The following is a 144,179-nucleotide window of genomic DNA, read 5'->3' as shown; positions in this document are numbered from 1 at the left end:
TTTGTTCTTTGAATGAGTCAGATTGCATTATCAATTATTATCTTCTAATAATTGGAGTAATTGGGTCTTTGTGTTGTTATTTTTTTGCCCAGAGGATGACAGAATCTGTGCATGTGAATCAAGGGACTTGAAGACTAGGTCTCAAATCTGCATTGGTTCATCCTCGAGATGCAAACGTGACTCTCTTGGGTAAGCTCTAGAGAAGTAGTCTAGTCAAAATCATAGTCATCAATAGCTGTAAACAGTCATAGTCAGAGGTCTACCCTGGCCTCAGAATATCACTGTGTCTGTTTCTAGCAATATTTGCAATGTTTGTTAGTGCTGCCTAATATTTTCTCCTAAAATATTGGCTCTACTTCCCATGAGACAAGCAGACCTGGAAGGCATGCATGGAACTAGAACAACTCGGGAGTTGGGGGAGGGGTGAATTGAGGGTGCCCTGGAGCTTATAATGTACCTGACGGACTTGGGTCAGGAAGCAAAGTGTGCCAAATGGCCTTGTAACAGTGTCACACAGAGATTTCTACTTGTCAGAGAAACAGCTAACTCTTCCAAGCCCCGCTCCTTCCTTGGAACTTCCTATTCTGCAATTTTCTGGTGCCAGCTAAATCTACCTCATTATAAAAAAGTCATAAAGTATAAAAAAAGCAATAAAGCTACACCTGAGTGGCATAGAACATTAACTGGTTAATGTAAAACATATAAAACATATGAAACAAACATGCTTTTCAGAAAGGCAGAGCTAATGAAAGTCTGATTTGCTCTCACTGTCCCGGTCTGTTCAGTCTGTAGGGCCAAAGCTGAGGTGATCTGGGTCATGGGGACTCACCCGGCCGCCGAGTTTCCTGCTCTGTGGAGAACTGAACCGACTTTTTTTTTCCAGTTTGGTCTGGTAAAGCTACAAGTTTCATGTTCCAAATTTACTTCAAAGCACTGCAGAGTTGAGTCCTGTGTGGTTATAAAGGGAATACTACCTACTAAGACAGGTGAACCAAAATTCTCAGAGATTAAATTTGCTTTTTAACAGAGGGAATAAGCTCAATGATATTTGAGGGCCAGTGTGCATGTGGTGTGATGATATTGTAAAGTCAGGCCTTCAACAGGCATGTTATGTTCATCTCTGAATTTAACGCTTCTGAAACCCCATGCATCCTCACCAATGGCAGGAAAGAGGTCCTAAGGACTACCAGAAGAGAAGGAGATTTATTACATTGTTATATTATTGATAAAAAGAAAGCTGAGTAAGCCATTTCCCCCTAGAAACAAGGCCATCTGGCAGGTCCTTGGCAGAATTGAAAACAATACAAAGAATATTAATGATCAAATCCTCCTTCAAAATTAAAAGCCATTCTTGTTTCTCAGCTAATGAGTAAAAATGCTACATGTTTACCTGGAATATAAACTGCAAATGCCTGTCTCACTGTCCTTGAATTTTTTGAGAGATGAGTGGGGAGGGTTGCTATTTTAACAATTGAAATAAACTTACTCTCCCGTTAAAATGATCCACTTCCTGGTGGGAAGCCTCACCTGGGGAATCGAGCTCTCTGTAGCCACATACTCAAATTCAGTTAAGGAGTCAATGAGAAACAATAGAAGAGTCATTTAAGAGGAAGTCAATCTTCTGACAAAACAGAACAAAAGACTGATCCCCAGGAGGCTTCATGTTTCCTTCTGCCATTTTCTGAAAAGGCATAGTATGAAGTAGTCACTAGTGAATGAGAACACCTTGGTTCTGATCCAATGGAGTCCTTGGATAGCCCGGGCCACAGTGAGAAAACACTGGGCTAAAATCTCCTGGTAACCTAGAGTTAATAAGCACACTGTAGAAGCCACTAATGTTTCCACGGCAGTAGACCCCACCTACACCCCAAATTCCATCTGCCATAGATGATTCACCTGACTGTGTTCATTCATTTTTGCTTCAGATTAAGTGGCATTTAGTTGTGTGGGAGTCCTCTTTGGTTAACATGTGACAATCTTCTGAAGACTTTCTAGCCTGTTTTCACTTGGGGCTGACTGAACCTTCTCAGGAAGGAAGACTCAATGGCTTTTTGCTCTGGACTTACTGAAGTCCTCTGAGATCCAATCCAGACCTCCAATCAGATTCTTGAATAGTCACTGCTTTCCTGGTGTCCTCATAATTCTTGAGCTGCCCTAAGTGCAGGATGAACCTTCTAGATACAATAACTGTCTTATAAAGGGTTTCTAAACCTTACTTGACTTCCAGAAGAAATTTAAGGACCTCTTAAGCCATTCTTGGACCCAAGGATTTGGGATGAGTATACTTAGTGGTCTAAATATAGTTTGGGGGCAGGAAGGCTAGCCACCTTGCTTCTGGGGTAGAGAGAGAGAATACTTGTTACACTTAACACTTGATTAATGCTTTACCGTTTTCAATGTGTTTAATATTGTCTCATTAAATCCTCCCAAGCTGTGAGGTGAGGGTGTGGGTATTCCCATAAAGAAACTGAAGTCAGGAGGTTAAGTAACTTCCTCAAATGTACTATTCCAAACTCTTTGAACTGGAAAGGTAACTTGAGCACAAAAGTGGATTTATTTGTTCTCATAACTCTGTGATACCTGGCAGAATTGAAGGGAGAAAACGTTGCCAGGAACCAGGGCCTCAGAGATTGAAATAAGGAATCAAAATTACCAGAAATGTCTCTCTAATCATCTTTATTTCTTCTTGTCTCTGCTTGGATTCCTTCTATATGCAGGTTCTCTTTATATGGTGGGAAAGATTGTGGGTAGTAGCCCCAATCATATGCCCTTAAAAAGTCATGATCAAAGTGAAGACTACCTTTACTTCAGACAATTTTGGGTAAGGATTCCAACTTGCTTAGCCTAGGTCATGTGGCCTATCCCTTCGGCCAATCACCGTTTCCCAGGAGATGCTGTGCTATGGTTGGTCCAGGCCTGGACCATGTGCCCATTCTTGTAGTGAAGAGTTGAGGGTGAAGGGGGAGCACTTGATTGACAGCTTCACCAGGAAGACAAGGAATGGAGAGAGGGTTCACTAAAGGGAAGATAATGTTACTAGGCAAAGAACAATGGGCAAGTGTGTGGGGTAGACAAGAACCACAACTACCACTGCCCACTACACCAATATTCTGGAAAATGCAGGTCACTCTTTCCAAAACACCATGCTAGGAGAGAGTGAAGAAAAACAAATTGGGTGAACACACAGGAGAATGTTTAAGGAATTTTAGAAGACTAATTTAGAGTCCTTAGTCATTATTTTTGAGAAGTCATGAAGAAGAGATAGACCTGGAGATATGAAAAGTCTGTGTACAACCCATAATTGAAAATTTGTCTAGTTAAGAGTCATGCTTGGAAAGTTAAGAGAGCAGCAGTTTTCAAATATTTTGTTCTGAAGAGCCTCTTACACTCTTAGAAATTATTGAGGACCCTAAAGATCTTTTGTTTATGTGAGCTATAGCTATCCATGTTGACCAAATTAGAAATTAAAACTAAGACAATTAAAAGTATTTATTAGCTTAAAAATAAAAATAGTAATGAATCACATGTTAACAAAAATAACATTTTAATGAAAAATAATTTTAATTTCTACTGCTTCATCAAGGATATTCCTAAGCAAACTAGCATTTCTTTTTCTGTAAGTGGATGGTGGTAAAGAATACAACGACTAGTAGTATAGTTTCATGACTCTGTCTTGATTCACACTAAGGCACAAGCAGTTTTACCCACCACTGCTTTTTCACCATCAGCACAAATGCCAACACTCCAGAAAAAGGAAATCCTATTTTGATCTACTTCTCCAGTGCCCCCAAAGGGTCATGGGAACCCCCAAGCATCTGTGAACGATACTGTGAGAATCACAACTGCTCCAGGGTCAAGTACTAGATAGCAATCAGCCCAGCTTTATATAAAGGGAGTCATTCCATGACATTTTAATTTCCTTCTTTGATAGAAAAATAGGCCAAGGAGTTGAATGAAACAGTATCATTGTAATGAAGTCACTTTGAAACTGTTTAAAAGTCTTGTTAACTTTTCAGGGTCATCAACATCAAGAAGCATTTGTTAAGCTTGCAGTTCCCTAGAATAGATCCCCGTTTCTTCTAAGGATTTAAAAATGTAAGCTAGAATATATTGACAGAGTTTGCCACAGGAATAAATATGTAAGAGAAGCAGGTGGAAAGTTAAAAAAAAAGAGCTCAGATTTAAACAATTGAATTTATATGTCAAATACTCAGATTAATTGATAGTCAGTCTTGCCCATGATAACATCGTCAATGGCAAGTTGCATAGACTTGTCAATATGAACAGCACAAGGGAGCCACATCTGTCTGGAAGCTCACACCCAGAAAAGAGATACACAGTGTTTCACAGGCTGAGCCCTGGGGATGATATATCAAATCCATTCATGATTCCAAAAAGAAATGTATAGAGTGAGTAATATATCAATATATAGCTCTAACCAGGGCACTTGGTTAAATTGGGACTGCATCTTGGGAACAGGCCAGGTAATTAAAAAACAAATATATCAGGCCACTGGACCGAGTTTTGGGGCATTGAAATTCTAGAGGTGGAACTTTGTTATTATAGATTTATTTGTGTGCTTGTTTAATTGTCTGCCTTTTTTCACCACAGTATCCAGAGCCTAACATAGTGTTCAGTAAATATTTGCTGAATAAATAAATAAATGATTGCTTCCAGGTGTTCCTGCATGGTCTGACCTCTACCTCCCTTCCCAACCCCTTCTCCCACCACGTTCCACCTGGCTTTCTGAGCTCAAGTCACAGTGACCTTATTTACATCCCTTGACCACACCATACTGTCTACCATCAAAGAGCCCATGCTGTTCCCTTTGCTTGGAATGATCTTCCACTCTATTCCCTAATTACTACTCATTTGTCAGGTATCAGCTCCAGTTTTAGATTTATGTTCCTCAGGAAAGCCCACCTTGAGCTCCATGACTACAGCAAACCTCCTCTTATAAGCTTGGGCAGGACCCAGCACAGTTGTGGCGTTCCATTTATTTGTGTGGTTATTTGACTGATGTTGGTCCCTATTCCTACCTGATGAGATTGTAAGTCACATGAAGGCTGGGACTTGGTCTGTTTTCACTCAGCATTAGAGGTCACAGCACAGTGCCTGGGGCCTCGTGAGTGTTTCACCATTACTTGTGAAATGAAGGAGAGAATGAATGGAATATGCTGTTCCCTTGTCATGGAAGACATCTAATACCATTTAGGATGGGGGAGGCACATTGGAGGAGCCACTGCTTATCCTCCGGTTTCTTCAATTCTTCTCACTCCCTTTATTCCCCTCTGCAATTTATTTGCTTTCTGTGGTTACTCAGCTGAAATGGCCATTAGAATCCTGATAGGCTAGGATAATTATTTAGAGCAGGAGTGGGCCAACTATGACCCATGGCCTGTTTTTGTAAATAAAGTTTTATTGGAACACAGTTACGCCCATTCATTTACATATCGCCTATGACTGTTTCTGCCCCACAGCAGCAGAGTCAAGTAGTTGCAATAGAAACTGTCCTGTGAAGCCTAAAATAACTCCCATCTGGCCCTTTACAGAGAAAGTTTGCTAACTCCTTTTTACAGAAATGTAGGGGCTTTTTGAAAACCCAGTATCTGAATTTAACTTCCCATGTGTTGCTGGACTTCCTAGTTACACACTTACAATGATCACTGTGTGTGAGGGCTTAACACAAAAGGATATTAGGCAACTAATAGTCTTTCCACACAATCTTCACAAAAGAAGGTGTTCTTTGATTTTTAGCCAAAGTCGGCCCTACTGAGTCTGCAAATTTTGAGTACCTTGCATGAGGATAGCTAATATTTATTGAGCACTTTCAATGAACCAGGCTCTTAACACCTTACATGGAATTTTCTCATATATTCCTCACAACAACTCTTTGGTGCATAGATTATTATTATTATTCCTGCTTTACAGATGAGGCAAGTAAGGCCCAGAGAGGTTACACTGCATGTCAATATCACACAGCTTGTGGAAGTACCTGAGCAAGAATTTTTTTTTTTTTTTTTTTTTTTTTTTTTGCGGTACGCGGGCCCCTCACTGTTGTGGCCTCTCCTGTTGCAGAGCACAGGCTCCGGACGCAAAGGCTCAGCGGCCATGGCTCATGGGCCCAGCTGCTCCGCAGCATATGGGATCTTCCCGGGCCCGGGGCACGAACCCGTGTCCCCTGCATCGGCAGGCGGATTCTCAACCACTGTGCCACCAGGGAAGCCTCCTTGAGCAAGAATTTTATTTGGAAGATTCTGACTCCACACAGGATCTGTGCTTTTAACCACTCTACCATCCTTCCCATTTGATTCCTTCACTCCAAAAAAGCCACCCCGTTTCTGATTTCTGAATATGAAGGCAATTCATGTGCTGTTGTTTCCAAGTGGGACCACTCAGAGTTTTGAGGTTTGAAGGTAAGATGTGGAAAGGTTTTTAAAAATGCCAGTGCTTGGCAGACTGCCAGACACATAAAAATCAATCAATAAATGTCTTTATTGTAGTTGGAAGTGAGATGGCATTGAAGAGGAAGAGGATGAAAACAAAGAATTCTCCACTAGGAGATTCACCTCATCCCAGGTCATTGCCAGTGGATGAGGATATAGTTCCAAGTATTGGATTCACTGTTTAGAGATCTGGCTACCTCTGAGCATGTGAGTGGAAGTAGAAATATCTCAATTCTTTGATTAGTTCTTCCTTGTAAACAAAATGGAAGATGGAAGCTAACAGTAATTAAATAACTATAGTACAGAATCAATAAGCCATACTCTATAAATATTAAAAATAATGAGAACACATTTCACTAAATGAATTATGAGTACAAAATCTAACCTATTTCATTCAAATTTTCTGATATGATTAAACGGACTTCATCAAAACAGTTTTGTCTCCACAGTCAATGCTTAGCTCTTTTTTTTTCTTTCCTTTTTTCCTTTTCTTTCTTTTCTTGTTCATTGTTCTTATGGGCTCTGGTTAGTTCAGTGATGTACTCTGACTATCCCCTCCTCTCATAAAGTGGTCATATGATCTCAGACACAAGATCCTTTAAAGAGCAGATGCCCAAATTGCAACAAAATTAAGATTTCCCATCCCACCCCCAACAGATAGGACATATTGTGCTTCAGTTTGTGCACAAAGCTTTGCCTTGACCTTCTATGTTGATAACTGCACAATTTGGTGTCAGCACTGGCAACAGTAAGTTTCACGTCCTCTATTCTCTGATTTGTGTTGCAATGAATTCAAATGGTTTCAAGGACAGTAGCCTGGTTGTATTCCAGGACTTGGTTATTGGTGAATCTATCCTGACAATTAATGCTAAGTATAGCTTGTAGCTGACCCCAACACACTTAATTTGCTAAGATAACAAGCTTAAAGAACACCTAGATGAAATGTCCAATTCCCACTAACAGGCCCATATTGTTTTAGTGAGAGGGAACTTGTGAACCTGCTAGACTTCTCGAGGCAGCCAGATTTATTCAAAAGTTGTTGAAGCCCAGTTCTGTCGATGGCATTAAAGGTTTCGTTTAGGTCATAATACCATGTGTAATCTTGATGGTCCTCCCCACATTTTTGCCAAACCAGCCACATGATCATGCCCAGCAGAAACATCCTGCTACTTTGCATCCCATTCTGATTTCTTAAGTTCATGGTTTTGAGGTGCTGTGTTAGGAAGGACTTTGCCAGCCAGAGGAGTGGTAGGAATATGTTCTTTCATTCTTCCATTCAACAGCTATTTATTGTGTACCTATATGCTCTAAGTGCTAAGGATACAACAGTGGAACAAACCAGACAAGAATCCCTTGCTCTCATGGAGCTTACATACTTGTTGGGAGGAAAACAGAAAAACAAATACAAGATGTCAGGTGGTTATAAGTCCTATGAAGAATAATAAAGCAAGTTAAGAGGAGGGAGTGAGAGAGAGAGACATGGATGATCAGTGTTAGGCATGTGTACTACTTTAGGGAGGGCAGTTAGGGTAGTTAGGGATCCACTGAGACCTGAATGAAATGAGGGATGTCAGAGGGAATTGCATGACTAGCAGCAAAGCAAAGTCCGTGGGGAAAGACAGTGCTTAGGTTGTTCAAGGAACAGCAAGGAGGCCTTTGCTAAAGGGCAAAAGCAGAGTGAGGGAAGAGGGGAGTAGCACATGGGGAGCTCAAGGAGATAGTTGGGAACTAGATAATGTAAGGTCTAGTGGGCTCAGATCATGTTATGATAAAAACTAATCTTGGTTTTACATTTTTTCTTTTAGAGTTTCCATTTGTGAACTGGACCATTGATGAATATAATAATGTTTTATTTAGATATTTTTATATTTAGTTGCAGAGGTAAAAGCAGCCAGCTTATATCTCAATAGCTCAGAAACCTTTAGTTTCAAAGGAAACATGGTTTGGAAATAAAACAATTAGAACAGGAATTGATACTTGTATGGTGTAACAAAGTTGTGTCTTATTCAAAACAGACTAGTTCTCAGTGGATGGCTTAATTTTTGGCATTATAATGCCTGACATTTTCAAAATGCTTTCAGATCTGTGATCTCATCAGACTCTCATAACAACCCCAAGAGATGGGGGGACAGGTGGTATTGCTGATATGGGAATGGAGGGAGTTGATATGGTTTACCCCAAGATAACCCAGTGTATGAGTCAGTATTAGAGGGAGAGACTCCTGACTCTGAATACCGACCCCCCCAATAATCCTTTTAGCATCGCCTGCTAAAAGGATTATTGAGTAACTTTTTGACTCAGAGGTTAGCATGTTGAATCAACCAAATTATTAGCTTGTTCCTCCCTTCTACCTCCCAAGGGCATAAAAAAATGCACTATAGAGTTGAGTAAGAAGGCAAGGGATTTCTCTCTGCCTCTCTGTCTCTCTGTCTCTGTCTCTGTCTCTCTTTCTCCCAGAGCAGTCTTTGACCAGAAGCCTATAGACTTTGAAAGCATAGCTCTACACTCAGAGAAAGGTTGGGTACATAAGACCCAACCATATTGAAGATCACAATAGTACAAGGGCTACCCTTTTCCCACCCTGCCAGAAACCACTCTGGACGAGTACAGCAGCTCTCTCTGAGTCCCACGCATCTATGAATAAGGCTCATTACTTTAACAAGTTAAACTTCTGCCATCATCTTCTCAACTTAACAGTATTTACAGTATATATATATATTTTTTCTAGTTTTACTGAGAAGTATTAACAGTATATTTACTAACATCTTCCTAATGGTATATGGTAAAAAGTAAAAGTACTCCCTCATAAGAATAGTACAATCCCCTTCAAGAAATGGAATGTTGATTTTTTTTTTTTTTTTACAGTACGCGGGCCTCTCACTGTGGTGGCCTCTCCCGTTGCGGAGCACAGGCTCCGGATGCGCAGGCTCAGCGGCCATGGCTCACGGGCCCAGCCGCTCCGCGGCATGTGGGATCCTCCCGGACTGGGGCACGAACCCGTGTCCCCTGCATTGGCAGGCGGACTCTCAACCATTGCACCACCAGGGAAGCCCTGGAATGTTGATTTAAAGAGGGGAGAGTTATTCTTTGGACGTTATCAAGTGATTGAGTGGCAAAGCGAAAGAAAGAATTCAGGATTTTTGAATTCCGGAAGTGGAGAGAGAATTCACATATTGTCACAGCTACTTTTTCATTACAGATGTTGACTTTTCCTGAGGCCCAGTCCTCAGTCGTCTCCAATCTCTATGCTCTCACCCTGGGCAAACTCACCCACATCCACAGCTTAATTGCTACATGCACACCCATGAGTTCCCCAATTTATATTTCCAGCTCAGACCTCTCATCTGACCTCAGACTGGTATATGGAAATGCCTAACTGGACCATTCCTCTAGGATGTCCCAACGCCCCCTCAAACTCAACTTGCTCCCCAACCTGGTCCTCTTCTAGCCTTCCTTCTCTCAGTGGATTGCCCTTCCATTCTATCCAGTGGTACTTAGGGATATTTTGATACCTCTTTGTTCCTCCCCCACTTTGAAACCTGCTTTTCTGGGGTCAGATTTTGCTTATTTTACTTCCTAAAATCTCCAGAATCCATCCACTTCTTTCGACCTCCATTACCACCATCCTACCACCTCTTTCCTAGACTACTGCAATAGCTCTTCATCTACCCACATTCACTCTGGCTCCCCTCTAATCTGTTCTCTTGATTGCAGCCAGAATGGTCTTAGCATAAGGGATGCCATATTGTCTTCATGCTTAAAAGCTTTATGGCTTCCCATCACTTTTAAAATAAACACAAAGAAATCTCCTTAATGTAGCCTACAAGGCCCTGCATGACCTGGCACGTATGTATTCCTCCAGCCTTATCACAGACCCCTACACTTTCCTCACCTACTGCCACATTTGTCTTTAAGTTCTTCATGCCACCATGCTCCCTCCTGCTATGGGGCCTTTGCATATCCGGATTTCTTTGTTTGATTTCTTTGTTGTTCCTTCCTTTCTCACCTCTTATTCATCCTTTAGATCTCATTTTGAGTCCCCAGGCAGGTCAACTCCAGCTGTTATCAAGTGTCTGGGCACTGTGTACTAGTCTTTGTAGCACTTATTATAGTTCCCTTTTGACATCTGTTAGTGTGATTACTTGATTATTGTTTGTATCCCCACTAGATTGTTAGCTCTTTGAGAGCAAGAACTTACACAGTATTCCTAGTGCCTAGCACACACTATATGCCTGGCACATAGTAGGCACTTAATAAATATTTGTTGAATGAATGACTAAGTATGTTTAAGTACATTGGGTCAGTACTTTTTTCCCTGAAGAACAAACACTGGGCCTTTTCAGTTTTTTACATTCCTTAAAGCTACTGACTGGATTCCATGGCCATGCCCAAGTTTAAATAGTTACCTATGTTTTGTAACAGTAGATTCAAGGATGGCAAAAAATAGGCCTAGTTAGGGCTCCCATAAATTTAAATACCAGTGAAATAAAAGGCATAGAGTTTTGCAACTGGAATTTCTGATGTAAACCATTGAAAAGAATGCCACCTTATTAGTGCCATTAGAATAATTTAATTTTTAACATTTTGTCCATTGTGGTTTTTCCCCTTTTAAATAGACTTTATTTTTTAGAGCAATTTTAGGTTCATAGCAACAGTGAGCTGAAAGTACAGAGAGTTCCTATATACTCTCTGTGCCCAGGCATGCATGGCCTCCCCCGAGCCAGTGGTTCATTTGTTACAATCTATGAACCTACGTTGACACGTTATAATCATCCAAAATCCAGAGTTTACCTTAGGTTTCACTCTTGGTGTTGTATGTTCTATAGGTTTTGACAAACATATAATGGCATGTATCCACCATTACAGTATCACACAGAATATTTTCACTGTCCTAAAATTCCTGTGTTCTGCCTATTCATCCCTCTCTCCCCCCTAATTCCCACATTCACTCTGGCTCCCCTCTTTTTTTTCTCTTTTTTTGGCGGTACGTGGGCCTCTCACTCTTGGGGCCTCTCCCGTTGCGGAGCACAGGCTCTGGATGCGCAGGCTCAGTGGCCATGGCTCACGGGCCCAGCCGCTCCACGGCATGTGGGATCTTCCTGGACCGGGGCACGAACCCGTGTCCCCTGCATCAGCAGGCGGACTCTCAACCACTGCGCCACCAGGGAAGCCCCTGGCTCCCCTCTTTTTATAGAGACCTTTTTATGGCAACCATAGTTTCGCTTTTTCCAGAGTGTCATATAGTTAGAATCACAGAGTATGTAGCCTTTTCAGATTAGCTTCTTTAACTTAGTAATATGCATTTAAAGTTCTTCCATATCTTTTCATGCCTGCATTGCTTTTTAGCACTGAGTAATATTCGATTGTCTGGATGTACCACAGTTTATGTATCCATTCACCTACTGAAGGACATCTTGGTTGCTTCCAGGTTTGGGGAATTATGAATAAAGCTGCTATAAACATGCATGTGCAGGTTTTTGTGTAGATGTAAGTTTTCAGCTCATTTGGATAAATACCAAAGTGTGTGAATGCTCTGCCGTATATTGAGCATGTTTAATTTTGTAAGAAACTGCAAAATTAGCTTCCAAAATGGCTGTATCATTTTTCATTCCCACCAGAATCTACATCCTCACCAGCATTTGTTGTTGTCGGTGTTCTGAATTTCGGCCATTCTAATAGGTGTGTGGTGGTATCTTATTGTTGTTTAATTTGCATTTCCTTAATGATATATGATGTGGAGAATCTTTTCTTATGCTTATTTGCCATCTGTATATCTTCTTTAGTGAGGTATCTGTTCAGGTCTTTTGTCCATTTTTAAAATGAGTTGTTCATTTTCATATTGTTGAATTGTAGGACTTCTTTGTATATTTTGAGCAACAGTTCTTAATCAGATATGTTTCTTGCAAATACTTTTTTCCCAATCTGTGGTTTGTCTTCACATTCTCTTGGCATTGTGTTTCACAGAACTGAAGCTTTTAATTTTAATGAAGTCTAGCTTATTAATTATTTCTTTCCTGATTCTGGCTTTGGTGTTGTACCTAAGAGAATCATTGCTATACCCAAGGTCATCTAGGTTTCCTCCTACATTATCTTCTAGGAGTTTTATAGTTTTGCATTTTACGTTTAGGTCTATGATCATTTTCAGTTAATTTTCGTGGAAAGTGTAACTAGATTTTTTTTTTTTGCATATGGATGTCCAGTTGTTCAAGCACCATTTGTTGACAGGATTATCTTTGCTCCATTGTATTGCCTTTGCTCCTTTGTCAACGATCAGTTGACTATATGTATTTTTGTGGGTCTATTTCTAGGCTCTCTACTCTGTTCCTTTGATTTATTTGTCTGTTCTTTCACTAATCCCACTTGGTCATGGTATAGAATTCCTTTTATACATTGTTGGATTTGATTTGCTAATATTTTGTTGATGATTTTTGCTTATATATTCCGGAGAGATATTGATCTGTAGTTTCCTTTTCTTGCCATGTCTTTGTCTGGTTTTGGTATTAGGGTAATGCTGGCTTCATAGAATGTGTTAGGAAATATTCCCTCTCTTTCTATCTTCTGAAAGAGATTGCAGAGAATTGGCATAATTTCTTCCTTAAATGTTTGATAGAACCCACCAGTGAACCTATCTGGCCTTAGTGCTTTCTGTTTTAGAAGGTTATTAATTATTGATTCAATTTCTTTAATAGATATGGGCCTATTCAGATTGTCTATTTCTTTTTGTGTGAGTTTTGGCAGATTGTGTCTTTCGAGGAATTGGTCCATTTCATCCAGGTTAAGAAATATGTGGGCGTAGCATTGTTCATAGTATTCCTTTATTATCCTTTTAATGTCTATAGGATCTTTAATGATGTCACCTATTTCATTTCTAATATTAGCAATTTGTGTCATCTCTCTTTATTCTTAATTAGCCTAGCAAGAGGCTTAGTGATTTTATTGATCTTTTCAAAGAACCAAATTTTGGTTTTGTTCATTTTCTCCATTGATTTCCTGTTTTCAATTTCATTGATTTCCTCTCTAATTTTTATCGTTTTCTTCCCTGTGCTTGCTTTGGGTTTATTTTGCTTTTTAACTTTGGAGGTTTCTATTGATATATCCTCAAGCTCAGAGATTCTTTCCTCACCTGTGTCCAGTCTACTAATGAGGCCATCAAAGGCATTCTTCATTTCTGTAACAGTATGTTTGATGTCTAGTGTTTCTTTTGTATTCTTTTTTTTTAGAATTTCCGTCTCTCTGCTTATATTGCATATCTTTTACTTTTTCTTTAGAGCCCTTAGCATATTAATCATAGTTGTTTTAAATTCATGGTCATAATTCCAGTATTCCTGCCGTACTGAGTCTGGTTCTGATGCTTGCTTTGTCTCTTCAAGCTGTATTTTTTTTTGCCATTTAGTATACCTTATAAGTTTTGGTTGAAAGCAAGACATGTACTGAATGAAAAGATATTCCGTATACAGGCCTTTAGTGATATGCTGGTAATGTGTAGGGGGGAGAGAAAGTTTTCTATAGTCCTATGATTAGGTCTCAGTCTTTTAATGAGCCTGTACCCCTGGGCTATAAAAGTCGTCAGTGTTTCTCAGTCCTCCCTTCTCACCTTAGGTAGGACAGGATGGCTAGAGGGAATTGGAGTGGGTATTTCTCTTTCCTCATGTGGAAGGCTAGAGTAAGCTAAAATTGAGTATTTCATTCCCTCCAAGTAAGTCAGGCTCCACTACAACCCTAATAGGTTAGGCTCTGGTAAAATAGATTCTCTTGAGGGTTAAGTCTTGTTGAGAAGAACAGAATGCTCTGGCCTATTTGAAAATGGATACTTTTCCCTTCCTCCTGCCAGAAGCCTGAGGGAATTTCCTCACTATAAGAACCTGGTAGACAAATGTAAAATAGATAGCTAGTGGGAAGCAGCCGCATAGCACAGGGAGCTCAGCTCGTGTTTTGTGACCACCTAGAGGGGTGGGTTAGGGAGGGTGGGAGGGAGATGTAAGAGGGAGGAAATATGGGGATATATGTATACATACAGCTGATTCACTTTGTTATACAGCAGAAACTAACACAACATTGTAAAGCAATTATACTCCAATAAAAATGTTAAAAAATAATAAAAAAGATAGTTAAAAAAAAAAGAACCTGGTAGAGCTCCAGGAGCTAAAACTCACAAAAGTGTGGGTTCTCCCCTTGAGTTTTTAACTCGTAGAGTTGTCCACACTAAGCCTCCAGTAATTCATCAATTACAGTTCAGGTTTTCCTACCCAGACTGGTTCCTCTGGAGGTTTCTGCTTAGATAAGCTGTGATTCTCTGTCTCTGCCTGTCTGCCTCTCCAATTTTAAGGGAACATTTTATCCTGTGACCTCACTTCTTCTGTGGATCTAAGAAGAGCTGTTAATTTTTCAGTTTGTTCAGCTTTTTACTTTTTGTCAGGATGGAGTGCCGACTTCCAAGCTCGTTACATGCTGGACAGGAAACCAGAAGTTCCTGTTATGTTTTTAATGCCACCTTTCAATGTAGATGTTATCTCTGCAACACTTAGATAAAAACCTTAGAAACAAAAAGGTAATCTGATCTGTGTTAAAGAGTGAATTGCTTACTGAAATATTGGCAGGCTAGGATGACAGGCACTTCATTGTATATTAACTGTACAACTGATCAAATAACTATTAACAGGGTTAAGGTTTTTTTTTTTTTTTTTTGTAAGAAAAGGACTTCAACTTCAGTGGGTGGAGCAATAATGGTTACCTCTCAGAAGACAGGGACTACACCCTAAGACATTCTTATTTATGATTACTTGCCTCCATCTCTGCATCATCATCACCGCCTCTTGTATTATTAAAAGATGCCACTGTTGGTGGAGTCTTCCATGTGTAGAAGAGTGATTGAAGAATTTCAAAAGTGAGGCAGTTTTCTCTACACTCATGTGTATAAGGAGATCTAGGTGCCGTTTCTGTGGCCTTTCACAGTTCACAGCTCTAAAAGTCTATTCCCATTTGCAGTCTGTCTCTCCCAAACTTCCTTTCAACTCTTCCCCAACATGAATCTTCTGCTCCAATCAGGCCAGTCTTCAGACTCTCCTTGACATGCCATGTTCATTCCCAGCTTCCGCCATCACTCATATTGTTTCTTCTTCCAAGGAAGTACTCTGTTATCCTATCTTGCCCTCCTTCAGGATCCGTCTGGCTCAAATCCAAACTTCTCGGTAAAATTTTCCACTACCTTGGCCTTTTTGCACTTGTTCTGACACTTCTAGTCAGTACCAGGGCATTTAGCCCATTTGTTTTGTTTTATAGCTTCCTCTGGTTTATGTATTCAAGACTTGTCTCCACAATAAGAGATTATATCTTATGTCTCTTTCATATCTCCCATGGCACCTAGTACAGCGGAAGGCACGTTATCATAGTTTCTGCTTGTTGATGACTTGCTTGATTATTATCTGCTGAGGATGTCTGAAATTCTATAGTAATGGGAAAATCCTCAGAGTTCTGCTTTACTTCGACTTTATGGCATTTTCCTGGGGAGAGGGACTACCTGTCTATAGTTACCCAACTTGTACCTGCTATGTGGAAACTGTTAGAATGTGCAACAGACCTGGTATAATTCCACTTACCTTCATTCTAAGACTTCTTTTTTGGTGATCCTTGTTTTTCATTTGATTTTAAAGACAATGATGATATAGTTATTTAAGAAACCCTAGACCCAACTCTGAAGATCTTTGGATTGATCTAAAGATTGATATTGCTTTAACACTATTCTTGCTTCCTTAATCTCCTGAGACATCAATTTTATAATTTTGATTTTCTGCTTTGTCTAGATAGCAAGGTTTGTCACTAGTTTTTCGTTGTCTATCTCCATGATTATCTTAGGATGTTATGTAATGTTTCCATTGATATAGCCAGTAAATGACCACTGTAGTATTTGCATTTATTTCCTTGATTATTTGCATGTCATCTTGTGAATATTTTCCATGGCACACACTCAGACTACAGGAGCACTTGGATCTTGTATGAATTACATGCTTATTGAGAAGAAGATTGGAAGCTTACTCCAAAGACAAGTTTCTAAATTCCTTGCTGGGTTAGTAGTCTTGGCTACCAAAGATAAAAATGGACCTACTACACAATCTTTTTTTACATCCTTAGTGACTGAGGGTAATGGTCAGGATACCAATATCTACAATATAACTGACCATATTATTATGGGATCTTATGAACATCATCTGAATCTTAACAATAAGACAAGTGACTAGGGTTCAGGAAATCTGTGCTAAATCTTTTGTCAGTTGATAATATGTTCTAGAATTCTTAGTGTTGATTGGAATTTTTTTGTATCTGTCACAATGCAAAGAGCATGAATGCCTGTTATTCCACATTAAGTAAATGGTTCAAAGAAAATGAGACAAGGAACAAAACAGTGTTATATTTATCCAAGAGTTGTAAAAGTCTGGATTTTCAGCAAAGTTATGGTTTGAAGCTATTTACTTTCATAAAAGGAATCATTGGTCACTGAAAGAAGCAAGTGGCTCCCTGTGTGAAGTGTTTATAAAAGGATATTTAGAGCTTACCACGGGGGATAAAGCTAGATGATTCCTCTGAAGGAGAAGAAGGATCCTTGTTGACTTAAGAGACTATCTGAGGAAGACTAACTCTTAGGAATTTACAGAGGATAAGAACTGTAGCCAGTGAATGACATTAGATAACATAGCTTGAAGGACTGTCAGTGGAAACTGCAGTAGAATTCCTTTAGCTCTGGGAGGGGAGTGATGGCTTAGGCCTGGAGGAGTAGCTAGCTGTCTTCTATGATGGAGGTAGGCTTAAGAAGTCCCAGTTTTTATTAGAAGTGTGGCCTTGAAGACAAGAATTATTTAACACAAATATGTCAGACTTTTCCAGAGGGTGAAATGAGATCACATGAACACTACTATCCAAATTTCATCAGCTGCAGGGCCCTGCAGGCTCACAGAGGAATGTAACCCCCTTCCAAAAACTCTCCAGTTATTTCTAGCCATCCTTAGCAAGAGGGTTTACCGCATGTGCTTATAACAGTATCATTCATATTCTTATAGTCCAGCCTACTAGACAAGGCACCTCATCACTACCTCTGTTGCTGATACCCTTCATGCAAATAACACTGAGCTTCCAGTCCTTGAGGTATTGATATCTGGGACCCTCACCCAACTTCATATTAATTTTATCAATTAATTTTATCAATTTGGCCCTAAACAGCAATATTTGAGCCTAGAATCACAGAAGGTCCTTCATGAAAATGGTTTCTTCAGCTTCTGGCTCTGTCTTCCACACTGAGACTTGAATCCAAAGGGCTAGCCAGAGCACCAACACTTTACCTTTCCCTCTATTCTTTCAAGCTCTCTCTTTCTTCTTTTGTGTGTCCCAGCAAAAAAACAAACAAACAAAAAAACCCAACAAACAAAAACCCAACTTATCACTCCTTCTTCAGGCCAAACCACAAAGTCTCCATGTATACAGAATTATGCTAATAGGTGAAAGAAGGAATAGGGGAAAGTGTCAGCTGATTTTTTTCAGACAAAGTTCTAGCACTAGCTTCAGCCTAGTCAAGATAGTCTCTTACACATATATTAAAAACATAGGCTATGTTTCTATTAGGGCCTGGGTGGAAATAGGAAGAACATATCAGAGGAAGGAAACGGTGGTATAAAAGGAACCACCACTTCAGAAAGAGAATTCAAACTTGAAAGAGGTTTTAACTGTCTTTGTCATTCTTTCTTACTGCTCTCTTTCATTTTTTCAGGTTTAGTTTCAATATTGAGTCAAACTCTTTTGTTCCTTCCTCTTTAGATCCAGAAGAGTACAGAGATTAATTAGTATTCGTGGCTGAATAACCATGAATTAAGATGGGTTTTCATCATGAAACGCTATGGAAAGTGATGGATGACGTTGAGTTTGGTAGACCTCTTTGCCTTGAATTAATTCTACTTTATATCTAAAGCAGAAGGCTTCTGTTCCATAATTCAGTAGGATATCTTTTCAGGAAAACCAGCCTTATTATGAAGATAATATCACTTTCGAACTACAGTTACTGCAACAGTGAAAACATGTAAGTACTCCCCCCATCCTTTTTTTTTTTTTTTTTTGAGCAGAGAAAGGTTTATTGCAGGGCCAAGCAGGGAGAACCGGTGGCTCATGTTCAAAAGACCCAAACTCCACAAGTAGCCCTTTTAAATTAGTTATCTCAGTATGAAGATTTTCAAACCATAAAAAAGAAATAGTTGAACAATTACCTCCTGTTTTGAAATGGAAGAATTTACAGTCTTGATTTGTTAGATATTGTTACCCATGAGGGAAATGACAGTAAACCCCACTTCAATAGGTATGTTGTGAATTGCCAGACAAAAGTGGAGAGGAGGAAAGTTCTGGAAGCTATGGGTGATGACTCAGGAGATTTTAAAGTTGTAAGAAAAATTCTTGAACATCAAGAGTTGCTGACAACATAGAGAAGAATCTCGACTTGGTAAAATATTACAAGGGATGGAAAGTGCTATAATGAAAAAGCAAATGGGTTAACACCTGTTGAAGATAGTATTTGTGAGGTTTCTCCACTGTAAAGTTATTCCCATCGACTTCTCGCCCCGCCCATCCCATACTCTATTCTTTGGAAGCAAGTCACATGCTTGTGTAGCCCTCCCTTGCAGGGTAAGCTATGCTCCATCTTGTCAAAGGGGGAGTATCTATGTAAATTATTTGGAATTCTGTGCAGGAGATTTGTCTCTTCTCCCATATTTATTTATTTATTGTTCACTTACATTTGTATGGAATCCTGGATATTTATTACAGACGTTTAGATTCTTATAACAGTCTGGGTAGGGTGCTTATGGCATCTAGTGGGCAGAGACAGTGAATGCTGGTCCTGTAATGCACAGGACAGATCTCCACAACAAAGAGTTGTTTGACCCCAAATGTCAATAGCACCAAGGTTGAGAAACCCTGCTTTAGAGCCTTGGATGTTCTACTATGTTAGATATTGCATATGGAAATACAGGTCTAATTTCATAATTGAAGTCAGCGAATAAAAGTTGTGTTTTCAGAGAACTTTGTTGGAATACATAAAATGAATAATTCTTTTGGTGTTATATAGACATAAAGTAGGAGATTTAGTCTCTCTAAGACTATGTACAAAATGAACTGGAAAGTTGAGGCAGCTACCCAGACTATTCAAATCCAGTGGTATCCTCCACCTATCACCCTGCTATTGAAAAATTTTGAATAGTACGGAGTGGTAGTGTGCACTGAGTGAATTTACTGAATATTTACTTAGCACCAGTGTATGAGTTCTGGGAATCAAGAGAGGCTTTGGAATGACCCTTGAGGTAGGAAGGTGAAATGAAAAAGAAAATGCCATTTCCTTCAAAGTCTACCTCTGTACATGCCCCTTTTCACTTCCTTGCCTTGTACTAGAATGGTGGTACTCAATCAAGGTCAATTTTGCATCCCCCCAAACATTTGGAAACATCTGCAGATGTTTTGGGGGAAGTCACAACCTCAGGGGAGGGGTGGTGCTGGCATCTAGTGAGACCAGGGATGCTGTTAAACATGGTATAATGCACAGGACAGCTCCCCAAATAAAGAATTATCCAGCCCCAAATGCCAACAGTGCCAAGGTTGAGAAACCCTGGACTAGAGGGGAAGAAAACAATCTTTCAACTTGATCAAATTAATTTCTCACAACCAGAGAAAGGTGTAGTTATCTTGGTAGAGACCTTTTAAAATTGTGTGTGTGTGTGCATGTGTTTCACCAAGCTCTTTTCGCTACTTCTTTGTCCAGATGATTTCTGGTGCTGAAAGACATTTTCAGAGCATAGGTGCATCTGAGTAAAATCAAACTTCTTACACTAGCCTATAAAACTCTGAAAAAACCAGGCCCTCCCCACCTTTCTGTCTTCTTTCCATGCTCTTCTGCCCTTGGTTCTCTTGATCCAGCCAGCTGTGAAAGGTGCAAGCCCAGACTGGCATTATGACATTTGCATTTGATGATCCTTCTGCCTGGACCACTCTTCCCCAAGATTTAAGCATGGCTGGCTTCCTTTCATCATCCCCATCTCAGCTCAGACATCACCTTCTCAGTAAAGCTTTCCGTAATCACCTTGTCTAAAGTATACCACCACACAAAACTCTTGATCCCATAGTTTTATATTGTCCATAGCACTTACCACTTTCTGAAGTTATCTTATTCGTTTGTCTTCTACATTAACATACAAGCTCGCTAGGAGCAAGAACCATGTCTCTTTAGTTTAGCTCATATCTGTGTGCCCCACACCCAGTCTGGCACAGAGTCGGAGTTAAATGAATATTTATTTAATGACAAAATGGATGGATAAATGAGTTTGGTGTAAAGATTTTAAATTTCTGGAAATTCAAATTTCTAAGAAATGTGGTGGTTTTTTTTTTTTGCTTCAGTAGGCTCTTAAGAAAAAGAATGAAAATTGGGGAGTAAAATTTCAAGTTCAGAATATTTAAAAAGAACTATTTGTAGTTTGAAGTCTTCATCATTTAGGAGCACACTACATGGTATATAAATTTCATTAGGTCATAAAATATTTATGCTTGTTGTATTGCATATAAGTGAAGAATTTATTCAAGTAATTACAAATTCAGAATTGAATTAAAAATAATTAAACTTTCATACCCAGATTTTTTCCCATTTAAGAGAAGTGGAAAAACCCTTGAGGACAGGTGAAAACATCAATGCTGAAGCTGTTAGGTTTTAGGACTTAGGATCCCAAGCAGAGATTGAAAATATTCACTCTTAGAAAAGAAGCCAAGAGAAGTGAGCAAGAAAAATACCTCACAACTCACTGAACATAGATTTTACCCCCAGGGAATGTTGTCTACTCAGTTTTATTTTCTGAAGTATTACTATCAGCACTGAGGTATTACTGAGATATTACTGTCTTCTTTGATGCTTCAGTTCATGATCTTTTGAAAATAGAAAGTTTATCATCTTTTGCTTCGTTCTTTCAATGCAGATTTTTAATAAATAACTTATTGAGGTGAAATTCATACAGCATAAAATTAGCTATTTTAACTATACAATTCAGTGACATTTAGCCCATTCACAATGTTGTACAACCGCCATGTCTATCTAGTTCCAAAACATTTCCAGAACTTCAAAGTAAAACCCTGCCCCCATTAAGCAGTGTCTCCTCTACCCTCAGCCTCTGACATTCACTTTCCCGCATTCTGTCTCTATAGATTTATCTATTCTGGATATTTCATATAAATGGAATTATAGGGACTTCCCTGACGGTGCAGTGATTAGGACTCGGCACTTTCACTGCCGTGGGCCAGGGTTTGATCCCTGGTAGGGGAACTAAGATCCCGCAAGCCACCTGGCACGGCCAAAAAAAAAAAGGAATTGTACATTATGTGACCTTTTGTGCCAGGCCCTTTTCACTTGGCATGCTGTTTTTAAGGTTCATCCATGTACTAACACATATCAGTATTTCATTCATTTTTATGGCCAAATATTATTTGATTCTATGGTTATACCACATTTTGTTTATCCATTCATAAAATGATGGGTCTTTGGGGTGTTTCCATTTTTTTTTTTGGCTATCATGAATAAAGTTACTAGGAAATTGGGTTGTACCTGTATTTGTTTGATTACCTGTTTTCAGTTATTTGGGATATATGCCAGGGGTGGAATTGCTGGATTATATGGTAATTCTGTGTTTACATTTTTGAGGAACTGCTGAACTGTTTTCTGCAGCTGTACCATTTTGCATTCCCACTAACAATGTGGGAGGGTTCCAATTTCTCCATATTCTTGTCAATACTTGTTATTTTCCTTTTTCTTTTTTTATAGCCTTCGCAGTGAATGTGAAGTGGTGTCTCACCATGGTTTCAATTTACATTTCCCTAACGACTAATGAGGCTGAGCAACTTGTCCTGTGTTTATTGTACATTTTCAGTGTAGATTATTTCTTTTTCTTTAATTTAATTTTATTTATTTAGTTTTTTTATACAGCAGGTTCTTATTAGTTATCTATTTTATACATATTAGTGTATATATGTAAATCCCAATCCCCCAATTCATCCCACCACCACCACCCGCCCCCTGCTTTCTCCCCTTGGTGTCCATACATTTGTTCTCTACATCTGTGTCTCTATTTCTGGCTTGAAAACTGGTTCATCTGTACCATTTTTCTAGATTCCACATATATGCATTAATATACGATACTTGTTTTTCTCTTTCTGACATACTTCACTCTGTATGACAGTCTCCAGGTGCATCCACGTCTCTACAAATGACCCAATTTCGTTCCTTTTTACGGTTGTGTAATTTTCCATTGTATATATGTACCACATCTTCCTTATCCATTCGTCTATCGATGGGTATTTAGGTTGCTTCCATGACCTGGCTATTGTAAATAGTGCTGCAATGAACATTGGGGTGCATGTGTCTTTTTGAATTATGGTTTTCTCTGGGTATTTGCCCAGTAGTGGGATTGCTGGGTCATATGGTAATTCTCTTTATAGTTTTTTAAGGAACCTCCATACTGTTCTCCACAGTGGCTGTATCAATTTACATTCCCATCAACAGTGCAAGAGGGTAGCCTTTTCTCCCCACCCTCTCCAGCATTTGTTGTTTGTAGATTTTCTGGTGATGCCCATTCTAACATGTGTGAGGTGATACCTCACTGTAGTTTTGATTTGCATTTCTCTAATAATTAGTGATGTTGAGCAGCTTTTCATGTGCCTCTTGGCCATCTGTATGTCTTCTTTGGAGAAATGTCTGTTTAGGGTTGCTTGTTTTTTAATATTGAACTGCATGAGCTGTTTATATATTTTGGAGATTAATCCTTTGTTGATTTGCTTGCAAATATTTTCTCCCATTCTGAGAGTTGTCTTTTTTTTTTTGCAGCCATTTATTTTACTTAGATCTGTCCCCATGCTGGTACATATAGATCAATTTCATTCACATAAATATATTGAATAAATATACCGTATTTTATTCATCCACTGATGAAAAAAATCTTCTTCATTAAATAAGTCTTACCCATTAACAGAATGATAAGTACTTGTGTTTTATTGGAAAGACACTCTAATCCCCTTTCAAACATGTATTACAAGCATATCTTTTTAATAACCTTTTGAAGATTGCTGACATGTGATAATGAGGTCTGCTCTCCCCTCCCTGCTGAGTGTCATGAGATCTACCTGTATGTCAGAAGGCTTCTGAAAACCCAGAAAAATTCTTGAAGGGCTTTTTTAAGAAGTGCCATATACTAAAGAAAGTTTGCGATTTTTGACATGTTAAGCAACTGAGGTATGGTGTTTGCCTAGCCTCTGGATATTAAGCATTTCCCTCCTTCCTTCCTGAAATGACATTCTTAGTAAATGACCAAGTTTTGTTTAAAATTCTACATCTATGGTTCTCTTTTCATAGCACCATTCTTTGATTAATTGACATTACATTTTCCCCAGTGATGCATTGTGCATATTTTTATGTGTCTCTTAGGGCGGAGTTTCTGTGTAAGAAACTGTGTGAAAGTTGCTGTAGAAAAAGTACTTAGAAGTTGAACTGTTGGTTTAGAGGGTTTGAGTATTTTTGGGTTTATCTAAATATTGCCAAATTGCTTTGCTAGAGTAGCTATTCTAATTTGTCCTACTTTCTATATAAGATTTCCCTTTTCCCACCACTCTTACCAGCAGGTGGCGTTGTCAAACATTTAATCTGGTTGCTGAAAGTGGTATCTTTTTGTTGTTTTCATCTATATTTACATGGTTATTTATGGTACTGTTCTCTGTTCTATACCGTTGATCTGTCTAGTCTTACATGAATAACACACAATTTTAATTCCTATAACTTTAAATAATAAAGAAATAACTTTAAATAATACATTTTGATATTGGTAGAAACCTATGTTCTTTCTATCGTGTAACACTGCCTTGATATCGTACATTTTACATTTACTTAGCTCTTTCCAGTATCTTATCTCTGTAAAATATTTTAAGCTTCTGGAAGTGAAAGAATGTTTATTAGGCACCATCTGTATACTGAATATGGGTTAATTTCTGTTGCATCTTTCTTAGCACTTATTAGGGGTGTGATACATATAGCAGGTAAATTAATGAATGAATAAACTAGCAGATCTCTGTCTCAATCTATCAATGGGTGAGTGAAAGAAGATCTCATTAGGCTGTGGCCTTGCCTGATGCATTAACTCATACCATTATTGTACCAGCACCTGGTACCTACAGTAATGAGTCCTCTCTTAGCTTTATCAGAGTTCCTGGAAGGAGTGCTATTAAAGCTGGTTCCTGAGTTCTTGCTTTAGTTTCTAAAACATTATTCCACTGGGTCTTCCTGCCCCAGACTCAAGAGAGTATCATTGATGTGCTAGGGCAGTAAGGGACCATCTCTGAGTGATACATAGCACTGAGGATTGTCTTCTTGTCTTATTTATAGTGTCCTTTGCTGTGCAAAAGCTTTTAAGTTTCATTAGTTCCCATTTGTTTATGTTTGTTTTTATTTCCATTACTCTAGGAGGCGGGTCAAAAAAGATCTTGCTGTGATTTATGTCAAAGAGTGTTCTTCCTATGTTTTCCTCTAAGAGTTTTAGAGTGTCCAGTCTTACATTTAGGTCACTAATCCATTTTGAGTTTATTTTTGCGTACGGTGTTAGGGAGTGTTCTAATTTCATTTTTGTACATGTAGCTGTCCAGTTTTCCCAACACCACTTATTGAAGAGACTGTTTTTTCTCCATTGTATATCCTTGCCTCCTTTGTCATAGATTAGTTGACCATAGGTGCGTGGGTTTAGCTCTGGGCTTTCTATCATGTTCCATTGATCTATATTTCTGTTTCTGTGCCAGTACCATATAGTCTTGATTACTGTAGCTTTGTAGTGTAGTCTGAGGTCAGAGAGTCTGATTCCTCCAGCTCTGTTTTCTTTTTTTCCTCAGGGTTGCTTTGGCTACTCAGGGTCTTTTGTGTCTCCACACAAATTTTAAGATTTTTTGTCCTAGTTCTGTAAAAAATGCCATTGCTAATTTGATAGGGATTGCATTGAATCTGTAGATTGCTTTGGGTAGAATAGTCATTTTCACAATATTGATTCTTCCAATCCAAGAACATGGTATATATCTCCGTCTGTCTGTGTCATCTTCGATCTCTTTCATCAGTTTCTTATAGATTACTGATTAGAGGTCTTTCACCTCCTTAGGTAGGTTCATTCCTAGGTATTTTATTCTTTTTGTTGCAGTGGTGAATGGGATTGTCTCCTTAATCTCTCTTTCTGATCTTTCATCATTAGTGTATAGGAATACAAGAAATTTCTGTGCATTAATTTTGTATGCTGCTACCTTAAAAAATTCATTGATTAGCTCTGGTTGTTTTCTGGTGGCATCTTTAGGGTTATCTATGCATAATGTCATATCCTCTGCAAACAGTGCCAGTTTTACTTCTTCTTTTCTGATTTGGATTCCTTTTATTTCTTTTTCTTCTCTGATTGCCACGGCTAGGACTTCCAAAACTATGTTGAATAATAGTGGTGAGAGTGGACATCCTTGTCTTGTTCCTGATCTTAGAGAAATGCTTTCAGTTTTTCACCATTGAGAGTGATGTTTGCTGTGGGTTTGTCATATATGGCCTTTATTATGTTGAGGTAGGTTCCCTCTATGCCCACTTTCTGGAGAGTTTTTATCATAAATGGGTGTTCAATTTTGTTGAAAGCTTTTTCTACATCTATTGAGGTGACCATAAGGTTTTTTTTTTCTTCAGTTTGTTGATATGGCGTATCACATTGATTGATTTGTGTACATTGAAGAATCCTTGCATTCCTGGGTTAAATCCCACTTGATCATGGTGTATGATCCTTTTAATGTGTTGTTGGATTCTGTTTGCTAGTATTTTGTTGAGGATTTTTGCATCTATATTCATCAGTGATATTGGTCTGTAATTTTCTTTTTTTGTAGTATGTTTGGTTTTGATATCAGCGTGATGGTGGCCTCATAGAATGAGTTTGGCAGTGTTCCTCCCTCTGCAGGTTTTCAGAAGAGTTTGAGAAGGATGGGTGTTAGCTCTTTTCTAAATGTTTGATGTAGTTCACCTGTGAAGCCATCTGGTCCTGGACTTTTGTTTGTTGGAAGATTTTTCATCACAGTTTCAATCTCATTACTTGTGATTGGTCTGTTCATATTTTCTATTTCTTCCTGGTTCAGTCTTGGAAGGTTATACTTTTCTGAGATTTTGTCCACTTCTTCCAGGTTGTCCACTTTATTGGCATAGAGTTGCTTGTAGTCGTCTCTTATGATGCTTTGTATTTCTGTGGTGTCCATTGTAACTTCTCCTTTTTCATTTCTAATTTTATGGATTTGAATTCTCTCCCTCTTTTCCTTGATGCATCTGGCTAAAGGTTTATCAGTTTTGTTTATCTTCTCAAAGAACAAGCTTTTAGTTTTATTGATCTTTGCTATTGTTTTCTTTGTTTCTATTTCATTTATTTCTGCTCTGATCTTTATGATTTCTTTCCTTCTACTAACTTTGGGTTTTGTTTGTTCTTCTTTCTCTAGTTCCTTTAGGTGTAAGGTTAAATTGTTTATTTGAAATTTTTCTTGTTTCTTGAGGTAGGATTGTATAGCTATAAACTTCCCTCTTAGAACTGCTTTTGCTGCATCCCATAGGTTTTGGATCGTCGTGTTTTCGTTGTCATTTGTCTCTTGGTATTTTTAGGTTTCCTCTTTGATTTCTTCAGGGATCTCTTGGTTATTTAGTAGCATATTGTTTAGCCTACATGTGTTTGTGTTTTTTATATTTTTTCTCTGTAATTTATTTCGAATCTCATAGCGTTGTGGTCAGAAAAGATGCTTGATATCATTTCAATTTTCTTAAATTTACCAAGGCTTGATTTGTTACCCAAGATGTGATCTATCCTGGAGGATGTTCCATGCGCACTTGTGAAGAAAGTGTAATCTTTTGTTTTCAGATGGAAAGTCCTATGAATATCAATTAAATCTATCTGGTCTATTGTGCCATTTAAAGCTTGTGTTTCCTTATTAATTTTCTGTCTGGATGATCTGTCCATTGGTGTAAATGAGGTGTTAAATTTCTCCACTATTACTGTGTTACTGTCAATTTCCTCTTTTATAGCTGTTAGCATTTGACTTATGTATTGAGGTGCTCCTATGTTGGGTGCATATATATTTATAATTGTTATATCTGCTTCTTGGATTGAACCCTTGATCATTATGTAGTGTCCTTCCTTGTCTCTTCTAACATTCTTTATTTTAAAGTCTATTTCATCTGATATGAGTATTACGACTCCAGCTTTATTTTGATTTCCATTTGCATGGAATCTTTTTCCATCCTTCACTTTCAGTCTGTATGTGTCCCAAGGTCTGAAGTGGGTCTCTTGTAGACTGCATATATATGGATCTTGTTTTTGTAGCCATTCAGTGATCCTATGTCTTTTGGTTGGAACATTTAATCAATTCACATTTAAGGTATTTATCGATATGTATGTTCCTATTACTATTTTCTTAATTGTTTGGGGTTTGTTTTTGCAGGTTCTCTTCTTCTCTTGTGTTTACCACTTAGATAAGTTCCTTTAACATTTGTTGTACAGCTGGTTTGGTGGTGCTGAATTCTCTTAGCTTCTGCTTGTCTGTAAACTTTTGATTTCTCTGTCGAATCTAAATGAGATCCTTTCTGGGTAGAGTAATCTTGGTTGTAGGTTCTTCCCTTTCATCACTTTAAGTATATCATGCCACTCCCTTCTGGCTTGTAGAGTTTCTGCTGAGAAATCAGCTATTGACCTTATCAGAGTTCCATTGTATCTTATTTGTCATTTTTCCCTTGTTGCTTTTAACAATTTTTCTTTGTCTTTAACTTTTGTCAATTTGATTACTATGTGTCTCGGTGTGTTTATCCTTGGGTTTATCCTGCCTGGGACTCCCTGTGCTTCCTGAACTTGGGTGGCTATTTCCTTTCCCATGTTAGGGAAATTTTCGGCTATAGTCTCTTCATATATTTTCTCGGGTCCTTTCTCTCTCTCTTCTCCTTCTGGGACCTCTATAATGTGAATGTTGGTGTGTTTAATGTTGTCGTAAAGGTCCCTTAGGCTGTCTTCATTTTTTTTCATTCTTTCTTCTTTATTCTGTTCCACAGCAGTGAATTCCACCATTCTCTCTTCCAGGTCACTTATCCGTTCTTCTGCCTCAGTTATTCTGCTATTTATTCCTTCTAGTGTAGTTTTCATTTCAGTTATTGTATTGTTCATCTCTGTTTGTTTGTTCTTTAATTCTTCTAGGTCTTTGTTAAATATTTCTTGCATCTTCTCAATCTTTGCCTCCATTCTTTTTTCCGACGTCCTGGATCATCTTCACTATCATTATTCTGAATTCTTTTTCTGGAAGGTTGCCTATCTCCACTTCACTTAGTTGTTTATCTGGGGTCTTATCTTGTTCTTTCATCTGGTACATAGTCCTCTGCCTTTTCATTTTGTCTATCTTTCTGTGAATGTGGTTTTTGTTCCTCAGGCTGCAGGACTGTAGTTCTTCTTGCTTCTGCTGTTGACCCTCTGGTGGATGAGGCTATCTGAGAGGCTTGTGCAAGCTTCCTGATGGGAGGGATTGATGGTGGGTAGAGCTGGGTGTTGCTCTGGTGGGCAGAGCTCAGTAAAACTTTGATCCACTTGTCTGCTGATGGGTGGGACAGAGTTCCCTCCCTCTTGGTTGTTTGGCCTGAGGCAACCCAGCACTGGAGCTTATAGGCTCTTTGGTAGGGCTAATGGTGGACTCCGGGAGGGCTAACACCAAGGAGTACTTCCCAGAACTTCTGCTGCCAATGTCCTTGTCCCCATGGTGGGCCACAGCCATCCCCTGCCTCTGCAGGAGACCCTCCAACACTAGCACGTAGGTCTGGTTCAGTCTCCTATGGGGTCACTGCTCCTTCCCCCTGCGTCCTAATGCACACATTACTTTGTGTGTGCCTTCCAAGAGTGGAGTCTCTGTTTCCCCCAGACCTGTCAAAGTCCTGCAATCAAATCCCACTGGCCTTCTAAGTCTGATTCTTTGGGAATTCCTCCTCCCATTGCTGGACCCCCAGGGGGGAAGCCTGATGTGGGGCTCAGAACCTTCACTCCAGTAGGTGGACTTCTGTGGTATAATTGTTCTCCAGTTCGAGAGTCACCAACCCAGTGGTTATGGGATTTGATTTTATTGTGATTGCGCCCCTCCTGCCATCTCATTGTGGCTTCTCCTTTGTCTTTGGATGTGGGGTATCTTTTTTGGTGGGTTCCAGTGTCTTTCTGTCAATGATTGTTCAGCAGTTAATTGTAATTCTGGTGCTCTCACAGGAGGGAGTGAGTGCACGTCCTTCTACTCCACCATCTTCATATTACTTCTGACTTTAGAATATTACTGAACTTGTACAGTTCCTTTTATACGGTGCAGAAGTTAGAAAGATCAGAAGCAAACAGGAATGAGACAGATAGTGTTATAAAATTATATTTGGCAGATACCCCAAATGTCTTCCTGGCCTCAACTCCTGAGAATATCACATTTTCCATAACACTGGAAAGTTCCTTTCTGATATCAGGTCTTACTGGCCTTGAATATTTGCTGATACAGTTACATTTAACTGTATCGTAGCAGGAATGTCATAAAAGTGGCAGACAGGAAATATGGAAGGCATATAGATGGGGTAAGTTGACCACCAACTCCATGTATCCATTGGGTAAAGAGGAGGTTGCAACCTCCTCTTCAAAGGAGTGGACCTTTGTAGAGTAGATTGACCACATGCAGATAACTGACAAATGTATTGGAATAGTTTACTTTTTTTCTTTAACAAATTAGGTAATGGAGAAGAAATCATCTTTCCCCTCAAAATTTCCACTTGCTTTCTCAGACACATTCCACATAATTAGAACATACCATATTTTCCTGTTTTTTAAATGATATTCCTGATTATTCTTTTAATCTGAGCAATACAGGGCACTTTAATAAGTGTGGTTATGGTAATTTTGCTTACGGTTAGATTATCAAACGTTTGGCAAATTGACATGAGGTAGGCAATATAGCAAAATAGGTTGAGCTTTGAGCCCAGTCAGGAGATCTGTGTTCCGGTCCCCAGTTCTGAAATAACTAGTTCTGTAAACTTGGATAAATTACTTAACCTCTTGAAGCCCCAGTTTCCTCATTTGTAAATAAACGAATGATTGGACTCTAGATTATCCTTAAAGTCCATTACAGCTCTAAAATTCTACTTGAGAAGTTCATGTGTTATGTTAAATTTCCGAGGCAATGCATACTCTTTCTATGTTTGCATATATAAAAATTAAAACTGTTGCCTCATTTCAAACATGTATCAACAGAATAAGTTAAAAAGGAGAAAAAAAGAAGGCCTAGGGACAGAGGCTTTCAAGTTCTGAAGCCACGCTCCTCTTTGTGTACTGTCTAAGTGCCTCGGTATTTTCTACATGTGAAGATCTGTCCTCTGCCCTGAGGTTTCTTAATCTACGTTTTGCAATGTGTGTCTTAGATAGTTGTTTATCAAACATAATGCAACTGGCTCAGACAGGACATAACACTATTTCCTAGTCAGTGGCTAAAATGTTTCTCACCTCCTGAACTTTACCAGTCTTAAATTCCATAACTTCTGTGACCTCAAATGGAGATACCTTGACTTTCACTTAATCTGATGATGTTTTTTTTTTTTTTTTTTTTTTTTGCAGGAAGATACTGGGTTTTGAAACGATCCCCTCCCTTCACTTGTGGAAAACTTTATACTAAATGATAAGGTGATTCTGCCCTGCCACCCATACAGCCTCCTTCCAGGCCTTGTGGCACAAGACCTGGGGAGCTCTGGGTCACTTCATTGCCATTGCCAGGGGAGTAAAACTGACAACTCTAGTCCCTGATGAAGAGTCAAGAGCTTACGATCTATCTGGGAAGGGTTATGTTACATGTAGGTACAGCATGTTCATAATATTGGGATTAATATACAAAGCCAATGGAAAGGGTGAAGCTGGTCATCTCAGATGAGAGAAGCTGATGTGGTCTTTGCATTAGTATTTATTTCCAATTTTAGAGGCTTCCTCACATTAGGATGCTACCAGAAAACTACTATAGCTAATCAATGAATTTGGTAAAGTAGCAGGATTCAAAATTAATGCACAGAAATCTCTTGCATTCCTATACACTAACGATGAAAAATCTTAAAGAGAAATTAAGGAAACTATCCTATTCACCATTGCAACAAAAAGAATAAAATACCTAGGAATAAACCTCCCTAAGGAGACAAAAGACCTGTATGCAGAAAACTATAAGACACTGATGAAAGAAATCAAAGATGACACAAACAGATGGAGATATATACCATGTTCTTGGATTGGAAGAATCAATATTGTGAAAATGACTATACTACCCAAAGCCATGTACAGATTCAATGCAATCCCTATCAAGCTGCCAAGGGCATTTTTCACAGAAGTAGAGCAAACCATTTTACAATTTGTATGGAAACACAAAAGGCCCCGAATAGCCAAAGCAATCTTGAGAAAGAAAAACGGAGCTGGAGGTATCTGGCTTCCTGACTTCAGACTATACTACAAAGCTACAGTAATCAAGACAGTATGGTACCAGCACAAAAACAGAAATATAGATCAATGGAACATGATAGAAAGCCCAGAGATAAACCCATGCACATATGGTCACCTTATCTTTGACAAAGGAGGCAAGGATATACAATGGAGAAAAGACAGCTTCTTCAATAAGCGGTGCTAGGAAAACTGGACAGCTACATGTAAAAGAATGAAATTAGAACACTTCCTAACACCATACACAAAAACAAACTCAAAATGGATTAAAGACTTAAACGTAAGGCTAGACACTATAAAACTCTTAGAGGAAAATATAGCCAGAACCCTCTATGGCATGAATCACAGCAAGATCCTTTTTGACCCACCTCCTCAGGAAATGGAAATAAAAACAAAAATAAACAAATGGGATCTAATGAAACTTAAAAGCTTTTGCACAGCAAAGGAAACCATAAACAAGACCAAAAGACAACCCTCAGAATGGGAGAAATTATTTGCAAATGAAACAACTGACAAAGGATTAATCTCCAAAATATACAAGCAGCTCATGCAGCTCAATAACAAAAAACAAACAAACAAACAAACAAACACCCCAATCCAAAAATGGGCAGAAGACCTAAATAGACATTTCTCCAAAGAAGATATACAGATTGCCCACAAACACATGAAAAGATGCTCAACATCACTAATCGTTAGAGAAACGCAAATCAAAACTACAGTGAGGTATCACCTCACACCAGTCAGAATGGCCATCATCAAAAAATCTACAAACAATAAATGCTGGAGAGAGTGTGGAGAAAAGGGAACCCTCTTGCACTGCTGGTGGGAATGTAAATTGATACAGCCACTAAGGAAAACAGTATGGAGGTTCCTTAAAAAACTAAAAATAGAATTACCATATGACCCAGCAATCCCACTACTAGGCATATACCCTTAGAAAACCATAATTCAAAAGGAGACATGTACTACAGTGTTCATTGCAGCACTATTTATAATAGCCAGGACATGGAAGCAACCTAAGTGTCCATCAACAGATGACTGGATAAAGAAGATGTGGCACATATATACAGTGGAATATTACTCAGCCATAAAAGGAATGAAATAGAGTTATTTGTAGTGAGGTGGTTGGACCTAGAATCTGTCATACAGAGTGAAGTAAGTCAGAAAGAGAAAAATACCGTATGCTAACACATATATATGGAATCTAAGGGGAAAAAATGTCATAAAGAACGTAGGGATAAGACAGGAATAAAGACACAGACCTACTAGAGGATGGACTTGAGGATATGGGGAGGGGGAAGGGTAAGCTGGGACAAAGTGAAAGAGTAGCACTGACATATATACACTACCAAATGTGAAATAGATAGCTAGTGGGAAGTAGCTGCATAGCGCACGGAGATCAGCTCGGTGCTTTGTGACCACCTAGAGGGGTGGGTTAGGGAGGGTGGGAGGGAGATGTAAGAGGGAGTGGATATCGAGATATATGTATATTTATAGCTGATTCACTTTGTTAGAAAGCAGAAACTAACACAACATTGTAAAACAATTACACTCCAATAAAGATGTTAAAAAAAACTGTACTAGATAAGATAAAGACTCTATCAAAATTTATGATCACAGAACTTTATCAGAAAAGTGGTCTGTTCTGCACTTAGGACCTGTTTTTCATATATTTATTACTTCTTAGCTATTTCTTTTTTGTTAATTTACAGGTGTACTTTGCATCAGTGCTTTCCTTGTGTTTCTGTATTTAGTCTTTCTCTTAGCCCTAGGTCAGCTGGTTTATTTCCCAAAAAGCAGCAGCTTCTGCAAAATGCCGGGAAAAATCCTGAATGTACACGAATAGGGCTATGACTAATACATTATGGTATATCCATACTACGGAATACTGTGTAACTGTGTAAAAAGGATGAGGTATAATTCTTTTTTTTTTTTTTTTTTTTTTTTTTTTTGCGTTATGCGGGCCTCTCACTGTTGTGGCCTCTCCCGTTGCAGAGCACAGGGTCCGGACACGCAGGCTCAGTGGCCATGGCTCACGGGCCTAGCCGCTCTGCAGCATGTGGGATCTTCCCGTACTGGGGCATGAACCCGTGTCCCCTGCATCGGCAGGCGGACTCTCAACCACTGCACCACCAGGGAAGCCCGAGGAATAATTCTTTAGATATCTATCTACATACAAACATAATGACATGGAATAATGTTTGTGATATATTATTAAGTGCATAAGAGCAATTTGTAGAGCAATATGAATAATCTCATTTGGAAAAAATAAGTATATGTGACTGTATATGTGCACAGAAAACATTTAGAATGATATATACCAGATTGTTCACAGTTATGTCTGTGGAGAGGGATCAGAGATTCTTTTACTTCATATACTTCTATTTGAACAAAAGAAGTAAACATGCACTTCGTTTGTAATAAAAAATATATATATATATAATAAAGAGACAATCAGTGGAAAGTGGGGATTGCTGTATGAAAATTTGCTTTGTAAACAGCCTTTCAGAAATGAATTGTTCCATGTACAGTGGTGTACAGCTACTAAGAGTTTGTCCACCTTCATATAAGACCTAATCTGCACCATGGCTCAATAAAGAGAGAGCATAGTCTCAGGCAGGAACTGATTCATAAACTGATCTAGACTGCCATACTTAAATTTTGCCCAGGGGCAATAAAATCAGATTTGTTGAACTCTTCCATAAATACCATTGAAATGAACTTGCAGAAAGTTGAGTTTAGCCACCGATTCTGAAAGTTGCCTGTGTGGATGGATTAGATACATATCATAGCTAAAAGTGACTCTCAAAAATCTATGAATTCGCCTTCAAGGTGTTTGCTTTTTTTTTTTTTTTTTTTTTTTTGCGGTACGCGGGCCTCTCACTGTTGTGGCCCCTCCCGTTGCGGAGCACAGGTTCCGGACACACAGGCTCAGCGGCCATGGCTCACGGGCTCAGCCGCTCCACGGCATGTGGGATTCTCCCGGACCGGGGCACGAACCTGTGTCCCCCGCGTCGGCAGGCGGACTCTCAAGCACTGCGCCACCAGGGAAGCCCCAAGGTATTTGCTTGAAATGTCTTTTTATAGGAAGGGTTTTCCCTGGGAATAATATAGAAGTAGGATGTTTCAAAATGAGATTTTGCTTCTCTCTTAAATGGGTTTATGTGATAATGAGATGGACATGTGAAACATTACTTATTCAGTCATATGTACATTTCCTCTGGAATAATAATAGTATCCACCTCATAGGCTCATTGCGAGGGTAAAATGAAATAATACATGTAATGTGTTTGGGGCAGTGCCCGGCACATACTAAGTATTCAATAACTGGTGGCCATCATTATCCAATCACTTGCTAAAGATTTTCCATTTGAATAACAATAACTTGGCCTGTGCCAGGTGCCATATATGGTCCAAGTGAAGGAGACATATTTCTTACAGTATTTTAGTTTGAAAAAGGATTGCTTTGAATGAATGTTCGAAGGTTTAAGCAGAGTGAATACCTAGGTATAATGATGGGCTTGTGGATTTCAAAGAAGGCATTAGAAAGGGTACATTTAGAGGATTGAAAAGAATGGGGGTTGGCTTGGAGGTCAGAGAGTGATTTAGTGAATGAAAGTGAAGGTGGTGGTTGTAGACCACTTCGAAAGGAATTTAGCCCTTGGCTTTAAAGAAGTCACTCAATAAATAGGAGAATCTGGAGAAAGATTGGTGTGGTGTAATGGAAGGATACGAGTTTTGGTTCTAGTTTCCTTTTTTCTCATCTGTAAAATGAGGAGGTCAAAGTTAGTAATTAATAGCCACCATTTTCTACATGCTTGCCATAAGCCAGGCATCTTAGGAGCATGATTTCATTGAACCCTCCCTCAGAAAAGCCTTATGAATGAGGTACCATTATTATCCTCAACTTACAGATGAGGAGGCTGAGGCTCAGAAGAGGTTATATAACTTGGTCTAGGGTGGTCCAAGTCCAAAGCCCAAATAGTTTTCCTCCTGCTACTCTGACTCTATGTGGCCTCCTGACTCTAGTAGCCAATGATTCTGAGTAAGGGACATTTAAAAATTTAAAAATTTTAAAAATTGCCTTGTCTTTCAAGAATGGGTGATGAAATCAAATCTTCTTGTATGTGAAAAGGAAAGGAAAATAGAGATTTAAGGCGAGTTATGATATTGATGACCTTTTCCCCTAACATTACTGGGCTAGAATCACTACAGAAAATGGGAAAAATATACAAAAGGTAACTTTTTGCAGATTTGATGACTACCACCGCCCGTTAATTTGCCTCTGGTCTTATGGATAATATGAATATTTTGTTTTTCTTTTCTTTTTGGGAAGGTTGCTAAAGCAATTTGCAAGGATATTGTGGAGGATTTTATTTAGGGGGGATAGGAATTCATTTTTCAAAAGAGAAAGAATGAGTTAATGAGAGACAGTAAGTTCAAGTTTCATTAAAACCCTGCTGGGATTTTGATTTGGACTTTACAGATGAATTTGGGAAGAATCGAGTTTTTACTATACCGTGTTTTCCCATCCAGATGCATTCAATGTCTTTCCACTTGTTTTGGCTTTTCAATTAATTTAAAAGCCAGTGAAATGTACTGGAATGACAAGAAATGGTTGTTTGAAAAGATAAAAGAGTCATTGCTCAAAAAATGACATTAAATCTAGCTGCAGTGGCTTTGGCCATTTTTGAAAGGAGTAGCCTAGGTTATTACTTATGTTCACAGTGAGAGCATCTTCTGCCTAGGTTTCTGATTTCACCAGTTGTTTCAGACATGCCATTGAAGACAATACTTGGCTTGGTTATTGGGTCTGAGAAAGAAAAAGGTCTCATGAATGACAAAGCATAACATCATTTGTCTATGCAAATATTATTATAAAGTCCTGCTGCTTGTAGTGGGACCAAAAAGGAAATTATTATTTTACAAACATGTGAAGTATGTTTAACATGCAAAGGCTTGTTACACAGTCAATGAAGAACAGTTGTTTTCTGCCCTTCCATAAATAACTAATGCCAAGAGCAGCCTGGCTATCTGTTTCAGCTTCTTGTTACAGGAGAGTAAAATGGTCAAGGCCTATATATTAGTACCTGCTAACAGAGCTGTCTTGGTAAATTCTGTTTGCCTTCAGTTTAATTTCCATGCTTTCGGTGCCTTTTATGTTGTATTTTGAATCTGTCAATTGCACTGTACATTTTCCTAACTCTTCTCCATTTTCATATGTTTATCTCTTCTGTTTCTAATTGGAGTAGTAGTTCTGGGCAAAACTTATTACCTAGGAAGCCTGATGTAGTGGCACCCCGGTCTAGGAGTCTTGGGAACTCTGGTAGGAAATCCGGGCTCTGCTACTAGTTAGTTGTATGACTAGACAAGTCATTTAACCTGCATCTGTTTCTCTATTTGTAAACTAGGGATAATATTCCCCTGTCTTCCAAACTAGTAAACAATGGTGCAAATGTCCTCTCTAAAATGTCAGACAGTTGGCTGGGGGAATGTTTTGTTCCTGGGTAGTTGTTCTGGAGGGTTTCTGATGACAAGAAATTAAGCAAGGTTTATTTTGACCCTGAAAAAGTGAAAAAAGAGCAGCTAGAAATAATGTGGATACACTTGGTTTCCTTTTTGGAGATGTAGCTCTTTTATCCTCTTCACCCGGGGTGTGGTTAACTGGTGAGGAAAAGGTGGGGTACAGTAGGTGATAAAGGTAGCCAGAACTGTCAGCATTAGTGAATAGCGTAAGTGATAACGATCTTGAAAATTCAACTAGTTTCTTGTCTGATAAGTACCTCTATATCTATATTTACAGACATCCTTATACATAGGTATATATGTAGACATATTCATACATACAAACAAAAGCTGATAGCTTCAGGCTTTTCCCTTTATACCTCGTAAAGCTGGAGGAACTTCAGTAACCTAGGACTGACTCAGTGTTCATAGGAAGTTACCTAATTGAAAAGGCCTGGGCTCAGTGACTGCTAGTAAAGGAAACTGACAAGAGTACTCTTTTAGGACTTCCCTGGTGGCGCAGTCGTTGGGAGTCTGCCTGCTGATGGGGGGAATGCGGGTTCGTGTCCCGGTCCAGGAGGATCCCACGTGCCGTGGAGTAGCTGGGCCTGTGAGCCATGGCCACAGCCTGTGCGTCCGGAGCCTGTGCTCTGGAGCACAGCGGGAGAGCCCGTTGCAGTGAGAGGCCCGTGCACTGCAAAAAAAAAAAAAAGAGTACTCTTTCATTACATGTCCTTTTTCATTTTGGTCTGATTTACGTGCTACACTGGGTCTGTTCTGTGTCTGTGTTTTAATTCCACCACTAGACACTAAGTTTGTTGAGGGCAGGGATGACCATTTCTTTGATTTCGTGTGTGTTAACCCTACTGTACATGACAGTGCTCTGTCACTGTAGGTACCCAGTGAATTATATAGCTGAGAAATGATTAGTTATTTCTGGTATTACAACAAGATCTTGTAAATAAACAAGACAATTAAACTTGTTGTTGAAGTCCTGAACTTTCTAGGTCAGTCTCGAAAAAGGAAGTTATATGACTGCCATAGCAAAATTCATAGGCATATTATATATAAGTGGGTGGGCCTGTTGGAAATTGGATGAGTAATCCCACTTCAAAGAAGTAACATACAAAGGCTGTAGCTCTATGCTGTCCAGTTGTGGGCCTCCAACCACGTAGAGTGTCACCTGAGATGCTTATTAAAGATTCATATTTCTCAGCCCTGCTCAGATCCAGGTATCCATATTTTTAACAATCAACCCAGATGATTCAGATGCATACTAAAGTCTAAGAACAACTCTAGCCTGTAATCTGAGGTGGTCACACACACACACAAACACGCACACAAATACACACGTTGTTACCTCCAGTAATTCTATGGGAAAATACAAAACAGCAAGTGAAATGACATGTCCTTTCCTAGCAAGAAGAGGAAGCTAGTCCTCCATTGTGCATCACACAACTGGAAGCATACTGGCATTTTCTTTCTTTTGGTGATATATTCTTGGCAGTTTGTCGTGGCTCACTTGCAATTATGGTCTGTCTCTTTTGAAACCCCGAGACAGTTCGCCAGCATTTTATTTTTAACAACAATTTCTTGAATCTCTTAGGAACAGTATTTGTAGGACTGGCTCAGAAGCAACAATCGGGGCCAGTAAGATGTCATAGTGCTGCGGTGACATTTCCTTATCAGTTAAGAGCTCTTCTGCCATTACACCATCGTGGAAATGCAAGGCATTAAGTGAAAACCCTGCATTCCTGTAATATTTCATAAGTGGGGATGGCTGGATGGGGTCTTAACGAAGTGAGAGGCGAGATAAAGGGAAGAGAGGCGTTAGCTGGGGCTCGAAGAAGCAGGATGTCTTAGGCAAAGAACGTTAAGATCTCTCTCTATAGGAAGAGCAGTGAAGTCCGAAGATGAATATCTTGAAAGGGCAGCTGGAAGACGACCCGAGGGGAACTTTCATTCTGGGGTGGAGTTCTGGGAAGCGAGCGCAGGTGCGGGAGTGGGTCCGTTCTGCACCTCGCTGAAATCAGGCGCCCGGACCTCACGAAAACACGCTCAATCACCCGGCCCCGGGGACTGGAGCTGGACCCTGCGGTGAGCCCGCGGGGAGCCGTTAGCCGGCTCAGCTTCCCCGGAGCACACCGAACACCCCCCGCCCCCCGCCGCTAGCGGCCCACTCGGGCCCTCCTTTTCGGCTGACGTCGGGGTGAGCGGAGGCGGGAGCGTGGGTGGGCCGAGCGCGCCTTCGCCGGCGATTCGGCCGGCTGTGCCACACCACCGCGCGCCCCCGCTCCGCCCGCCCCTCCGGGCGCGTCTTTTCCGGGCCCGCGCCGCGCCTCGCCCCGCCTCCTCCTCCGCCGGCCCTCCGTGTGCGCGCGCGCCGCTGCGGTTTTTTCTCCGGCCTCCGTGGCGCGCCCCTCCTCGCCCCAGCGCTAACGGGCACGCGGCTCCTTTCCACCAGCCTCTCGAGTGTCGAGCGTTTGCCGGCTGCAGAGACGCCGCAGGCAGCGCCTCCGGTGAGTAACCCCAGCCGGCGGGGCTCCTGCCCCGGCAACCCCTGCCCTGTCGCTGTGCCGGGGCCCCCGCTCCGGCCAAGCTATCGTCCCACACCTGAGCCCGGAGGAGGTTGAGGGGACGTTTCATTACCGGAATCCGATCGCTTTCTTCTGGAGCTCGGGCGTTCTACCCTTGCGCCTCCTCCGGGGCTGGGAAGATTCCCGAGGTCCCGGTATCATCTCCTTTGCTGAGGTCTGGGGTCCTCGAGACCCTGGCCTGCCTCTTCCTGCCGCTCACCGCCTTCCGAGAGCCAAAAGCATCTTCCCGATCGGGTACTAGGCTTTGCCATGACCCTTTCTTTCCAAATGAGCACATCAAGGGCTCGCCAGACCTCCAAACGACCTTTAGGGAGCTCCTGGACCTCAACTCCATTTTGTCCCCTTCGGGTCTCTCTATATCTGAGAGCTAGGGGATCTCTCTGGCCCTAGAAGCATCCGCCCTTCGAATTTGAGGGATGCCCTAGCTTCCGATATCCTCTTAGCTTCCGTATCTTTAGGTAGGCTAGAAAAACGGCTGGTTTATAGCAGAAACATGCTCTTATTTTTTCCTGTTCTACCTATCTACATCCCTGTCCTCCATGGGTGCTGTATATTTAGCATCAGCTTTATTCACTTCCTCTTCCTCTCATTCGATTGCCCTACAGAAAGAACTGTGGTCGATGTCAATAGCACAGAGAAGAATCGAGGAGAATATGATTCACTGCCTAACCCCCATTAAGGGGTTACATATTTTAAATAAGACGTCATTTCTTCTCTTCACTCCAGCCATCTCCTCCTTCAAAGGCATGTTTTTTTCACCCTCTTGAAATGACTTTGCTCTAATCGTTCTTTTCACCTTAAAAAAAAATCATCCCTCTAAGAAACGGCGAGATGGAGAATAAGGGCGAAATGGCATTTAAATGAATCCCTTTGAAAAAGTAAGCAGTCTGCTTTATTGGTTAATGGTTTAATCAACGCCTCAGTTTCCTCATTTACAAAAATGAGGATGTTGAACGAAGGTTCCTTCTAGTGTTTTGATTCTAGGACCTCTAAACTCATGCTTAGTAACATGTTGCAGCATAACGGAGATTTAACCTGATGAAATCCTCATTTCCCGGTAGTTGCTTGTTGCTACGTTACTTTTTCTTTTATGTTGCCTCTAACAAAAAGTCACGTTACTTTTTCTTTTATATTGCCTCTAACAAATAGTTTTAACTGCTCTTGATACATACGGCTGTAAGCAGAGATCCAATGACTGTACTGTCAATGAGCATATCAATCAAGATTTTAATAGTGTGAGGCCTCTTCCTCGGATTGTAATATAGCTCATCTTTTCGATTGAAAAGAAGTGTGAGACTTGTAAGACTCCTGTAATAATTAACACCCTCTCTGCCATTTAGGTGGAGGATGAAACATTAAACTGTTAGTCTGCTCACACCACAGAATAAAGTACCTTATTGTTCTGATAGGAGAAGTAATTTGACACCGAAAAATCCACAGAAGGTGTAATGCAACAATTAACATCTTGAATAAATTCAATTTTCCCCCTAAAACCCTTATTTTAAAAATAAGCGATTCAGATTAAGATTTTTTGTTTGAGTGTTTTGGGTAGGGGTGGGATGGGTGGAGAAAGGAGAGGCTTGCCCAGTTCAGTGAGAAGAGAAATGAATTGGGACTCCAGAGAGGCTCAGGTGCCAGTTCCAGTGCTAGCTGATTGTATAACCTTGAATAAGTCACTTTACCTCTCTTCATTTTTGCATCTGTCAAAGGGTCTTGATATTGGCAGAATAATCCGTATAAGTCCCCCAATCTGAAAAATACATACATACATACATATATATATATATATATATATATATATATATCACAATTTGCATTAAGGCTGTGCCGTAAATCCTTAGTTATTTAGAACGTTTTTCTGAAAGATCTGCTTACACTAGTTCCAATCTATATATGCATAATTCTTAATTCATCCTTATCAAATGAATTACTATATGTGGAAGTCTATAAATTGGGAAGCATTTTACAAAAGTCAGGTATTGCTAACTTAGGCTTGCAAGTGAAGAGTGTGCATACCACACTTTATTATTATTTTTAAACATTCAGGGCTTTTAAGAAATTTGTACGGGAATGTATACATACTGCCTTATAACTGTAATTGGCTAGGCGCTTGAAAAGAATATGCAGGCATCTCAGTCATTCATTCATTTGTTCGTTCATTCAACTTATCTTATTCCTCCATCTGTCACGTATTGTGTGCCAGGCCACTAGGATATGATGGTTAAGAAGACAATCCTTACCCTGCAAGGTTTAGTTTTATAGTCCAGGATGGAGGTGATGATGGTGGGAGTTATGGAGAGACAGTTTGTATGTCAGTTTATTTTTATTAACAACAGTCAAATCAGGGACAGAAGCAAAATCCTGGGGAAGTTAAGGCTCCCCAGGGGAGGAGGAGATGATTGTATTAATTATAGCCTGTAGACTCTCTTCTTGGCATTTCTTTTTTTTTTTTTTCTTTCCTTGACTTTCAGTGATTGAGACTTTAGCAAAAATGAAAGCTTTATTTTTTCCACTCCTGCTATTGGCTGGTCTTATATATTCTTTTTCTTCCTTTCTCTTTTAACTGTTTATTTTAAGATAGTTGTAGCTTCTCATACAATCATAAAAATAATCCCCTTTAATTTTCCCCAGTGGTAACATCTGGCATAACTGTAGCATAATGTCACAAGGAAATTGAGACAGATACAGTCCATCCACCTGATTCAGAGATCTCCAGTTTTACATCCACTCACTTGCATGTGTGTATTTAGTTCTATGCAGTGTTACCATATGTGTAAATTTGTGTGACTACCACCACAGTCAAGATACAGGACAATTCCATCACCCCAAAGGTCTCTAATGTTGCCCTTTTATAGCCACAGCCATCTCCCTCCCTCCCTGATCCCTGGCAATGACTGATCTGTTTTCCTTGCCTATAATTTTGTCATTTCAAGAATGGTATACAAATGAAATCATGCGATATGTAATCTTTTGTGATCGACTTTTTTTCACTCAGTGTAATTCCCTGGAGATTCATGCAGGGAATATGTCTTGTATCAATAGTTAGTTCCTTTTCATTCCTGAGTTGTATTCCATGCTGTGGATGTATTATAGTTTAATCGTTCACCCATTGAAGGACATCTGGCTATTTCCCGTATTTTGTAACCTATTATGAATAAAACTCCTATGAAAAATTGTGAACTGGTTTTTGTAGGAACATAAATTTCCGTTTCTCTGGGATAGTTGCCCAAGAGTGCAATTGCTGCTCGTATGGTAGTTGCATGTTTAGTTTTATAAGGAACTGCCGAACTGCTTTCCAGAGTGACTGTGCCATTTTACATACCCCTGCCCGTGCCCCAGCAATGCATGAATGGTGCTCATCCTTGCTGACGCTTGGTGTTGTCACTATTTTTTATTTTAGCCATTCTGATAGATATGTATATAGTGATATCTTCTCATAGTTTTAATTTGCATGTCCCTGGTGGCTAATGACATTGAACATCTTTTCATGTGCTTATCTGCCATCTCTGTATTTTCATCAGTGAAATGTGTGGTCATGTCTTTTGTCCATTTTCTAGTTGGATTTTTTTTTTTTTTTTTACTGTGGAGTTCTGAGAGTTCTTTATATATTCTTAATACTAGTGCTTTGTTGGCTACATGGTTTGCAAATATCTTCTCCCATCCTGCAGCTTGCCTTTTCGTCGTCTTCACAGGGAAGTTTCGCGGAACAAAAATCTTTAATTTTGATGAGGTCCAGTTTATCAATTTTTCCTTTTATGGATCATGCCTTTGGTGTCAAGGGGTCTTATGTACTTTTGTTATTTAATTTTATTCCTTGCTGTTCTGTATAACGTCCAGTACTTCTGTAAACAGTGTGAATATTTTTTTCTTTGAGCAATCCTGGAGCTCAGATGTATTCTTTGAACTAGTGGTCTTGATGGCTTACAGTGTATGTACATACTCATACATGCTCTCACTATATTAAAATGGCTGCCATCCTTTTGTGCCTTAAAATATAATTTCTGCCTTACCAGGCAGTCAAATGAAACATTAAAATTAATATTTTAAAATTAAGTAGACACGTCATATGCCAAGGAGATTTTTGGTTTCACTTTCTAATTTTAAAATAGTTTGGCAAAACTCTATAGTTTCTAATCAACATTTGTGGTAAGTATTCCAAATAAAAAAAATTGTGTTCTCATTTAAATGTACTTTGAAAGTCTGCTTCTGCATTTTAAGTAGTGAAGTTGCGAATATGATGATAGATTTAGTAGGCTTTTGCTACTCAGAATAGTGAATAGAAGACTGTTGAATTTGTCTGTCTAGACTGCATGTTTTTCTTTTATAGTAGGTACTTAATGTTCATTTTAATTATCTTTTAGAATAAGCATTAGTTTTAAGGTGACTTACAGTGTTATATTTTGAAAAATATATGTGCTCATATTATGAGAACTTACAGGAAGAGCTTAGTGATCGATTTTTAGATTATTCACTTCTGTAAGGTGGTACTGAAATTATTACTTGTCCCTTCAGTGTCACCATATTTGTTCAAATAAGTGTATAGCCAGGGAAGTGGATTTGAAAAAGATCAATCATTGGTATAAGACAAGGGCTGGTAAAATACTGCCGGTGGCCAAATCCTGCCCACCACCTGTTTTTATGAATAAATTTCTGTTGGAATACAGGCACATCCATTCATTTATGTATTGTCTGGCTGCATTCAAAATACAATGTCAGAGTTGAAACAGAGAACTTATGGCCCTAAAAGCCAATTTACTCTCTGGTAAATTTTGTACAAAAAGTTTGCCCAGAGATAAAGCAACCTTAAAAATTATTGAGTCTCTATGTTATAAAGGAAATTTGACAGACTTTACCTTGACTTTTAGTATCTTTTAGGTATATTTCCATGGGAAATTGTGGTTCAGAACAGTGTATTCATTTTCTTTAAGTCTGAAGGCACTGTGGTCTAGGAGCAGCATTAAGGAGTGGATAGAGAGTTGGGAAGGTTGATGTTGTTGTTGTTGTCGTCAAGTGTGGGATATTTCAGTGTGAATGTCAATCTACAAGTATGGCAAATAGTGAGATTGAGAAGAAGGCCTGTCCAGTTGCGATGTCCTTTGGAGATCCCACCATGAGCCAGAACGGTAACGACAGAGCCAGGTATGGCAGCACTGTTGCTCCTGCTCCCCAAACTTCTGTGATCTTTAAATACATAGTAGTTCGAGCCTATCAAGCTGACCTTAAGACTGGCTGGTTTATTATTTTGTTTGCACAGCTTCCTTTCATAAGTTAGAAGTTCACACTTTAGTTCTTTTAAATGTCTTACCTACAAGTAATGTTGAAAATGGAAATTGAGTTAGCACCGTGGGCTGTATATTTGGAAAGAAATGGATCTCAGCCTCACATCATACACAAAAATACATTAAAGATGTATTTAAAAAATTTCTGGAAAGCACAAGATACCGTAACAAAGTTAAAAAGGCATATGACAGACTGGGGGAAAATAACTTCTACATATGCAGTGGAAGCTTTTATTGACTTCTACTTAACCGACTCACCATATTAAATGATACTCATTTCTTTCGTAAAATACACTGTGCACTGAACACTTGCTATTAGTAGGTTGGTCTCAGATAAGCCAGGGTTGTGGACCCACCAGTACAACAGATTTTTTATTACTGAACCTATATATGCTCGTTGTTCTTGTTTTTGTAAATACGTAATTTATTTTCATATTTTATAATGTGATACAGTCTGAGTAGTGGGGAATTGAAGTTCTTACTGAAAATTTACATATGAAATGATATGGTGTCTGGTATTTGCTTCAGATTATATGGGGGTTGAGGTACGGAGTGCATAGAGATGTGAAAGAAATAAAATTCGGCACGTATAGATAATTGTTGAAGCTGGAGATAGGTTTATTATAACAAAACAAATGGTATGCTTTGGAAAGAGTTGGTGAAAGCAAGTTATTACTGTATAATTGGGTGTGGGTAAGACAACGATAAAAGATTTGTATAAAATAAATACAAAAAATCTGAAGGGTTCTCTACTCATAGTTCCTTGCAAGTGTCTTTTAAGTTCTTTGAAGTTCTACATTATCTAATAATTCAAATTAAATTTCTTTACAATCCGTGGGCCTGGAGTTAAAGAAAGTTCTTGGCTTCTTGGCCCTTTATCAAAAGTTTGACGAGCGAGTGTACATTTACCACTGATAAAATGAAGATAAAATGAAATGTTTGTCATGTGCATATTTTCTTATGACTGTTCACCTTAGTTGTCCTTTTCAATTAGCTAATCAAGTGTTCCAAATAACATTAGATAAAAAGGTTTCTACTGTGTAATATCTATGATATGTAAAGAGCTCCTACAGATCAATAAGAAAAAGGCACCTGTTGGAAAAAGTGGCACAGGGTTATGAATTGACCTTTCACATAATAAGAGATTGAAATGATGATTTAAAAAGAAAACATGCTCAAATTCATTCTAGTAATTAGGGAAATGAAAACTTTTTTTTTTTACCAAATACATTGGCAAAAACTATAATATTCACTCTTTGAAAGAAATGGGCACTCTCATACACTGTTAATGAGAGTGCAAATTGTGTAGCTTTTTGATAGAGAGTACCAAAATCCTCTAATTTTTTAAATATGCATATATTTTGACCCAGCAATTCTGTAGGAAGCTATTCTAAGGAAATAGCTGCACATTTGTATAAAGATGCATACAAGATTTCAATGCCGTGAAACTGGTCATAACAGTGAAAACTTGTCAGCAACCTAAATGTCCATCAGAAGGGGAATGATTTAAATAATGGCATGCTGTTCTGTGGAGTAACATGGGGCTATTAAAGGAAAGAAACCCTTCAGACCTATGTAAACTGACATAGGAGTTCCAAAATATGTTGTTAAAAGTGGGGGAGGCAGAGGAGGGAGTTATAGAACAGTCCGTATACCATGATTCCACTTATCTAAAAGAACAAAACCTTACCATGCGTATGGATGATACAAAAAATGTGATTGATACGCACCACAAATGGTTATCTCTAGGGCAGAAGGGAGTGGTGTTAGAGGAAGGCAGTATAGAGATACTTATACATTTTACCCTATACAATTCTACAATGAATTTTAATTTATGATTACTATTTTGATAGTAATTATACAGATTCATCATATGCAACATTACACACTGGAGGATAATTACAATGCGATTCTGAAATGGAGTGAATGCCTTGTATTTAGAGAGCACTCAGGTAGTTTTTAAAAATAATTTTCTCCCTTTGTTAAAGTACTATTTGTATTGTCTAAATTTTCTGCACTGAAAATATGAGTATAAAGAAGAATAAGAGCACCATAATCCCATACCCAGGGAGATCTTTTGTCAACTTTTGGGTACACGTTTGTGTACACACATGTTTGGATGCTTGCATGCACACGTGTGCACACATACATACACGTGTGCACACATGTATCTTCTTTCTACAAAAATGGGTTCTTACTGTGCATACCGATTTGTAATTTGCTTCCTTTAACTTGACTCTATACTGTGAGCATCTTTCACGTTTGGTAACTCTGAATAAGTGAAAAAGACATCTTAGTGGGAAGAAGAACAACACTGTGCCATGTAAGTGTAGTGTTCTACTTAAAATAACTGGTTTCTAGGACAAACTATAATCTTAAAGTCATGGCCACCAAAAGTAAATAACCAAGGAATTAAAAACTCCTCAATGTTAAACCAGTTCAGTTCTGTTTGGAATTTATGCACATGTTGTTTAAATTGTAGTTACTAGTAATGATGTATAAGTGCAATGTATTAAAATGTCATTAGGAATCTTTTGGGTGGAGTTTGGTTTTAATGAAGATTTTAAAACTGAGCTTGAACAGTTATTTTGGTTCAAAGAAAAACCAACTGCTCTAATTTTTGGTAAATGTGTGGGCTTAGTTGTGTTTTCACAACTTATAAAAGTAAAGAAAATCTAGGTCTCTGTGGCAACATGAATCTTTGTCTACGGTAACTCAGTCTATAGTATATAAGATTGTACATTAGGAGAACTGTGTTTGATTTGGGCAAGTATGTACGTATTCTGCTCGCATGTCCTCTAGAAGCATTTATTAAGCACATCCGCCGTAGGCCCATTATATCCTTTTCTGGGTTTATGCTGTGGGACTTAGAGGTGAAAAGACCTTAGTTTATGATGAATTCAATAGAGTATTTAACAAAAGAAGATTCTACCTTGTAGACAATGGTGTTAATGTGATGGCCTAGCGTAGCTGCTCATATTTTTGTTATGGCGATTGAAATAGCTTCGCCGCTCTCCAAGCCTGTGCATCTTGTGCATTTTGGCCTTTCTGGAATTGATTTCACAGCAAGAGGATTTTTTTTCATAAGCACTGTGAAGTTAGCAGATTTTATGTGGGAGTCAGAATAGAGGTTTCCCATTTCTCGCTTGATTAATGAGAGGGACATGTGAGATGAGGCTATTAACAGAGGTATTGAAAATATTTATGGTGGCTTCTAGTGGTTGTTAAGAAGTTAAGGCAGTGGAAGGCATGGTGAAATACCTGTTTTCTCTTAGGTATCCTGTTTATTGCCTTCAATATGTGCCTAAAGCATTTTAATACTACAAAAAAAAGTAATGATAGGGTTTTGAAGGACCACTCCCCTGGGGGTACCCGAGTGACGAGTCATCAGAGAAATCCTGCAGAAATGGGCAGAGCTGCTCCTGCTGAAATGGTGGTCATTCGTTATTCTCAGAATATGTTAGTCATTTCTGCTTCTCAAATGAACTGAAAGCTGAACATTTCCCGCAGACAGGAAACAGGAACTTGGTTGAATGAGCTTAAAGTTCAGTTATGGTTTTGGAAACAGAAGAGAAGACAGAACTAGCACTAGTATCTCATGGGATGCATCCAAGTAAAAGATGCTGTGTTCCCCATGACCACTGAAGATACTAAGTTGAGACATAGCTTAAAAGAGTAATTGAAAAATCATCACTTGACTGAGGGGTAGAACTGGGCAGAACTAGCCACAAACAACTGTCAGATGAATGTGTTTCAGACAAATAGAGCAGAAAAGGGAAAAGCAGGCTAGGATAATGGTATTCTTGTACTTGGAACCACAGAGACCTTCAGGATTTGGTGCAAGGTTAGTTTAGTATGGTTTAAAGCCTCTGGTGAAATATTTGGGATTCCGTTTGTGCCCAGGCACTTCCTTACAGGAGTGAGTAGGTTAGAATTTCTGTGAAGCAGGTGGTTTCCATACTCTGGAAACTAGAAAAGTCATGGTTCAGGCTCACTGTTTGGTGAATTATAGCAACCTGCAGATGGGAAGCTGTGTAGTGTTTATTTTTCCCAATAGAAAGAAATGTCAGTATTAGCATATTCATTCAAATATAGTTACACATTATACATTTTTAAGCAGAATGACTGAACTCGTAAGGACATTATATAACACAGATTTTCCACCAGAAATTTTTGGATTCCTTTGCTTAGATTTTGTTTTCAGTGTCAAGTATAAAGGCCAGGGTGTTTATGTGGAAGCAGGTTTTTAATTTATGCACATATTTACATTAATTTTAATATTCTCCTGATCACCAAGAGATTGTTGAATACTAAACTGTTAGTAAGGGAGTAACTTTATTTAGGAAGTATCCCCCAAAGAATTTACTTCTTTACAGGTAATTTGAGAAAAGACAACTGCAAAATGGAAACTTCCCTGGTGAATCTCCCACATCCTTTTTTAATCCATGTTTTGAAATGGAGTTCCCCAACCTCACTTTTATGCCTTTCTTTTAGGACTGAGTAGAATTGAATGAGGGGTGATCCTCAACCCCAGAAGTACAAAGTGTTCATTGGGGTTAAAAAGATACTTGTACTTGCCCTGCCGGCTGACTTGAATCCTAGCTCAGTAGAGTCATTCTGGAGTCACTGTAAGCATAAGGTCTCTGCAAAGGTAGAAGAATATTCTACCTGGCTCTTGGAGGAAGAATATTCCAGTGCTCAGATAGCTTCCCAATCTCTGTCTTGTCTCAGTGGTACCCTGCATTTGAGCCGTTGTTATTTGGTTATATGAAATGTTTGTGTGGAGTGATTGGCCTATGATTGCAGTGATATAGTACATGTGGTGCAATGGGAGAGTCATTCCTAACTTAACTTTCAGACAGCTGATCTTTTTCTCAAAAAGCCCCTAACCCTAAAGATTGTAGGTTTTTTTTTTTAACTTCTTAGGGAGAAAGTGCTTCCTTACAATCTAGCTTCTAATTGTCCTCAACTGAGGAAGACTGTTGACCACTTCCCTCCCTGCCTTTGATTGAAGGGTCATGTTGCTTAGGGCACTGCCCACAGGAAAGAGGAGGTCAGTGCTATACTAGGGCATGACCAAAGGAGTGAGAGTTGACCATGAACATATGGTCTCTAGCCAGAGCGTACCTTGAGTTTTGAAAACTAGGAATCTCAACTCCAGTTTGTTCTTTAAGAGACATATTTTAAAAACAAGCTGCAGCCTATTGGGTCCCTAAGCTAAGAGTGTGATGAGAAGCCTTGCAGTGTTTAATCTGATATCACAGTCTCCGGTGGAAATCTGCAAAAGTGAGTCAAAACTCTTTGTTTTTCCAAAGACAGGATTGTTGTTATGAAACACATATATGTTACTTTAATGACTTTGATGAGATGCAAGCAACTCATTTTGAAGCAGCTAATTTTGGCTGAAAGAATTGCTTTTCAGCCTAGAGTTGATTTCTTTAATTTTGCATCATTCCTAGCTAATGTGACACTAAGGTAATTTTATTTGTCTGGTCTCTTCTAGATGTCATTACATTTTGTCATGAGATCATGAGAAAATGTTTCTTCTGCTTTGAGAGGAGTGATTAGGAGTCTGTTTAGGATGGAAAATCAATTCTTAGATTTGTTGCCTCTGCTGCTGGCCTCTGCCTCCTGTGTGAAAGAAAATCAATGATGTTTCAAAGTCATACAGTTACATATTTGGGTTGCATAAGATTGTTCTGTAGAATGAGCTAAACTTTTAGAATTTGAGTTTGGTACTTGGCCAGATCTGGGGCCATGTCCTGCGATTGCTAGACCTTCTTAAAAAATTTTTTTTTTCTTGCTTTTACCGGCAGTACCCCATTGCTGATGAAAGATCAGGATGTTGCCTGGACTTGGCATCAGGCGCCGAACCTCAATGCCTTTCTCTTCTACTTTCAGGCATAGCAGCCCTGGAAACCATAAGATCAAGGTTCTGGAAGCATTCTGATAATCCCTTTTCTTATTCTTTAAAAATCTGGCCTGTTGCTGTCACACAACCATCAGGCCTCAAGATGTATGCTTAATAGAGAACGTTTATTTTCAGAACCTCCTCTGTGTTGACCTTAGTTTTGCTTTTGAAGAAGAGTAAGCAGCAGGTTGCCCCGTATAGTACATGAGAAAGCGAACTGCCTTTACCTTTTACTGCTGCTCACATTGTTTGCAGATGCTTCCAGGAGGATTGAATTATAACCTAATTTAAAGATGTATTTTCACTTAACTATTCACAGAAATAACTGCACAGGGATGTCTTAAAGGCAAATTACACATTGTAGGTACAGCAGAAGTTAAATGCTTTAGGGATAAATGGATGATATCTGCTGGTCGGAAATATCAACACTGTTGAAGTTATAGCAAGTTTCTTGGCTGACCTTTTTATGGGGACAGATAACTCCCCTTCCTTAAACAGTGTTTCATTGAGATGGGAAAAAGACTTCTGCTCTGCTTGGGAGTTTTTAGTACACTGGTGCTTCTCTTTAAATCTGTTTTTGAAATTCTTGTTTCGGATCTCATCTTCTGCAAAAGTGCCTTATATTGAGGCATTGTCAATACTCAAGTAATGAAACCTACAAGTAAGGAAACCTACAAGTAAGGAAACCTCCGTTGGGTGTGTTCTGAAGTGGAACTAACCTATTCCAAATTTTACACTTGCTGGAGGAGTATTATAACCAGAAGGTTATAATCTGTTTGTAACAGGTGGATAGTAGTCTGCAGATGAAATTGATCCAGACCTTTTAGTTTTCTGTTTGTGTTTTTAGCTCTGCATTGTCCTTTCCTTTATTCCTTTTCAGAACCTCACTTTCAGGCTTTGCATAATTTTCCTTGCCCCAATATTTAAAGGAAATTAAAAAAATCCATTTTGAGCAAGCCAGCTGGTACCTAAGCATTAACAGGTATAACTGGATAATCCCAGAGGGCAGCTATTATTATTAAGTTTTTTAAAAAGTCTGGTTGGGCTATTATTATAGGGTTGAGGGTTGGCTTATGGGTATCCCTCCTTTCCTATTCTATGTATATGTCTGCTCTCTATGTTTGTCATGTCCTCTTAAAATATTGTCTATTGAACAGTAAGCTCCAGAAGGGGTGGGCTTGGTAAATGCTCATTGAATTTTTCTTGAACGAATGCATGTGCCTATACCTGTAGCTGCCCAGGATTTGGGAAACTAAATTTTTAAAAATATTACAGGGCCTCCCTGGTGGCGCAGTGGTTGAGAGTCCGCCTGCCGATGCAGGGGATACGGGTTCGTGCCCCGGTCTGGGAGGATCCCATATGCCGCGGAGCGGCTGGGCCCGTGAGCCATGGCTGCTGGGCCTGCGCATCCGGAGCCTGTGCTCCGCAACGGGAGAGGCCACAACAGTGAGAGGCCCGCATACCGCAAAAAGAAAAAAAAAAAATAAAAATATTACAGATGAAAAGGGTGGTTACTGCCTATACTTATTTTTAATTATTTCCCTCAAATGTCCTTATGGTGGTTAGTCTTCAGCAGTGATGATTACAAAACCGAAGAAAGTAGAGACTCAACCGTCTGTTTCCTGCTTCAGTGAGCCTATGCCCAATAGGATAACATCACTTTCATATTATGAAAGTCACTGCATATGTCATTAAGTCTTTACAACTTTCGGTTGTCATGCTGGAAGGCATAGCTTCTTCCAAGACTTCTTTCTACCAAAGAAGTTTTATTCCATCATATTCTTGTTTAAATGTAGGAATCTCTTAACCAAATGGATTTTTTCTTCTGGATTTAAAAAATGTGATCTTAATACGTGGCTTATTTTTAAAAATAAATGTTTCATTTTGGAATAATTTTAGATTTACAATGAATTTGTAAAGATAGTTCAGAGGTCCTGGATATCTTTCCCCAGCTCCCCATAATGTTAACATTTTACATAACAGACACTGGTGCAGTACTCTTAAACTATAGAATTTATTTGGATTTCCCTAGTTTTACTATCAAAGTCTTCAATTTTTTTCCTGTTCCAGGATCCAAAATTGTTATACATGTTTATTTTAGAAAACATGTATGGATAAAAAAACAAAACAAAGTACAGGTAGTCCCCCTACACAGAGACAACTATTGAGATTTTTTAGTATATATCCTTCCATATCCCCCAAACCTTTTTGAATTCGCCTAAAAAACAAAATGTATTTTATATACCGTTTTGTAATTTGCTTTTTTACACTTAATATAGCATTTAAATTTTTTTGTGAACATCTTCCCATGTCTGCTATTTTTAATATAGTTTAATCTATTCCCTATCCTTATTTATTTGTTTGTTTATTTGGCCGTGCCAGTGGCTTGAGGGATCTTAGTTCCCTGACCAGGGATTGGACCCAGGCCCCCGGCAGTGAAAGCGCCAAGTCCTACCCACTGGACTGCCGGGGAATTCCCTGTCCTTAGTTATTTTGTTTCCATTTCTTTGTTCAGTTAATTCTTCATGATTTAAGGCCAAACTATGCATGTGTTCTCAACGTTTTCCCCCCAACAAACCTGAGAAATAGGACACTCTTATCAGTAACAATGGTTCATTAACCCATTGATTCTAAATATGTGTGTATTAGGTTGAACCATTTGAAATTGCTATATTTTTGTATGTAACAGCTTTTCGACTATTGGCAATTTTATATGGTTCAACCTAATAGTTTAAAAAAGCTTTCTAGTTCATTCTGATCCCTTTCCTCCGATCTCACTCAACTGAGAACCCCTGGCCTCTCACTCTACTGAGAATCCCTGCATTTAGAATGGTGAGCTGACTCTGAAACATTTCACCAGGCAAAAATGTTGACAAATCACCTTCCAGGTGTCTCTGATAAACACAACATCCTTATGACTTATGCCTATGTTGATGACATATGCAGAGAACTTGAACTCCGGTGAATTGCATCTGTCCATCAGCATGTTGAAAATAGACTTCTGAGCATCCAGCCTAAGCTCTGGAAAATACAGGCTGACTGATGGCTCTGCGTCCTGGTTCTGTATCTGTATTGGATAGCCAGGGGCACTGGCGCCACCCAGTGGTACCTTGTAGACGAGCAGCTGATGTTGCTCTTACCTCTACTTTCACTTTTTTCTTTCTTTCCTCTTCTCCCATGTTTATAGTCTCACCTTCCTTTTCTTTTCTCCATCTGTGCCAATTGCAGCAACGGGTTTCATTTAGCCCAGCTGATAAGAATCAGAGCGCTACACTAGCCGTATAATTTTGCTGTGATATCCTTATTTAAGTAAAGGCTTTGGAATATGAGACATGAAATCATACGTGTAAACATACTGAGCAGACTGTTATTCGCTCTGCTTATGAAGTCATGATTCCTACCCAGAATGGGAGTAAAATTTGTACTCTGCCAGAATGTGGCCCGTCTTGTGTTTAATTTCAAGCTTGTCAGTGTATGAGTGGAAGCACGCCTATGTATCTCAGATGTGAGGAGGCATACATACATAGAGTGAAAGATTTAACTGGGAAATCATTCTTTGGTTTCCTTCCTCTTTAGTATGACTTGTTATTTAAGTCAAGAACTATTTAGTAAGCACCTACTGTGTACCTGTACTGTGCTAGGTTCTGGGGATTATAGCAGCGATGGGGACAGAGATGACTTCTGTCTTTAAAGCGCTTACAGCCCAGCCGGGGAACAGAAACTTGAATGCGTTTAGGTGCTGTGCTGGGAGAGGAAACAGCAGAGGCACCTGACGTAAAGCGGGGAGGTCAAGGAAGCCTTTTTAGAAGTGTCATTCAAACTGAGACCTAAAGGAAGCCAGGAAAAGGGAGAAGAGAATGTTCTTGGCAGAGAGAAAAGGATGTGCTAGACGCAGAGGTGAGAGATTAAGCTTCGTGCTTTTGAGAACCTAAAAGAAGTTTGTGATGGCTCGAGCTGTGAGATCAACTCATTTATAAGTTTCACACCAGTCCTGGGAGGTAGGAGTAGTATTCCCTCCATTTTAGAGTTGTAGCAGATGAGGCACAGAGGGCACAGAACTTGCCCGAGGTCACCCCACTCTAGTAAGTGGTAGCGCCAGGAACTGGACCCAGGCCGTCTGGCTCCAGCACGTTGGCTCACAACTACCTCAGCAGGACGCTGCGTTATAGATACTGGAGCTTCATTGTCCTCCCCCCCCCCGGCTCCCTCCCCCCTTTACCCTTTGATGAAGCATAGCGCCTTATCCTGTCATCTGTGGTCTTTTTAAGGGCCAAGTTAAATCTTTCTTAGTAAACTGAACGTTAGGCTCTACTGGGTACAACCTCTTCCAAGAACTGGAGCTTATAAATAATGTGAAAAAGTCCTTAAGCTTACAGCATCTGGGTTAGCCCGGAAAGTCTCGGGTTTGCTTTAGTCTTTTATCATTCATTGGGAATCAAATACCTCATTTGATATGCAACTCTATGGTTGCTAACCCATATTTTCCAGAAAATCATAGATGGGAAGTTGTAATTGGTCGTATTTTTTAAAAATGAGTGTAAGGTATATATTCCCCGCAAGGCTAGAATTTTTGTTTGCTTGCTAAAGTTGGCAATATCCTTTTCTCTGACTTAGGTTAAGTTAGTGAAAGGGTAAACACAACTTCTTAAATAGGACTATAGTCTTTAAAAGTCATATGAATTAAAAACCTATTCATGGAGATATTTTCTTACAACAGATCTGATTTGTCCTTTACGTACTTAATATAAAAGTGTGTGCTTTGTAAGATGAGGAATTGACTTCAGTTTGAAATTATTAATTAAAGTTTAATTCTAGATTTTAGAAGTTGGGTTATAAATACTCAGTTGTATATAAACTATTTAAGATTGTTGTAATTAGATATCGTTGAAACACTTGGAATAAAAAGTTGTGTGTGTGTGTTTGTGTGTGTGTGTGTGTGTGTGAAATGGCACAAAGCTGGTTGTTTCATTTATTTTCCCATTTGTATATGACTGTGGATTCAGTCAGGACTTAGTACTTGGAAGTGTCTTTCCTGTAGTGAAGGTAGGCTTTTGCTGATGTAGCCACACATTCTTGCCTTGTTCTCCATGCGACCAGAGTTAGGGTTATTACTAGGGTCATCTTTAGGGATGTTTTTGCAAAAAGGCGGGGGGACACTCTGATAAGAATTACTCTGGGACAACATGTGTAAACCAGGGGACAGACCTAGGCAAGCTGGGAAATGTGATTACCCTTGTTTAAACCAATTCACATAGAGCTCAAATTTGTGAGCTTAGCTTCAGAAGCACTGGCTCAACCCGATTGAGGTAACCAGCAGCCACAGGTAGCTTTCCCTTTACTTTGGAGTAAAACCATTAATTTTCCAGTAAATGTATTATCGTATATTGCAGTGGAATTGTATGTGTAGCAGCTGGGTTCCTTTTAGAATTTTGAGCATTGTGAACTTGGTGCTGCTAGGCCCTGTTGAGGTTATTGCAGGACACAGAGCTGTGTGGGCCTTACAGGAAGTGAGATTACTTAATGATACTTTACTGTTGCCTGAAACATTTTGAAATGAAAACTTTGAGGGAAAGAAATGATTCAGCCTTTTCTGCCTCCTACTGCTTTTTGAAGTCAGCTAGTACACATTAGTAAGCTGATACCACAGTTGATTGGAACGTCTGAAGCAAGACATTCTTAGGTAAGATGATATCCTCTAAAGTTCTGAGTAGTTGGTCCCAGAGTTCAGGTTGTAAACAAGTGGGTACTGATGGAGAGCTGACTTCTGAAATCCCCTCCCTTCACCGTCCCTCTCATCACCTGTGTGGTAAGCAAAGAAGGGATACCCAGTTGGTGCCTTTTGCCCATGACTCCTTCATCTGGGAGGCCTCAATTCCCGTTAGGGGCCTGGGTCTGGTTAGCTGAAAAATGGTTTCCTTATGGGGCAGAGGAGTGCCAGTATGACTCTTCTCATACCTATTAAATCTTATGCTGGTATCATCTGGCATTTGAGTTCCTGTTTGTTTTAATAGGATAAGTGAGTGGAACTCTGGGCTTTAAGGAAATTATTGATACAGAATTTCTATCTGTATGGAACCCCTCATGATTATCTGGCTTTTTGATATTGTCTATTCACTTGCCAGTAGTAGTCAATTTTTGTTAGTCACATTTTGACAGAGGGTACCATGGGGATGCTTAGCTTTAGGAAACATTGTAGTTATAGCAAGAAAAAAACCCACTCATTTTATCTCGCTTCATAGATCATATTACATGAGCGAAAGAAGTTTATTTTACTTTGAGTCTAGTTTAAAAACAGAAGTGTCAAATCTTTCGTAGTGAGGTTGAAGTCAACTTTTGGCTCCTTTTGTAGCATTTCTTCACCACGTGAATAGGGCCAAATGCCTTAAGGGCCATACTCATTGTCACTTATCAACACACACATATATACACAGACACAAGCTAGAATTAGTTGAGAGTGGTGCTATGTTTTCTACTTATGTATTGAATGATAAAAGTAATATGTTCACTGCAGAAGTTTTAGAAAATGTAGGGAAAAATAGAAGGACAAAACTAAAAGTCACCTATAATTCTACAACCCAGAGATTAACATTTCAGATTGTAGCCTGCATATATTTGGTTAATTTGCATCTTAAACCAATTTCACTTCATATATCTTGACTGTTTTCTCATATCCTTAAATATCTTTGACAACACTGCACTTGATGACTGTGTAGTATTCAATCATAAGGATACATCATTATTTCACCAATCTCCTCTTGGGCATTTGATGTTGTTTCTAGTTTTTCTGTTATTTATATCACAATGGTGACTATTGTCTACATTTTTGTGTGTGTGTGTGCATCTCGGACTATTTCCTTAGGATATTCGTAGAAGTAGAGAGTGAAATTATTCAGTCATGAGTTATGTATGACTTCAAGCGTCCAGATGCCTATTGCCAAATTGCTTTCTATAAAGCTTGTATCAATTTACACTTCTGTCAACAGGATAAAAAGTGCCTTTCTGTATACATTTGGGAACAATGAATAATTTCTTTATTCTTAATTGGCACTACTTTTGATGGATCCCCAGTGCATTGCTGTCTGTTTCAGCAAATAAAAATTATTCCTGGCAGAAATGAAAGTGGGGGATGTAATATTATAAACAGTAGTATGACAACAAACTGGCAGCCCCAGATACTTTGAGAATTGTTGAAACAGGCCATATTTTAGCTCTGTCTGTGTTTCTAAAAATATATTTTCCCTTTTCAAGTAGTTTGTCAATCTCATCTTTAATGTAGAGGAAAATGCTAATACTTTTCTTCTAAAATTATTGCTTCAATAACTGTACTTTGCTGTACAGCAGAAACTAACACAAAATTGTAAAGCAACTATACTCCAATAAAAATTAATAAAAAATTATTGCTTCATGAGTGCTTATTGTTCATTACGTTAGTGCTTTCGGTATGTATATTTATTGAGTCCTGCCTTCAAAAACAAAATATAACTTCTGGCAAAAATTGTCCAAGTTTTTGGAACATTTGGTTTGTTACACAGCAGTAATTTCTGGTCAAGTCCTCTTAAATTAACAAATACTTCTTTCAACTATTATTCAGTTCTTTAGTATTTTAGTAAAGGCCTTGTGAATTTGGAATCACCCATGTATCACCATACAGCTTGAGTAAACTTGGAAGGAAGAGATTTGGTAAGTCCAACGTTTGATATTATGCAATCGATTTGTCCAAAACATTTTCTAAAATCAGAATCATAAGATTGCTGGTCCTAGAGGGCGGACAGCAGAAGCAAGAAGAACTACAGTCCTGCATCCTGTGGAACAAAAACCACATTCACAGAAAGATAGACAAGATGAAAAGGCAGAGGGTTATGTACTAGATGAAGGAACAAGATAAAACCCCAGAAAAACATCTAAATGAAGTGGAGATAGGCAACCTTCCAGAAAAAGAATTCAGAATAATGATAGTGAAGATGATTCAGGACCTCGGAAAAAGAACGGAGGCAAAGATCTAGAAGATGCAAGAAATGTTTAACAAAGACCTAGAAGAATTAAAGAACAAACAAGCAGAGATGAACAATAAAATAACTGAAATGAAAACTACACTAGAAGGAATCAATAGCAGAATAACTGAGACATAAGAACGGATAAGTGACCTGGATGACAGAATGGAGGAATTCACTGCTGCGGAACAGAATAAGAAAAAAGAATGAAAAGCAATGAAGACAGCCTAAGAGACCTCTGGGACAACATTAAATGCAACAGCATTTGCATTATAGGGGCACCAGAAGGAGAAGAGAGAGAGAAAGGACCAGAGGAAATATTTGAAGAGATTATAGTTGAAAACTTCCCTAACACGGGAAAGGAAATAGCCACCCAAGTCCAGGAAGTGCAGCAAGTCCCATACAGGATAAACCCAAGGAGAAACACGCCGAGACACATAGTAATCTAATTGGCAAAAATTAAAGACAAAGAAAAATTATTGAAAGCAGCAAGGGAAAAATGACAAATAGCATGCATGGGAGCTCCCAGAAGGTTAACAGCTCATTTCTCAGCAGAAACTCTACAATCCAGAAGGGAGTGGCATGATATACTTAAAGTGATGAAAGGGAAGAACCTACAACCAAGATTACTCTACACGGCAAAGATCTCATTCAGATTCGATGGAGAAATCAAAGCTTTACAGACAAGCAAAAACTAGGAGAATTCAACACCACCAAACCAGCTCTACAACAAATGCTAAAGGAACTTCTCTAAGTGGGAAACACAAGAGAAGAAAAGGACCTACAGAAACAAACCCAAAACAATTAAGAAAATAGTAATAGGAACATATATATTGATAATTACCTTAAACATGAATGGATTAAATGCTCCAACCAAAAGACACAGGCTTGCTAAATGGATACGAAAACAAGACCCATCTATATGCTGTCTACAAGAGACCCACTTCAGACCTAGGGACACATACAGACTGAAAGTGAGGGGATAGAAAAAGATATTCCATGCAAATGGAAACCAAAAGAAAGCTGGAGTAGCAATACTCATATCAGATAAAATAGACTTTAAAATAAAGAATGCTACAAGAGACAAGGAAGGACACTACATAATGATCAAGGGATCAATCCAAGAAGAAGATATAACAATTATAAATATGTATGCACCCAACATAGGAGCACTTCAATACATAAGGCAACTGCTAACAGCTATAAAAGAGGAAATCGACAGTAACACAGTAATAGTGGGGGACTTTAACACCTCCGTTACAACAATGGACAGATCGTCCAAACAGAAAATACATAAGGAAACACAAGCTTTAAATGACACAATAGACCAGATAGATTTAATTGATATTTATAGGACATTCCATCCAAAAACAGCAAATGACACTTTCTTCTCAAGTGCACACAGAACATTCTCCAGGATAGATCACATCTTGGGTCACAAATCAAGTCTCAGTAAATTTAAGAAAATTGAAATCATATCAAGCATCTTTTCTGACCACAACACTGTGAGATTAGAAATGAATGACAGGGAAAAAATGTAAAAAAACACAAACACATGGAGGCTAAACAATGTGTTACTAAGTAACCAAGAGATCAATGAAGAAGTCAAAGAGGAAATCAAAAAATACCTAGAGACAAATGACAAAGAAAACATGACGATCCAAAACCTATGGGATGCAGCAAAAGCAGTTCTAAGAGGGAAGTTTATAGCAATACAAGCCTACCTCAAGAAACAAGAAAAATCTCAAATAAACAATCTAACCTTACACCTAAAGGAACTAGAGGAAGAAGAACAAAACCCAAAGTTAGTAGAAGGAAAGAAATCATAAAGGTCAGAGCAGAAAGAAATAGAAACAAAGAAAACAATAGCAAAGATCAATAAAACTAAAAGCTAGTTCTTTGAGAAGATAAACAAAATTGATAAACCATTAGCCAGACTCATCAAGAGACAGAGGGAGAGGACTCAAAGCAACAAAATGAGAAATGAAAAAGGAGAAGTTACAACAGACACTGCAGAAATACAAAGCATCCTAAGAGACTACTACAAGCAACTCTATGCCAATAAAATGGACAACCTGGAAGAAATGGACACATTTTTAGAAAGGTATAACCTAAGAGTGAACCAGGAAGAAATAGAAAATATGAACAGACCAATCACAAGTAATGAAATTGAAACTGTGGTTTAAAATCTTCCAACAAAGAAAAGTCAAGGGCCAGAAGGTTTCACAGGTGAATTCTATCAAACACTTAGAGAAGAGCTAACCCCCATCCTTCTCAAACTCTTCCAAAAAATTGTGGAGGAAGGAACACTCCCAAACTCATTCTATGAGGCCACCATCACCCTGATACCAAAAGCAGACAATGATACTACCGAAAAAGAAAATTAGAGACCAATACCACTGATAAATATAGGTGCAAAAATCCTCAACAAACTACTAGCAAACAGAATCCAACAACACATTAAAAGGATCATACACCATGATCAAGTGGGATTTATTCCAGGGATGCAAGGATTCTTCAATATACATAAATCAATCAATGTGATACACCATATTAACAAATTAAAGAATAAAAACCATATGATCATCTCAATAGATGCAGAAAAAGGTTTTGACAAAATTGAACACCCATTTATGATAAAACCTCTCCAGAAAGTGGGCATAGAGGGAACCTCCCTCAACATAATAAAGGCCATATACGACAAACGCACAGCAAACATCATTCTCAATGGTGAAAAACTGAAAGCATTTCCTCTAAGATCAGGAACAAGACAAGGATGTCCACTCTCACCACAATTTTTCAACATAGTTTTGCCAGTCCTAGCCATGGCAGTCAGAGAAGAAAAAGAAATAAAAGGAATCCAAATCGGAAAAGAAGTAAAACTGTCACTGTCTGCAGATGACATGATACTATACATAGAGAATCCTAAAGATGCCACCAGAAAACTGCTAGAGCTAATCAATGAACTTGGTAAAGTAGCAGGATACAAAATTAATGCGCAAAAATCTCTTGCATTCCTATACACTAATGATGAAACATCTGCAAGAGAAATTAAGGAAACACTCCCATTTACCACTGCAACAAAAAGAATAAAATACCTAGGAATAAATCTACCCAGGGAGACAAAAGATCTGCATGCAGAAAACTATAAGACACTGATGAAAGAAATTAAAGATGATACCAACAGATGGAGAGATATACCATGTTCTTGGGTTGGAATAATCGATATTGTGAAAATTACTATACTACCCAAAGCAATCTACAGATTGAATGCAATCCCTATCAAATTACCAATGGCATTTTTTACGGAACTAGAACAAAAAATCTTAAAATTTGTATGGAGACACAAAGACCCCGAATAGCTAAAGCAGTCTTGAGGGAAAAAAACCTAGCTGGTGGAATCAGACTCCCTGACTTCAGACTATACTACAAAGCTACAGTAATCAAGACAATATGGGGGGGGCTTCCCTGGTGGCGCATTGGTTGAGGGTCCGCCTGCCGATGCAGGGGACGTGGGTTCGTTCCCCAGTCCGGGAGGATCCCACATGCCACGGAGCAGCTGGGCCCATGAGCCATGGCCTCTGGGCCTGCGCATCTGGAGCCTGTGCTCCACAGCAGGAGAGGCCACTGCAGTGAGAGGCCCGCATACCACACACACACACAAAAAAGACTATATGGTACTGGCACAAAAACAGAAACATAGATCAATGGAACAAGATAGAAAGCCCAGAGATAAACCCACGCACCTATGGTCAACTCATCTGTGACAAAGGAGGCAAGGATATACAATGGAGAAAAGGCAGTCTCTTCAATCAGTGGTGTTGGGAAAACTGGACAGCTACATGCAAAGAATGAAATTAGAACACTCCCTAACACCATACACAAAAATAAACTCCAAACGGATTCGAGAACTAAATGTAAGACCGGACACTATAAAACTCTTAGAGGAAAACATAGGAAGAACACTCTTTGACATAAATCACAGCAAGATCTTTTTGATTCACCTCCTAGAGTAATGGTAATAAAAGCAAAAATAAACAAATGGGACCTAATCAAACTTAAAAGCTTTTGCACAGCAAAGGAAACCATAGACAAGACGAAAAGACAACCCTCAGAATGGGAGAAAATATTTGCAAATGAATCAATGGACAAAGGATTAATCTCCAAAATATATAAAGAGCTCATGCATCTCAATATTAAAGAAAGAAACAACCCAATCCAAAAACGGGCAGAAGACCTAAATAGACATTTCTCCAAAGAAGACATACAGATGGCCAAGAAGCACATGAAAAGCTGCTCAACATCACTAATTATTAGAGAAATGCAAATCAAAACTACAGTGAGATATCACCTCACACCAGTTAGAATGGGCATCATCAGAAAATCTACAAACAACAAATGCTGGAGAGGGTGTGGAGAAAAGGGAACCCTCTTGCACTGTTGGTGGGAATGTAAATTGATACAGCCACTGTGGAGAATAGTATGGAGTTTCCTTCAAAAACTAAAAATAGAATTACCATATAATCCAGTAATTCCACTTCTGGGCATATACCCAGAGAAAACCTTAATTCAATAAGACACATGCACCCCAATGTTCACTGCAGTGCTATTTACAATAGCCAGGTCATGGAAGCAACCTAAATGCCCATCGATGGACGAATGGATAAAAATGTCGTACATATATACAATGGAATATTACTCAGCCATAAAAAGGAATGAAACTGACTCATTTGTTGAGACGTGGATGGATCTAAATACTGTCATACAGAGTGAAGTAAGTCAGAAAAGAGAAAAACAAATATTGTATATTAGCGCATGTATGTGGAACCTAGAAAAATGGTACAGATGAGCTGGTTTGCAGGGCAATTGAGACACAGATGTAGAGAACAAACGTATGGACACGAAGGGGGGAGAGCTGCGGCGGGGTGGGGATGGTTGTGTGCTGAATTGGACGATTGGGATTGACGTGCATACACTGATGTGTATAAAATTGATGACTAATAAGTACCTGCTGTATAAAAAAATAAATAAAATACAATTTTAAAAAAAGCAAAAAAAAAAAAGGATTGTTGGTCCTGAGTCAAGAATTATCAATGTGACAGCAATTTTCATCTATTAAAATTTTTCTTCCCCAGTGGTTGTTTCCTAATAGTCAAGCTATATCTTAGGTGGATCTTACAAGTAGATTTTTGATATTTGTTGCTTTAAAAAATTCTTATTTAAATGCAGTTGTTCTATTGAGAGCTTTTAAAAAGAATGTGCCTTTCCCTCTTGATACTGTTGTTAGTTTCATCCAAGGTAATCAAAAGGATAGGGATAGTGCAGTTTTCTAATATTCTCACATTCATCTTTTTTTTTTTTCTTTTTTGGTACGTGGGCCTCTCACTATTGTGGCCTCTCCCATTGTGGAGCACAGGCTCCGGACGCACAGGCTCAGCGGCCATGGCTCATGGGCCCAGCCGCTCCACAGCATGTGGAATATTCCCGGACCAGGGCACGAACCCGTGTCCCCTGCATCAGCAGGCGGACTCTCAACCACTGTGCCACCAGGGAAGCCCCACATTCATCTTAAGAGTAAAACTAATCAATACCTATTAGAAAGAAATTCTTAATTTTGCTGTGTAGGGAAGCATATAAGATGCTTTCCTAATGTTCTAGAAAGTAGACCCTATTTTGGTCCATTTGGAGGGGAGGCGGGGAGAGTTTGTTTTTAGAGACTAGTTCATTACTCTCATTTTAAAGCCTATTTCAGTTCTGAAAGTGTGCAACTTTTGAAGTAAGGGGTGGAATTTCTATGCATGTAGTTTATCTTCCCATCCCAGGTGAAGTCTGGTACTTATATTGTAGGTTAGGTACTTGTCATTTTTATACACACACAATTTACATATGTGTGCTATGCAAATTGTGTGTGTATGTGTGCATATATATATAAAACCATACTAATGATAAAACTATGTGTGTGTGTATATATATATAATTTATATACATAATTTACCATACTAATTATAAGGGGAGAAGTTAAGTAACAGAATGTGTGATAATAGAATTCTTAGCTAGAGTTGAAGTATTTCTCTTCACATTCAAACTAGACTCTGTCTTTGAGCTAGGGTAAAGATAGTGGGTGTAGTATAAATAAACATTGCTTCAAAACTTAGAAAGTGAAACAAAGAACTTACCCCTGAATATTGCAGATTTAACTACATAAAGAAATATTCATTGTTGTCATGGATATACAATTTATATGTTCTTCTAGCATTGAAAAGAATAATTTTTGACTTAGGAGTAAAATGAAGGATTTTCTGTTTGGCTAAAATTGATTATCATCATTCTAAAATATAATGGTACATGTAGCTGTCCAGTTTTCCCAGTACCACTTATTGAAGAGGCTGTCTTTTCTCCATTGTATATTCTTGCCTCCTTTATCAAAAATAAGGTGACCATACGTGCGTGGGTTTATCTCTGGGCTTTCTATCTGTTTCATTGATCTATATTTCTGTTTTTGTCCCAGTACCATAGTGTCTTGATTACTGCAGCTTTGTAGTGTAGTCTGTGAAGTCTGGGAGCCTGATTCCTCCAGCTCCGTTTTTCTTTCTCAAGATTGCTTTGGCTATTTGGGGTCTTTTGTGTTTCCATACAAATTGTGAAATTTTTTTGTTCTAGTTCTGTGAAAAATGCCATTGGTAGTTTGATAGGGATTGCAGTGAATCTGTAGATTGCATTGGGTAGTATAGTCATTTTCACAACGTTGATTCTTCCAATCCAAGAACATGGTATATCTCTCCATCTGTTTGTATCATCTTTAATTTCTTTCATCAGTGTCTTATAGTTTTCTGCATACAGGTCTTTCGTCTCCTTAGGTAGGTTTATTGCTAGGTTTTTTCTTTTTTTTTTAAACATCTTTATTGGAGTATAATTGCTTTACAATGGTGTGTTAGTTTCTGCTTTATAACAAAGTGAATCAGTTATACATATACATATGTTCCCATATCTCTTCCCTCTTGCATCTCCCTCCCTCCCACCCTCCCTGTTCCACCCCTCTCGGTGGTCACAAACCACCTAGCTTATCTCCCTGTGCTATGTGGCTGCTTCCCACTAGCTATCTATTTTATGTTTGGTGGTGTATATATGTCCATGCCACTCTCTCACTTTGGTATTTTATTCTTTTTGTTGCAGTGGTAAATGGGAGTGTTTCCTTAATTTCTCTTTCAGATTTTTCATCCTTCGTGTATAAGAATGCAAGGGATTTCTGTGCATTAATTTTGTATCCTGCTACTTTACCAAATTCGTTGATTAGCTCTAGCAGTTTTCTGGTAGCATGTTTTGGATTCTCTATGTATAGTGTCATGTCATCTGCAAACAGTGACAGCTTTACTTCTTTTCCGATTTGGATTCCTTTTATTTCTTTTTCTTCTCTGATTGCTGTGGCTAAAACTTTCAGAACTATGTTGAATAATAGTGGTGAGAGTGGACAACGTTGTCTTGTTCCTGATATTAGAGGCAATGGTTTCAGTTTTTCACCATTGAGAAGGATGTTGGCTGTGGGTTTGTGATATATGGCCTTTATTATGTTGAGGTAAGTTCTCTCTATGCCTACTTTCTGGAGGGTTTTTATCATAAATGGGTGTTGAATTTTGTCAGAAGCTTTCTCTGCATCTATTGAGATGATCATATGGTTTTTCTCCTTCAATTTTTTAATATGGTGTATCACATTGATTGATTTGCATATATTGAAGAATCCTTGCATTCCTGGGGTGAACCCCACTTGTAGAGTTTTGATTACTGTTTCTTAGAGCCAGGCTCAGTTACTTTTGTGAGATCCCAATAGCACGACTTTTAGTCATTTCTTGTTTTTCCTTTGGTACCTGGTTTATCACGCACAGGTAATGTGAAACAGCACGTGAGGTTTCTTTTTATTTAGTTATTTTTAAAATTTTATTTATTTTTATTTTTGGCTGCATTGGGTCTTTGTTGCTGTGTGCAGGCTTTCTCTAGTTGTGGTGAGCGGGGGCTACTCTTTGTTGCAGTGCGTGGGCTTCTCATTTCGGTGGCTTTTCTTGCTGTGGAACACAGGCTCAGCGTGCACAGGCTACAGTAGTTGTGGTTTGCGGGCTCTAGAGTGCAGGCTGCGTAGTTGTGGTGCACGGGCTTAGTTGCTCTGAAGCATGTGGGATCTTCCCGGACCAGGGCTTGAACCAGTGTCCCCTGCACTGGCAGGCAGATTCTTAACCACTGCGCCACCAGGGAAGTCCGAGGTTTCTTTTTAAAGGGGATCTTTTCTCATGTCACTATACACATAAATGTTGTCTCTTATTGCAGATTGGAGTCACGAAAGATACACGGATTCTTCTTAAGAGAAAAAGAGGAAATCTGTAAGTATTTGTCCTTTAAAAATTCTAAATTTGCAATCTTGTCAGCTTTTGGAGAAATCTAAGTGACCAAACTAACAGGCATTTTTCCTCTCTTTATATTAGAAAAGCCCTGCCAGTATTTATGTTTGTGTTAAAAAGGCAATATTTGGGAAAGTAAAATAGGAAAGCTTTTTACTCTGGGCAACTTCTAAAATTTAAACTATCTGTCACTCACTTATGAAAGGGGAAGTGATACTTAAAATCTAAATACAATCTTTTTCTTTTGAGTACTACCAAAAAATGGAGTCACAGATTGGAGTTCCAGTTCTGGCTACTGAGGCGGTGTGTCTTTGACAAGCTATTTAGCTTCCTTTGCCTCAATTTCCTCGTCTGTAAAATGAGCTTAATAAGTGTAAGTGTCCAGTGAATGGTTCATTAATCTTGATGAAGTTGAATCTGTAGTAGTGTATATTTTCTCCAGTAAATTGAAGCTTATCCTAGTTACTGTTTCTCAAACTGATTTACATATATTTCTGATATTCAAAAATCTAAGCATCTATACTGTCCTTCACTGAGGCATCTACTCTAGACTATAATATAGAATGAAAGAAATACAACAGAGCACCTAAAGTTAGAATTTTAGTGTTTGAGCCTTGGACCTTGAAAATTACCTAGTCCAGGGGTTCCCAAACATTGACCTTTAGCCCGTGCCCTCGCCAGTGAAGAGTTTTTACTGGTCCATGGTGAAGTGAGGAAAATAAAGACAACCGGCCATGAGATTTTTAAAGCTAAACTTTTTCCATTTAAAGGATTGCTTCTTATTATAAGATATATCCTCCTAATTTTGAGGAGTTAGACCTATTCTGTATTTTATGAAATGATGGTGATAGTAAATGATAGGTTTATGTTTTTTGTTTTTATGTCCATACCTGGCCAAAAAAAAAAAAAATGGCAGCTGTGTCATTGCTGCCTTCTTTGTTTTTAAAACTTTTATTGGTCCATGATATCTTAAAATCTGAATCCAACTTTCTCACTGTACAGATGAGGAAACAGACAGGAGGTTATTTAATTTGTTCCAGGTAGTGCAGCTCAGCAAGCTGCTGAGCTAGGACCAAAGCCCTGTATACAATGCTGCCTCTGTTGTATTTCTGCTCTTCTGAGAATTGCTTTCATTATAATAGATTATGAAATTGAAACAGAAGATCTAGTAGTTCTTATGTGCTAATTCAAAACACTCAATGTTGTTGTAAAGCTAAGGCTTAAAGTCTACTGATCAGCCTGCATTAGAACAATCTTGAACATGACCAAAGATTTTCATCAACAGGCCAGAATTAGTTGTCCCTGAATTCAGCTACATAGGCAGCATGCTATCCCATGATTGACAAAGAAGATACCAATAAGTTTAGTGTTTCCTTTGGGAAATAGACCATAGTGCAATTGTGAGGGCTGTACTATTCAGGCTTCTATAGTTATTTATCCATAGAGTCTGTTCTCTCTCTCTCTCTCTCTCCCTCTCTCCCTCTCTCCCTCTCTCCCTCTCCCTCTCCCTCTCTCTCCCTCTCCCTCTCCCTCTCCCTCTCCCTCCCCTCCTACACACACACACACACACATCCTACACACATAGATAAATACTTATAGTAGTTGGCCTGCAGTCCATCTAGATGTGTAACAGAAAAAACTACCAAGGTGAAGAGTTGGAGTTGCCAGGAGCCTTAGTGAGAGCATCTGGCCAGTTGTGTTCAGGAGTCGGCAGACACCTTGGAGACTCCTCTTCAATTGGCATAGCTCTGCCTTGGCTATCCCCAAATACACTTCAAAACAGAAATACCTAATTCCCTCATCTCCCTTGCCTCACTCAACGTTTGTGAAGCTCTCATGGGCCAGGTAAACAAATGAACGTGAAGAGAGAACAGAATGGAAAGTATTACCCATCCCTACCGTGGAGACATTATCTCTAGGAGTACTTTTCCATGACTTCTTGTATTTGACTTCATGTGGCTTCCTTCTTTAGTTAAGAATTCTTTAATTTCTCAAATGTCAGGCACACACTAATGCAATGTCAATAATTTAAATACATATTGAATTAATAATGTCAATAATTTAAATACATTTTGAATTAATAATAATGTTAACAAAAATACGTATTGAATGTTTCGTTGTCTTTGGAATACCTGTACCCTTTTCTTACCAACACTAATATTTAAGAGTTGACTGAATGGCTATAAGATTTCAGCCTTCAACAGATTTATCACTCTTTGAGTTCTTTTATTAACCTCATTTATAAGGAATATTTACTACTGAAGAGCAGAGTGAAGCTTTTTTGTTTTGTTTTGTTTTGTTTTCTGCCATGATACAGTTTCACATCATGGTGGCCAGGTAGCTGAGTTGTAGTGACTTATTTTAGCCATTTTGTAAGGAATGGTTTAAGACTACATTGCTGCGTATTTTTAACAGTGTGAAGTACTGGGAAACAACATTAGCAGAGGACCAACCTATTAAACTGGTCCCTCCTCTAGCAAAGGTGGAAGATAGGGCATGTGGCCAAAAAAGATATAAGTTGCAAAATTCTCCCTATAACACAAAGGTACTCCTGTGGAAAGTATCACTGCTGGTTACAGATTTTTATTTGAACCTGAGTTCATGGTTGGCAGCCCACAGTTGTATTACTTTATTATAATTAGTAGATAAGATGCTAGAAGACAGATGAGTAACAAATAGGTAAGATGACAATAGAGTCTGCATATTTCTCACTCAGATAAAACGCATTTGTAACTGTGAGCTAATTTGAAAGGTCAGATCTGTAGCCCAGTTGTTTTTGATTAACTAATGTTAAGATCATAAAGGAAAAATATCCAGTAAATGGAAGACTCTACAGACAAAATTAAAGTCTACACCGTGTGTGATGGGCTGTCTAATGTAGCAGCAGGCTTTTGTCTACAGGGACCTGTAGCAGATCCTCTTTAGCAGCAGCTGTAGAACACTGGAATTGTCATTGTGTTGGCTGCTTCCCTTCTACAGCACTGAACCCTTATATTTCTCTCTAAACACATAACTCCTAGAACTTAGTTTGTCTCCCCTTTTTCATGATGTCTGATAAAGTTGGATTGTAACATCATGCTTTGTCAGTAGGTGCCACTTCTAGCATGATATATCCTCAAAATTCCTTACATGTAAGCTTTGGATTAAATTATATCCAGCCCACTCTCAACTTTGGAAAGCTAGCTGGGACGAAGTGAGAGAGTGGCATGGACATATATACACTACCAAATGTAAAATAGATAGCTAGTGGTAAGCAGCTGCATCACACAGGGAGATAAGCTCCGTGCTGTGTGACCACCTAGAGGGGTGGGATAGGGAGGGAGATGCAAGAGGGAGGGGATGTGGGGATATATGTATACATAAAGCTGATTCACTTTGTTATACAGCAGAAACTAACAAAACATTGTAAAGCAATTATACTCCAATAAAGATGTTAAAAAAAGTTGTGTTGCGATCACTTAAAATGAGGAAGAGATATGTAATTATACACAGTGTGTGTGAAGTGCAGAAGCACAACATGGGCTCCTAGATCTCATTTCAACATACTAGATCTCATTTTAACACATGTGAGTAGGGTCCCAATTATATACTATCCAATGACCTAGAAAAAACATTATCTGATGAATGAATGCTGAGGATGTTCTTAAGGTGTTATGGGAGGGAACATGTGCTAGAACAAGAAAGAGCATCTTCAACATGGCAGCTGAGGTGCTTTCTTTGCTGGGGAAAGCTGGGAAGAGACTAGCAGGGTGGCGACTTCACTAGTTAATACCTGTCCAGGTAATGAAGTAAACAGGTTCGGTTCATCTTGTTAGAGACACATCCAAAGATCAGTCATAGTTGTGAGACACTCCTAGTCAAAGTAGCTAGGCACAGGTGCAATGTGGTGTTAGAGAGCATCTATATATTCACCCTAGGTGTTTTTGGTTTGCCTTTTTCAGTTTTCAAATGTATTTATTATAATTACTGTATACCGGGTTAAAAGTTGGCTTGTATAAGCTATTTCATATTTATTATATTGGCTTACTAACTTTGAGTCAGATGAGACTTACAAGGGGCAGATGGATGTATATTTCACATGATTATTCAGTCTTGTAGACTGCCTGATATCAAAAGATCCTGCTAGCTACTCTTAATGACTTTTATTTTCTTAAAATATTAACATTTAAAAAGTTTTAATGTTAAAATGTTAATTTTAATGTTTTAGTTTTAGTGTTAAAAGTTGACTGAATGGCTGTAAGATTTCAGTCTTCAATAGATTTATCAGTCTTTGAGTTCTTTTATTAATTTCACTTATAAGGTATAAGAGCAGAGTGAGGTTTTTTGTTTGTTCTCTACCATGATACGGTTTCACATCATGGTGGACAGGTAGCTGAGTTGTAGTGACTTATTTAGCCACTTTGTAAGAAAATGACTAAATAAGTAATTTGTCTACAAATGTTTTAATGTTAAAAGTTTTAATATTAAAATATAAAGTGAATTATATTGTAATGTAGCTTCTGTAAAATTTGATTTCATGAACCAAAGGCAACCAGTTTCTTTAACATGTATATGAGCTTTCTCCTATATGTTTTAAGATCATTTGGAGCTTTTTAATAGTGTGTGAAAGAAAATAGGATTTTTAAAAAAAGCACCCCAGCCCTTTACAGAAGTCTTGGTGATGTAATATCTATGTAGGAGTATGATCTTTTAAAGTGCAACTGGTATGCTTACCTGTTTAATCTCTTGGATTTTTTATAATTTTTTGATTTAAAGTTTAGTGAATACAGCTTATCCTTTTCAGAAGGCAAATTATCTCTTTATTTGGTGTTTAAATTACCCTTAAGTGATGTATGATTTGAAAATGTGATTTCTTAAAGTAGCACTGACATAGTTAATCACTGATTATCAAGTTTATATTTTTTATGTTTTCATAAAGTGTTATATCAAGGACAGATTAAGTTAATTTGCCCTACCACGTGTTTCAGCTTGGTAGATGTGTGCATCCTTGCTTGGTTTAGTCTGTTTTATAAAACTTTTGAAAAAAAGTGTCTTGGCATTGACTTCAGTTTATTAGTTTTTCTCTTTAATTCTTAAATGGGTGTTGTGTCACATGCTGCTGGGAGAGATGATTTCTTTTAAATTCAGACTTTAATCAGTATGTAGTGTTTGTTTACTTTGTGTACTGGAGCTCAATGTATTACTAATGCTTTTTGTGTTTAACCTAACTATCTCAGAGCGTTTGAAGTAACTGGAATGAAATACTTAACATTAAACTTGACCTCAAAATAAAAAAAATTGCATCTGATTTTCACTTACACTTCTAGGACTTACTAGACACCTAAAGGGCTTTTTTTCCCCTATAAAAATGACTTAGGCTGTAGGACAGATCAGTGCTCAAAGTTGTCATCAGGATTTTTTTCATATACAAAGTTTGTCACTCTCACCCATTTAGATTATACCAGTATGACCAAGGTCACAGACAGTACAGCTAAAAGTATGGACTTTAAAATCAGATAGACCGGGGTCCAAATCCCTACCTAGCTGTGTTAACTTGGGCAAATGATCTGTCTGAGACTGTTATATCATCAGCTATGTCATCAGGGTATTACTTCAAAAGGGTTTTATGATGGACTAAATGAAATAATGTATCTAAAGGACTGAGCACAGTGCCTAGCTCCTAGTACAGGCTCAATAAGTGGTTATTAATCTGATTCTCATATAGAATGCTGAACATCAACAGGAATGATTAGTTATCCCCTCACTGAAGCTGATGCCCTGCCCTTTTACAGCTGAAATACAAATGCATCACTTGATTTCAAGGAAGTGCAACTCAGAGTTTATGTCCTCCTGGTGGGACAGCAGTATTTCTCTTCATACATGCCTCTCTGAAAGGCATCCGTGAAAAAGCACATAGTAAAAATTCTATAACCCTCTTGCTTTTATAACAACTGTCTTTTCCCTCCATGTAACAGGCAGTTTTTCCAGTTTCATATTTTCTGTCGAGCAACTAAACACATGTTCAAATTAATTACCAGGGACTTTTAAGAGTATACCATTTCCTAGAGTGTTGGCATGGACAAGTGATTTTTTAAAAAGATGACTAAGGTTGGTTGTCTTCCGGCTATTGCACTTACATCCATTTTTACTTTATAGTTTCAGAGCAATCCATGTCCATTCTCTTTTTTTTTTTTTTTTTTTTTTGGCTGTGCTGGGTCTTCATTGCTGCGCACGGGCTTTCTCTAGTTGCGGCGAGCGGGGGCTACTCTTCATTGCAGTGTGCACGCTTCTCATTGTGGTGGCTTCTATTGTTGCGGAGCACGGGCTCTAGGCACTCAGGCTTCAGTAGTTGTGGCACGTGGGCTCAGTAGTTGTGGCTCATGGGCTCTAGAGCGCAGGCTCAGTAGTTGTGGCGCACGGGCTTAGTTGCCCTGCGGCATATGGGATCTTCCCGGACCAGGGATCTAACCTGTGTCCCCTGCATTGGCAGGCGGATTCTTAACCTCTGGACCACCAGGGAAGTCCCTCCATGTCCATTCTTATTTCAGTCAACAAGTTTATTGAACAGTTAACACACAGAGGTACTGTTGTAGGAGGGTTCAGCAGCAAACAATAAACTCTCTGCCTCATGGAACTTTTATGTTCTAATGGGGGCATTCATAATAAACATGAAAAATAAAGCATATGACATAGTAGTTACAAGTACTAAGGAGAAAGCAAGAAAGGGATAGGAGGTCTTGGGGTTTGATTTTGGAGTGGCTAGAGAAGGCCTCACTGAGAAGGTGATATTTGAGTAAAGACAAAAGAAGGTGAGAGAATAAGCTGTGCAGGTATCTTAGAAGAATATTCCAGGCAAAGAGAATAGCATGTACAAGGGCCCTGAGGCAGGGTCATGCTTGGTGTGTCCCAGAAACAGCAAGGAACAAGTGGGGCGGTAGCAGAATGAGGCAGGGAAAAGTGTCGGAGATGAAGATGGAAACTTGAGGTGGAGGACAGATCCCATCTCCTAGGTCAGAGTAAGGACTGTATTTCTGAATGAGTCATATGGGGATTCTTTGAAAGGTTTTGGGCAGAGGAATGGTATGATCTAACTTGCACTTTGAACTAGAGCACTCTGGCTGCTGAGTTTAGAATTTATTATAAAGGTGGAAGCAGGGAGATCAGATTGGCTATTGCATTTATCCAGGTGAGAGAGGATAGTGGCTTGAGCCAGGATGGTAGTAGTAGAGGTGGTGAGAAGTAGTTGAATTTGACATCTGTTTTGTAAGTAGAGCTGGTAGGATTTGCTGTTGAATTGGATGTGGAATGTGTGAGAAAGAGAGGGGAGTGAAAGTGAATCTGGTCATCGAAGGCTTTTGGTCAAAGCAACTGGAACTACAGAAAGGGGCAAGACTGGGTGTGCTAGGTTTCTGGGAGGACGATCAGTGGCTCAATTTTCAACATATGTATTAAAGTTGACTATGAAACTGATATCTAAATGGATCTGTTGAGGAAACAGTTGGACATACAAACCTTGGTGCCTAAGGGAGACCTCCAGGCTAAGGGGGGCCATTTTGAGAGTCATCACCATATATATGCTAATTAAAGCTGTGAGACTAAATGAGATCAATCACCACGGGAGTGAGCATAGATAAAGAGAAGTTTCAGGGACTGAGCACTATAGCATTTAGAGGTCAGGGAGATGAGGAAGAAGCAGCAAAGAAGATGGAGAAGGAATGGCCAGGGAAATCGGAAGAAAACCTGAAGAATGGGGTCTACTGGAAGCCAAGTGAAGAAGTTTCTAGCAGGAAAAGAGGGGTCAACGGGGCTAAAGGCTGGTAGTGGGTCAAAGGGGATGAGGACTGAGCTTTAATTGACCTTGGGATCTGACAACGTAGAAGTCATCAGTGAACTTGATCAGAACAGTTTTGTGGAATGGTAGAGGGGAAAGGAGCGTAGTGGGTTCAAGAGAAAATAGGAGGAGGGAACTGAGTGACAGAGCACAGAGACAACGCTCCTCCTTCTCCTACAGAGAAGGAGAAGAAATGGGGCCATAGCCAGAGAAGAAGGAACAAGAGAGGGAGTGGTTTTTAAGATGAAAGAAATAATAGCCTGTTAGGATGCTGATGGGACCGATTCAGTAGAGCTGGAAAAATTAATGAGGCAGGAGAGAGAGGGACGAATCAGTAGAGTGGCGCGGCCAGGTCTTTCTGGTCTAGACAGGGGTGTCACACACAAGTGAAGGGGTCGGCCTTAGCTAGGAGCATCACTAGTTCATCTCTAGTCACGGGAGAGAAGAGAGCACGTGGCCACAGATCCGAGTAGATGGGGAGACACACTGGTGGGAGTCTGTGGAAGTTCTCTTCAGACGGTTTTAGTTTTCTCAGCCAAATGGTAAGCCAGGTCAGCAGCTGAGGATGAGGATGGCAGAGGAGCCTCGGTGGTCTGAAGAGAGAGAACAAAGTGTAACCCCAGGAGAGCAAGCCTGTGGATGGCCTAGTGCAGCGCAGCATGGTTTCTGTGCAGCTTCAAGGGTCCATTTGAGGGAGCAATCATGGATCTAAAGGGGGTCGTTCAGCACAGCTGGGTTTTTCTCCAGCCAAATTCAGCTGCATGGGGAGAGGTGCAGATTAGGTGGCGGACAGGATTTCACCAGCTTGTGGTTTAGCCGAGTGAGTACAACGAAGAGGGAGAGATGCAAGTGGGTCGAAAGTGTATTCCAGGAACTGATTATTAATGCTCATGAAACTGAAGCTGGATCAGATGAAGGATTCTCCCAACAGTGCCATGAAGTAGATAACACAAGCGGTATTCCTGTTTTACACACAATGCCACTGGTACAGAGCTTTTAGGTGAGAGGTCATATATCTCATCCGAAGTCACACATAGGAGCAGACGCTGAGGTTAGAAGCCAGACCTCCTAACTTTGTTTAGTCCATTTACCACCCAGGATATCAGACTTTCTGTTCTTTAGAGAACAATTCATTTTCCCCTAACATAATAGCAGGGTGCTTAGTCTTGAGTTGCCAAATCATCATACACGTGTCTCTTATAGTATAGTGGTGTTCTAGTAACGTTGGCTCTGAAATAATTCAATTTTCCCATTGACTTAGATCATAAAAGGGGAACAGCACTTTACACAGAAAGCTCGAAAGCGTCTGCTACTCTACTTGCTGTTTTCTGATACATCCTGCAGTTCTGCCCCCATCCATTCCCCAGTCCATGAGGACTGTCCTCATTTCCCAATCTTTGTCCTCTCCTTTTGAAAACATATCCATCCTTCATACCGACTCCAAATACTGTGCTATTTTGTGAAACCTTTCTGGATGGTTCTCCTTCCTCCCTCTTTTTTTCCCCCCAAAACTGGACGTAATCTCATCCCTCTTTTGAATACCTTTAGTGTTTTGTTCTTGTTTCTTGGATGGGATCTATCATATTCTACTGTATATATTTGTGAACTCATCTCCCTGCACCCTACCATACATATGGACACATATGTACATGCACACGTGCATATAAAGGATTGAGAGCATGTTTTACTCATCTTTGTGTTAAGTGCTCAGAACTTACACGTAGTAGGTGTTCAAATCTTTTTTTTTTAATGAATGTATCAATAGGCTGGATGTAACACTGCGGACAGGCCTTGGTTACAGTTTGTACTGTCACACATTTGCTTCTCTTTGAGATGAAAGATCAGACAATATCAGTGGCTCAAATATTCAGCTGAAATGGAGGTTCCAGTGTGCCCCCACCAAAGCAACTCTGGCTTTTGCTTTTATCTGTACTTGTGTTTTCACGTCCACAGAAGATTTTATTCAAATGAATGAGCCATGCCTCGCCCCCTGCCCCCAGTACCACCAGAAAGAATTAGAAAACTTCTGGACTAAATGACCTCTCTGATCTCTCTTTACCTGAATGTTCTTTGAGCCTTGTGTACTCTGTGTGTGTGTGTGTGTGTGTGTGTGTGTTTGTGTGTGTGTGTGTTTATGTGTCTCTGTACTACAAGGATTAAGTAGATGTTTCCCTACCTCCAAGACTTAAGGCAAATCTGTTTAAAAGATTAAGTGTATGTAACAACATGAATGACTGAACACATACAATACAGTTTAAATCTAGCTAGATTGTAAGCCCTTCAAAAGCTGTCTTCTACTTCTTCAGCCCCAAGGGTGAGCCTGAGGTGGTACTTCTGGTATTGTCCCTGATAATTTACATATTGAAATAAGTATTTATTTTGAATTGATTTCCTTTCAGTACTTCTTTATATTACCAGTAAAGAATTATTTTAAAAAATTGTGTGTGTAGGTAGACTATCATCTGAGACTATCATCTGTGACTATCCTTTAAGGTGTATAAAGGAATATTATAAAGTATTTGTTATAACAAAGAGGTGTTGGGTTTGATAGGGTTGAGAACTCCTGGTCTGTGCTCTATACTTAGGTGCTCAGATGTTTAAAAATGATGGTATAATCAAGGATCAGAATGAGTGGTAGACATTTCAAGTGATGTGGGAAATTAGAAAAAGGAAAGATTATCAAGGATTTGGGTAGTCATGGAATGTCTGATGGAGGAGAGGATTGTTAGAGGGAATCTTGCATATTGAGGATCAGGCACTATGATAGACACTTGATGTACCTTATCTTGAAAAAATGAATGACCAGACTTGTCAAAGAGACTGAGAAAGCAATTTCTAGGTATAGTAAATCATAAAATTAAAGTTGGAAGGGCCCCAGGAAATCATCTAGGCCAGAAATTTTTAGTGTAAGCGTGGTGTCACCCTTTGGTGTTCATGGATGGATTCCAGGGAACTCAGGGATCCCCTGAATTTGTGTATACCATTTTGCATATCTTTCTGCGGGGAACTGGGTTCATAGTTCTCATTGGATTCTGAAAGGGGCCCATCACCTCTAGGAACTTAAGGGCTACTGATCTAGTCAGATCCTAAGCTCAGACAGATTGTTTTGCCCAAGGTTAACACAGCCAGTCAGTGACAGAGATGGGGTCTGAAACCCAGGCCTTTTCACCTGTAGTTTCTTGCTCATTTCACCACACTCAGTTGAAGGACATGAACAAAAGCAGAGGCAGGATTAAGGATTAAGCTACCAATTTATAGTAGTTGGTGTAAAAACGCACAACTCTCTTGGGGTCAGTAGTCCATTTCCACAAGAGTTGCAGAAGGATGCACTTCAATTTGTCTCCTCAAAGTGAACTAATATTTTAATTTTTGTAGTAGAAATACACTGCCACTCTCCAAAATAGCTTTCTCAGCTGAAGGCAAGCTCCCGGAGAGACATTATTCTCCCTGAGGCTGTTTCTGCAGTTCCTTTCCATTTGGCACTGTTTTTTCTGACCTGCAGTGGCCTCCAGTTTCCTGTCAAATCAAATCAAAACTACTTTGCCTGATTTGTCAGACCCTGTACTACTGTGGCCTGTTTAGCCAGCGAGTACTCTGTGCCCCACTCAGGTGAGTGTCCTGTTTTTTGGCAGTCTCTCCTCTCCCAAAGTCCTTTCATTTCTACCTCTTTATCTTTTATCATGTGGTTCCCCAGCCCAGAATGACCTCCATTCTTTCTCCTTTGTTTCCAGATCCCTGACATAAGGTCCAGCTTAAGTCTAATCTCCACAAAGCCTCCCCTAGTAACTGTGGACCATTTTGCACTTGCTCTGAACTGCTATCGCATTTATTGCTTGCACTGCACACCATAGCACTTAGGTATTTCCACAGGCTTTTCATCGGAAAGGGTCCAGTGGTCACTTTGGGAGTGGGGTTCCCGGAAGTCCAGGGTGGGACTCTGGGCACCCCCAATCCCTGCTTCAGCCAGAGCAATTCCACTTTAGTGTCTATATATGGGAAGTCTGCACGAGTGTTTATTGGAAGAAATGGTTTTGCTGCCACCTTCTCCTGCAAACAAAGTTTGAAAAACACTGGATCTATCTTGTGTGCTGATGGCCTCACAAGTGTTAACTCGTAATGAGCAAGGGCCAGGACTTACACTACTTTGGACTTAATACTACCACTCCAAGGCAACTAGTGCAATTTTGAGCACAAAAGTGGGCAGGTAGGAAATGATTTTATGACTGTATTGCTCCAATTTGGGGGATAGGAGGTAGTGAATAGCATTACCAAGAAACTATCTTAAAGAAGAACTCAGAATAATATTTCTGGTTTGATCTTTGAGAAATAAACCGAAATTGGTGGATTTTTTTCTCTCTTTTGGAAACAAAACCTAATCCTATTTAAAGCTGTCCAGTTTACATATACATATTTAAGAGAAACCTAAATATTGGTATTCACTACTCTCCCAAAGTTTAGCCAAACTTAAATACCACATGCCTGCACTCATATAGGCGCTATAAGTGTTACACGACTGACTTATAGAGTGGTGTGTAGTATACCTAAAAACCTATAAAAATTAAATTTAAAATTTATGGCCATAATGATTAAAACTGGAAAATGCCAGTCTTTCAGACCAGTTATTTCCGCTTTCTTGTATCAAATCAATTATAGAAACTAATAAAGACCTGAGTATTTAAATCGGTGGTCTATCAACTTGCTAATACTCTTTTGTTTTGTTTTTGTTTTGTTTTGTTTTCCCTGCTCTCTGCCTGGTTCATTGTCTTCACCTACAGGTGTACTTTATTGTCGGCTTCCAAAGATTACTAACTCTTATCTGTATCATTAAAATTGAACTGCCTTGACTCTTCTGCTACTCTTACTACTGCTTCCATTATTGCCTTCTTCAGCAAAATCAGGCTTTCTGAAGCCAAAGAATAACAAGAAATAAACACCATTTTAGAAGCCTTGCCACTATGAAACTTAAGCAAAATGTGCTCACCATTATTTTGCTGCCTATCCACTTGTTAATAACAATATACAGTGCCCTTGTATTTATTCCGTGGTATTTTCTTACCAATGCCAAGAAGAAAAACGCTATGGCAAAGAGAATAAAAGCTAAGCCCACCTCAGACAAACCTGGAAGTCCGTATCGCTCTGTCACGCACTTCGACTCACTAGCTGTCATAGACATCCCTGGAGCAGACACCCTGGATAAATTATTCGATCATGCCGTATCCAAGTTTGGGAAGAAGGACAGCCTGGGGACCAGGGAAATCCTAAGTGAAGAAAATGAAATGCAGCCAAATGGAAAGGTTTTTAAGAAGGTAAAGCATTTTTGTGCTTCCTATTGTTTTTAAAGGGGAAGGTACACTTTATTATAAATCAAGTGCATTTAAAACATGCTGGCATTCCATTATAGTGTCCGTAACTAATTCTCAGAAGGTGCTCACAGCATCTGTGTAATTCACTTAAGGGTATTTTTAGAGTTCTACACTTTGAATAGTATGTTAATTGCTTGTTTGAGTACATATGCTAATATTACAGAATGTCTCACTTTAACAGTTAATTCTTGGGAATTATAAATGGATGAACTATCTCGAAGTGAACCGCAGAGTGAATAACTTTGGTAGTGGACTCGCTGCATTGGGACTGAAACCAAAGAGCACTATTGCCATTTTCTGTGAGACAAGGGCTGAATGGATGATTGCAGCACAGACCTGCTTTAAGTACAACTTTCCTCGTAAGTGCCTGGTGTTTTTCGAGGGGGAGAGAGTGGGCTTTGCTTACATGTGAAATTGTCCTGAGATCCTCTTGTTTTCCCAGCAAGTGTTCAGCCAGAACCTATTGGCCTTGAGAAACTGAATTGACTGATGATTTTTGCCCAGTTTGTGGCACTTCCAGTATTTCTGGGTTTCTTTAGGTTTAAAAAGTTAGAATCCCGAAAATTTGTAAGAAAGATTTGTGACTACCAGGAAGTTTGAGGCAAGGTTGAGGGTAATAGCAGAGACTATGAAATCAAATTAGATTATAAAATGTCTTTGCATCTGTGAGTATATCTGTCATTAAAAGTTGACTTAAATAATATATCTAAGAAATGTTTATCATTTAACTTTTGTGTTCATTTTTTATTATGTAGTTGTGACTTTATATGCCACACTTGGCAAAGAAGCTGTAGTTCACGGGTTAAATGAATCTGAGGCTACCTATCTGATTACTAGTGTTGAACTTCTGGAAAGTAAACTTAAGGTAAGTATGAAATTTTCTTTTAATTCATGGTAGTGTTTGACAGCATAAGAGAATATTCAAGAATTGAGTTTATTGCATACCCATATTTAATAACTGGATTTTCTTTCTGCTCAACAGACTGCATTGTTAGATATTAACTGTGTTAAACATATCATTTATGTGGATAATAAGACGATCAATAAGGCAGAATACCCTGAAGGATTTGAGATTCACAGCATGCAATCAGTAGAAGAGTTGGGATCCAAGCCAGAAAACTGTAAGTAAAGCAGTTAAAACAAATGTATTAATCTCTTCAAGGCTTGTTATTCCAGTAGGTTAGGAAAAGCAGTAATGCAAGTGAAAGCTGTGAAGTTCTCTGATTTAAAAAAAAGTTTGTATAACTCAATAAAAAAACGTTAAAAACGTTTAAAAACTATCAAGACCATACATGATTAAGATTTTTCTCTCCCTTTCTCCTCAAAAAGGTAACCACTATTTGAAATATTACTAAATGGTTGAGGCTTATGGCAGTTGCTGCCAAACTTTTCTTTTTTCAAAGAAACCTACTATAACCTTCCAATCTGGACTCAACGTAAGGCAAAGATCTCAGGCCTTCCATTCAGTAACCTTTTTTTTTTTTTTAATGCTTAATGCTACTGATTTTCATCATGTCTCAAAGGATGCAGAGCCGTTTGCCAAAACCATACTTGGCTTATTCTACCACTGATATGGTAGTTGGTATTTCATTTGAAACAAGTTAAGTGTGTCTTATATCAAAATGTCAGTTGGTCATCAGGACAGAGGGTTGAGCAAATGAAATACTCCATTGAAATATTTTTCTTTCTCATGTTTAATGAGAAGATCACAATACTCTACTAGATGAGTAATCTGAGTCTTTTATCATAGGCGTAAGTACGCCTGTCCTTTGCTCTGGGGAAAGATATTATCTTTATTGTACTGGGCAGTGAACATGCCTGCTCTTTGCTCTGGAGGGAGACACTTTCTCTGTCTTCCAAGGCTGTTCACTGTGCAGTCATCCTTGCAAAGACAGTCTGGAACAGTCAGTGCCTCTGCTCGCAAGATGTACAGAAACTCAAGAGACCCATGGAGAATTATCTCTCAACACCAGGTTGACCCTGCAAGATCGCGGTGAACTTGACTGGGAAGTCCTGATTGGTAGGGATTTGCTGGCACAAAACTATGGGGGGTATTGGCCCTCATAATTTTGTGTGAGCCAGAGCATGATAGACCACAGGTCCCACCTAGTCCACTCATCGCTACAGTTAATAAGACACATATGTTTGGGGTGATACTTTACCTGAGTAGACAGTTGTTATGATGATGACAAGAAGTGAAGTGTCATATTGTGTGCTTAGCCTGAGAAGACCTTAACATATCTACCGCTGCCGCTTCCATCAGTCATCAGAAGAAGGATGCAGTCCCTATTTGCTTGATTTATAAACTATGACAGTAGATACCTTTAAGGAGCATTAACATTACCCCATTTAAGTATAACTTTATCTTTGGTTATCTCAGTACTAAATCATACTGTTTAAAATGGTTATTTTAACTTGTATATATAAGTGTGATTCATTTTATAAACTGATTTGTAAAAAAGTTTATTTTGTAGAGCAGTTTTAGGTTCACAGCAAAACTGAGGGGAAGGTACACACGTGCACAGCATCCCCCATTATCAGCATCCCAGAGTGGTATGTTTGTTACAAATGATGACCCTACATTGACATCATTATCACCACAAAGCCATAGTTTACATTAGGGATCCCTCTTGGTGTTACACATCCTACGGGTTTGGACAAATGTATACTGACATGTATTATCATTATAGTATCATACAGAGTATAAACTCATTTTTTAGAATCCAACAACCCTATTAAACTTTTATTTATTTAATTGCGATCATATACCTGGGGATTCTTGGTTAGTTTGGTGTATTCTAGAAAGGAAAGGAGATTACTAGGTTAGCACAATACACTGTCTTGAAAGTGGAAGCCCCAGTGTGCTGTTTAAAACTTAGCATGTTAGAATCTTAGAGTTGATGTCGCCTTAAAGATCAAATCAAAAACAACAACAACAACAACAAAGGAACACAAGGAAACTTAGGGAAGTGACGGACACGCCTGTTGCCCTGATTGTTGTGATTGTATCACAGATGTTTGTATACGTTCAGTCATCAAATTGTACACATTAATATATTCAGTTCTTTATATTATCAATTATACCTCAATAAAGCTATTAAAAAGCTATATGAACAGTTTAGATATACATTATCTCTTGTGAGCAGCACTGTTGTCCGTCCAACCTAGGTTCGATAGATTAAGAGCTGGAAGCAAGTTCATGTCACGTTAAAATTTAAAATATTGACATATATATATATATACATATATATATACAGTGTTTGTTTAGAGTGTGCATGTAGGCAGTTAATAAATGGGGAATTGAAATTTCACTCAACTTTTTGTTTAGTTAGTATCGTGGAATGACAAAAAAAGCTATGTCTTATGATAGCAGTTCCTTTTATTAATAGGCTGAAAGATACTTTCAAGGAACATTTACAGTTTCTCTAATTCCTTTTCCCTGTGTATGACTATTCTAATTATATTTATTGAAATGTAATTTGTTGCCTGTTTCATCTAAAATTGTTAAGCTTCTATGTTATGCCTTTTTAACTTCATTGTTCCAGTAATTCATTTTTATTGTATTTTATAAATGCACCCATCCATAAATTATTAGGGGAAGAAAGGGTCCTCACAGCAGATAGTTTGAGAAGCACAACTCTAGCAGACAGGTTAACAAGCTCCAGCCTGCATCTGTTTCTCTAAATGAAGTTGGATTGGAACACAGTCACATCCATTTTAACAACTGCGTATGGTTCCATTCACTCTACAGCAACAAAGTTGGGTAGTTTTGGCACAAACCATATGACCCTCCAAGCCTAAAATATTTACTGTCTGGTCCTTAGCAAAGAAAGCCTGCAGATTCCTGTTCAAGATGGCTGACTGTAATCTGTTGGGAAGACCTCTCTATTTCCCTCCGCCAATCATTCAATAAGCAGAGATGGCACTGGGGTTCAGGACCCTTAAGATGATTAAGCGTTCCTACCAGCAGACAGAGGGCAAAAACAAACGAAGTTTAGAAACTGTTTAGATATTACCTTTGGTAGGAAATGAAGGGCTTGTAAACCCCTTTAAACTGTCTCTTTTTCTTAGTTTCCAAAAATTCCTGTCTGATTTGATTAAAAAGAATCGAAGTATGGTATGCCCTGATAGGGAAAAAAGCACTAATTCTGGAAGATGCAAAAGAATCCCCAATCCAGACACATACCAAGTATTCTAACTACAGGAGTGAGTGAGCATATGTGTGTGTGTGTGTGTGTGTGTGTGTGTAGCAGAGAGAAAGGATCTCCTGCTATAATTTTAATCTCACTGCACTTTCAATACTTTTAAACAATGATTTCCTGTATAGATTTCAAGAAGCAACAATCAAAACAGTAGACATTATCGTTTGGGTTTGATATCCTTTGGAGTTTACTTGCTACTTGGAATCTAATAAAAATATGTTAAATGTATAATGGTTCTCTAATTCAATATCCATGGTTCAATTATTTTAAAATAAAATTATTTTTCTAAAAACTTGAAAAAATCAAGTCCAGTGGTTTTCAATCAGGAGTGTGTATTAGTGTCACCTGTGGAGCCTTTGATCCATTTCAGACATACAGAATCAGAATTTTCAGAACTAGGGTCCAGAGATAGTATTTTATTTAAGTTCCACAGGTGATTCTCATTCCCACCAGTGGTTTAAGAACCATAATCTCGTCCAACTGTCTCATTTTAGAGATGAGAAAACGGAGGTTTGAGGAGCTCACACAAAATACTCTATCTTCCTGATTGTCCAAATCTTAGATATCTTTCCACAACAAGGCCCTGTAAACAGCACTGTGGAGAGGCATGAACAGACAGGGATTAGGCTAAACATCCAGAAGATGGGCCAGATTGAGTTTGAAATTCTCATTGCAGGTAACCAGAATTTGATAACCATTTTGGTGGTGATTAACAGTAGAGAGTATTTGTTTTAGATAGTTTACCATTATGCCAAAATCTAAAAGTCTTATCTTTGCTTAGCAATTTGACTTGTAAACTAGAGAAAATTTGGTGCTTTGTCATTTATTTAGCAAGCGTTCCTCCAAATAGACCAACTCCTTCGGACTTGGCTATCGTCATGTATACCAGTGGTTCTACTGGCCGACCTAAGGGAGTGATGATGCATCATAGCAATTTGATAGCTGGAATGACAGGCCAGTGTGAGAGAATTCCTGGACTGGGGTAAGAGAGAATTATTCAGCTTTCTTCCTAGAAATCAGAGCTCATGTTTGGCATTCTCTAGTCTGTATTAAAATGATAAGGTCATTGATGTTTCTAATTTACAGTGTCTTTGTAAGAATGGCTAAAATGTTTCTCTTACTTTGTTTTAGACCAAAGGACACATATATTGGCTACCTGCCTTTGGCTCATGTACTAGAATTGACAGCAGAGATATCTTGTTTTACCTATGGTTGTAGGATTGGATATTCTTCTCCACTTACTCTCTCTGACCAGGTGACAAGCTTTTCAGTATATTGGCATGATCATATTAAGTTACAGTGTTTGGCTGAGGATAGATTACTAAAACATGAGATATTTTAATTCAGCTAAAACTTTCTCCTTGGCTTCAAAAGTATGCAGCTGCAGTGAATAACCTTGAGGATTTGTTAGCATTGCTTTATTTTACATATTTTAAAATTATTTTGAGACAAATAATTACTTCCATTGTCTTCAGTATTCTATCAACCAAAATGTTATCAAATTAGTATTTCTGTATGATGTTAGTTGATGTTCATAGTGGTGACTTTGAGATGTGGCTTTGCCTTTTGGCTAATCAAAGAAAGTTAAAATTATCTTCAGGCTTGTTTCAGTGTTTTATCTACCTTAGTTGAAATTTTTTGCTTTTTGTTTTTGTTTTTGTTTGAAAATGGATGGTCTGCTATGTGTGATATGTTATTAATAAAAATGCTCAGTTTACCAAAATATCCCATTTTCTTTTATCCTGGATCAGAGTTTCTCCTCTAAGAAAGGCTGAAATGTGCTAGAAGAAATAATCTACATCATAAAGCACTTATGCACTCATACCTCAGACTTGTAGGATATTTTAGTTGGAACAGATAACTCACAGAGCAGTAGATCAAATTCCATGTGTAACTGTCTGTCTTTGCCCTAAGTGTAAGGTCACATACCATCAAACTCGTAGAGGAAAACATAGGCAGAACACTCTATGACATAAATCACAGCAAGATCCTTTTTGACCCACCTCCTAGAGAAATGGAAATAAAAACAAAAATAAACAAAGGGACCTAATGAAACTTAAAAGCTTTTGCACAGCAAAGGAAACCATAAACAAGACCAAAAGACAACCCTCAGAATGGGAGAAAGTATTTGCAGATGAAGCAACTGACAAAGGATTAATCTCCAAAATTTACAAGCAGCTCATGCAGCTCAATATCAAAAAAACAACCCAATCCAAAAATGGGCAGCAGACCTAAATAGACATTTCTCCAAAGAAGATATAAAGATTGCCAACAAACACATGAAAGAATGCTCAACATCGTTAATCATTAGAGAAATGCAAATCAAAACTACAATGAGATACCATCTCACACTGCTCAGAATGGCCATCATCAAAAAATCTACAAACAACAAATGCTGGAGAGGGTGTGGAGCAAAGGGAACCCTCTTGCACTGTTGGTGGGAATGTAAATTGATACAGCCACTATGGAGAACAGTATGGAGGTTCCTTAAAAAACTAAAAATAGAACTACCATACGACCCAGCAATCCCACTACTGGGCATATACCCTGAGAAAACCATAATTCAAAAAGAGTCATGTACCACAATGTTCACTGCAGCTCTATTTACAATAGCCAGGACATGGAAGCAACCTAAGTGTCCATCAACAGATGAATGAATAAAGAAGATGTGGCCCATATATACAATGGAATATTACTCAGCCATAAAAAGAAACGAAATTGAGTTATTTGTAGTGAGGTGGATGGACCTAGAGTCTGTCATACAGAGTGACGTCAGAAGGAGAAAAACAAATACCGTATGCTAACACATATACATGGAATCTAAAAAAAAAAAATGGCCACAAAGAACCTAACGGCAAGACGGGAATAAAGACACAGACCTACTAGAGAATGGACTTCAGGATACGGGGAGGGGGAAGGGTAATCTGGGACAAAGTGAGAGAGTGGCATGGACATATATACACTACTCAATGTAAAATAGATAGCTAGTGGGAAGTAGCCACATAGCACAGGGAGATCAGCTTGGTGCTTTGTGACCACCTAGAGGGGTGCTTTGTGACCACCTAGAGGGGTGGGATCGGGAGGGTGAGAGGGAGGGAGACACAAGAGAGAAGAGATATGGGGATATATGTATATGTATACCTGATTCACTTTGTTATAAAGCAGAAACTAACACACCATTGTAAAGCAATTATACTCCAATAAAGATGTTTAAAAAAGTCTGTCTTTGCTCTTGTTAATACTTGAATTATAACCTTTTCTGCTGAAAGTTTCTTTCCTTGATATTATTTACTTTTTCTTTACTCTAGTCCAGCAAAATTAAAAAGGGAAGCAAAGGAGACTGTACTGTACTGAAGCCTTCACTCATGGCAGCTGTCCCGGTGAGTACAGAATGTTTATGTTATTCACTGCCTGCACTTGGACTTGTAAAAAAGTAACACTCTTAGGTATTTTTCTACATTTTAAAATAATTGTACTTTGGGAAAATTATGGCCAAACGTGTCCCTTAAAATCTTAGCTAAGCACTGGGAAAAGATGAAATGGCAAACTTCTGAAGTGTATGCCTGTTAGGGTTTGCCAATTTTTGAAAATTAAGTGATGAAACTGACCTAGCTCAAATTACCTAGTCTGAGAATTGGTCATAATATTTTAAAGGTAGAATACACTCTAAAGATCATTTTGTTTAATGACTTCATTCAAAAGTGAGGCAACGTAGGCCATCCTAGATAACTGGGGCAGTGTACCCAACATTGCAGAGCTGATTCATGGCAGAGCTGATTCTAGAATCCAAGCCTCCTGACCCTTATGGTGGCTAAGAAAGAGTAAGGAAACTGTCATTTGAGAGAACTCCCAGAGAAAAAGTTGAATTCTAGATACTCAAAATCCTTATGTGAAATATTGCCTTTTATAAAAATAAGATGTTATATTTTATAGCCTTATAATGATAAATTATGAGCTATTTAACACAGTGTTTCTAACTTGTATAATCAAATATATTCTAGCGCTTTAGGCTTCCAAAACTCCAGTGGGAGTAACACCACTGCTTGTATCATGATCAGACTTTACATCTTATCCCATTATCTTTCAAAGAATTGTTTTTGCACACGGAAAACCTGCGATTACACAATGAAGTGTTCAGTTTTTTCTAAGAATTACAGATGGAAGATAACTTTTTTTAGCTTCTAATTACAAAATTACCGAATAACCAAAGAATTAGATCAGTATAGCCTTTGCTTTTTTATGTAGAGGTGCTGTAGAATTCAGCAAGTTTACAAACTAAAAGGAGAGGCTTCTGATTAAAAGCATAACACAATGCTAACAATAGGTACCATAGTACTTAAGTATGTTCTAGACACTGTGCTAAAGTGCTTTAGATGGATCATCTCACTTAATCCCCCCTAAGACTCTACTAGGTGGGTCCTGTTATCCCCATTTTATAAAGAAAAAAAAAAACTTTCCAAAGGTCACAGAGCCCATAGATGGTCATTAAAGCTTGAACTCTTGTAGCAGTATGATCACAGAGACTTCTTAACCACTATGGCTGTCTATTTAGGATTGTTTTTGTTGTTTTGTTTTGGGAAACAATATGTTGGGTTTATTACTCAGGAGTTCCTAGGAAACAGTATCAGAGAACATAATTAGGGAGGGGGAAGGGCCGAGGAGTCTAGGAAGTAATGTCTGAATTTAGGCCTGAAAGGTAAACAGGAGTTAGCTGATATGCTGTGTATCCTTTAATTACCCATTGTTCATTCTTCTTTACTTTGTGTTTTGGGAGGCTAATTTCTGTGGATGAATTACCAGGAGGACTTGCTTGCCTTCTGATTTCTGGTGGGGCTTAGCCACTTGTTGGTGCTCATGAAAGTTCAGAGGGCAGGGAGAGAGGTCTGCATACTTACTGCCTTTGCCTCTCCCTGCTGCGCTGCGATTTTTGGCACTTGTTGCCAGGTGCTCATTGGACAGTCTCTTTCCTGTTGGCTCTAACCAGGTCTTTCCCATGGTTACCATCCTCTACCAGGTTCCAGTAATACTTCTCTCCTCTTATTTCTTCAGGCCTAGGGATAGTAAATGGCCTCCTATGTTGCTAGTCCATTGATGCTTCACCAAACCTTATTGGCTCCCTTAGCTCCTCCCACTCGCCTGGAAATAGGCCTTTAAAAAATCTTATTATTGACAATTGTTTTTGATAGATTCTATCTTATGAGTTTGTTTTTTTCCTGAGTCAGAATAAAAGGTCCATTTAGTATTGTAATGGTCACATATTCCAGTGTGAGAATTCAGACTAAATCGCTGCTGATAAGCAGTGACTCCACTGAACGTCATGTAATGTTAGGTTGAGGTAAAGGGTGACTGAATGTGCTAACAATAAACCCTGCCAACCTGTTGCAACTGTGTTGTGTTCCTTACTCATTAAGCCCTTTCTGTGCCTGTGATTGGTATATAGTGTTGGAAGGAGCGCTGGAAGTGGTTCTCACACATCTGTCTCACTCCCATATGCTCTCTTCCACCCAACATACTTTCTTTAAAAAATGACATACACATGATTTATTGGTAGGGTACACATGGTACAATTTATTTATTTCCTTTGGGGGTGATTTTTTAAATTGAAATATAGTTGATATATATTATGTTAGTTTCAGGTGTACTACATGATTTGACATTTGCATACCATACACTTTTTTAACATCTTTATTGGAATATAATTGCTTCACAATGTTGTGTTAGTTTCTCCTGTATAACAAAGTGAATCAGCTATACGTATACATATATCTCCATATCCCCTCCCTCTTGCATCTCCCTCCCACCCTCCCTATCCCACCCCTCCAGGTGGTCACAAAGCACCAAGCTGATCTCCCTGTGCTATGCGGCTGCTTCCCACTAGCTAACTATTTTATATTTCGTAGTGTATATATGTCCCTGCCACTCTCTCACTTGGTCCCAGCTTACACTACCCCTCCCCATGTCCTCAAGTCCATTCTCTATGTCTGAGTCTTTATTCCTGTCCTGCCCCTAGGTTCTTCACAACCATTTTTTTTCTTTTTAGATTCCATATATATGTGTTAGCGTACGGCATTTGTCTTTCTCTTTCTGACTTACTTCACTCTGTATGACAGACTCTAGGTCCATCCACCTCACTACAAATAACTCAATTTCGTTTCTTTTTATGGCTGAGTAATATTCCATTGTATATATGTGCCAAATCTTCTTTATCCATTCATCTGCCGATGGACGCTTACGTTGCTTCCATGTCCTGGCTATTGTAAATAGAGCTGCAGTGAACATTGTGGTACATGACTCTTTTTGAATTATGGTTTTCTCAGGGTATATGCCCAGTAGTGGGATTGCTGGGTCGTATGGTAGTTCTATTTTTAGTTTTTTAAGGAACCTCCATACTGTTCTCCATAGTGGCTGTATCAATTTACATTCCCACCAACAGTGCAAGAGGGTTCCCTTTCTCCAGACCCTCTCTAGCATTGATTGTTTGTAGATTTTTTGATGGTGGTCATTCTGACCAATGTGAGGTGATACCTCATTGTAGTTTTGATTTTCATTTCTCTAATAGTTAGTGATGTTGAGCATCCTTTCATGTGTTTGTTGGCAATCTGTATATCTTCTTTGGAGAAATATCTATTTAGGTCTCTGCCCATTTTTGGATTGGGTGGTTTGTTTTTTTGATATTGAGCTGCATGAGCTGCTTATATATTTTGGAGATTAATCCTTTGTCAGTTGCTTCATTTGCAAATATTTTCTCCCATTCTGAGGGTTGTCTTTTGGTCTTGTTTATGGTTTCCTTTGCTGTGCAAAAGCTTTTAAGTTTCATTAGGTCCCTTTGTTTATTTTTGTTTTTATTTCCATTTCTCTAGGAGGTGGGTCCAAAAGGATCTTGCTGTGATTTATGTCATAGAGTGTTCTGCCTATGTTTTCCTCTACGAGTTTTATAGCGTCTGGTCTTAAATTTAGGTCTTTAATCCATTTTGAGTTTATTTTTGTGTATGGTGTTAGGGATTGTTCTAATTTCATTCTTTTACATGTAGCTGTCCAGTTTTCCCAGCACCCCTTATTGAAGAGGCTGTGTTTTCTCCATTGTGTAGTCTTGCCTCCTTTTTCAAAAATAAGGTGACCATACGTGCATGGGTTTATCTCTGGGCTTTCTATCCTGTTCCATTGATCTGTATTTCTGTTTTTGTGCCAGAACCATACTGTCTTGATTACTGTAGCCTTGTAGTATAGTCTGAAGTGGGAGCCTGATTCCTCCAGCTCTGTTTTTCTTTCTCAAGATTGCTTTGGCTATTTGGGGTCTTTTGTGTTTCCATACAAATAGTGAAATTTTTTGTTCTAGTTCTGTGAAAAATGCCATTGGTAGTTTGATAGGGATTGCACTGAATCTGTAGATTGCTTTGGGTAGTATAGTCAGTTTCACAATGTTGATTCTTCCAATCCCAGAACATGGTATATCTCTCCATCTGTTTGTATCATCTTTAATTTCTTTCATCAGTGTCTTATAGTTTTCTGCATACAGGTCTTTTGTCTCCTTAGGTAGGTTTATTCCTAGGTATTTTATTCTTTTTGTTGCAGTGGTAAATGGGAGTGTTTCCTTAATTTTTCTTTCAGATTTTTCATCCTTCGTGTATAGGAATGCAAGAGATTTCTATGCATTAATTTTGTATCCTGCTACTTTACCAGATTCGTTGATTAGCTCTAGTAGTTTTCTAGTAGTATGTTCAGGATTCTCTATGTATAGTATCATGTCATCTGCAAACAGTGACAGCTTTACTTCTTCTCTGATTTGGATTCCTTTTATTTATTTTTCTTCTCTGATTGCTGTGGCTAAAACTTCCAAAACTATGTTGAATAACAGTGGTGAGAGTGGACAACCTTGTCTTGTTCCTGATCTTAGAGGCAATGGTTTCAGTTTTTCCCCATTGAGAACAATGTTGGCTGTGGGTTTGTGATATATGGCCTTTATTATGTTGAGGTAAGTTCCCTCTAAAACACTCCCTTTCTGGAGTGTTTTTATCATAAATGGGTGTTGAATTTTGTCGGAAGCTTTCTCTGCATCTTTTGAGTTGATCATATGGTTTTTCTTTTTCAATTTGTTAATGTGGTGCATCACATTGATTGATTTGTATATATTGAAGAATCCTTGCATTCCTGGGGTAAACCCCACTTGATCATGGTGTATGATCCTTTTAATGTGCTGTTGGATTCTGTTTGCTAGTATTTTGTTGAGGAGTTTTGCTTCTATGTTCATCAGTGATATTGGCCTGTAGGTTTCTTTCTTTGTGACATCTTTGTCTGGTTTCCATACACTTTTTAAAGCAGGATAGTTATAGGATGTTGAAATCCTTTTAGGGAACTTCTGGGATTTCTCAGTCACAGATATAAACAAAGATTTCAATTATCCAACAGTGATACCGTTTGTGGAAATGTAGAAAACAACATTGTACTATGCACCCCCCAGCTTTATTGACATGTAATTGACACGTAGCATTGTGTCAGTTTAAGGTGTACAGTGTGATGATTTGATATACATATGTATTGTGGAATGGTTACCACAGTAATGTTAATCAACACATTTATCACCTCACATAGTTACTATTTGTGTGTTTATGAGAACATTTAAGATCTATTGTTTTACTACCTTTTAAGTATACAATACAGTCTTGTTAAGTGTAGTCACCGTGCTGTACATTAGATCTCTAGACTTATTCACCTGGAAGTTTGTACCCTTTGACCAACATCTCCCCATTTCCCTCCCCCCCAGACCTGGACAACCACTTATTTACTCTCTGTTGCTATGAATTCAGCTTTTTTAGGTTTTGCATGTAAGTGAGATCATGTAGTATTTGTCTTTTTCTGTCTGACTTATTTCACTTAGCATAATGCAAGGGCTGGTTCTGCTGTCCTCATTTGTGTATGACTCTGTTCTAATCTTGAAAGAGCCATCCATAGAGTTATTCATTGTAGCACAACTGAATTTACATTAATTGCTATTTTAAATATTTAAAACTAGGTATTTATAAATAGGTGTGCTTTATGCAATAACTCTTGTTAATTTGTGCTAAGTAATGCCAAGAAAACATCATTTAGTGGTAGTTGGGGCTTTTATTGGTTTGTTTGGGGTTTTTTTGTTTTCTGTTTTGCATGTATTAGCTTGGGAGTCAGTATATCCCAAACCTAGTCCTACTTCTAATTTCCCAAGGAGCTGTGAACAAGAATCCTATTTTTTTGTTGTTATCTTAGCTTCTATTAAAATGGAATAGAAATGCCTAAATTATAAGGACATAAGAATTTTAAGAAACTGTAAAACTCTCTGCCAGGCTGTAAGAGTCCCAGGTAGTAGTAAGAAAAACATCAGGATTAGGTTCAACATAGTTGGATGTTTTAGTGCTATTTGAGAGTAAGTGAATATATTTGAAGAAAAGAATTTAAAAAATTATCTTTATGTGATAGGTGAATGAACTATTTATTCTCCAGTCAATTTTTTAAAAATTTTAGATAAACTTAGGGTGTAGAACTGAAGAAACCCCTATACTTGTCCTTAGTGTTTTTGAAATAGTAAACAAGTTAGTGAAATTAATCCTACAATATAATAAATATTTCCATTCTACTAAAGACTTTTACCTAAGGTATTGTAAATAAGGTATTTTCGACTAAGACTGTCTCAGTGTTGGTGTAGTTCTTTTCAGATTATTTAATATGTTGCTTGCCTTTTAGGAAATCATGGATAGAATTTATAAGAATGTTATGAGCAAAGTCCAAGAGATGAATTATATCCAGAAAACTCTGTTCAAGATAGGGTATGATTACAAATTGGAACAGATCAAAAAGGGATATGATGCACCGCTTTGCAATCTGTAAGTATATCTCATAGACTCTGTAGTTTGAGCCTTTAAATCTTTTTGTGTTTTTACATCTGGCAGATGAGTAAGTAAACAACAAGTTAATTTAGTTTGAGCATCACCACCATGATCATAATGTTGAATTTCTCTTTTATTCACTTCTAAGCCTCATTGCTTGTATAGCAAGCAGAGGACCTTGAACTCTGATCTTGGCAAATTAACAAATTTTAATAATTGAGTACATATTTAAGATTTAATTATAATATTTGGTCTCATGAAGAAAAACTAGAGTAGACTTTTGTGTCAAGACAATTGAGTTTAAAAAATGCCATTTCTAACTCAAAAAAGTGATTTTCAAGATTTATTTGGCGTGAAGGTTTCTGATTTATTGTATTCATAAAATAGCATATTAAGTGTATGAATATAACGGTTATTTTAAATGTGGTGCTGGGGAGTTGAGAAGGGGAAGCATTTTTCATTGGAAGGGAAATAAGATAGATGACTAAATGTTCCAAAGGTAACTTTACATTTTTTCCTTTGACATCATCCTTTTCTTTCATTTACTGTGTGTCAAAGTAGTTTCCTGACACCATACATTTTTCTTTTTGCCTTTTTAAGAGTTTTTCTGGCATTTTTTTTCAATGTGCTACTAGTTGTTGCTTTGTTCACCTCTCATTATCACAATAGTCCTGAAATATAGGTGTTCAACCAAAGTTGAGAAATCTTTTCCAGAGCCTATAAATTAGTGTGTCACCAAGAATAATCTGTGCGTATATTAAAATCATTTATCATCCCTTTTATCAAGGATACTGTTTAAAAAGGTGAAGGCTCTGCTAGGAGGGAATGTCCGTATGATGCTGTCTGGTGGAGCACCCCTGTCTCCGCAGACACAACGATTCATGAATGTCTGCTTCTGCTGCCCGGTTGGTCAGGGTTATGGACTGACAGAATCGTGTGGTGCTGGCACAGTTACTGAAGGTAAGCATTTTTAATGTGGCAAATAATTATGTTAATTGCTACTGGTAAGGCCAATTTGCATTGCCTTTGGGAACCATGGTAACTTTATACCTCTTAAGTAATATCAGATTCAATGAAAATCTACATATTTTAGTTTTAGAAACTTGTAGTTGAGTCATGTGTACCCTTTATTTTTAAGCCTCGTAAATACTTATGACACATTGTCAGTCCTGAAAGTTCTGTCACCCTGGTCTTGTAATCTTCTTTCTCTAAATGATCACTTCCTCGGAGAACTGCACTCTTGGAATAAGGTATCACTTTTGTGTTCCCTCTCGAATCTGTATTCCTGCCCTGACTTCTTGTTTGCTTTCTGTTGTTTTCAACAGCCTATAGCAGGGTTTCTCAACTTCAGCACTGCTGAAATTTTGAACCAGATAATTCTTTATTGTTGGGAGCTCTCCTGCACATTGTAGGATGTTTAGCCACTAGATAGCTGCCATATAACATGACAATGAATTATATCTTTAGATGTTACCAAATATCCCTTAAGGGGCAAATCACCCTAGGTTGTGAAACAATGGGTATAGTAATTTTTTTACTATCTCACTTTCACTTTAAACTTATGTCCAAAGTCAATGCCATTATCCAAAACCATCTTTCCATTGCCAAATTGTTTGACAGTGTTATTACCATCCTTAAAATCATTCAGGGCATTAGCTTTGAAGTCATCTGATTGTTTATTTTTAATATCTTTAACTTTCACCAGATCTTCCCACTTTTTCATTGGATTGCTCCCTCCACTGCCTGCCACCTTTGGCATCTAACCTTTTATTACTTCACACTGCCCTGTGGTAACAGCCTTTCAGCTGCTGTGTCTGCCTCTATTATATTACTTCTGATTCATCCTCTATTCTTCTGTTAGATACATCCACCTCAAACACTGCTTCATACCTGGTGAACGTAGCTTTCAAGATGTCTCTAACCTGGCACCATTGTACCTCTTCATCATTCTTTGCCACCTGTGTACACACCAGGATTCTTGTTTCCAAATAAGCCAACCTTCTTACTCTCTCTTGTATTTTCTGTTCCCTTCTCTTGCAATGCCCTTTTTGCTATCTGGTCACAGCCATCTTCTCATGTGCAACTCTTCAGTTAAGGGTTTCCCAGACATTTCATCTTACATTGATCTTTCTAGTCTCCAAGGTGCTGTTGTTCTCACCATCAGTACCACGAAGTTTAGTATTTAAAAGTGCTCTAAATTATTTCACGTACTTTTCTCTCCAGGTAGTTTGTTTGTAAGCTCATTGAGGGCAGGGTCTCCTTACCTTTAATGTGTTTTCCTCACAATGTTTAATATAATGCTAGGTACATAATAGGTTGTCCATAAATACTTGATTACTGCGAGCAATAATCACAAACTACAAAAGGATAATATCATCATCATCATCATGTTGGATAATAGCTGCTAACATTTATTGAACACTTTGGTTTTTGCCAAGAAGTGTTAAGCAGTGTCCACGAATCATCTCATTTAACCCTCACAGCATATCCCTGTATGAAATGGGTTCTGTTATTATCCCCTTTTATATAGATGAGGAAATGGAGGTTTAGGGAAGTTAAGTAACTTGTCCAATTTATACATCCAGTCAGCGAGTTGTAGAGGAGGACTTCCAATCAAAATCTGTCTTACCAGAATCCTACGTAGATAATGGTGGAGCCAGCTCTCCTCCCTTAACAGATTTTTATACTTAATTATCTGAAATGTAGCCATGAGAAGCCAAAATGATGTACCAACATTGAAATCAATTACACTGTTAAAATGAAGCTGAAGGGACTTCCCTGGCGGTCCAGTGGTTAAGACTCCATGCTTCCACTGCAGGGGGCACGGGTTCGATCCCTGGTCAGGGAACTAAGATCCCGCACATTGTGTGGTGTGGCCAAAAATAAATAAATAAATAAATAATGAAGCTGAATTATTGAAAAATGGTCACGCTTTGCATTCCTCTCACTATGGCCTCTTCTTTTGTCATCTTTCAGAATCTGGCTCCAACTTTAATATTCCTGTAATCACATTAGTGGGAGTCTGAAATGTGTTACACTAATTAATATCTTTGTTGCTCTTTCCCTTATAGTTACTGACTATACTACTGGCAGAGTTGGAGCCCCTCTTATTTGCTGTGAGATTAAGCTAAAAGACTGGCAGGAAGGTAAGCATTTTATGACAAGCTCTAGTGTTTCTAGATATGCTAAAAACTACTGCGAGCCTCTAGACTTCCATTTTTATAAAGCATTAGGTTGTCTGCGGTAGCAAGCGAGTCTTTGCTGTTGCTTTTCCCTGTGCTTTCTTTTTCTTCAGTAACATTGTTAGGTTCCCAAGAGGAAAGGGAAATCTCTAGAATCTAGGCATGATGATTCTGAACTTGGGAATACTCGATGGTAAAGAGGAAAAAATTCTTAGCGGGGCATTCCCTGGATTTGGAGAAGGATGTATATCCTACCTTTTGAAGCTAGATTTTGCTAGTGAGTAGGTTTCGGCTGGGAAATGAAACCCCATATTCTCAGGGGATAGAGTGACTAATCACACACACACACATACCCCCCAACTTAGCGCTTGACCCCAGCAAACATTTTTTTTAAAGAGAGTTAACTTTTATTAAATATCTTATAGGTTCTAGGCAAAGGACTAGACACTTGATGTGAATTATTTCATTAACTTCATCAGCTGTTTGTAGTGAGATAGGCATATACAAATAAACCCATAGACTGACAAACAAGTGAATTAAGAACTACTTAACACACAGCACATTCAATGGCCAAGGAAATTGTAATTCAGAGACATTAATTGCACAGCTAGTAAGTGGCAGACCATGAATCACACCTAGAACTGTTTGACACTAAAACTGATGCACTTTCTACCATACTTTGCTGTCTCCTAAATCACATCCCTGGTTTGGCTCCATCAAACTTTTGGTAAACAGTGAATCACCATATGATTTTGCAGTGGAGAACAAGCTCTTGGCAAGATCTTATATCAGAAAAGATACCAAGGAGAGAATTATTTTGAAGACATTTTCCTGGACCTGACTCCTGGTACATCCTGAAGTTTAGTAAGGAAAAAACAGTTCCACTGGATTACTCAAGAGGCAAATGGGAACCTTGTGGAGGAAAATAAAAAGAATGGACTGGGTCTGAACAAGGAGTAAGAAAATCTCAACCTTAATCCAGGTTTTGCATTTAATTCACCAGTGCACCTTAAACTCGCTTAGAAAATTTGATATTCCAAATAACTAAGTGAAAGGAGGAAGTTAACAAACAGCCTTATGTAAGCAATATTAAGTAATTTTTTACTGGCTTTTCAAAAACTACCTTCTTTACTCCCTGTCTTATCCATATGGCCTTACAACCTCACAGAGAATGTAGCAATGGGGACAGATTTTCACAGAACCTGGCATATAGAAGAGTGGTTCCTACTCTTTAGCATGCATGAGAATCATCTGGAAAGCTGATAAAACACAAATTCCTGGACCCTACCTCCAGAAAGACTCATTCAGTAGATCTGAGGAGACCTGATAATTTGTATTTCTTTCTTTCTTTTTTTTTTTTTTTGCTTGGTCACTGTGCATGTTATTCAGTTCACATACAGACAGCAAGATCCATGTATTGCTTAGAATAGAACCATTTAACCTTCAAGTATTTTGGAATTTTCCAGCTTTGTTTTTTTTTTCTTCACACACACACACTGTATTTTATTTTTACAAGAGATAAATAAACTGACACCAAGCATTGTAAATGCATGACCACAACAAAAGCAACAATGATTGCAATTACCAAACACAAAACACACTCATACTATGTCATAATATTGCCATTCAGTCCAGTAATCCTCCACTGTAACAGCTCCTTTATTTTGCAGTGAAAATTGATTTGTATATTTTTTGCCTCTGGGTCCTTGTGGGATTTTTTTTTTATTCAAACAGAAAGTCACAAAAATTATAATCATCCTCATCAGTTCACTCAGTCCCATGTAATTAATTTTTTTTCATCTTGATCTTTGTTAGCACATTTATGAATTCATCAGTTTTCCATTAGAGTTCTGAAAATGCTTATTCATTCAGTTCAGCAGTATAGTCAGTTACCAGATACCTGTACTTGTCAGAGTCTTTTCCATGAATTCCTTGAAGATGAAACCCTTTTATAGGAACATTTTTGAAAAAGCATCAGAGTACACCCAGAGCTGTCTGTAAATGACAAAAGACTTAAAAATGACCACAGTTAAAGATTTGATGAAAGTTCATAATAATGCAATTGACAAGGAAATTTAGTTATTTCTGAGATATACATTTAAAGTAATAACTAGAATTATGACTTATAACATTATACCAGAACATATAAGATTTTTAGAAATTTCATGTAATGTCTGAAACATTTATATTAACATATTTCCATACAAATAACCCAAAGAAAGTTTAGTATTAGTTGTTTTTGTTTGTTTTTTTTATACTGCAGGTTCTTATTAGTCATCAATTTTATACACATCAGTGTATACATGTCAATCCCAATTGCCCCCAGCAAACATTTTTATAGTTGAGAATCAATTGTCCAGCTATTTGTATAGTTTAATTTTTATAAGTAACTGCAGAAGGCGAGCCACTTAGAGGAAACCTGTGTTTTATAGACAGTGGTGATAATCTGCAAAAGCAAAGCAGTCTTCCTATGATGAAATTGTGAAAAATATTAAACATATTCATTAACTGCAAAATAATGAATAGCCTAGCCATGCCAGATAAAGGAAGAGTAATTAAAAAGCTTAAGATTTTCTTTTATTTTTTAAAAAGTTATTTATTTATTCATATTTGGCTGCTTTGGGTCTTTGTTGCTGCGCGCGGGCTTTCTCTAGTTGCGATGAGCAGGGGGAACCCTTCATTGCGGTGTGCAGGCATCTCATTGCGGTGTGCGGGTGTCTCATTGCGGTGGCTTCTCTTGTTGCGAAGCACAGGCTCTAGGCGCGAGGGCTTCAGTAGTTGTGGCACACGGACTCAGTAATTGTGGCTTGCAGGCTCCAGAGCGCAGGCTCAGTAGCTGTGGTGCACGGGTTTAGTTGCTCCGTGGCATGTGGGATCTTCCCAGACCAGGGATCAAACCTGTGTCCCCTGCGTTGGCAGGTGGATTCTTAACCACTGAGCCACCAGGGAAATCCCTCTTTAACTTTTCAATTTGGTATATTTGACATACAACATTGTGTAAATTTAAGGTGTACAACATGTTAATTTGATACATTTACATGTTATAATATGATCACTGCCATAGCGATATTTAGCATCTCTATTACATTACATAATTGCCTTTTTAGTGGCTGGGATAGTTAAGTTTTAGTCTCTAAACAAGTCTGATGAATATAGTACAATATTGTTGTGTGTAAAGAGCCATAGACTGAACCTTTAAAGGACCAGTTACCTTGTAGGACACATCCCTTAGGTTATTTGAACCCAAGAAAATGAATGAGCTTTATCTGGCATAAATTTGAAGTTTCAAAAAGTGTTTCTCCTATGTGACTTTTTATTATGTGCATTACTGTGGTGCTCTATGAGCAAACAACCGTTCCTTTTTAAATACCACACTGAAAGGCCAATTTTATTCCCAAGAGTTTTACATCTTGGGAATAAGTCCTCCTTTCTCCCATGGTAATGCCTTTCCAATTTTAGAATGAAAATCTTAAAAAATATAGCAAGTGTGTGTCTATGTATATTGGGCATCAGCATCAACATTGCTTTACTAAATGGGTTATTTATTAAGCAGTGGAATCAGAGAAACAAGGTATATTGTAAAACTTGGTAAGGAGAATTTTGCCTTTAATTTTTATTTTTCTAATTTTTCTGGTACTGGGCTTTAATGTCAGTTTTGGAGAGTGGGTCCATATTTGGAGTTTTCCTTGCTATGAAAGACCCTTTGCTTTATATAATGAGTTTAATGTTTTATGTACAATGGGTTTTGTCATACTGAAATATTGAATAGTTTTAAATTTATAACTACCTATGCTCTTTGATTAAAACCTCCTTAGAATATATCTGAAACACATTTGATATCAACATATTAATAATTTACTTCTAACAACTTCAAGTATTATCCTTCTTGGGGGTGATTTTATCTTAACAGAACTCTATGAACCCTAAGCTTTAATGATGTTCCAAGTGTGAAATTTATGATCCTGGGAAATATTAACTAATATGCTCCCGTAAACTGAAGTAAAATTTGATCAGCAGAAAAATAGTAGCAAAGGATCTTTAAGAATTAATACAAGTAAATTTGTTTTAGAACAATAGCTAATTTGCTTTTATGACTTCCAGGTGGTTATACAGTTCACGACAAACCAAACCCCAGAGGTGAAATCGTAATCGGTGGACAGAATATCTCCATGGGATATTTTAAAAATGAAGACAAAACAGCTGAGGATTATTCTGTGGACGAAAATGGCCAAAGGTGGTTTTGCACTGGTGATATTGGAGAATTCCATCCCGATGGGTGTTTACAGATTATCGGTCAGTGTATTCTCTTTTTGTGCTTTTCTTTAGTTTTTGCAACTTCCACATATATGAAAGGTAATATCGGTCAAGTCATTAATAGGGTTGAGGATTCCATTGGTTTAAACTTTAGAAAAGTTATTTAACTTTGGTCTGTGCTTCTCCATCTGTGAAATAAGGACAACAATACTGACCTGGTAGGGGTTTCGTTAGGATTAAATGAGTTGTTACATGTAAAATGTTTAGAGCAGGGCAGTGCCTGCGCCTTACTAAGTGGTAGCAGAAGCAGCATTGGGGTAGGGAGGGTGGGCAGGAAAATAGCAGTTGGCAGTGAGAAAACAAAAATTGCTCAGAAGAGGTTTTCTTTGTTTGTTTCTTTGTTTTGTTTTCTTTTGGTCAACTATTGATACATTTGGTTCTGTATAACCATCTACTGTAACATACCCTATTCTAGGCCTTCCTCACCATTTACCTCCCCACCCAAGAAGCATTGTGGACATGATATTTTCCCTAGTGGCCATTTATATGACTCTAACTAGCCTGGACACTTAGAAAATTATAATATCAGTCCTCAACATTAATCTGTTCTTCTGAGAATGTCAGTTGGCTTGGCACTGCCCTTATTGAGCCTACTGAAATAGATTATGTTCAAAGCTACTCCAAAATAGCCCTTACACTACTCACTTTAATCAGGCAAAAGTTAAAAATTTGACTAGCCGATAAGGACCACTCTGTTGGGTCCCATTCAGATCCTTTTCAAGCCATAAAATTTCCTCAGTCATTATCTCTAGTGGTCCATTTAAGTCTGTCTCTGGACCCTTATGTACCTGAATATAGTTAAAGATTCCTGGGAAAATTGGTTCTTCGCCTAGAAGTTTGATCTGCCAGGGAAATTCCCAGGAAACATGGCTCAGTCTAGAACCAGTAACTCCCCCACCTACACCACCACCGCCTTTTTCCCCTTGATCCTTAATTGTGCTGGAATCAAAGGCTGGCTCTGGTGGCATGTGTACTGGGTTCCCAGCCTATGGGTAGGCAAGTCAGCACTCACACAAAGGATGTAAGGCAACCTGATGATGTGCCATCCTATGCCAGAGTGTTATTAGTGCACTGTCATTTTAACAAGATAATGACAAATCTGGAAAATGGGGAATTAACATTTATTGACTGTGTTCTGTAGGTCAGACATTGTGCTACATGCCAGTATGAGGTAGGCATCATTATCCCTGATAAAATTTGAGGGTTGGAGCGGTCAGATGACATGTCTAGGATCACATAGCTAGTAAGGGGCAGAGCTACCATTCAAATCTAAAGCCCCAAAGTCTTTGTTCCTTCTATTAAATTCATTATAATATTAAACATTATAGTAAGATATTAAAGCTTTTGGTGTAGGATATAACATTTTAGCCAGTACTTCTTTAACTAGGCATTTTCTTTTTAACTGACGTGTATGGGCAAACATTAGATATAACAAGATTTTAAAAGAAGTATCTTTATAAATAAAGATTAAGGTGATGAGACTGAAAGAAAATCAGAATTGGACATACCTTAATAAATGTACTATGGATAACATAACATGCTTCATGACTTACAGATCGTAAGAAAGATCTGGTGAAGTTACAAGCAGGGGAATATGTATCTCTTGGGAAAGTAGAAGCTGCACTGAAGAACTGTCCACTTATTGACAACATCTGTGCTTTTGCCAAAAGGTAATTTTAAAGTTGCATTTGTGTTTCATATACTTACAGTGAAAGGATAATTGGGAAAAAATTGATACAATCATAAGGGAAACATCAAACTTTCAGAGTTGGGGAATGTTGTAAATTTATGAAAGTTCTTGAATTCAACAGCTTAAAGGTCATTTGAGATAATCCAAACATTTTAACTGTTTACTGGACCACCTACTATGTCTTGCTAAATACTTAGCTATGCCACAACAGTTATTTCATTTAACATCCATAACAACTGAAACTTAGCATAAGTAATTTTCCCAAGAGGGTAACACAGCTAGTACAAGTTTTCTAAATAAAAAAACCTGAGAGATTGAACCATTTTCTTTCTTTATGTGTTAATATGGTTTATTTTTCTGGGCTTTGTTACTCCCTTTAAAAAATTTAATTATAAAAAACACAAAACCTAAATTTACCATCTTAACCATCCTAAGTGTACCGTTCACTAGGGTTAAGTATATTCACACTGTTGTACAACCAATCTCCAGAACTTTTCATCTTGAAAAAATGAAACTCAATATCCATTAAACCACTCTCCATTTCCCCTCCCCCCGCCCAGCCCCTGGCCACCACCATTCTACTTTCTGTTTCTGTGAATCTGACTCCTCTAGATACCTTGAATAAATAGAATCATACAGTGTTTGTCTTTTTGTGACTGGCTTATTTCACTTAGCAGAATGCTCCTCAGGATTCATCTACATTGTAGTATGTGTCAGAATTTCCTTCCTTTTTAAGGCTGAATAATATTCCGTTGTATGTATAGACCACATTTTTGTTTAGTCATTCATCCATCAATGGACAACTTGGGTTGCTTCTACCTCTTGACTATTGTGAATGATACTGCTATGAACATGAATATTCAAATATCTCTTGAAGATCCTGCTTTCAATTCTTTTGGGTATATACCCAGATGTGGGATTGCTGGATCATATGGTAGTTCTATTTTTTATTTTTTGAGGAACTGCCATACTCTTTCCATTATGGCAGCACTATTTTTTTTCCTTCCCATCAACAGTGTATAAGGGTTTTAATTTCTCCACATCCTCAGCAACATTTGTTTCTACTTAAAAAAATTTTCTTATAGTAGTCACGGTAATGAGTTTGAGGGGATATCTTGCCCCTCAGGATTAGTGATGTTTGAGCATCTTTTCATCTGCTTGTTTGGCCGTTTGTTTATCACCTCTGGAGAAATGTCTAATCAAGTCCTTTGCTCATTAAAATTTTTTTCCCTCTTATTTTTGATTATACAATACAGTGTTATCAGCTGTAATCACCATGTTACACATTAGATCATCAGACCCTATTCATCTTATAGCTAAAAGTTTGTACCCTTTTATCAGCCTCCACTCCCAGCCCATAGCAACCACTTTTCTACTCTCTGTTTCTATGAGTTTGACTTTTTTTTTTTTTTTTTAAGATTCCACATTTAAGCAATACCATGCAGTTTTTGTCTTTCTCTGTCTGGTTTGTTACACTTAGCATGATGCCCTCCAGGTTCATCAATTTTATCTCAAATGGCAGAATCTCTTTCTCATGGCTCAGTAATATTCCACTGAACATATACACCACATCTTCCTTATCCATTCACTTGTTGATGGACACTTGGTTGTTTCTATATCTTGGCTATTATGGACGAATGCAGCAATGAACATGGACCAGATATCTCCTTGATATCCTGTTTTCATTTCCTTTGGATTTATACCAAGAAGTTGGATTGCTGGATCATATGGTAGTTCCATTTTTAATTTTTTGAGGAGTCTCCATACTGTTTTCCATAGTGCCTGCACCACTTTGCATTCCCACCAACAGTGCACAAGGGTTCCCTTCCCTTTTCTTCATATCCTCACCAAAACTTGTTATTTCTTGGCTTTTTGATAATAGGCATTTTAACAGGTATGAGGTGATATCTTGTTGTGGTTTTGATTTGCATTTCCCTGATAACTGGTAATATTGAGCACCTTTTCATGTACCCATTGGCCATCTGTATGTCTTCTTTGGAGAAACGTCTATTCAATTCCCCTGTCCATATTTTAATTGATTTTTTTTTTTTTGCTATTGAGTAGTATGAGCTCTTTATGTGTTTTGGATATTAACCCCTTATCATATATGATTTTCAAATACTTTCTCCTATTTTGTAGGTTGCCTTTTCATTTTGTTGATAGTTTCCTTTGCTGTGCAGAAGCATTTTAGTTTTATATACTCCCACTTGTTTATTTTTGATTTTGTTGCCTTTGCTTTTGGTGTCAAATTCAATAAGTCATTGCCACGACCTATGTCAAAAGATCTTCCCCCTATGTTTCCTTCTACGAGTTTTATGGTTTCAGGTCTTTGCCCATTTTTAATGGGGTTATTTTGTTGTTGTTGTTGAGTTGTAGGAATTCTTTATACATTCTAGATATAAACCCCTTAACAGACATATGATTTGCAAATATTTTATCCAGTTCCATAGACTGCCTTTTTACACTCTGTTGTGACATTTGATACACAGAACATTTTTTATTTTTTTATTTTTATTTTTTATTTTTTAATAGTTTCTGCCTTATAACAAATTGAATCAGTCATACATATACATCTGTTCCCATATCCGTTCCCTCTTGCATCTCCCTCCCTCCCACCCTCCCTATCCCACCCCTCCAGGCGGTCACAAAGCACCGAGCTGATCTCCCTGTGCTATGCGGCTGCTACCCACTAGCTATCTACCTTACGTTTGATACTGTATATATGTCCATGCCTCTCTCTCGCTTTGTCACAGCTTAATCTTCCCCCTCCCCATATCCTCAAGTCCATTCTCAAGTAGGTCTGTGTCTTTATTCCTGTTTTACCTCTAGGTTCTTCATGACATTTTTTTCCTTAAATTCCATATATATGTGTTAGCATATAGTATTTATCTTTCTCTTTCTGACTTACTTCATTCTGTATGACAGATTCTAGGTCTATCCACCTCATTACAGATAGCTCAATTTCATTTCTTTATATGGCTGAGTAATATTCCATTGTATATATGTGCCACATTTTCTTTATCCATTCATCTGATGATGGACACTTAGGTTGTTTCCATCTCTGGGCTATTGTGAATAGAGCTGCAATGAACATTTTGATACATGTCTCTTTTTGAATTATGGTTTTCTCAGGGTATATGCCTAGTAGTGGGATTGCTGGGTCATATGGTAGTTCTATTTGTAGTTTTTTAAGGAACCTCCATACTGTTCTCCATAGAGGCTGTACCAATTCACATTCCCATCAGCAGTGCAAGAGTGTTCCCTTTTCTCCACACCCTCTCCAGCATTTATTGTTTCTAGATTTCTTGATGATGGCCATTCTGACTGGTGTGAGATGATATCTCATTGTAGTTTTGATTTGCATTTCTCTAATGATTAATGATGTTGAGCATTCTTTCATGTGTTTGTTTGCAGTCTGTATATCTTCTTTGGAGAAATGTCTATTTAGGTCTTCTGCCCATTTTTGGATTGGGTTGTTTGGTTTTTTGATATTGAGCTGCATGAGCTGCTTATAAATTTTGGAGATTAATCCTTTGTCAGTTGCTTCATTTGCAAATATTTTCGCCCATTCTGAGGGTTGTCTTTTGGTCTTGTTTATGGTTTCCTTTGCTGTGCAAAAGCTTTGAAGTTTCATTAGGTCCCATTTGTTTATTTTTGTTTTTATTTCCATTTCTCTAGGAGGTGGGTCCAAAAGGATCTTGCTGTGATTTATGTCTTAGAGTGTTCTGCCTATGTTTTCCTCTAAGAGTTTGATAGTTTCTGGCCTTACATTTAGGCCTTTAATCCATTTTGAGCTTATTTTTGTGTATGGTGTTAAGGAATGATCTAATCTCATACTTTTACATGTCCCTGTCCAATTTTCCCAGCACCACTTATTGAAGAGGCTGTCCTTTCTCCACTGTACATTCCTGCCTCCTTTATCAAAGATAAGTTGACCATATGTGCGTGGATTTATCTCTGGGTTTTCTATCCTGTTCCATTGATCTATCTTTCTGTTTTTGTGCCAGTACCACACTGTCTTGATTACTGTAGCTTTGTAGTATAGTCTGAAGTCAGGGAGCCTGATTCCTCCAGCTCCGTTTTTCGTTCTTAAGATTGCTTTGGCTATTCGGGGTCTTTTGTTTTTCCAAACAAATTTTGAAATTTTTTGTTCTAGTTCTGTGAAAAATGCCAGTGGTAGTTTGATAGGGATTGCATTGAATCTGTAGATTGTTTTGGGTAGTAGAGTCATTTTCACAATATTGATTCTTCCAATCCAGGAACATGGTATATCTCTCCATCTATTTGTATCATCTTTAATTTCTTTCATCAGTGTCTTATAATTTTCTGCATACAGGTCTTTTATCTCCTTAGGTAGGTTTATTCCTAGATATTTTATGCTTTTTGTTGCAATGGTAAATGGGAGTGTTTTCCTGATTTCACTTTCAGATTTTTCATCATCAGTGTACAGGAATGCCAGAGATTTCTATGCATTAATTTTGTATCCTGCTACTTTACCAAATTCATTGATTAGCTCTAGTAGTTTTCTGGTAGCATCTTTAGGATTCTCTATGTACAGTATCTTGTCATCTGCACACAGTGACAGCTTTGCTTCTTCTTTTCCAATTTGGATTCCTTTTATTTCCTTTTCTTCTCTGATTGCTGTGGCTAAAACTTCCAAAACTAGGTTGAATAAGAGTGGTGAGAGTGGGCAGCCTTGTCTTGTTCCTGATCTTAGTGGAAATGGTTTCAGTTTTTTACCACTGAGGATGATGTTGGCTGTGGGTTTGTCATATATGGCCTTTATTATGTTGAGGAAAGTTCCCTCTATGCCTACTTTCTGCAGGGTTTTTATCATAAATGGGTGTTGAATTTTGTCGAAAGCTTTCTCTGCATCTATTGAGATGATCATATGGTTTTTCTCCTTCAATTTGTTAATATGGTGTATCACGTTGATTGATTTGCGTATATTGAAGAATCCTTGCATTCCTGGAATAAATCCCACTTGATCATGGTGTATGATCCTTTTAATGTGCTGTTGGATTCTGTTTGCTAGTATTTTGTTGAGGATTTTTGCCTCTATGTTTATCAGTGATATTGGCCTGTAGTTTTCTTTCTTTGTGACATCCTTGTCTGGTTTTGGTATCAAGGTGATGGTGGCCTTGTAGAATGAGTTTGGGAGTGTTCCTCCCTCTGCTATATTTTGGAAGAGTTTGAGAAGGATAGGTGTTAGCTCTTCTCTAAATGCTTGATAGAATTCGCCTGTGAAGCCATCTGGTCCTGGGCTTTTGTTTGTTGGAAGAATTTTTATCACAGTTTCAATTTCAGTGCTTGTGATTGGTCTGTTCATATTTTCTATTTCTTCCTGATTCAGTCTTGGCAGGTTGTGCCTTTCTAAGAATTTGTCCATTTTTTCCAGGTTGTCCATTTTATTGGCATAGAGTTGCTTGTAGTAATCTCTCATGATCTTTTGTATTTCTGCAGTGTCAGTTGTTACTTCTCCTTTTTCATTTCTAATTCTATTGATTTGAGTCTTCTCCCTTTTTTTCTTGATGAGTCTGGCTAATGGTTTATCAATTTTGTTTATCTTCTCAAAGAACCAGCTTTTAGTTTTATTGATCTTTGCTATCGTTTCCTTCTTTTCTTTTTCATTTATTTCTGATCTGATCTTTATGATTTCTTTCCTTCTGCTAACTTTGGGATGTTTTTGTTCTTCTTTCTCTAATTGCTTTAGGTGCAAGGTTAGGTTGTTTATTCGAGATGTTTCCTGTTTCTTAAGGTGGGATTGTATTGCTATAAACTTCCCTCTTAGAACTGCTTTTGCTGCATCCCATAGGTTTTGGGTCATCGTGTCTCCATTGTCATTTGTTTCTAGGTATTTTTAAATTTCCTCTTTGATTTCTTCAGTGATCACTTTGTTATTAAGTAGTGTATTGTTTAGCCTCCATGTGTTTGTATTTTTTACAGCTCTTTTCCTGTAATTGATATCTAGTCTCATAGCATTGTGGTCGGAAAAGATACTTGATACAATTTCAATTTTCTTAAATTTACCAAGGCTTGATTTGGGGCCCAAGATATGATCTATCCTGGAGAATGTTCCATGAGCACTTGAGAAAAATGTGTATTCTGTTGTTTTTGGATGGAATGTCCTATAAATATCAATTAAGTCCATCTTGTTTAATGTATCATTTAAAGCTTGTGTTTCCTTATTTATTTTCATTTTGGATGATCTGTCCATTGGTGAAAGTGGGGTGTTAAAGTCCCCTACTATGAGTGTTTTACTGTCAATTTCCCCTTTTATGGCTGTTAGTATTTGCCTTATGTATTGAGGTGCTCCTATGTTGGGTGCATAAATATTTACAATTATATCTTCTTATTGGATCGATCCCTTGATCATTATGTAGTGTCCTTCTTTGTCTCTTCTAATAGTCTTTATTTTAAAGTCTATTTTGTCTGATATGAGAATTGCTACTCCAGCTTTCTTTTGATTTCCATTTGCATGGAATATCTTTTTCCATCCCCTTACTTTCAATCTGTATGTGTCTCTAGGTCTGAAGTGGGTCTCTTGTAGACAGCATATATATGGGTCTTGTTTTTGTATCCATTCAGCCAATCTGTGTCTTTTGGTGGGAGCATTTAGTCCATTTACATTTAAGGTAATTATCGATATGTATGTTCCTATTCCCATTTCCTTAATTGATTTGGGTTCGTTATTGTAGTTATTTTCCTTCTGTTGTGTTTCTTGCCTAGAGAAGTTCCTTTAGTATTTGTTGTAAAGCTGGTTTGGTGGTGCTGAACTCTCTCAGCTTTTGCTTGTCTGTAAACGTTTTAATTTCTCCATCAAATCTGAATGAGATCCTTGCTGGGTAGAGTATTCTTGGTTGCAGGTTTTTCTCCTTCATCACTTTAAATATGTCCTGCCACTCCCTTCTGGCTTGTAGAGTTTCTGCTGAGAGATCAGCTGTTAACCTGATGGGGATTCCCTTGTGTGTTATTTGTTGTTTTTGCCTTGCTGCTTTTAATATGATTTCTTTGTGTTTAATTTTTGACAGTTTGATTAATATGTGTCTTGGCGTATTTCTCCTTGGATTTATTCTGTATGGGACTCCCTCTGCCTCCTGAACTTGATTAACTATTTCCTTTCCCATATTAGGGAAGTTTTCAACTGTAATCTCTTCAAATATTTTCTCAGTCCCTTTCTTTTTCTCTTCTTCTTCTGGAACCCCTATAATTCGAATGTTGGTGCGTTTAATGTTGTCCCAGAGGTCTCTGAGACTGTCCTCAGTTCCTTTCAGTCTTTTTTCTTTATTTTGCTTTGCAGCAGTTATTTCTACTATTTTATCTTCCACGTGACTTATCCGTTTTTCTGCCTCAGTTATTCTGCTATTGATCCCATCTAGAGTATTTTTCATTTCATTTATTGTGTTTTTAATCATTGCTTGATTCATCTTTAGTTTTTCTAGGTCCTTGTTAACTGTTTCTTGCATTTTGTCTATTCTATTTCCAAGATTTTGGATCATCTTTACTATCATTATTCTGAATTCTTTTTCAGGTAGACTGCCCATTTCCTCTTCATTTTTTAGGTCTGGTGGGTTTTTATCTTGCTCCTTCACCTGCTGTGTGTTTTTCTGTCTTCTCATTTTGCTTATCTTACTGTGTTTGGGGTCTCCTTTTTGCAGGCTGCAGGTTCGTAGTTCCTGTTGTTTTTGGTGTCTGTCCCCAGTGCCTAAGGTTGTTTCAGTGAGTTGTGTAGGCTTCCTGGTGGAGGGGACTAGTGCCTGTGTTCTGGTGGATGAGGCTCGATCTTGTCTTTCTGGTGGATGTGTCCACGTCTGGTGGTGTGTTTTGGGGTGTCTGTGGCCTTATTATGTTTTTAGGCAGCCTCTCTGCTAATGGGTGGGGTTGTATTCCTGTCTTGCTAGTTGCTTGGCATAGGGTGGCCAGCACTGTAGCTTGCTGGTCGTTGAGTGAAGCTGGGTGCTGGTGTTGAGATGGAGATCTCTGGGAGATTTTCGCCATTTCATATTATGTGGAGCTGGGAGGTCTCTTGTGTACCAGTGTCCTGAAGTTGGCTCTCCCACCTCAGAGGCACAGCACTGACCTCTGGCTGCCACACTAAGAGCCTTTCATCCACCCAGCTCAGAATAAAAGGGAGAAAAAGTAGAAAGAAAGAATTAGTAGAAGAAAGAAGAAAGAAAGAAAGAAGGAAGGAAAGAAAGAAAGAAAGGAAGGAGGGAGGGAGGAAAGAGAGAAAGAAAGAAAAAGAAAGGAGGGAGGGGGAGGGAGGAAGGAGGGAAGGTAGGAAAAAGAGAAAGAGAAGATAAAGTAAAATAGAATAAAGTATGATAAAATATAATAGCATTATTAAAATAAAAAAGTAATTATTAGAAAAATTAAAAACAAAACAAACAAACAAAACAAAAAACGGACAGATAGAACCCTGGGACAAATGGTGGATGCAAAGCTATATAGACAAAATCTCACACAGAAGCATACACATACACTTTCACAGAAAGAGAACAAGGGGAAAAAAATCGTAAATCTTGCTCTCAAAGTCCACCTCCTCAACTTGGGATAATTCGTTGTAGAAAGAGGAAAAGGGGAAAAAATCATAGATCTTGTTCTCAAAGTCTACCTCCTCAATTTGGGATGATTCATTGCCTATTCATGTATTCCACAGATGCAGGGTACATCAAATTGATTGTGGAGCTTTAATCCGCTGCTTCTGAGGTTGCAGGGAGAGATTTCCCCGTCTCTTCTTTATTCTCTCACAGCTCCCGGGTCTCAGCTTTGGATTTGGCCCCGCCTCTGCGTGTAGGTCGCCGGAGGGCATCTGTTCTTCACTCAGACAGGACAGGGTTAAAGGAGCAGCTGCTCTGGGGGCTCTGGCTCACTCAGGCCAGGGGGAGGGAGGGGTACGGAGTGCGGGGCAAGCCTGTGGCGGCAGAGGCTGGCGTGACGTTGCACCAGCCCGAGGCGCACCGTGCACTCTCCCGGGGAAGCCGTCCCTGGATCCCGGGACCCCGGCAGTGGCGGGCTGCACAGGCTCCCCGGAAAGGGGGCGTGGACAGTGACCTGCGCTCGCACACAGGCCTCTTGGCGGCGGCAGCAGCAGCCCCAGCGTCCCATGCCCGTTTATGGGGTCCGCGCTTTTAGCCGCGGCTCACGCCTGTCTCTGGAGCTCCTTTAAGCAGTGCTCTTAATCCCCTGTCCTTGCGCACCAGGAAACAAAGAGGGAAGAAAAAGTCTCTTGCCTCTTCGGCAGCTCCAGACATTTTCCCGGACTCCCTCCTGGCTAGCCGTGGTGCACTAACCCCTTCAGGCTCTCTTCCCGCCGCCAACCCCAGTCCTCTCCCCGCGCTCTGACTGAAACCCGAAACCCGAGCCTCAGCTCCCATCCCCGCTTGACCTGTTGGCCGAGCAGACAAGCCTCTCGGGCTGGTGAGTGCCGGTCGGCACCGATCCTCTGTGTGGGAACCTCTCTGCTTTGCCCTCCGCACCCCTGTTGCTGAGCTCTCCTCTGCTACTCTGAAGCTTTCCCCCTCTGCCACCCACAGTCTCCACCCGTGAAGGGGCTTCCTAGTGTGTGGAAACCTTTCCTCCTTCACGGCTCCCTCCCACTGGTGCAGGTCCCGTCCCTACCCTTTTGTCTCTGTTTATTCTTGTTTCTTTTGCCCTACCCAGGTACGTGGGGAGTTTCTTGCCTTTTGGGGGGTCTGAGGTCTTCTGTCAGCGTTCAGTAGGTGTTCTGTAGGAGTTGTTCCACCTGTAGATGAATTTCTGATGTATCTGTGGGGAGGAAGGTGATCTCCGCGTCTTATTCTTCCGCCATCTTACCCCAGCTCCCCATTTTTTATTTTTGTTGTACTCTTCATCTATTTATTCTTTTGTCTCCTGTGCTTTTGGTGTCATATCTAAGAAAGCATTGCCAAATCCAATGTCATGAATCTTTTCCCCTATGTTTTTTTCTAGGCATTTTATAATTTTAGCTCTTACGGATTTAGGTCTTTGATCTATTCTGAGTTAATTTTTGTATGTGCTAGAAGGTAAGGGTCCAACTTCATTCCTTTGTATATGGATATCCAGTTCTTTTAATACCACTTGTTGAAGAGACTGTCTTTTCCCCATTGAACAGTCGTGGAACCATTGTTGAAGATCATTTAACCATATATGCAAGGGTTTATTCTGGACTCTCTATATCATTGGGCTATCTATGTGTCTGTCGTTATGACGGTACTATGGGCTTTATTACTTCTTAATGAAGCTGTAACAAATAAGAGAAATATATATTCAGAATTATGTGTAGTATTTCTTTGCATAATTTATGAATAATTGTTCTTAATGTTTTAATTTCTAGTTTGTTTTATTTTCTAATTTTTTAGTGACCAGTCCTATGTGATAAGTTTTGTGGTTCCTAATCAGCAAAGGTTGACACTTTTGGCACAACAGAAAGGGGTGGAAGGCACCTGGGTTGATATCTGCAATGACCCTGCCATGGAAGCTGAAATACTGAAAGAGATTAGAGAAGCTGCAAATACCAGTAAGTAAGAAATGGCTTATCTGTTGATGTCCCTAAAAGTTATTTAATGAGGTCCTGTGCATTAGACTCTTCAAGATGTCTGTTTGGTTTGTTTGTTTTAAATTTTTATTGGAGTACAGTCAATTTACTATGTTGTGTTTTAAAAAACCTGCCTCTTAAATATACATAATGAATTTCCATGTTGGAAGGATCTTTAAATGTTATATGGTAGAATAATGTAACTAGTTCTTTATTGTATGTCACAGCATCCCTGCTAGGTAGTCATCTAGTCTGTGTTTGGAATGGTCCATCTTCGTTCTGATAGTTCATACTAATGTGCCCTGGTGTGAATCTTTTATCATTTACCATTGCATATACTTACTTGGTGTGGGCCCTTTCAATCTAGAGATCTCTGCCCTTTGGTTCCGGGAAATCTCTTTACCTTTTGTTGTTTGTTTGCTTTTCTTTCATTGCTTTTCCCCTCTGAGTTTTGTATTCATGTTTGTATCTGGGACTACTTTTATATGGTTGTTGACCTTCTACTTTCATCCTCTAATTTTATTATCTTTTTTTTCTTTTGTAATCTATCTTGTCTTTTTCTTTTTGCTGGGGGTGGGAGGATTGCAATTTATTTATTTATTTTACATCTTTATTGGAGTATAATTGCTTTACAATGGTGTGTTAATTTCTGCTTTATAACAAAGTGAATCAGTTATACATATACATATATCCCCATATCCTCTCCCTCTTGCATCTCCCTCCCTCCCACCCTCCCTGTCCCACCCCTCTAGGTGGTCACAGCTCACAGGTGAGCTGATCTCCCTGTGCTATGCAGCTGCTTCTCACTAGCTATCTATTTTACGTTTGGTAGTGTATATATGTCCATGCCACTCTCTCACTTTGTCCCAGCTTACCCTTCCCCCTCCCCATGTCCTCAGGTCCATTCTCTAGTAGGTCTGCATCTTTATTCCTGTCCTGCCCCTAGGTTCTTCATGACCATTTTTTTTTAGATCCCATGTATATGTGTTAGCATACGGTGTTTGTTTTTCTCTTTCTGACTTACTTCACTCTGTATGACAGACTCTAGGTCCAGCCACCTCACTACAAATAACTCAACTTCGTTTCTTTTTATGGCTGAGTAATATTCCATTGTATATATGTGCTACATCTTCTTTATATCTTGTCCTTTTTGTTTTATATTGTGGCAGATCCCTCAACTTTATCATTGCCTCTGTCTATTGAGCTTCCAACTTCCAATATCAGAATTTCAATTTTCAAGAGTTCTTTCCTGCTTTCTTAGTGTCCCTTTAATAGCATCCTGTTGCTCTTTCATGGGTGCAGTCATCCTCTGAGGATGTTGAAAGGATTCATTTTATGAAGTTTCCTTCTCCTGTTATTGTTTCTGTTTCCTTCAAGTTCCACTTTCTGCTTGCTTTGGTCAGCCTCGCATATATCTGCTGATTCTTGTCTGTCCATTCATATTTGAGAATGCGGTTCTAAAAAGCTGTTTGGAAAGCTTGCTGGGCTTCACTGAAAAGTTATTCAAATGTTAGTGTCTTGAGTCATTCCACTTCTCCAGAGGAGACTTCTGCAGTCTCTTACCTGGGGGATATTAGCATGACTGCCAATATTCTGGTAGCCAAAAAAAAAAAAAGGCATTGGAAGGGGGCTGGGGGTGGGGTGGTTAGGTCTTCCCCTCACTGAACCCTTAGGTTTTCAGCCTTACTCCCTCCCTCTATTGTAAGTGTCCTGAGTCCAGAGTCTCTCTAGTTCAGTTTTTCCAGAAGGTAAATCTATCTCCAGCCTGGTTGGGGAAGAGCAGGATGAGGGAGAACTGTCCTCTGAACAGATGAGGGCCAGCCCTGCTGTTTTCAGCATGCCCCTCATCTCTGTCTTCTGTCCCTCAGCTTCTGTCTATGGGCTCGGGAGATTGGTTTGCCTCTTGTTGGCGCTCTTTGATGTGGGCAGTTAGCTTTTAGCTCTCCTGTTTGCTTTTCGTCTTCTAAGATTTTGTTGGGCCTTCTCACCCAGTGTCCCCTTTCTCTCATTTCTATTGTTTGTTTGTGGTTAATACCTTTTTAATTCAAAATATTATTTTTAAACTGTTTATTTTCCAGGGGAGCAGAGATAAACTGTGTACTCTTCATGTTTAATTGGAAGCGATTAACCTAGTTTTAACCTATTGCTTTCCCTTCTAAAAAATGAAAATATCATTTTTCTGATTACAGGTATCTATATTCATTATAAAGTACTGGACAATACAGAAAGTTTAAAGGAGGAAGTAAAAATCACTTGATAGTAGTTACCTTTGGGTGGTGACATTACATTCTGTTATATATACTTAACTTACCAACGTCATCGACTTTCTTCTAAGTCAGTAGATATAGAATTGAATTATCATTTTTTAAGCTAAATAGTATTCCAGTATAGGAGTGTCCACTTAAGTCCTTATTGTTAGACTTTTTCCCTCCACTGTAAGCAAATAGAATATATATCTTTTATTCTAATTTATTGTCTTATGTAATTATATTCTTAATATGGATTCTTAGAAATGGAATTTCTGAGTCAAGAAAAATGTATATTTTTAAAGCTTTTTTCCCTTATGTTGCCAAATAACTCCCTCTTCCCCCAGAAAAACTGGACTAGTTTATACTCCTGTCAGAGATACATGAGCACACCTATTTCCCTAACTAGGCTACTATTATTTATTTTTTTAAATTAACTACTTGGGTTCCATTTTGGTTAAAAAATATAGTTTGTGACATTTGTTAGCAAGTTGAAGTTGAAAAACTATTTTCCCCAAGAAGAACATTCTTCTAGTTAACTCTGGTCACTGTAAAGTTTTAAATAGCAGTTACCTATTAACATAATCTGCGAAGTAAGTTACTGTATAAGCATAAAGACAGTAGCTTAATTTTTTTCTTAAAGTTGGTTTTGTTAATTATAGTATTATTGACATATCATACTTTTTAATGTTAATATCACCGGGCTTCCAGAATTTTCTTTGATACAAATCCTCATTTTTTTCTTTAAATGTAGTATTTTAAAAAGTATTTCAGCCAATAGGCTGTTATTCTTAGTCACTCTCTGAACATACTAATGGAGCAGAATGTGACTTGAATAATTTGTCATTGAATATTCACCTGTGTAAAAGCAACACTGGGGGAAGTTTTTCAGGCTGGAAAATAGAGTAAAATTCTAGGACCTGCTAGGCCTACATAACTTTCCTGTGCTTGGATTGAGGCGTGAAATCGAACAATTCATGATTTGGATAATTAACACTAATCATGAGCTAAATCTAAATAACTCAGAAGCTCGTCTGTGCCACAGAAGATTTATTTTGCTAACCTTTTGCTTCAAATTATAATTTCAGAGACTTAGGCCAAAAACTATAAAATAGTTTGATTGTATTCAGTTAAATCTGCCTGAAGTCATACATCGTTCATAGCAGGCCTCTTCATGTTTTAAATATAAGTGCAAGGTATAGGTAGTATCATAAGAATGCAAAATAATGGTTTTGGGGTGATTTGACAACTATCAGTGGCTAGAAAAATTGACATTTGCTGCCACCTGCAGGTCACATTTCATAATGTCCTAGGTAATTCTGATAAAATGCCACGTGTAAAGTTTTTGTTTTTTTCTTCCCCTAATCTTTTTCACTTGTTTGCAATTTATAAATTTATTTAATTTATAGGAAACTGTGTGACTGTCCGTTGCTCTCTATAGCTTGTGGTACTAGCTAATGTTTAGGAGTTTCCAAAACTATGAAACCTCTAATGCAGCATTAAAAAAAATGCTTAATTTGCTTGTGTGCAATTGAAATAACGTGCCTGCTTTGTCCCATTGTTGTCAGTGTTTCTGGAATACGACCTATGTAAGTAGGTAAAATAATATGAAATAAAAGGTTTTGGAGCCAGATCAATATTTGAGAATTTAACTATTCCCTTGAGATCCAAATATGACCTTATTTCAGGCACCTCTGTATAACTGAGCTATAATCTATCATCAGAGTAGATATGGTTAATTTGAACAAGTTTTATATTCCTTTATTACCTTTTTAGGCATTACTTTTAGGAAGTTGGTTCTAAGTAATTTGAAAGATTACTTTTCACACTCAGCTTTATATTTTTCTCAAATGAGAAACTTGCTAATTCACCCAAGCTTTCGTAAAACTCAGACTAGCATTAGAATAAAAACTTCATTGAATTTGAGTTCTTTGTGCTTATCACTGAAACCAAGTTGTTTCTCAAGTTACCTAGGCTGTTTAGCAGTAGTTTTAAAACATGCAGATGTTTGCTTCTTTGAAATTGCTATTTTAAATAATTACATATAAAATAAAGCTCATCTGTAGATTAACATTACTGTTAGTAGGGCTTCAGAATTTTAAGGATGACCTTGTATTAATAATAAGTAACTTCACTGAATATAATTTATTGAATTTAAAATTATTGAGTACTGTATGGATTGCTTCTATGTCCTTATTTTCACCATTTTCTTACATTTCTTTCGACATGTGTTGTGTTGTCTAACTCAAATCCAATATGTGCTGCATCAATTCTTATATCATTTAAGAGTATGAAACTCACAACCCCCCTTTTGATTCTTATTTGAATTACAATAAAGTTTATGAAGAACAGTTGTCTAGAGGCTAATTTTCTGTAGAATGAATGAATACATATGTATGTTTCTTGAGGGCTCAGTGTAGCATATAGATGGCAGTGAACAGAACAAAGCCCCTGCTTTCATGGAGCTTACATTCTAGTAGGTGACATAAATATATAATATATGGGGTGGTGATAAGTATTTTGAAGAAGACATAGCATAAGAGGATACAGAGAGACAAAGGGACTTCTATTTTGTTAGGATTGGTCAAGGGAGTCCTCTCTGAGGCGGTGGCATTTGAACAGACACGTGGATGAGGTAGGGAGGTGAGCCATGCAACTACAGCAGGGAAGGCCATCCCAGGCAGAAGGTGCAACAGATAGAAAGACTCTGAAGAGGAGGGTGTCTACATATATATTAGGGAAAAAAAAGCATAGTCCAAAACCATCCAACTGAAACAACTGATGTGTACTTTGATAAATATAAAATGAAATTGTAAGGTGTTGGTATCATTAATTAACTATAACATACCATTAAGTTTGTCTCATCACCTGCATCATCTAGGTGAATCCTGCAAAATTCATGTTTTATTGTTTCCCTCTCTCCCACTCACCCCCATTTTCCCAACCCTTGTCACTCTTCCCCCTTCTTTCCCCTCTCTCCCGCTCTTTCCCTCTTTCTCTCTCTTTCCTACCCCCCCTTTCTCATTTCAGTGAAATTGGAGCGATTTGAAACTCCAATCAAGGTTCGCTTAAGCCCGGAGCCCTGGACCCCTGAAACTGGTTTGGTCACTGATGCTTTCAAACTGAAAAGGAAGGAACTGAAGAACCATTACCTCAAAGACATTGAGCGAATGTATGGGGGCAAATAAAATGCTGCTCTCTTACTTACAGTTGTGCAGGAGGCTGCCTGGTGGTTTTTCATTTCTGGAGTTTTCAGCCTTGTTGAGCTGTCTGTTAGAATGTAAAATGTATCATTCTAAAAACATGGTAATAAAAAAACAAAACCCAAAGTGATTAAAATAGTTGTTGAGTCTACTTTGACTTAGTTTTGCATAGTTCTAGTGAAGCTGAAACTGAAAAGTTATTTCCCTGTAGCTGTGTTATTAATTTTAGAGCAAAATTTCTGTTTTGAAAAATTAGCCTAAGATATACTTGTTTCATTAAAGAAAAAATATTTAATATTGAACAAAATAAGTTGGAACTGGAGTAGAATGTAGTTTGAGGAAATTTGCAACTTCCAATGTCTATTGTCTTCCTAGTTCAGAAGATGCTCAAATATTAAGCATGACCAAAAAATATATTAACACTACTCAAAGCAGAAGTGCTGCAGGGCTTTAAAATTCTCTTCCAACCATTTGTCTTGAATCATGATATGATATACAGAATCAAATAATACCTTGGAAACCATTTTAGCATTCATAATTGTTATGTAGGTTACGCATAGAATCATTATAATATTGTGAATAATTACAGTGCCTGAAGTAAGAATAAAACAATATAAACGCACCAAAAAATATCTAGTAATATATTTAAAGGGAAATTCAACGTGCTTTTTTGAAACTTGGAGATGTAAAATCAGTAACTGTAATTATTTGAATAACTTAAGAGTAAAAGTACATCTTAAAAAATGCTGAACATTGCATTTCTGTTTGCTCAAAATAAGACAAACCAAGAGTTAAAATAATAGAAAGTTAACCAAATTTTAACAGGAAGCATTTTCTCTGTTAGAAAAGGTGATGAAATTGTAAGTATTTAGAATTCTAACCCTTGCACAGCACTGAACCTGGGAGAGGATTTAGACTTTGAACTTATCTTTGATAACAGGGATTGATTTTAAACTGTATTAAATCACACTTGTAATTTAAGGTCTGTTTGCTGTTGCTGATTTGATTCTTGATCAATTATTTGTATTACCAAAAGCCTTTCATTTTGCTTTAATTTTAGCAAAAGTGGGGTATGATGAATGACTTCCCTACTATCTTGTTTTAATCTATGAATGATTAATTAACTTGGATGAATTTTGGGAACTTAAAGGGAAGAACACACTGTTACCACTTTTTTTCTGTTTGAGAAGAGTTCAGAAACTGGAAATGCTGGATTTGGGAGAAGGGAAGTTACTCACTAAGGGACTGATACTTGTGCAGTAACTTGGTATGTGGGCTTCTTTTTGAATCTTTAATTAAAATCTGGGATTATATATCCCTGATAGGTATTCACACTTGAACCATAGTTACTGTAAAAAAAAAAAACAAAAATTCTTAATACTGTTATTCTTTGCACTTTTTTCTTAATCATTTTATATATATATATACCTATATATATATATGTTGCTTACATTGCTTTGTACAGATGTGGGCCACTACTGCAACAAAACACATTCTGTTTGCTCTAGAATATTTATAAAGAAAATATTTAAATGTTATGTATATGGTGGTAAAAAGGAAAAATCATCTGGTGTTATTATAAGCAAGAATGGAGGTTTTTGTAAAGAATGTTCAGTGTTCTGCAATGTAAAATTTGAAGCAAGGTCTCCCTGAGTTATGTGTATGTGAGTATTCTCATTCTTCCCAACTTGCCTTCTAAGAGTGAAAAATCATTCTTACCAAGTAGACTACTATTCAGCTTCCACTGTTCCTGGCCCACTCTTGATCCTCTAAGGATGATGTTCTTAGACTTTTTCTGTATGTGAGTCCCCTCCTTTTGGAATGGTGATTTTAAATGTGTGAGTGCATGCGTACTCAGATATTTGAACCCTCACCCGCTCCCATCTCCCAAAAGCTAGAACACTGCCAACTAATCTGTTGTATGGGTCCTTTAGAAACGCATAATTAACACTTAAGGTTGGGTGCTGCTAATTCTTTGCGAAAATCCAAATATTGTTAACGGACCAGGGAGATGCCACTACCCCCTGATTTTTCCTCAACAAATATACGTGTTTATGTAAACAGATCTTTCCATATTCATAGTGACTTTTCAAGTATTTGAGCGTAAAGATTTTGATCCTACATTTTTATACCTGTTTAAATTGTTCACTGTTATTATTACATGTCAGCCATCAAATAAAGTTGTACTTAAAAAAATTCCTGCAATTATGTACATTTCTAAGACGAACACTTGTGACTTTTGCTTTAATTACATGAAAGTACCTTGCCTCCTTGATATTTGATATTCGTATTGATTTTTTTTTCTGGAATGGAAGTATAATTGTGTCACTTTTTGGAACTGAGATACACATGAATGATTCAAAAAGTCAGAAGTTAAGGAGAATAATGTTTCTTTGGTCATAAAGACTGATTAATAATCCTTGCCTATATTTTCCTGAAGCATGTGACAGATGTTTCTGGAGTAACAAGATGAGAACAGATTAAAGATTGTGTGGTATTTGGGATTTGGAGAGAAATATTTTAATTTTCAAATGTAGTTACAAATTAGAATGTATTCATATTTCTACTTTCTCTTAAAATGCACGATTGCAGGATTGTTTCTTAGGTTTTCATGTTTTCCTTGATGAAAAGCTCCATTTGTTCTGGTTTTTAAGTTTGCACTCGAATCTTAAGAAATAAATTCACCCACATTATCAAGCCAATTTGTGCTTAATTATGCATCAAGATAAAATCTGCAAGTTTGAAGAATACCAGCCAAACTTTTAAACACATATTTCAGAAGTACTCCTCTCTAGGTTTATAGAATTGCATTAAGCAGATAACCTGGGTTGTATAAATCATATCCATTAGTTTGGAGGATTTGAACCCAAAGCTGTTAACTTTCGTACAGTTAATAGAGTAGAATCCCTTTGCAGCACTGATACTGTGGGACAAAACATAGTCATGTTGTGTGGATTATTAGTACGTGCTAATAAATGGTAACTGTTACCTTTAGGCTAATTAAACTTTAGGGAGAAATTAATTTATCTGAGTTATACGAGGGTATATGTAAAATGGTATTAGAGCTGTGGAACCATTGCCTCAATTTATTTCCTGTCTTTGCCACTCACTCGCTGTGTGACTTTGGGCAAGTTCATTAACATCCCTCCACTATGTTTCTCCTTCCCGAAAAATGGGGCTGATTGATAAAATAGGATCTACTTCAGAGGATGGTTGTGAGGGTAAAAATGAGTTAATCCATATAAAGTGTTTAAAACATAGTAAACATATGTTAGCTGTTATCATTATCATTGTATCCAGGTAACATTCATGAGTCAAGTTATTTAACATATTGGTTCGCACCTCAGGGCCTTAAAGGACTGCTTGCCCCTGAAGACTTTGAAGAAAAACTTCTGGATTTAGAGGTGAGGAGACCTGGGCTCTTTGTATCACTAGTTTTGTAGCCTGGACAAATCTCAAAATACCCTCCTTAGCTTTAGTTTCTTCCTGTATCAAAGAAAGAGAGAGACAGAGACAGAGACAGAGACAGAGACACTGGACTTCAAAAAAAGATGCTTTGTAAAAAGGGAAAGATGAATGAGAGAAGAAATAGGGAGTGTAATTGTCCCTAAGGCCCATCACATCTAGCTTTCATATTGTGATTTTGCTGTCCCAAGGTGATTTTTTGTTTTTTAATGATACCCTAGGTCCCAAGTTTCCTATAGGGATATTAGGCTGTGGCTGATGCCATCACAAGAAGTGAGGATTCTACTAGGTACAAGGAATTTCTGTTACTCTCATGTTCTCTCTCTTTAAAAATCAGAGTTGTGCACATATAATTTAAAGCAGTGCTTTCATTTTTTTTACTGTGATCCACGATGCTTTGCACACATGCTTATGTGTATATAAAACAATATTTTATGTGAAATGTTTATGTGAAAACATGAACAATGTTTATGTGATAAAACAATACTAATGAGACTTTCTATTTCATTTATTTAAATGTTGGTTGTCACCCTCTAAACTGATTTCATGACCCCGCAAGATAGTGCTGTCCGATGGAACTCCTGTGAGGTTGGAGATGTTCCATATCTGTGCTATCCATTATAGTACCACTAGTCACGTGTGGCCATTGAACATTTGAGATGTAGTTAGTGTGACTGAGGAACTGAATTTTTAATTTCATTTCCATGTTGGACAGCACGGCTTTAGAGGGTCTGCAAGCCACAGTTTGGAAAGCACAGGTTGAAAGCCATCCTATGATGTCCATGAAAGAAAGCTATCCCCTGCCATCATACTCCCACCTCCTCTACCTCAGTGGCAACCACACTCTTAGACCTCCCAGTCAGTACTAGTACTCTCTTCTTAAATGAGAAGGCAAGGAATACCAAACCTTGGAAGACTAGAGATAAAAGCAAGGAGAAAAAAGCAAATTGGAGTAAATTGGTTCTGCAGGGTAAATAAAGCTTTAAAAAAACGTTTAAAACTACCATTAAATGAGAAGGCTGCAAAAAAGGACTATATAGAAAACAAAAAAGAATAAAAACATCTCTTAGAAATTATAAACATGATGGCTGAAATGAAAATTTCAAGAGAAAGGTTGAAATAGCCAGTAGAGGAAATCTCTCAGGAAGTAGAACTTTTGGAGGGGCCAAATGTTTTTTATTGTGGTAAAATATATATAATAAAGTTTGCCATTTTAGCCATTTTTGAGTGTACAGTTAGGTGACAATTATATTCACGATTTTGTACAACCATCACCACTATCTAATTCCAAACAGTATTTTTTAAAGATGAAAAATAGGAACAAAAAGATAAGAATATTAATGGATCGGCCCAAGTGATTCCTCATTTGAATAACAAGTTCTAGAGAGAGAGAACAACAAAAAAAAGGGATTACAAGAATTCAAGAAAATTTCCCAGAACAGTGTGGGTGGGGCTTGTTAAAAAAGCTTTGCTATAATTTGATCCCATGTCAGCAGTATTCATAATGACCCACAAATTCTAAACAACTCTAATGTCCATCAACAGGAGAATGGACAAATTATGGTATATCCATACAAGGAAATGCTACATAGCAAGTAAAAAGAGTAAACTACTGCTACATGCAAAGACATGGATAAATTATGTTCACAGATAATTATGATGTACGAAAGAAGCTATTCACAGTACATTATGATTGTATTTATATGAAGTTCGAGAATAGGCACAACAGACCTATGGTGATAAAATCCAGGATAATGGTTTTCTCTGAAGAGAGTGGTATTGCCTGGAAACGGGCATGAGGGAATCTTCTGGCATGCTGAAAATGTCCCATATCTTGTTTACATGAGCATCCTGGGTAGGTAGGATCAGACATATCTGGCATGAGCAGGTAAGATTGATAATATGGAGGAGAAGTTGAAAGTTGGGTGTATTTGGGTGTGTTGGAGGAGAAGAGGATGAACCAATTGGGTTCATCATATTCTGTCCAGCATGTACTAATCATCAAACTGATCAGTCTTTGGAACAAGTGTGTTTAATTAAGGGTGTGGGAGAACCTGAAAGGTTCATCTGATGAGAAGCATTTTTGTGGGCTTGATTGGGAGGAAGTAGACCTAGGCAGCTGTGAAGTAAGGGACACAGATAACTTGGGTGAACTTAAAATACCTGAAGTATGTCAGTATATTTCAGTGTTTGCACCCACTTTCAGTCTCAGTTGGGCTTAGTTTTTGAGAGACATGACATCATGTGCCTAAAGTTCATTTCTTACTCTCTTCCCGCTATTACCACCCTAGGTCAGACCTTCACCCCTTTTCACCTAGAAGAGCTATACTGACCTCCTAACTAGTTTCTTGGCAAGTCTTTTCTTTCCATCACTGTCAGTATACTCAGTATACTCCATTTTGTATAGAGATCTGCCAAACTTACCTTCTTAAAATACCACCTTGTTGATGCTGTTCTTATTCAAATCAAAATGTCAGCTTGGTATTCAAGTCCCTGAATCAGAAGATCTCTCTTTACCTGTCTAACCTTAACTCCATTCTCTTTTACTTCTGTGTTCTCCAATCTGCCAAGCACATCCCTCCAAGTTGTTCTTCACCCTGGCTGCACTTAGGAATCACATGGGAGTTTAACAGCAATAACAACGCCCAAAACCCAAACAAACAAAAAACAGTACCTGTGCCTCGTCCTCTCTCACTGGCCAACAGTCACCTGTTTGCTGGATCTGTAAATTCCTCTATTAACACCTGTCCTTAGGATTAAATTACAAAATAATTCACAGAAGAGAGGGCAGTTTTCACAGGTTACCAAGGAAGGAGGCTCCTGGTTAACTGTTGGCTCCCCTAACCCTCTCCTGTTGATATGGGATTGATTTTTCTTTTGTGTTGATAGATTAGCTATTTCCTTTGACACTTGAAAACCTGAGAGATTCTGAGAGAATGAGATCTAGAACCAGTTTATTTCTTAGAAGACACTCCTAAGCGTATCAAGAATCAGAAATGGGCTCTAGTGTTGGGACCGCTTGGAAGTGCTAAACATCAACTTTACCTAGTTCATATCTTTGCCTTGGGGCTGTGAGAAATCAATAATAAAAAAAAAGTCAAGAGACTCCTAGGGACAAGGGAAAAGAAGAGAGAATATGTTGACCCATCCATATATCTCTTCAGAGTGACTTTTGAAGCAGAATTATGAAAATGATTCTTTTGAAGTCAGGTATTTCTTCTTGTGCCCAGCTTTTTCTAGCTCGTAGAGTTATAAGAAGCTCAGAACAAGATATATATATATATATATATATATATATATATATATATATATATATGTATATATTCCAGACATGTCCACACATATTTTCTTCTTTATGGTCAACAGCTCTACCTTAGCTGTATCTTTGACATTCCTTAGGATAAGGCATTCCAATGCCCACGTTCAGTTTGGGATGGTGAATTGTATGCATCAGTATAGGAAAGTAGCAATGTAGCTCCCCAAGAGTGGGAGAGAGACGGGGCCAGAGAGGGAAATCAGGAAGGTTTCCTGCCTAGTGACTGAATCACGAACTATTTGAGCAAGCAATGCACAGAGATGAGTTAAAATTTGTCAGATTTGCCCCCCAGCCTTCCTGGAGTTTGCATCATTTCTAAACTGGATCTGCATTTCATTAGCCATCAGGATTCTTGATGGTGAGAGAATTAACCTTTCTCAGGGAGTCCCAGTGAAGGAAAAGATGTGGACTCTTCTGTTTCATTTCAGCAGGAGTCTTTGTTTTCTCTGCAAGACGCCCCTTTGGCTCTCTTTGCTTGTGAATTCTTTCCTTTTGCTCATGATATAAACAATAGCTCTCTCGACCCCATCTCCTGGGGTTGTGGGATATCTTGGTTGGCCTTTGGTTGTGCTCAGAGAAGAAAAACTCCAAACTGGCCTGGAGCTGGATGATCTCATTCTCTTACAGCTTTTGGATTTTCTCTCTGAAGTTTTAAAAGGTGTCTTGGGCACTGAACTTTTCTTAGATAGCCAAGCCATTTCCACTTGAAGGCCCTCTTAAGTTCCAATAAGATTTCTTTGTCTTGAAACATATCACTTAAGAAGTACTTCTGAGCCCTCTCATGTGCAGTGTTGCTATAGAGGAGACAAAAGATGGTCTTATGCTCTCAGCATACAATGTCAGACTATGGGGGTGAATTAGAAGCTGAACTGTGAGCTGAAGACTCTAAATATGTAGGAATTTGGAAAAGACAGAGATCCTTTTAGGCTTCAGTTGTCTGGGAAGGCTTCCTTGGAGCCTCCAGTCCGAGCCTAATGCTGAAGAGGCAAGAGTGACTCTTACCAACTTCTAGCTAATAACAAAGAGTGTGTATTCATCTGCAGCAGCATCCCTTCTGTGCCCATCAGCCTGCAAGGACAAAGTGGGGTGAGAGCAACAGCAATGCCATGGGCCATAGCTTGAGATTCTCAACCAGAGATCCCCCGAGATGCTAGGTGTGCCTGAGGTATTGATGCCCTCTGCCCTTGGAGTGGCCAGAGCTCCCTGGCAGGCTGCTTTCTTATCCATTTATCCTAGGGGGTCATATATGTTATCTATGTGTGCTATGTGGTGAAAACAATTGGAAAGCACTATTCTAGATATATCCCTCGTCTGAGAAAACCCTGGTAACACATGGTCACAGTGCTTTGTTTTCATGTCTGTAGTTTCAGACAGACTGTCAGCTCTGGGAAGGTAGACAGATTGTGTCTGTCTTGTTCACTGCTACACCTCTAGCGCCTGCCACTGTGCCTGGCACGTAGTACATTCTCAGAAATATTTCATGCAAGTCAAAACCACAATGAGCTACTACCTCACACTTGTTAGGATGGCTATTATCAAGAAGACAAGAAATAACAAGTGCTGGAGAGGGTGTGGAGAAAAGGGAACCCTCATGCACTGTTGGGTGGGAATGTTAATTGGTGCAGCCGCTGTGGAAAACAGTATGGGGGTTCCTCAAAAAATTAAAAATAGAAATACCATGCGATCAAGCAATTCCACTTCTGGGTGTTTATCTGAAGAAAATGAAAACATTGACTTGAAAAGATATATGCTTCCCCATGTTCACTGCAGTATTATTTACAATAACCAAGATATGGAAACAATCTAAATGTCCATTAATGGATGAATGAATAAGGAAAACGTGGTGTATATATACAATGGAATAGGTGAAATAAGTCAGACAGAGAAAGACAAATACCGCATGATCTCACTTATATGTGGAATCTAACATAAAAAAAAAGCAAGCTCATAGATACAGAAAACATTGGTAGTTGCTGGGAGGTGTGTGGGATAAAAGGGTGAAGGGGGTCAAAAGTACAAACTTCCAGTTATAAAATAAATAAGTCCTGGGCATGTAATGTACAGCATGGTGACTATAGTTAATAACACTGTACTGCATATTTGTAAGTTGCTAAGGGAGTAGATCTTAAAAGTTCTCATCACAAGAAAAAAATTTGTAACTCTGTATGGTGACAGATGTTAACTAGCCTTATTCTGGCGATCATTTCACAATATATACAAATATCGAAGCATTATGTTGTACACTTATAACTAATTAATGTTATAGGTCAATTATACCTTAATTAAAAAAAGAAAATATTTCATGAATGAATGAACAAATGAGAAAGTCTAGACCTTGAAGGATGAGTAAAACGTGGACAATGTGGAAGGGTTAAGTGCTGGCAGGGAAAAACAGTATGAACAGAATCAGATGTGGTCATGGTGTGTGCCAGGCAAAATTTTGAGAGCAGCTGAGGGGCCCAGAATTATTCATGTTTTGAGGCAGTGGGAAATGAGCAGGCTCCATCGTGTTTATTGAACATAATATTGGATGAATAAAGAGCCACTGAAGCATTATTACCCCCAAACAAAGTCAAAATTAAAACAAACACGTGGTAGTTGACACAACTGGTCTTGATTTTTCTCTTAGCATCTAATTTCAAGTCAAGCTTTGCCTACCCACTGTGGGAACCAATTTCTCACTTGGTCTGGGTCCCGATTCCAATAATTCCTAAATGTTCCCACATCATCTTCCAGCTCAGAGGCCCTCACTGAAACCCCTGGCACCCCCGAGGCAAGGATGCCTGTGCCATCCCTCGTGATGCAGGGGTGAGGGGAGGTGAACGCTGTTGTTTTCCTTATTCATACGTTGCAGATATTGCTTTCCACGTGGAGAAAGGGTCCGGATGGCTACTTCCTATTCAAAACATCTCAGATGTCACATCCACGGAGACGTCTTCTCTGAGCTCTCCAAGGTTGAGTTAAATGCCTCTTTTCTGGGCCTCACAGCACCGTACGCTTATTGTTAATAATTAAGTAACCACAGCTGACATTTTTGAACATTTAATATGTTCAAGGCACTATGCTAAGTGCTTTCCCAGAATTATCTTATTCAGTCCTTGCCACAAAATCCTACAGTGAGCGCTTTCTATTATTATTTCCATTTTACAGAAGAGGAAACCGGAGCACAGAGAAGTTAAGTGACGTTGCTCAAGGTAACACAGCTGCTAGGTAGCCAAGCCAGAACGAAAATGCAGGTTTGTCTTATTTGCCTCTAATAAGGCCTTGACCACATGGCGTTGTAAGGGTCTGGGTAGCCCCCCGCCACCGCTAGAGTTTTAGCTCCATTACGTCATTAAGCAAGTCTCATCTGGATCCCCGGCTCCTAACGCAGGGCGTGGCACAGAAGAGGGCAACAAACTTGTGAGCAGAAAAACGAAGAAAAACAAAAACGCAAGGCTTCCACCAGATGGCGATGTGGGAGTCCAAGAGAAAAGTGCCCTCTGGCTTCCCATTCCTTTCCCACAGAATACCCCAAGTCTTCACATTGTTTTCCAGAGAAGACTCAGTGGGCGGGAGAAACATTTTTAAAAATTAATTAATTTATTTATATATGGCTGTGTTGGGTCTTCGTTTCTGTGCGAGGGCTTTCTCTAGTTGCGGCGAGCGGGGGCCACTCTTCATCGCGGTGCGCGGGCCTCTCGCTATCGCGGCCTCTCTTGTTGCGGAGCACAGGCTCCAGACGCGCAGGCTCAGTAGTTGTGGCTCACGGGCCTAGTTGCTCCGCGGCATGTGGGATTTTCCCAGACCAGGGCGCGAACCCGCGTCTCCTTCATTGGCAGGCAGACTCCCAACCACTGCGCCACCAGGGAAGCCCCGGGAGAAACATTTTTCATGATAATGTTTAGGTATGAATTGACACAAATTTGACAATTTAATATATGACCTTATGTTTTGGCCCCAAAGGGAAGATTGACCTTACTCCACCCTCCTAGATTCACGCGCTTCTTTCAAAGATCTCAAAGTGGTTTTCAGACTCTTTTCATACACTAAAAAGCTAGAGATAAAATCTGAATTGCCCAAAGCATTGAAGGAGGCTGTGCACTGGAGTGGAAAGATTTCCTGACTGGGAGGCAGGAGACTTGGATTCTGATGGCTCTGCCATTAACTAATAGGGGACTTCAGGCAAGTCCTTTCTCCTCTCTGGATCTTCGTATCCTCAGCTGAAAAATAAGGGGGTTAGATGAGGGAACACAGAGCTTTTTTTTTTCCTGCTAGCCTCTGGACAAAGGACCTTAGGCAGCAGCATTATAACATGATGGTAAATAGATTACGGACTCTGGTTCAAGTCTCGGCCACCTACAAGCTATGTGACTTTGAGCAAGTTAACCTCTCTGGGCCTCAGTTTCCTCATCTGTATAATGGGGTTCCTGTAAGGATTAAGTGAGATAATGCATATAAAGTGCTTAACACAATGCTCGGCACACATAAGCTTTCAGGAAAAGCTATTATCTCATAGAGTTGATTCACATTTTAGCAACTCCATCTAGAGTTTGGCTGTACATTTAGTAGTCAGGAAAATGGGGGGGAGCTTTAAGTAATAAACCACAAACAATCAGGGTTGGCCCTATCATAAGAGTAAATGCATGTCATGTGTACAAGACAAAGTTAAGTGTGCGATTGAAGCAAAGAGCTGCAAAAGTAACCACAAACAATTGGAATCCTCATACATTACTGGTGGGAGTATAGAAAAATACAACCACTTTGGGAAAAGGTCTGGCAGTTTCTTATAAAGCTAAACTACATCTTCCCTGTGACCCAGCATTTCTCCTCCTAGATATTTACCCAAGAAAAAGGAAAACATATGTTTACAAAAAGATTTGTTTGAGAACATTCATAGCAACTTTACTTTTAATAGACAGAAACTGGAAACAACCCAAGTGTCCATCAGTAGGAGAATGGATAATGGATAAATGGATAATCAATAAACAAACTGTGGTATTGTCATACAATGGACTACTACTCAGCAGTAAAAAGGAACAAACTACAGGTACATGCAACAACGCGGATGATTCTCAAAAACATCAGCCTGAGTAAAAGAAGTCTTATACAAAAGACTTCATACTATATGATTTCATATATATGAAGTTCTGTAACAGGCAAAACTAATCAATGATGGAAAAAAATCAAAGCAGTGGTTGCCTCTAGGGGTGAAGGGAGGGGATCGCCTAGGAAGTGGCAAGAGGAAACTTTCTTGAGTGGTGGTAACGTTCTACATCTTAGTAGGGGGCTAAGTTACGCAGTTACCTTTGTCAAAACTCAGCAAATATACAACTAATGTTTGTGTATTTCATCAAACATATATGTTACTTCAAAAGGAAAACAAAAGAATAATAAACAAATATTGAACTCTAGTTAAGGATGGGTATGTGGAAGGTGCTTACGGGTGAAGTGTACTGATGTCTGCAACTTCAAAAAGAAAAGACACTGGATAGACAGACAGATAGATAGGTGAGGGATGGATAAAGCCAGTATCGGAAAACATTAGCAGTAGAATCTGGCTAGTAACAAGGCACCACTGGAAAATTCTTTCAACTCCGCTGTATGTTTGAAATTTGCATAATTTTTTGGAAAAAATGTATCCACAAAGTTCCATATCCTGAATGGAGCCAATTTTTTTTTCAAACTTAAAAGCCTTCGTTGGAGGAAGGCAGACCTCAAACCCAGGTAAATATTTCCTGATCACCTACTATAATGCCAGGCACTGTTCCAGGCTAGGTGAGGAATACGAAGAGGAAGAATACAGCCCTTGCCCTCAAAAGGATTGTTGGGGCCACCTGACAAGCACACATATCACTGTTATCCTATGCTGTCGAGTTGCTAAGGACAGTGAGATTTCATCTAGTTGAAAGAGTTCTTGAAAGTTCTCCCCACAAAAAAGAAATAATCATTATGTGAAGTGATATAGGCATTAGCTAACGCTACGGTGGTAATCATATTGCAATACACATGTACCAAATCAACACATTTGACACCTCAAATTTACACAGTGTTACATGTCAATTATATCTGAATAAAAAATAATTTGTAAAAAAAAAAGAAAAGGTTTCTGGTATTGGAGACATGTGGGTAGTTATTGCTGCAAGTATGATTGGAAGGCGTCTTCAAGCCAGAGCCCAGAGAGTCTTGAAGTCCACACTAAGGTGATAATTTGTCAATCTGATGGGGCACATTCAAGAATTTTGAGCCAACAAGTGGCATCCTTAGAAAATTGCTGGGAGAAAGGGGCAGCTGCAGTAGATATCATTGCTTTAGAGGAGTCAGCAGGCAAGGGATCTTTTCACGTACCTGCTATGAACAGAGGAAGCAGTGGAGGCATCCACAGGGAGGAAGGGGGTTCAGAAAGACCTGGGACAGCTCTGAAGTCCAAGGAGATGAGACCTTGGTTTCATCTTCTGGGAAACGGGAAGCTATTTGGTCTGTGCCCTTCTCCTACCTCTTTGCCCCATGATGTTGTGCCTCTGCAAGGCTATACTGGTTGTTTACAGCCAGCATCTATTCTGTTTGTTTGCTAGTCCATTCTGATTGGTCAGTGTCCAAGACATAGGGCTGTTAGATAGATTTTTTAAAATTAATTAATTAATTTATTTTTGGCTGCGTTGGGTCTTCGTTGCAGCGCGTGGGCTTTCTCTAGTTGCGGCAAGCGGGGGTTACTCTTTGATGCAGTGCACGGGCTTCTCACTGTGGTGGCTTCTCTTGTTGCGGAGCACGGGCTCTAGGCACGTGGGCTTCAGTAGTTGCGGCACGCTGGCTCAGTAGTTGTGGCTCACGGGCTCAGTAGTTGTGGCGCCCGGGCTTAGTTGCTCTGCAGCATGTGAGATCTTCCTGGACCAGGGCTCGAACCCATGTCCCCCGACCTGGCAGGCAGATTCTTAACCACTGCGTCACCAGGGAACTCCCTGTTAAATAGTTTTAATATCAACCCTACCCACCTCATAGGGTTGCTGTAAGGTTAATTAATAGCACATGCTAGGCATTTGATAAATGAGATCAGGGACTATATTTAATGCTCTAGTATGTGGCCTGATATAGGGTGACCCCAGCACAAGACCCCCAAGAAATCTTTAAGGTAGGCACTCGAAGCCCCTGGGGTGCATTCCAACCCATAAATATCGATCTTTATCAAACCCCACTTCCCCCACCCCAAATATAGCATGTATTCCCATGAAGCAACTGAGAAGCCCCAGTTGGATCCAGGAACGGTCCCATTTATTCTCCTCCCTCTTTTGAATAAAGAGGGATCTTCCTTTTTTGAACAAGGCTTTGGACTCTAGTATTTGGGTCCAGAGTCAAAATTCTGTCCAGGGCTTCCCTGGTGGCGCAGTGGATGAGAGTCCGCCTGCCGATGCAGGGCACATGGGTTCGTGCCCCGGTCCGGGAAGATCCCACATGCCACGGAGTGGCTGGGCCCGTGAGCCATGGCCACTGAGCCTGCGCGTCCAGAGCCTGTGCTCCGCAACGGGAGAGGCCACAACAGTGAGAGGCCCGCGTACCGCAAAAAAAAAAAAAAAAAAAAAAAAAAAAAAATCTCTCCAAATCAGAATTCTCACTGGATTTCATGCCCACTGCTCATCCCACTCCAGATCCTGGCACTCCCTGCTTGTCCCCAGTTCACAAAGAAGTGGCTGTAAGCCATCAAAGCCACAGACAGTTCACCAGTGTGACTTGTTCACTGATGTGTCTCTAGGTCCCAGCACAGTGCCTTGCAAAGTGTAACATGCAACAAGTGTTTGTTGAATAAATGAATGAATGAATGAGTGATTCTTTCTGGGTCTGTAGTTGGTGCTTCACGAAGACTTTTTTCCTCCCCTCCCTCAGAGCCCATTGTGGCTTTGCCAACCTCCTGGACTCCAACAGTGCTTACCATCTGTGCCCGTCATTTGGCAACTAGCCAAACTCAACTCAGTTCAATTCAACCAACTTCCATGGAGCTGCACTATTGGCAGGAAGCATTCACAGTCTCAAGGAATGGTGAAAGCATTTCCTAGCCCATGGCGCCTCAATTGTACTTTTAAAACAACCTTGGCATGGAACAGAACCTTTTCCAAGACTTTTTGAAAGTCTAAATACATGATTATAAATTACTTCCCTTTGTCAACACACTTGATTACCGTTCAGGAAATAAGTGAGTTCTGGACAATAGATCAACAGATGATTATGGGGCAGGTATGGGACAGGTGTAGAGGGGCTGGAAGTCTGGGGAGGAATGAGACTCAGTCCTTGTCTGATGGATTCGGACTTTCATTAAGTGTGGGGAGGAAAAGGGGGTTGGCATCTCAGCCATTCAGGGCTGGGATTGAAGGGATGTCCAGCAGCTCCTTGAGTGAAAAGAAAGCCAGAGTCTCCCACACACACACCTGTTGTTTTTTTCTGAGGGTTGGGCCTTTTTAAATTTTATGACTAGTCTCCATTCCTGTTTCCACCCCCTTCTATACATCTCTTGCTTCCTATGCCAGTCTTCTGTAAATTTCTAATTTGCTTTCTCTCTGGTAATTATTTCTTTTAATGGAATTAGAATTGGCCTTGTATGTGTTCATTAAAACATTATCTTTAAGAGCGAGAACCTGGAAATTAATCAGAAATCTTACAATAAGAGCTAAATTAAATACATAATAGCAGATCCATAGTCTGGAATACTGTATAGGTAGTAAAATGATGTTGTAAAAAATAGTAACTGACATGGGGAAAAATTCCCAATATCTTGTTAAGTGAAAAAATAGGCTACAAAACAATGATGTATAGTGCCTGTGTGTGTGTGTGTGTCCATGTGCAACACATGTGCGCTATTGTTGACTTTTCTTATTGATGTTTTTCTGTGTTTTCCAAATTTTCTGCACTGAATGCTGCAGTCTGAATTGGGGCACTATCAAGAGGGGCGCATTGTAGGGACTCTGAGAGTACAAGTAAGGGGAATCAAGCAAGACTTCCTTTTGTGAGTGTATTTTGAGGAAGGTGAAAGGCATAGAGTATTGGAGAGGAACTCGAGGAATATGCTGTTTTTCAAGTGCAAAGGAAGAAGGTGGTGTCTACGGTGGTGAGGACTTCAGGCCCATCAAAGAAGACTGGGCTCCATTAAAGAAGCAGTGGGGGAGCAACTCTGGGTCTCTGAACACAGGGGTGAGTGGATGGAAGTGGTGTTGGCAGAGGATTATTCCAGCCATAGCAGGGTGGACTGGGTTGTAGGCAGGGTGATCTGCCAGGAGACTCTCAGTTTGCATATTTGACCTGAGGTAACGAGAGCTTGGATTAAGCTTGTGGCAATAAAACCAGAAAGGAAGGAGCGGATGGATTTGAGAGATGTTACCAAGAAAGAATCAGAGCTAGAGATTCAAATTTGGCTAAATATATGCCAGGTGGTAGGTGAAAGCATGTAAGGAGACACTTTCCAAGGAAATGGATGTTAAGAGAGAATAGCTGAGGATTGAGTCTTCAGGAATTCCAACAGTTAGTGGGAGGAGGAAAGAAGACGGGCCAGCAAAGGAGACAGAGAGTGACGCGTCAGAGAGATAAGAAGAGAAACTTGAGAATGCAATGCCATGAGAGCCAAGGGTAGGACAGGAAGGAGTGGGTGGTTGATGGTATCAAATTCATCCTTGAGGTCAAAGATGCAAACTGAGCAGAGACCCTTAAATTTGGCCGAGAGGCCGCTGGTGAACTTACTTACAGAGAGTGGTTTGGGCAGAAAGTGCTGGACTCTAGAAAGTTCCAGGGAAGGGAGTGGTGGGGAAATGGAGGCAGCCCATGTGACAAGAGTCATGTGTTATGACATAGAACAAGGTCAAACTTTATTATTCTAAACCTGTTGCTCAACCATTTGAATCTACTGGCTCATAAGGCTGTTGAAAGTACAATACACGTTTAAATGATTGCTTTTATGCTACAGTGAAGGGGCTTCTTCCTCCCACTGCCCCAAACCGAAAAAAACCCTAGAGATTCTGGGCATGTTTTAACAGATCAGAGGAGTCTTTTAGGTTAACAGTCCTGTCGCTAGGTTGGTACTGCTTTGAGAATTTCCTAGCTGTGTCCTCTGTCGTTAGTCACGCCAACTCACTTGAACAATTCTTCCCTGAGCCCCTCTGAGGTGAGGACATTGAGGCAAGGTGATTAGGAGGGAGCCAGTGGTCAGGGGCATGTGGAATGTCTCTAAGATGTATGTAGAGGCTGTTAAGCAAGGCTCCGTTTGAGACCCTGGATATAGTTTGGTGCCAACCTCACTCCAACACACAGAAGGCTACAGCCTGGAGTGGACAGTGGGCTGAAGGGTGACTGAAGCAGAGGCATCAGAAAACCTTCCTTTTTTAACCCATGGCCCCTGACGATTGAATGGTCCCTGGACCGAATGGTCTTGAACAGGCACCTTGGTTTGCAAGGGATACATAAAGGCATATAGCTTTGTTTCATTCCTTCTATTACTTGGCAATCATATACAACCCGACCCGACCAGTACTACTTCATTTTTTTTTCCTACTCACTGTCTAGAAATCAATCCTTTGAGCACTTTCCCTTTGTGAATCCCAGTCTGTTTCCAGTTTGACATACTATGGATTTATTTCTGTCTTAGTGACTTGTTTTCCCCTAAAGGAAGATACCCTCTGAGAAAAAAATGGCTGCCTCATGAGCCAGCAGGGCCTAGACCTGTTCCCAAGCCCCAGAAAGGCACAGAGCTGAGTATCTGGCTAATTGCTTGTGGAGGTAAGCATATTCTCTAGAACTGGCACTTTTCAGATCCCGTGACGTCTAGGGAGTGTAGCCAAAGGGCTTTTTAAATGTCCTTACTCCTTTTAATGGAAGAACTTGGTTGCATTTCTGGGAAGATGGCTTGCCGCCCACGGGAAACAGGGTCATATCATAGATGGTACACTCATACGCTAAGATGTGGAGGCCCCTCTAAAAATGTGATAGGAAATCAGAGCAGGGGTACTTCCCAGGAGGCTGGTATAATATCAGAAACCTTTTTTGGAAGCCCCGGGCGTCCTACTCCACTTCAGTCACCAAATTTGTCCTGAGCATCTTCTGAATAAGATGCTCACCTCGGTCCAGGGGAAGCAGTGAGGGCTGGAAAGATAGGCCAGGGTTCTTGTCCATGGGAGTAATCACCCGCCCTGAGATGTGGACCCATGGTCTCGGCTGCCACGTTTCGTGAGTGCTGATGGAACCCCGGTGCAGGGCCCGCCTCGTGGGGGCCAGATGCTGTATCTGGGCCAAAGCTGGGCCTGCAGGGCAGGTGGCCAGAACGTGGAAGGAATTCTCTTCAGTAGCCCGGGGTCCACGCTTGGCCCCAGCGAGCCGCCCTGCCAGCCTCTGCTGCCCGGGGCCCCGCGCATTCCGCGCGCCCCCGCCCCCTCCGCCCCTCTCCCGGCCTCGCCCCCTCCCTCGTCCCCTTCTCCTCCCCCCACCAGCTGTCCCCTTTCCCCGGGGCGGCGAGACAGCCGGAGCCTGGGAAGAGGCGGCCTCGGGCCGAGGGGGCGTGGTGGGGAAGGGGAGGAGGCGCCGGGTTGAGGGGATAAGGAGGCCCGGGCGGCGGGGTCCCCCAGCCACTGCGTCGCGCGCCCGGGAGCCGGGTGCAGCCGCCGCCGCTCGCCCGCATCCCCTCGTCCCGGCCCGGGGGCAAGGTCAGCAGCGATCTGGAGCCGCCGTGTCACCCCCCGACAGCTATGAACTGCAGCGAGAGCCAGCGGCTGCGGACCCTGCTGAGCCGCCTGCTGCTCGAGCTGCACCACCGGGGCAACGCCAGCGGCCTGGGCGCCGGCCCCGGCCCGAGCATGGGCATGGGGGTCGTGCCCGACCCCTTCGTGGGCCGCGAGGTGACCAGCGCCAAGGGCAACGACGCCTATCTCTACATCCTGCTCATCATGATCTTCTACGCCTGCCTGGCCGGAGGCCTCATCCTGGCCTACACCCGCTCCCGCAAGCTCGTCGAGGCCAAGGACGAGCCGTCCCAGGCTTGCGCCCAGCACGAGTGGCTCCCGGGAGGTGCCCCGGCCGCCGCCGACGCTGAGACAGCCGCTGGATCGCCCGCCGAGGACCGCTGCCAGCTCGGCCCCGCCGGTCTGCCCGCCCCGGCCCTTGCCCGGGCCGCCGAGGGGGTCTAGAGACGCCGCCCCAGCTCGCTGGCTCGCCCGCGCCCTCCTCAGCTCGCTCATCCCTGGGCGCAGCACCCGCCTGCCTTGCCGCCTTTTCCTCTCCTCCCCTTCCAGGGCTCTCCTCACCTGAGGCCCGGACAACGTTGAGAGGCCAGGAGACCTTGTCTGGAAGGCCCTGGAAGAAGCACCACCCTACCCCCTCCGGGCCAGCCTCTCCCTCCTCTCCCCCCCACCCCTCACCCCACACAACCCACTGCACTAAACTGCCTCTGCTCTCTTGTCTTCAGACGGCCCTGACAGCACGCTCCAGCCCTCTGGGAACTGAATCCAACACATCCAACACTTGGCACTGAACTGAAGCCATGAAGTCTATCCGAACTCTGGGCCGTCTAACTGGCAGCTGTTCCGGGGGCTGCCAGGGACTGCTCACTCTGCAGAGCCAACGGGCTTGCCATCACTGCCAGGCCGGCTGGGGCAGCTCCAGCTTCCTGTTGCCTTAGGGACAGAGACAAAGAAAATGAAGAGAACTCAGACATCTTTTCCCTCCCTCCTCCTTCAGCAGGGAGCTAGCAGGACACTAGGACCAGTCTGTGGCATAGAATGGACTTAATGGGACTGGAGGTGGAGGGGGGCTCAGAGGGTGGGGAAGACCTACTACCCCCAACTGTATGGTTTTCTTGCATCCAGTTGTCGTCCTGAAGGTAACTTGCCTAATTTTGAGTAGCTCTGCCATCTTTTGCCATGGGTAACCATTGCTGGGCGTATCACCCCAATACTTCCCAATGCCTCCTATATTGATTCAGTTGCCATGGCAGCTGTCTGCTTCATCCGTGGAACATGAGGCTCGGTCGTCTCCTGCTCTGTAACCTGGGGAATGTCAGAGGCAGGTAATAAAGGTCGTTTAAACAATAACCTGAGACTCTTTTCTCAAAGATCCCAGCCATGAGACCCAGTACTATATAGAGAAGGAACCCTTTTTGCTTTTGGAAATAATGTTTAGATTGGGGAGTTGGGTTGTTTTGATACCTGTATCTATATATCCAGTTCCAATGCAACAGATATCACTGTGCATGAAGAAAAGTTTTATGTATGGCTAAATGGGTTGTTTTTTCAAGTGTTTCCAAGTTATAACTACTTTCTTACTTCTCCGCTCCTTTTCCCTTCATTCTGAAGCACTTTCAAATATCACAATGCTAAATAAGGATTTCCCACTTACCTCTTGCAGTTTTTCAGGATATACTTTAAATTAAAACAACCTCTCACACCCATCACTATTAGCTATTATCAAAGTTCATTTTTAGAAGCCACCTTCATAACTCTCCCGAAGAAGCGACTTATTAAAAGAGAAAAAGCCACCAAAGAGTGTAAATCTTAAGTCAGAGAGGAGATGCTTGAACTAAGCTGTCTTAATCAATGATGGGTAAGTTTAGAGGTGTATGCTTATTGATTTATTCTCCTTTGAAGGTCATCAGAAACTTGCCTGCTTAGGGCTTAAATGCTTATACCTGATGGTGGCTGTTTGGGCCTCATCAAACACACATAAAATCACCTCTTAGCGTTAAGCCAACTTGCTTCAAGACAACTGGCTTCTCAGTAATAGCAGGACAAAGATATTATGGGTTACTTAAATGCACTGATAATACACAAGCCTCATTCAAGGCATTGGTTTTGACCTTGTAGCCCATATGGTATTTTACTGGAGCTATTAATAAGCTAAATGAACTTACTTTCATTCCCAGGATTCACTCCTTGAAGATATATTGGCCTTACCCCATTGGCTCCTCTCCAGTCCTAGTTCCAGCCCTAAGGTCGACCCCTTTCCTTGCAGGTGGGGGCCAGGGATTGGGCAGTGGTCCAAGATAACGAGACGAAGAGAGGTGATGCTGTGAGAGCCATCTCAGGGCCAGGCAGGGAGGCCTGAGTGGGATGCGGAGGGAGGGCATAGATATCCAGCCATGCCAGGGGCATATGGGGGAGGGCAGGCCTCAGCCTTGTGTTTCAGGTACAACAAGGTCCCTCATTGATCTGGCATAACTGGGGACACGAGGTTGTTTGATAATGAAGCATTCTCACTGCTTTAGGTGTTGAAATTTTGTAAACATCTGTACTATATTTCATAGACACTAAAATATATATATTGCCAAAGAAAGGCAGCTGGGAGCAGTTGGGATAATGCCCATAATAATCATGAACGTGCCAGCTGTGGGAAACAAATCCCACTGCCAAAATATTCCTGCTTTTAAACACATTTTAACCTTTTTATGATGATGACGTTCCTCATTAAGCACATGTCGTGAGAGTAGCCACCGAGATTTCCCAGTGAGAAAAGTGAGCTGGTCTGGGGAGAGCGATTTGCTTGACTGCCAACTTTCCCCAAACACTTTCAGGGTTGCAACTGTGTCCCAGATAATGAAGTTTCCCAGAAGTTTGGACACTCGACTCTCTACCAGCCAGTGCGGGTGTCAACAGCATTGAAGTGATCACACTGTGGTGAGCAAGAGATAGAAGAAAGAAAAACTAGAGGCCTGGCCAGCCTGAAGTTTTAATAATGTGTTGCTGAATAGCGCGAGCTGACAGTACAAACTGGGAAATTTTTAGCCTTCTCCTTCAATGTGATTCTAATCAATTAGAGTGAATTTTTTTCAACTCCCTCCCCCACCAGTCTATTTCTTCTGTGTAAGCAGGTCCCGTTTCAGTTCAGGTTCAGATCTTTGCTCCATAATAATAAGGAAGAAGAAGACCCGCACTTCCTTACTTGTAACTTGAGGCTTTCAACCAAGTGGGGCTAGGAGATGTTTTGAGTTCCAATGTCTGGAAGTGCTCATCGACGGTGCAAAAATAAACAGAAGCTTTTCTCCCACTATAGACAAACTTCTGTGCTGTCGAGTCACTTTTCTAGAGGGATATAAATGGGGTCTTTCCTTTGTTTGTAGCTACCATCTCCTTTTCAATTTGCCATATCCTTTAGAAACCAAAGATCTGCACATGATTTGTATTAACAAAGAGAAAAGGGAACGGGCTGCTTTCCAAACAGTCTTGCCTGATGGCTAAAGCAAGTGCACTGTGGTGTCGTGGAGAGAGCATAGGACGAGAGTCAGGAGAACTGGGGTCCAGCCTTGGCTTTGCCACTTAACAAGCTTTGTTTCTCAGGGTGAGCTGCTTAACCTCTCTGGGCCTGTCTCCACAGCTGTGGGAATCTGAGGATCTAGTGAGATAACATATGGGAAAGGAGAAGTACAGCAGCTATAGAAGTATAAGGTGTTACGTTTATACTTTCCTTTTCCTTCCTTGGGGGAGTGCCCTTGGGCAGTGCGGGGAAAGTGGGGAAGAGAAAATTCTCTACTGCATAGTCTACTCTTATTTTATAAAGAAGAGGATTGCAGTGACTTGGCCACTAGCTCCCAGATTTCTGAGCCTTTCCCCCCATTCTCAGAATCTTGGATGACTAGGAATCTGTGCATAACTTTCTCACCATTCTACTCTACTCCCCTTTACCTGTAGGCTTGCAAGTGCCCTTTAAAAAAAAAAGACAATACATACTGTACTTTCAGGGCTCTACCAGAACTGATGTCTAGACCCTGAAGACACGGGTCAGGGATTGAGGGATGGCATAAGAGAAGAGAATGAAGGGAAAGAATCACAGGCTGTGGGCTTCATGAGAGAGGTAGGAGGAAGGGCAGTCTAGAATGTTCTGGGAAGGAGCATGAACGAGGACCCCCAAGGGTGAATAGATTAGATCGGTCAATAGCCAAGCCTAGGTGAACTTGAACCACCCATCAGAATGGCTTTGAGAGAAGAAGTTGGTTGGAAAGTCACTTCGCAGCCCCTTTTGTTACTTAACCTACACTACTGCCTATCCTGGAAGACAAACAATGTGACTAAGGCAACTCTTTTTCTCTGTTAGATCTCAGAGCATGAGACCAGGTGACCCCACCAGTCCCTCATCAGATGTGTTTTTTTTTAATTGAACGAAAGATTCTTTCAATTCTATAGTGCGTTACAATTTTCAAAAGTTTCACACACATGATTTCATATAATCCCATAATAAGCCCCTTTTTTCCCCTCCCCTATACTGCCCCTCCCCACTTCCCTCTCCCCACTGGTAATCACTAGTTTGTTCTCTATATCTGCCAGTCTCATCAGAGAAGTGCAAATCAAAATAACAATGAGATATCACCTCACACCTGGTAGAATGGTTATTATCAAAAAGACATGAAATAACAAGATTTGGTGAGGATGTAAAGAAAAGGGAACCCTCTTGCACCGTTGGTGGGAATGTAAATTGATACAGCCACTATGGAGAACAGTATGGAGGTTCCTTAAAAAACTAAAAATAGAACTGCCATACAACCCAGCAATCCCACTACTGGGCATATACCCTGAGAAAACCATAATTCAAAAAGAGTCATGTACCACAATGTTCACTGCAGCTCTATTTACGATAGCCAGGACATGGAAGCAACCTAAGTGTCTATCGACAGATGAATATATAAAGAAGATGTGGCCCATATATACAATGGAATATTACTCAGCCATAAAAAGAAACAAAATTGAGTTATTTGTAGTGAGGTGGATGGACCTAGAGTCTTTCATACAGAGTGAAGTAAGTCAGAAAGAGAAAGACAAATACCGTATGCTAACACATATATATGGAATTTAAGGGAAAAAAAGTCATGAAGAACCTAGGGGTAAAACAGGAATAAAGACACAGACCTACTTGAGAATGGACTTGAGGATATGGGGAGGGGGAAGGGTAAGCTGTGACGAAGCGAGAGAGAGGCATGGACATATATACAGTACCAAACGTAAGGTAGATAGCTAGTGGGTAGCAGCCGCATAGCACAGGGAGATCAGCTCGGTGCTTTGTGACCGCCTGGAGGGGTGGGATAGGGAGGGTGGGAGGGAGACGCAAAAGGGAGGAGATATGGAGATATATGTATATGTATAGCTGATTCACTTTGTTATAAAGCAGAAACTAACACACCATTGTAAAGCAATTATACTCCAATAAAGTTGTTTAAAAAAAAATCCTTAACGATGTCCCACCTAGCCAATCATTTTTTTAAATGAATTTATTTATTTATTTTAAAAAATTGTGATAAACTACATATAACATAAAATTCACCATCTTAGCCATTTTTTAAAAGTATATAGTTCAGTAACATTAAGTACATTCATATTGTTTCTGTCACAGTGC

General features: G+C 39.2%; 2 protein-coding genes across 6 annotated transcripts; both read left to right on the top strand.

Annotated features, from left to right (window-relative positions):
* The first annotated feature begins 39,887 nt into the window (after nt 1-39,887).
* On the top strand, nt 39,888-122,760 carry ACSL4 (acyl-CoA synthetase long chain family member 4). 5 transcript variants are annotated; one of them, XM_082608957.1, is made up of 17 exons: nt 39,890-40,029; nt 67,605-67,657; nt 78,988-79,094; nt 80,555-80,791; nt 81,030-81,207; nt 81,604-81,713; nt 81,831-81,969; nt 85,882-86,032; nt 86,182-86,305; nt 88,359-88,430; nt 94,765-94,904; nt 95,695-95,867; nt 97,979-98,053; nt 102,191-102,382; nt 103,959-104,073; nt 114,455-114,612; nt 119,907-122,760. In XM_082608957.1, the coding sequence occupies exons 4-17, from the start codon at nt 80,564-80,566 to the stop codon at nt 120,062-120,064; spliced, it is 2,013 nt and encodes a 670-aa protein (XP_082465083.1). In that variant the 5' UTR covers nt 39,890-40,029; nt 67,605-67,657; nt 78,988-79,094; nt 80,555-80,563; the 3' UTR covers nt 120,065-122,760. The 5 variants fall into 5 exon arrangements, with proteins under 5 accessions (XP_082465079.1, XP_082465083.1, XP_082465082.1 ...); XM_082608956.1 differs by having other exon boundaries at nt 80,552-80,791; XM_082608953.1 differs by lacking the exon at nt 78,988-79,094 and having other exon boundaries at nt 39,888-40,029; nt 80,375-80,791.
* A 15,793-nt stretch (nt 122,761-138,553) lies between these two features.
* Nucleotides 138,554-138,991, top strand: KCNE5 (potassium voltage-gated channel subfamily E regulatory subunit 5; the record flags this gene model as incomplete). The annotated part of the gene is made up of 1 exon (XM_082609428.1): nt 138,554-138,991. The coding sequence occupies one exon, from the start codon at nt 138,554-138,556 to the stop codon at nt 138,989-138,991; it is 438 nt and encodes a 145-aa protein (XP_082465554.1).
* Between the last annotated feature and the right edge of the window lie 5,188 nt (nt 138,992-144,179).

Source organism: Mesoplodon mirus (assembly GCF_964341445.2).
Source record: "Mesoplodon mirus genome assembly, chromosome: X".
NCBI classification, from domain to species: Eukaryota; Metazoa; Chordata; class Mammalia; order Artiodactyla; family Ziphiidae; genus Mesoplodon; species Mesoplodon mirus.
The sequence above is the reverse complement of the archived record's forward strand: the minus strand, read 5'-3'. Positions and strand labels throughout refer to the sequence as shown.

Bases quoted from the DNA above. Each gene is read 5' to 3' on its own strand.
- ACSL4 (XM_082608953.1), top strand. From the start codon at position 80,441: ATGAAACTTAAGCAAAATGTGCTCACCATTATTTTGCTGCCTATCCAC. The intron at 81,714-81,830 runs GTAAGTATGAAA...TCTGCTCAACAG, and splicing joins TTCTGGAAAGTAAACTTAAG to ACTGCATTGTTAGATATTAA. The intron at 104,074-114,454 runs GTAATTTTAAAG...CTAATTTTTTAG, and splicing joins ATCTGTGCTTTTGCCAAAAG to TGACCAGTCCTATGTGATAA.